At 44.8% G+C, this 144,179-nt stretch overlaps 1 long non-coding RNA gene across 1 annotated transcript; it reads right to left on the reverse strand.

Moving 5' to 3' along the window:
- Positions 1 to 1,399: 1,399 nt before the first annotated feature.
- On the reverse strand, positions 1,400 to 120,564 carry LOC138515741 (uncharacterized). Its single transcript, XR_011282163.1, has 3 exons — positions 120,382 to 120,564; positions 39,449 to 39,529; positions 1,400 to 1,629 (listed from the first exon to the last, which is right to left on the reverse strand). It is a non-coding gene; the product is annotated as an uncharacterized lncRNA (long non-coding RNA).
- Positions 120,565 to 144,179: the final 23,615 nt, after the last annotated feature.

The raw sequence follows: 144,179 nt of genomic DNA on the forward strand, positions 1-144,179 counted from the left end.
TTTATCACAGAGATAACAAGATAGCGTAAGTCAATTACCCCCTCAGTTTTATCCATCCACCCACATGCAATATTTTTTGTAGCTCTTCCAGCCTAAGATGTTAAAGTCTATCTGTTTCTTAGTGCTTCTAAAGCCCTCTGGCCCTTTTGACGGGCTTGCTTTAGCTCGGCTTTGGTAGGGCGTCTTCCCACTTGGTTTGGCTGGCTCTTGTAACCCATGTGGCTTCTTCAGTCACAGTTATTACTGTTCACCCCTCTCAACGGCGTTACATCTTCTGCAGCGTTCTCTTTCCTTCCACTGGCTTGGCAGCTAATGCACTTCTCGTGCATTGCTCAAATATACATATCTGTGTAGCCATTTTAAACTCTAGCATGCCTGAAGTACACAATTTGTCACAACTTTTCCTAACATTCTTTTGGGTAGAACTGTACATCGCATGTTTATCATTGTTATTTAACGGTGCGCTTTAGAATACATCAGGCCTCATTACAAATCGCCCGATATGGAAACAACGGTGGCGGTAAACCCGCCGCCACCGTTGTTTCCATGCCGGGCGATCACAACTCCTGCAGGCGGGAGGTGATGTTCCCGCCAGGTCTGACCTGGCGGGTTTAACACCGCCCGCCTGCAGGCGGACGAGGAAACACCGGCAGCATTACGAGATGCTGCCGGTGTTTCCATGATCCCCATTCATTCCCATTGAATCCAATAGGACTCAATGGGAATGGGGATTAACACTATTCCGCCTCTGTGATTCCCAGGAAACCGGGGTTGTAATGCCCTGGTAACTCCGGGAATCACGGAGGCGGAATGGTAATACGAGTCCGGCGGTAACCAGGCAGTTTTACCGCTGCGGTTACCGCCGGACTCGTAATGAGGCCCATCATTACCAAAGTTTCCTAAAGGTTTATTGGGGGTGGTCCACCAGTCCCACCTGTAAAATTGTCTTTAAATCCTATAAGTTGGGGCCTGAAGTAGGAGTGTTTCATATGTTTTTAAATGCACAATTTCCCACCTCTTCTCCTGAACTTTCATTGAATGAGAAATCCCACACATTGGTATATTCTATCCTCTTCATTTTTGACCAATCTCATTGGCCAAGCATGCTTGCTAATCCACCATTTTCAATAGTTTTTCCTAACATTGTGTGGGGATATCATCTAAAACCCAATATAAATGTCCTGAACACCTCGTTTTGACTTGTGCTTCTCACCCGGATTGCCTTAAAATATAACAATCTCATAAAAGGAACGCAAAATGCCAGGCAGAGGGCTACCCAAAAAGCATCATGGTTAGCAGATGTGGACCACCTTTTTTATCATGGGAACAAACTTATAGAATACAGCAGACAATAAGCTTTTCTTCAGAGTAACATTAAATGCTTACCTTGATTTCACAGACAACATCTGATTTCTGGTGAGAACAGTTTCCGGGTTTCTCCGAAAAAAGCTGTTTCATGATCCGACAGGAGCCCGGCTCGAAGTCTGCCCTCTTACACAAGACATGTTCGGACAGCTCTTCCCGTGGGTTCAGTCTGAATACTGGGCAGACATCTTCATCTGCAGTCCCACCATGAGACATGGCGTTACTTACTTTGACTAGCCTTTGCAGTGTTTCTGTCCTATTGCGCTGTAAGAATCAGAACAATTGGCTTAACGGAGACAAGAAACTAGTCAAGGGAGTTAGCCTTAATTTATCCCCGGGTAGAAAAAGTGAATAATGTATCCATAATTCATGAAGCTGGAATGCTAAGTTACTCATCAACCATTAAGCATATATCCATTCCTTTGCAACCAAACTCAATGCTTTGGGTATTTCACATAGGGCAAATATATAATAGTGACTTTTTTTATGGCACTTTCAACCAAAGAACTCTGAGAAGGACAGCCATCACTGCCTACTTTACATTGATAGTCACTTGGCCGCCAATCAAAGGATAAATGTCTGAATCAAACGTTTAATGGAGTTTAACCTACCAATCATACACTGATATCAGCTGTGCATATGAAACTTATAAGGAATCCTTACCTTCAAGATGAATCAATGGCATTGGGTTAGATCATACAGAGTTTTGAAATATAGTTCTGGCTTATCTGTCATATTATATTAAACTTCTGCTTACTACTATGGCTCCAGGCACATAGCTGCCAGACACTAGAGGCGTTCTTCAGTTTTTACTGTAGTGCTCCATTTACTATACATTGTACAATGGCCCCTTATTCATTGTGTTTTATTGAACAATAAGGTGAACACTTCAATAAGAAATGCTGTACATTATTATGTAAGTGGATTAAACTGTACACAGGGTGTTTTACAAAATGCCAAAACGATCATTGTGTAGGTAATGATCCCGGTGGTGGAGGTGGTTTGATTCAAGTGAGCACACAGGGTTTCGGAGAGTGCAAACTAACAACATAGGTTCTGCACAATACAGACAGTAATATACAGTTTTACAGGTGCAGATGCATTATGCACAGTGGGGTAGGGAAGGGGGTCAAAGAGAAGAGGCAGTGGGTTTGGACAGAGAAGTTTATGCTTTCAGGGAATTGGGTAGAGAAGAGCAAAAGAAGAGTAAGACATCACAGGGAAGGGGGAAACAGAAATCTGCTGTAAAGGATACACGGTGGAGAGTTACAGCTGATGGCCTAAACCAGACATAGGGTGGGGAGAGAGCTAAGCCATGGATTCATTTTAGGATGAGCAAACAGAATTTGTCGAGGGATCAGTGATGCATGGAAACTCAGCCAGTGAGGGACTGAGAGTAGATGGGAGGGAAGGAGTGAGGACGTAGACAGTATGAATTGCAAGGTTGAGTATTCTCTTGGTGCGAAAAAGTGGAAAAGGAGTACAGAGGCAGGTCCAGGAGAAGCTTAGAGCACTAGTTGAGTTGAGTCCGCTTGTGGAGATGTCAGTTTTATTGGAGTAGTAGGCGGGGAGTGGTCAGATTCTCCTGATGTTTAGCTGGTTCAATTGTAAATAATTAATTAATGCATGTACTCAAAACGATGTATTTCTTATCTAGAAAATTAATTTATTAATCAGTCTATTTCTTGAGAAATAGTGCAATAGTGATAGAATGCCCACATTCATAATTGATAGAATGAACACAACGATTTAGGAAAGGGGTGTGCTGGACCTAAACAATAATTAACTAAGTGGAAAAATCATTTAGGATGTGGGGGAAAGTCAATTAATAAAAATGATCACGTTTCAAAACTCACCATCCTTTAAAACAGTGCTGACATGCATGTTTCAATCCCATCAATGATTATTATAATTGGATCTTGATCACCGTCTTGTAGCCAATGTTGGATTTCACTTTTATGGAATTCATTGATTCACAGTGCGTCACCCTTTCTCAACTCTCATGCTGGTATTTTCTGACATCTTCATCAGTCAATTCCTTGGGTCCAAACCCAGATTCAATATTGATCATGCTCTTCATTCCTACTGCTTTCTTTGATATATTCTTGCATTGAGCAATCACTATCCTGATTACACAGAATCCAAACATCACCATCACCAATATTGCTCCAAGAAACTTGAAGATGTTAGCCATCCACTGTGGAATTCATGAGAATACGGAAGCAACCCAGCTTTCATCTGTAATGGCCTCTGTCTCGTCTTCCGTCTTGTTATGCAGGTTCTTTAGCAATGTTATGGCCTCTGTCAAGGTCCCATTCTCGTCATCTTGAGAAGGTATGAATGTGCAACATGATGGCCCAATTTTGGCACAAACGCCTCCTTCCATTGCTGTATTCATATTAAGGACATCTCTGTTCTGCAGGGTCATTAGTCGTATGGCCCTCAGCTCTTCTTTGATAGCATTGAATCCCTTTATGGTGGTGTTGATTGTCTGCAGAAGCTCCGATCTCGTAATCTGCAACCACTTGTCATTGGCCATCATCTGGATCCCAGGCATGAATATAGTCTTAAATATTGAAGCAGTCTTGCTGAACAACCAGTGTTCATAAGGGATGGAGTCATATGCTTCTGTTGACTTGGCTGAGAAGTAATTCTCTCTTCTGGTTCAATTTGCGGTACCGTACTTAGCGCCTTCCCCATTCCCAGTGGGAATGGGGAAGGGCCATGGAGGAAGGGGGAAGTACCGCCCCGCCAACCTTGTAATGGGGTGGTAATTCCCCCTTTCTCCATGGCGGAGTCGGTAAATTACCGGCATGGACCATGGTGCTATTAGCACCATGGTTTTCCGCCTGGGTCGTAATGAGGCCCTAAGACTTGAGTTTGTTCCCAACATCCATGTCATCCAGCTACTTCTGTTACATCAGGGCAATTCACTCTGTTCATGTCTTCAATAACTATCTCTTCCTGTCCTGCTGCAGGATACACAAGCATCTTGCTCTCCCATCCAGGTTCCTTTTCCATCTTTGTAGTCTTGATATAATCATCCTGGAATGGAAACGACCATTTCGATCTCCATAGTAAAGTGGCCCAACTTCCCTGAAAGTGTCCTCTGGTCATACACGCGGCAAGATGAATGAGGTACATAGCATTGTGTTCTGGGACTTCTCTAGAGATGAAAGTGTGCACTGTATTCATGGCATAGGGGATGAGAGTGCAGACATTACAACTTTCCTTAGAGGTTTTTACACCTACTTCCCTCTTGTGCTGGTACCACATGTTATTACCCAAGTGTGCTGCATTGTCTAGATAGGCATTTATCCCCTCATTATCTTCCTCTGCATCTCTCCTGTGTCTTTTAGAAGCCTTGTACCATTCATGAAGTATATATATCAAAGGGCGTTCCCCGAGTAGGAAGAACCACAGGGGCCTCTAACTCAGTGGAAGTACCAACATGATAGAGACTATGAAAAATGAGGGACAGAAAGACAAAGACAGCAATCATACAGGCATATATTATGCACAAAAACATAAGCATCGATTTCTCGCGCAATCCTGGTACTTGTTGCACTTGTTCATTCTCTAGAACTGTACATTTCCCATCTTTAATACAATCATCAAATTTCTTTATACTTGCAACTGTAAAATCTGCTCAATTATTGTTATGAGAAGCCTTCTTATCAATGGGACATTTTTAGGATCCTGTAAAAAAGTGTGAATATCAACGCCTATGCTGACAAGACGTTTAGGCATAACTTTGAGTAAAAAATGTAAATTTTCAAAATTGCAGAAATTCACAGCAAGTCTTTGCACTCCTGATAAAATATCTATAAGGAGTGTCTTTTTGAATTTCAGTTCAATACAAAATCTGCATTATCAGCTGGTTGCTTCATCGTCCTTCTTCTTCCTCATCGATCGAGTCTGCACATGCTGAAATTCTTCTTCTTGCCTTGCATCTGGATCAGCAACAGTGGGAGGGCGGGTCTCACCTTTGTGGGCTTTTATGTCACGCAGGTGAAGCCAAGCTCATCTTCCTTGGACCTTTACAGCTGAAGCGGTTATATGCTCACGCAAAAAGGGATAATTAAATGTGGCTCAGGCAACATTCTAGTACAGTTTTTAATGAGAACTAGGTCTCCAACATAAAACTTTGGTACTGATAGTAATTGGGTTGGTTGTTGAATTATCTTCTTCTGTGTTCTGAGATCAACTCCCCTTGCGCTTGACTTGATCTGAAATGAGAGAAATGCTGGAGGTCATGCATGTCAAATAGTTGTGCATCTCATCACCTGAGATTTTAGCTATACTCTGGGCATCACTTGTACTTCTAGATGGAGGAGTGAGGGGTGTTCTTATTTGACACCCTGCCACTAGTTCATGCAGGGTGAGGTGGTGGTCTGATCCTGGCTGATTCCAACGGGCATATAGGGGTAGGCAATATAGCCATCCCTTCTTCATAGTCAATTTAATCTTGTCAATCCTTCTTTAAGGAGGCCGTTGAGTCTCTCACATATTCCGTTTGCTTGCGGGTGATAAGCAGAAGAAAATGTGTGTTTTATATTCAATAAAAGCCCTATTTGTTCAAATATCTCATTAATAAAATGTGGCCCATTGTCAGATTTCAGCACTTCACACACACCCCATCTCGGGAAAAGTTCACGCACTAAAAACTTCACTGCGCAAGTGGCATCAGGGTGTGTACACAGACCTGCCTCGATCCACCTAGAGAAGGGACACACCACCACTAATAGATATCTATATCCATTACATACTTGCAGCATATCAACATAGTCGATATGTAAATGCTGAAACAGATCATTCGGGTCGAGGTATTACCCCTCTAACTGCTTTCAGTGTATGCCCAGCAGTAAACCTTTGACACACAGTGCAGTTTACCATAAACAGTGCAATTTGCTCCAACAAATTCGGAATGAACCGGTCTTCCGCAATTGTAGAAGCAAGACTCTCCCTAGTTACATGTGCGGGTTAATGCAGCCATTCAAGTGTGACCATTAATAATACTATTGGCATCACCAGCTTTCCAGTGCTGTCTTGTTGCCAAAAAATGCTTCTATGGGGGATGAAGAACACCTGCTTCATTTCCACAATTCCTGCTCCTCCTGTGGTGCACTCCCTTGAATCACCATTAGTTAGGTTATCAACAATTTATTAAACCCTTCTTGCACTTACATGGTTGTAACATTTTTTTCTTTAATACTCTCAGTATCAAAATTTGAAATATCTGGGGAATATGCAACCCTTTTGGTTTACTTCGTCTGAGGCTTCGTTTCTGCAAGAGATAAACTCTGTTTGCTTAGTATGTACTGTGCATTTAACGACCGCTATGGCCACTGGGAGTTGTAGTGCCTTAATGAGCCTGTCCTTTAAGGATGCGTGCTGCATTTGAGTGCCGTCCGCACAAAGGTAGCCCCTCCTTTTACATGCTAACCCTGCGTGTACGGTTGACATCACGTAGGCAGAGTCACTGTACACCGTCACTTCCTGCCCTTCGTGCTTCACAACAGTGACAATAAGCGCTACTAGCTCTGCTACGTGCGCTGAAAAGTGAGACGGTAGCCTTGCACTTGCTACAACTTCAAATTCTCCATTTAATCTGTGTCTCACTACCGCGGCACCTGAATGCCTTTCCCCACTGATCAATTTTTGAAGAACCAACTATAAAGAGAATTTCCCTTTCCGCCCTTTCCGCCAAAGCATTCTCCTTCACTCGGGGTATATCATCATAAAATTCAAAATAATTAGCACAGACATGCACATGATCGCCTTCTTCTATTGGCTCAGCTATAAATACGGCAGGATTCACTAGTTTACATTTTACAATCTTAATCGTTGGATTATAAATCATTACCTCATAAGATGATGCTCTTTGGATGTGCCGTTGGGGTTCTCTAAAATGGCAAATAGAGCATGCGTAATGAAGAGAGTCATGGAGCAGCCCATAACAATAATTGTAGACTTCTCAATTGCGAACGCGGCAGCAGCCAAAGATTGTTCGCTAGGAAAGAATCCTCTCATAACTGGGTCTAAAATCCCACTGTAATACGCTAAAGGCTTGTATCCCAATGTTATTCTCTGCGTAAGCACTGCTGTCATAACTGTCCCATTTGTGTGCAAAAACAAATAAAATTCCTGAGCATAATTGAGAATTCTTAAAACAGAGGCTGTCCAAATAGCTTTTTTCACTTCTTCAAACCCTTCCTCCATTTCCTCAATCCATTCTAGTTTTACTTTATCCACTTGTGTTTTCTTTAAAGCTTGCAAAAGGGTTCTTGTGTATGTACTGTAATTAAACACCCAGGCTCAAACATAGTTGCATAACCCCAAAAACTGTTGCATCTGTTTCACTGTATTTGGCTTTGAGGTTTTCATAATCCCCTCAGCTCTTTCAGGTGTCACCTTCTTTCCTTCATGTGAAATCAGCTGCCCTACGTACAACACCTCTTCTTGGCAGTATTGTAACTTCTCCTTGTCTTCTAGAATAGTCATCAACTGAATAGAATTGTGTCTACACTCATCTTCGGTGGTGCTACAAATTAAATGTCATCAACGTATTGTATTACCGCACTCTTAAGATCAATATTGCCTAAATCTGTCTGTAGGACTCTGTTAAAGATTGATGGGGACTCACAGTACCCGTGGGACAGTCTAATATGTTTCAGTCAAGTTTGGCGGAACGTAAAGGAAGAGTCAAGTTCAAGTCTTGTGAGTCTTTGTGCAACGAATTCGAGAAACTGCATTTTTTAAATCGATCACCATTAAATATCGAGCTTCCACCGGGATACTGCATAGTATCATCGTCAGATTAGGAACTAGAGGAAACTCTACAACTACAATCTGGTTAATCGATCTCATATCTTGTATAAATCTCCATGACCCTCCTTTAGATTTATTGATAGGATACACTGCAGTGTTTCACAATGATTCCGATGGCACCAGAATCCCTTGTTTCATCAAAGCTGAAATGGTCTGAAATATACCTTCCTCAGCCTCTCGAGATATGCATACTGTTTTGCTCAAGGTAACATCGCTCCTGGCTTAAGCTCTATTTTAACTTTCTCTATTCCCATTAATAAACCTACTTCATAAGGGCCTGTGGTCCAAAGGACGCTTGGCACCTTCTACAAATCCTCCTGAAAAAATGCTGGACAATGCCACATTATCACCATTCGCTGTGGGACTTCCCTCTTTTCTATCCTTATCCAGTTTGTGATGCTCAAAAAGAACACCACTTTATCATCTGTTTGGTCTTCCCTGAACATGTCGTCATCAGTTATGTCAGTCAATCTGTACCCTTCCCCGAGAGCTATGATTGTTCTCCATGCTCTACCCTCTTCATCTACTCCTTTGAGCATTGCCATTTTCCTTCGTACTATCGTTGCTTCTAATTCTATAGGGATAGTCTGTCCCCCCTCTTCGTCCATAGGTATTCGTGTTCTAATCAAAAACGCATCAGGTATCCTCACAATCTTTCCCACTAATTCAGATAGCCATGTCAGTAGAATGTTCACTCACTATACAATACAGAAAAATCTCTAAATCTACTGGAACGCCTCGCAGAGCGACCTGCCCTGTGAACGCCAGTATACGTTTGCCCATGTTTAAAAAGTGTATTTCTGGAGGGGAGCACACTATTCCTTGATCAGTAAATGAAATTGTCATGTTTAGTTTTATCAACAAATCTCTTCCCAAAATGTTAACCGGTGTCTGTCATCAATATAACAAAAGAACAGACATGTCATACTCACCTGTAGACACTGGTAAATCATCAGTAAAAGGAACTCAACTTGTAGCTCCAGGGAACCCTTGAGCATTCATGGCAATTCCTGGCATTGGATATTTTCCCTCTCGTATACATGAACGAGTGGCTCCAATGTCTACTAGAATATAAAAAGTTATTTTCCTCCTTATCGTCACATCAACCCTTGGTTCCTCTTAGGGGTCTGGTGTCACGTATAGTACTGGACACATCAAGTGACCCTGTGAGCTGTCCTATTGTAGGTAGAGGCTCAACCCCATCCCTGTGGAAGGATTTCCTCCTACCACAGTGACACCTCCTATTCTGGGTGTCAGCTTTTGTCTTGTGTTTGCATACTGCTATGTCTGCATAGGGGCTTGTTGCGACTGCCCTAGTGTTGGATTAATTTTCACTCGCTCTTGTTGCTATACCTGCTGTACTTGCAGTGCTTGTGTCTGATAAAATGTGTGATCTTGGGAAAACCCTTCTCTGGTTTGTGTACTATATGGTGGAGGATAAGCTGTCCCCCTCTTGAAAATTAGCCATGTTGTACATTCCCTTAGCTTCCACATACGCATGCAATATGCCCAGTCATCCCACAAGTCCAACATAATTGGGGTGCCAGTCTTACAAGTCCCCCTAGGTTATATCCTCCCTGGGTACTCTGATTCTCATTCTGTGTAGTCTGAAACCCACCTTCATTATTTTGGAATCCACATCCTCTTCCTCTATAGCCCATACCTCTGCCTCGTGGCATGAACCGTTATCCACCTTTATCCATCGGCACAGATTACGCACCTGCGATGCACCCATTGCTTCCTGCATTATTAATCCTTCTCCACTTGTCAATACCACCTCCTTTATGGAAAATTTTGAAAAGAAATTCTGAACTAACTTAGCTTCCTCAATTTTCCTAGTCTCATCTTTCTTCCTATTTTTCTCTTGTAATAGCCGACAATGGTGTACTATCGTCAGCTGTATCTCAGCCCATGGTTTTGCTTTCATGCCTACTTGTTTTTCCATCTGCCTCTGCACTGGCTCAGGCACCCCCTGGCATAAAAAGTGGTAAAATAATGTCACTGTCTATTCCCACGGCTCGCGAGTTTCAAAATGATCTGCGGCAGCTACTTGACAAACTGTTGCAACAAGGCATCATAAAACCCTTTGAAGCCACAGAATAGTTAAATCGTGTCATTCTCAGGAATAAACAAACTAGCCAGAAACCAGGGATGTGTGTAGACCTCCATATTTGTATTGTTATGGATTCATGCCCTTTACCAAATATCAGAGAGCTCCCACTACCGGTAAACGACACTACAGTCTTTTAAAAACTAGGCTTAAAGAGTGCGTACCACCAGGCCTGTCTGCACCCAGAGTCAAAGTATCATGTGACGATCCTTACACCAGAAGGAACATTCCAATACCCAGGATGCCACTCAGCATTTCCTCAGCAGCCGTGTTCAAGAGAATGAATACATATCTGCTTAAAGACATGTCCAATGTTGCACTCTTTCAGAATGACATCCTGGTCTTTGGCCAAGATAAGGAATCACACTGCTCAACTTTGAGCACAATGCTACGAAAACTTGAGATAGTGGGCTGACTAACAAGAAAGAAAAGTGCTAATTCGAACCGCTAGAGGTTGAGCACCAAAGCTACACTCTATAAGTATATCACAAAAAAGATAGACAATACTCCATTCTTGTCAATCCTATTGCTAGACTCAAGATGTTCCTCTAGAAAGGCTCTACTTCACCTGAACAACTACTGTACCTAGACCACACCGATGTGCCACCTGTTTAAAAGGGATAGCAGAGAAAGAAGTCCCTAAAACTAAACATCGCAAAAAAATTGGATTGCACTTGTAAAAACAATTATAACAGAAAATGCTTAACATTATACATTCAGGTGGGTATTTTGATCCAACTTTCTTTGACCCTCACCTGAGTGTGTACCGAAACTTACTAAAGGTTTAATATGGCTCATCACTGTATCCTAACCATTACAAAGAATATCTGTAGGCTGGTCAACCGGTTTCGTTGACAACACAAGTCATTTGATATCACCTTCTTCCGGACCAATAAAAGATCGACCACACGTCGTCTTTAAGTCTTTTGGGGTCTGCAGATAATAGCTGTCACCCATATCGGTCAGTTGAACTGTCTGAAGAGAGCGAGCATGCAACTTCTTTACATTTCCACACGAATCAAATGACTCATTAAACTCATGATTCCCCAAAACATTCCCAGAGCCTTGGAACATGTCTATTGTTCCATTATTAGTGCTTTTAAATAAGGTTAGAGCTGTGTCATGTCACTGCTCCCTTCCTCTTAGAATCTTACTAGGCATGTACATGTTATGGAACCCTAGGGTTGCAATGGAATTTTGGTGTTCTCCAGTATATCAGTTACCCTGGGACAGTGAAGGAGGAGGCTGTTTCCTGGTGAAATAAACTAATTTATCAGGGTATGGCCAAGTACTGCCTCATTTCATGCTCTGCTGTCATGTGTGCAGGTCTGCACCATATATATACTCCCAATAAAGATGTGAATATAAGGAAAAGAGGATGAAGCAATGTCTGCATGTAAGAAACACATGCAGTAAAAAGCTATGGCACATAGGTTGAAATGAAAAATATATTGCACATCGAGAAGTCCAATTCACTTCCTAACCCTCTAGCATTTGATAACCATTTAACAAAAATCCTGTACATACAGCTCTATACAAATGATGATTCCAGAACTGGGAATTCCTCACACAGGTGCAGACAAGCTCATTATGAGTTAAATGTTAATGTTAAAAACAGGTGGTATTTGAATTACTGCCTGGTTATAAAGTCAGCTGATATATTGCATTATTTATGTATTGGTAATTTAGAAGGTGCTATTTATAATGTATTGCCCATGTATTGTGACGCATCAACTTTTGGGGTACCGGTAGTCCAGGGGTGAATATCGGTTTCTAAACCATCAATCAGCCCTACACCTCTAATACACCAGATGGGAGACACAGATTGGGATAACTAGCAAATTATAATCCTTGTTGTCCAAATTTGGTAACATGGACAGAGCGGCAGGCTTATCTCCGAAAGGTTGTGGATTGTTGGTTAGTTGCAACACAGCGAAAATCCAATTACTCAATGATAAATGGGACTGGCCAGTCAAGGTTGCATTAAAAAAAATCTACTTTATTTATCACAGCAGACAGTTTAACCACACTGCGAAATACAACCCACCCTGGAAAGGAATGCAGAGGACAGACAGTTTCAAAGAAGGAAAGGGGATGCATTACGGATACTGACAAGAAAGTAGTCGGTATGGTTAATAATCACAACAGTTTAAGGTTACTTGGCTTCAGCCCAAAGATAGCAATGGGTCTAAATATGCCTCTAGGGGCGTTCCAGGGAAGGACCATGGGGACAGAACCACAATGTATCTAGTGCTGTAGGTGTTCTTAAGGCTCAACAGGTCTGCAACGGCTTCAGGGCACTTTGCAGTGTTCTGTGACAGAGTTTGAGATGGGAGTCAGCTGCGGGTATCAGGCGGCCAGACAGTGCGGTGAGCAAAGCTGGGCAAACGGCTGCACGCTGGCCTACATAGCGGCTCTGGGTCAGGAATCATTATCTCAGTGTTAATGAGCAGTTCTGAAGCACTGCTTGAGACAACTCGAATGTCTTTAAGCGACTGTGGTTTGACAACAGTCAGAGTAGCAGTCGGTTGCAGCTCGAGGAAGTCAACTGGCTCTAAATGCCCTTTAATGGGGTCACGTCATTCTTTAAGGCAGACGACCCACAGCTTTCGAGGGTGTTGCAGGCTCAGAGACCTTCTTGCACTTCCTACCTACGAAGCTTGCTGCAGAGCCTAGCAGAGCATACAGTCTGCTGGCTGAGTACCAGTTCCTGGAGCAGTTGGAGGGTCCTCTGAGTTCTGGATCTCCCTCTGTTAATGTTTAGGGGAGGGATCCTGCTTCCCTCTTTTAAATTCCTGGCATTCTTTCTCTAGGAGAAGATGTAAGGCAGACTGTACCTTCCACCAAGGTCCAATGTTCAGTTTTTCTTTGTTACTTCTGGTGAAGTCATGAGATAATCTGCCAAAAGAGGGGCTCAGCCCACTTTTAAAGCCAAATGGGCCATAGTGATTGGTGTAGGCTAAGCCTACCTTAATAAACCAATCCTGCGGCCCCTACCAACAATCACCTGTATGCATGAGGTCATAACCAGAGTGTTTTGAAACAGGAAAGGTAAAGTGGTGAAAACTTGTGATACTAAGTCCCACCCATCTTCCTGTCTGTTCTTGATCAAAGAGTCTCTCTGATTGATGGATCTCTCTGTGGTTCCTGATTAAAGCGGCAGGTCTCCCTTGAAGCTGCAGTGAGACCAGACACTCTGGCTCCTGCAAACCACATTCTCGCACCTTATGAATGGGGTCCCCTTACTGGGGTGGCCTACTGTAAACACCAGCCCCAGATGTGACAGTTCACTGTCATTGATACTGTGGCCAGGAGCTTGCTTCCGGTGGACACCGTTACATATGAATGGTTGTTGGGTTTCCTGTCTCATTTGTTAGCCTCTGTAGCCAGGCCCCATGTGGGCCTGTTTGAAGTATCCTATAATTGGTATGTTACTCGCTGCCACCAGCTCCAGGGCCTAGCAAAAGAGCAGGGCGGCTCCATGGAGCCTTTGTTAGTTAATCAGCTGGCCATGGCAGGAGGAAGCTTGGTCCTCCCCCTTCCTGGAGATGACATAATGTACTCCTGGCTGTTACATTCCAACTAAATATGACAGTGCTGACTGTGCCAGTAGGCTGTATACACCCAGGCCCTCATTACAACCTTGGTGGAGGACCATGGTGCTATCAGCACCATGGTCCATGCCGCTAAGGTTGCAAATCCGCCATGGTGGATGGCGGAATTACCGCCCCATTCCAAGGTGAGTGGGGCGGTAATTCCCCATTCACCAATGGCCCCTTCCCCATTCCCATTTTTGTCCCATAGGGCATAATGGGAATGGGGAAAGGCGATAATTACGGCACCGTAAATTACGGTGCCGTAATTATCGCCAAGGTCCCTTTGCGGCATGGCTTTTAACGGCTGCAAAAAGCAGCTGTTAAAGAGCCATCCCGCAAAGGGAATCTTGTAATTAGGCATTAAGGGTCGGCGCCGTTTATGGCGCCGTAAACCCCTTAACGCCTGAGTCGGAATGAGGCCCCCAGAGTACACAGGTCTATGCGTTTGTCATGGTGTGAGCATGGGAAACTGTGTGTGGATTAGCCACACACATTTTCCTGTGGTTGGTATGCCATAATTCCATTTAATTAAATATTTCAAAAATCCCAGGTGAGCGCATGCCCACCATGCGGATGGTCGAATTCCTCACAATTACGCAACTCATCATTTGCAATAGGCAAGATCCTGCAGGATTTCAAGGAAGCATTGGTTGCCCCCTCCCCCTCTCACACTGAAAGAAACAGTGCTAGACAGTCAGGACTCCAAAACCTACTGCACGATCACAAACATTATAATCAAAGTCACTGCACAGCTTGTGAACAAAGTGAATATTTTGGCCTAATACATGATAATCAGTCAGGGTTTAAGCCCCACATGAGTACCAAAACCATCCTGTTATTCATGGAAGAGATCCTCTAAACACTGCACACTAAGGCCTCATCTGAATTCTTTTGGCTAGATCTCCCGATAGCCTATGACCCCATTGACCATTCCATCATAATAAAATGACTCAATGTCACAGTGGGCATCAAAGGATCAGTGCTAGACTGGATTTCATCCTTTCTCGAGAATCGAACTACGCATGTAAAAAGAAACAAATTCAAATCAAAACTCAAATCCCTCAGTATAGAGATTCCCTGAGGGTCAACTCTTCACCCTGCTTGTTTACCACAAATATTGAATCACCGGCCCCTTTAATGTTGACAAATGTAACACATCCTCTATTGGCATGCCTTTGATTAAGTTCATGAGTGGCTTACCCAAATAATATCCATTTCTACTTGTCTAAGATGGAAATAGTGATGCTGGGCAACCCAGCTCAAGGATATACCGTCTCAATTGGTCAGATGTCCAGGGCACTCTGCTAATATCTACCAATTATTTGACAAATATTGGCATCTCTCTGGATGCTGAAATGTCTTTTACCACACAAATTGACCTGCTAGCCCACCAAGAACATTTCATATTGCATATGCAGCCAAAGCTTATGTCGTGCCTGGATATGGTACCAAATCCATAACTAACTAGGGTCCCAGTACTTTCTGAATTTGAGTACCACCTCTCAAGGTACTTAGGACTATAGTGTAATATGTAGCGCCTTGGAGTATGTAGCACCTAACTGAATGTGATGGCATTATGTTGCCAGCAATAATGTGGCATACACATATAGCCAGTCTATGTTGCCAGTATAACATGTGAGTATGTGGCTGGAGACATGCAAGGTACAGGATTTATAATACAGCAAAAAGCAATATGAAGCTGCAAGTTTAAAAGTGCACCAGAATTTTTTTTTCTCTTCTTTGGAAGACCTCATGCAACTACTGTACCTAGACCACACCGATGTGCCACCTGTTTAAAAGGGATAGCAGAGAAAGAAGTCCCTAAAACTAAACATCGCAAAAAAATTGGATTGCACTTGTAAAAACAATTATAACAGAAAATGCTTAACATTATACATTCAGGTGGGTATTTTGATCCAACTTTCTTTGACCCTCACCTGAGTGTGTACCGAAACTTACTAAAGGTTTAATATGGCTCATCACTGTATCCTAACCATTACAAAGAATATCTGTAGGCTGGTCAACCGGTTTCGTTGACAACACAAGTCATTTGATATCACCTTCTTCCGGACCAATAAAAGATCGACCACACGTCGTCTTTAAGACTTTTGGGGTCTGCAGATAATAGCTGTCACCCATATCGGTCAGTTGAACTGTCTGAAGAGAGCGAGCATGCAACTTCTTTACATTTCCACACGAATCAAATGACTCATTAAACTCATGATTCCCCAAAACATTCCCAGAGCCTTGGAACATGTCTATTGTTCCATTATTAGTGCTTTTAAATAAGGTTAGAGCTGTGTCATGTCACTGCTCCCTTCCTCTTAGAATCTTACTAGGCATGTACATGTTATGGAACCCTAGGGTTGCAATGGAATTTTGGTGTTCTCCAGTATATCAGTTACCCTGGGACAGTGAAGGAGGAGGCTGTTTCCTGGTGAAATAAACTAATTTATCAGGATATGGCCAAGTACTGCCTCATTTCATGCTCTGCTGTCATGTGTGCAGGTCTGCACCATATATATACTCCCAATAAAGATGTGAATATAAGGAAAAGAGGATGAAGCAATGTCTGCATGTAAGAAACACATGCAGTAAAAAGCTATGGCACATAGGTTGAAATGAAAAATATATTGCACATCGAGAAGTCCAATTCACTTCCTAACCCTCTAGCATTTGATAACCATTTAACAAAAATCCTGTACATACAGCTCTATACAAATGATGATTCCAGAACTGGGAATTCCTCACACAGGTGCAGACAAGCTCATTATGAGTTAAATGTTAATGTTAAAAACAGGTGGTATTTGAATTACTGCCTGGTTATAAAGTCAGCTGATATATTGCATTATTTATGTATTGGTAATTTAGAAGGTGCTATTTATAATGTATTGCCCATGTATTGTGACGCATCAACTTTTGGGGTACCGGTAGTCCAGGGGTGAATATCGGTTTCTAAACCATCAATCAGCCCTACACCTCTAATACACCAGATGGGAGACACAGATTGGGATAACTAGCAAATTATAATCCTTGTTGTCCAAATTTGGTAACATGGACAGAGCGGCAGGCTTATCTCCGAAAGGTTGTGGATTGTTGGTTAGTTGCAACACAGCGAAAATCCAATTACTCAATGATAAATGGGACTGGCCAGTCAAGGTTGCATTAAAAAAAATCTACTTTATTTATCACAGCAGACAGTTTAACCACACTGCGAAATACAACCCACCCTGGAAAGGAATGCAGAGGACAGACAGTTTCAAAGAAGGAAAGGGGATGCATTACGGATACTGACAAGAAAGTAGTCGGTATGGTTAATAATCACAACAGTTTAAGGTTACTTGGCTTCAGCCCAAAGATAGCAATGGGTCTAAATATGCCTCTAGGGGCGTTCCAGGGAAGGACCATGGGGACAGAACCACAATGTATCTAGTGCTGTAGGTGTTCTTAAGGCTCAACAGGTCTGCAACGGCTTCAGGGCACTTTGCAGTGTTCTGTGACAGAGTTTGAGATGGGAGTCAGCTGCGGGTATCAGGCGGCCAGACAGTGCGGTGAGCAAAGCTGGGCAAATGGCTGCACGCTGGCCTACATAGCGGCTCTGGGTCAGGAATCATTATCTCAGTGTTAATGAGCAGTTCTGAAGCACTGCTTGAGACAACTCGAATGTCTTTAAGCGACTGTGGTTTGACAACAGTCAGAGTAGCAGTCGGTTGCAGCTCGAGGAAGTCAACTGGCTCTAAATGCCCTTTAATGGGGTCACGTCATTCTTTAAGGCAGACGACCCACAGCTTTCGAGGGTGTTGCAGGCTCAGAGACCTTCTTGCACTTCCTACCTACGAAGCTTGCTGCAGAGCCTAGCAGAGCATACAGTCTGCTGGCTGAGTACCAGTTCCTGGAGCAGTTGGAGGGTCCTCTGAGTTCTGGATCTCCCTCTGTTAATGTTTAGGGGAGGGATCCTGCTTCCCTCTTTTAAATTCCTGGCATTCTTTCTCTAGGAGAAGATGTAAGGCAGACTTTACCTTCCACCAAGGTCCAATGTTCAGTTTTTCTTTGTTACTTCTGGTGAAGTCATGAGATAATCTGCCAAAAGAGGGGCTCAGCCCACTTTTAAAGCCAAATGGGCCATAGTGATTGGTGTAGGCTAAGCCTACCTTAATAAACCAATCCTGCGGCCCCTACCAACAATCACCTGTATGCATGAGGTCATAACCAGAGTGTTTTGAAACAGGAAAGGTAAAGTGGTGAAAACTTGTGATACTAAGTCCCACCCATCTTCCTGTCTGTTCTTGATCAAAGAGTCTCTCTGATTGATGGATCTCTCTGTGGTTCCTGATTAAAGCGGCAGGTCTCCCTTGAAGCTGCAGTGAGACCAGACACTCTGGCTCCTGCAAACCACATTCTCGCACCTTATGAATGGGGTCCCCTTACTGGGGTGGCCTACTGTAAACACCAGCCCCAGATGTGACAGTTCACTGTCATTGATACTGTGGCCAGGAGCTTGCTTCCGGTGGACACCGTTACATATGAATGGTTGTTGGGTTTCCTGTCTCATTTGTTAGCCTCTGTAGCCAGGCCCCATGTGGGCCTGTTTGAAGTATCCTATAATTGGTATGTTACTCGCTGCCACCAGCTCCAGGGCCTAGCAAAAGAGCAGGGCGGCTCCATGGAGCCTTTGTTAGTTAATCAGCTGGCCATGGCAGGAGGAAGCTTGGTCCTCCCCCTTCCTGGAGATGACATAATGTACTCCTGGCTGTTACATTCCAACTAAATATGACAGTGCTGACTGTGCCAGTAGGCTGTATACACCCAGGCCCTCATTACAACCTTGGTGGAGGACCATGGTGCTATCAGCACCATGGTCCATGCCGCTAAGGTTGCAAATCCGCCATGGTGGATGGCGGAATTACCGCCCCATTCCAAGGTGAGTGGGGCGGTAATTCCCCATTCACCAATGGCCCCTTCCCCATTCCCATTTTTGTCCCATAGGGCATAATGGGAATGGGGAAAGGCGATAATTACGGCACCGTAAATTACGGTGCCGTAATTATCGCCAAGGTCCCTTTGCGGCATGGCTTTTAACGGCTGCAAAAAGCAGCTGTTAAAGAGCCATCCCGCAAAGGGAATCTTGTAATTAGGCGTTAAGGGTCGGCGCCGTTTATGGCGCCGTAAACCCCTTAACGCCTGAGTCAGAATGAGGCCCCCAGAGTACACAGGTCTATGCGTTTGTCATGGTGTGAGCATGGGAAACTGTGTGTGGATTAGCCACACACATTTTCCTGTGGTTGGTATGCCATAATTCCATTTAATTAAATATTTCAAAAATCCCAGGTGAGCGCATGCCCACCATGCGGATGGTCGAATTCCTCACAATTACGCAACTCATCATTTGCAATAGGCAAGATCCTGCAGGATTTCAAGGAAGCATTGGTTGCCCCCTCCCCCTCTCACACTGAAAGAAACAGTGCTAGACAGTCAGGACTCCAAAACCTACTGCACGATCACAAACATTATAATCAAAGTCACTGCACAGCTTGTGAACAAAGTGAATATTTTGGCCTAATACATGATAATCAGTCAGGGTTTAAGCCCCACATGAGTACCAAAACCATCCTGTTATTCATGGAAGAGATCCTCTAAACACTGCACACTAAGGCCTCATCTGAATTCTTTTGGCTAGATCTCCCGATAGCCTATGACCCCATTGACCATTCCATCATAATAAAATGACTCAATGTCACAGTGGGCATCAAAGGATCAGTGCTAGACTGGATTTCATCCTTTCTCGAGAATCGAACTACGCATGTAAAAAGAAACAAATTCAAATCAAAACTCAAATCCCTCAGTATAGAGATTCCCTGAGGGTCAACTCTTCACCCTGCTTGTTTACCACATATATTGAATCACCGGCCCCTTTAATGTTGACAAATGTAACACATCCTCTATTGGCATGCCTTTGATTAAGTTCATGAGTGGCTTACCCAAATAATATCCATTTCTACTTGTCTAAAATGGAAATAGTGATGCTGGGCAACCCAGCTCAAGGATATACCGTCTCAATTGGTCAGATGTCCAGGGCACTCTGCTAATATCTACCAATTATTTGACAAATATTGGCATCTCTCTGGATGCTGAAATGTCTTTTACCACACAAATTGACCTGCTAGCCCACCAAGAACATTTCATATTGCATATGTAGCCAAAGCTTATGTCGTGCCTGGATATGGTACCAAATCCATAACTAACTAGGGTCCCAGTACTTTCTGAATTTGAGTACCACCTCTCAAGGTACTTAGGACTATAGTGTAATATGTAGCGCCTTGGAGTATGTAGCACCTAACTGAATGTGATGGCATTATGTTGCCAGCAATAATGTGGCATACACATATAGCCAGTCTATGTTGCCAGTATAACATGTGAGTATGTGGCTGGAGACATGCAAGGTACAGGATTTATAATACAGCAAAAAGCAATATGAAGCTGCAAGTTTAAAAGTGCACCAGAATTTTTTTTTTCTCTTCTTTGGAAGACCTCATGCATAGGAGACTAGATTATTCATAGAACTAACTGACTTAATTAACAATTACTAATTACTAAAGCTAACTCATTAACACTATAATGTAATCTCTGTGTGAAAAATGAGGTGAAAATGCATATTATGAAATTCTTTTCGCAAACGTGCACTGGAGTTTTTTTTTTCAGTCCATTCCTATGTTTGCAGCAAGCAGAGAGCCTGCATACCAGGAAATGAGATTAGATACAGTTGCTCACTGTGTAACTGGCCTATTGTACTGAAGGAAGGGTGATGCTGCATGTTCAACCTGATTGGTGCAAAGTATCTGCAGTTATATTACATAGGCAAAATGGGAAGGTGCAGAGCTCTGCTGGGGGAAAACTGGCAGAGGGAGAGGTAGTTCGGGGATGACTGGGCTCTCAGACAGACGTGCGTAGTCTCACTTAGCGCCGGCTTGAGAATTCTATGTTTTCGCTGCGTGCTTCAAACATTCAAGATTACAGAGAAAATCCATGCTGACCGGGCCTGCTTTTCTGAGGCGAGGGAGAGAAGGTCATCTGGGGAAGAGAACTACAAATCTTTGGTAAACATCCAAAGTGAAGTGAGGTTATTGTGTCCTGTTGTTTGCCTGGTATTTTTAAATAAGACACTCGTCATTCAGAGTAGCCAAGAAAAAGAAACTCCCCTGCATTTTCATTCGTCTTGTTGCCTATTTTTTTAAAAAAAGTTTGTTTGCACTCTATGTTTTTTTTTTCTTTTCTCTTCTTATTATATTACAGGTAATGCTGATATATATATGGTAAGAGTTGTGTCATGAATTGTAATTGTCTGTAATATAACTAATTTATCCAAAAAAAAACAGATGGTTCAGAGTTTTATTGTTGTGGGAATTGCATATGAGGAGTTGGGGAAGATACATGTTCTTTGGTAATACATTTGCCAATTTGTTCATGCAGATAGAATAACAGATAGACTAAGCAGTGATAAATAGGTGTATGCGTGTGTTCGCCAGTGCATGTTGTTTGGGGAAATATAATACAACATATAGATTACTGGGGGTCTATGAACCAGTAATGAGGCCTATGGGCGAATAGATCATTGGTGTAAATAAATCAGTGTTACCAGCCACAGGCTGTAGGTGGCACTATACGTAAAATTGCTGACCCTCTTGTCCATAGGTCCAAGCCCTCTATATATCAGTAGGAGGTATCTGAATAAAAAGGAAGGTTTTGTGTATGATGGGGTTATAATGTAGGGAAGGGAAATCATACTCACCACTAAGTAATACTACCACAAAATACCGCCAATAATACATATTACTAAATTCTTCAATTTAGTGTAACAAAATATGGTTACTAGAATGATGTGAGGCTAAACCCAATCTAAATGCAAGGATAAGCTGTTACCAAACTACCACTATATTTTTGGTGGTAAGAAAATACCGCAGACCCCAAAATTACACAAAATATCCTACATATATGGTGCGCAGGCCGGAAAAGTGATTATAGAGCACCTACTGGGCGTGGCAAGTGTGTCTCACACTACCATACGTGCATTAGAGGGAACCCATTTCATGATAGCAGTGTGACACTAAAAGTAAATTTCAGAATGTCACAAATGGAAGCCACATTCTCAGAGCTAGTGCAATATCTGGAGGCAACGTTATATGCACATGGGACATGGTCATCAAATAATGCCACAGAGTGGCATGACCGCATTTATGGTCAAGTACAGAAAGAACCATTAGACAGCACTTTTGCAGAAGGCAGCATAATTCAGGTCTGCCTTTTGAGACTATTAAATGCAGCTGATAAACATGCAGAGAAAGAATGTCTGATACGGTTATGTGCCAAGACATGGTTTATCCTAATTAGATCCCTGTGAATGCAAGAAAATGATACCAAGCTGATTAGCAGGTTAAAAGCTGATCTGGATGGGGCAAGTGAAAAAGAGGAAATATTAAGAGCAGAATTGGAGGTATGTCAAAAAGACATGCAGTCAAAATATAGGGATCTTGATACTCAATTGTCCAAAAGCAAGAAACAGTTGGAGGATAGTGAACAAGAATTGGTACACTTGAAGGTGTTGGTAGACCATATTAGAGAAGACATAGATGAGGTTTTGTCGGAAATGCAGATTTTGTAAAAAGAACATTGTGAAAAAGAAAGTGATCTCCAAAATGCTGAACAGGAAATGGTTAAAATGTTTCAAGAAAGAGACAAGAGAAACGAAGAATTAAATGAATGCCCAATGCAAATGGGTGATATGCAGGAGGTAATTAATAAAATGAGTGATGAAAACAACTATTTGCAAAAGGAGGCAGATATGCTCCTTAAGAAGTGCAAGGATTTGGAACAGCAAATGTGCATTTCCAGGTCCCAGGATAGACGGCAGGGCACTACATTCAATGGAGTTGAGGTGAATTCTGTTTCTACACAGAGAGTTAGTGCCCCTGTGATTGGGCCAGTGAATGAACTTGGTTGCAGTGCCCCTGGGGGATTTGACACACCTATTGGGGGCCATCACCAATCCTATACACCTGAAACCAGGATCGAATCACAAAGTAGTGCAATTCCATGCATAGCAATGAGTAGCCCCATAAAGATAATCAAATCCATCAAAGCTCTGATCAAACCATTTAAAAAAGGGAGGGGAGTGCTGCACAGAGGATGACTTAGAAGCGGTGCTTGATATATTTAAGGCTCTCCAGATACCTAAGGAGCAATACAGGCAATATTTTCATTTAACTCTAGATGCTCCCACAGCCAGCATCATTAGAGGATTAAATGAACAGCAGAACAGGACATGGGCAGAGTTTGAAAAAGAGATTAGACGTAATTTTTCTCCTTTCCAGTAATTGCAAGAGGTGAAAAAGGTTGCTTACACGATTACTGCTGGGCCTAACGCGTCACCTCGCCAATTTTGGCAAGACTTGAAAAGAGCTTTTTCTCGTTTTGATGTATCTTTTGACCCCAATTCCAATGAGTTTAAAACTGCCTACTTCTATGGGTTACAGAAAGACATCATATCACAGTTGGTCCGTGAATTTGACCGTGACAAATCACTTGAATGGATTGTACACCAAAGCACAAAACTATATGAGGTACTCTATTGTCAGGGTAGAGAAAATGATAAAATGAAAGACACTAGACCAAAATCTAAAGAACCCCCAGCAACAGTGATGGAGATCAGATCAGCCAAAATGTCCCTTGAGTCTGCTCAAAGTCCAGGTAAAAATAATTTGACACCTGAACAAAGGGGTAATCAACAGAGATCGCCACTCCCTGCACCAATGTTTCAATCACATGACCCTCGTAATAGAGAGAATTACATTAGCCCTAGGTACTTAGGAGATAGGCCCCGGGCAGGATATCGGCCTGATGTGTCAGGTATGAATAATAACCAGAGGCAAAGTCAGGATCAAAGAAATAATGGTCCCTACCAGACATTGGGGACACAGAGCAGATTTGATCCCAACACCATGATATATGGTAATCAGGATAGACCCCGATACGTGGATCGATTTACTGATAATGGGAATCAACATAGGGGTCAGTACCTACAAAATGAGAGACAGGACATGAGGCAGAATATGAATTATGCTCCATGTCAATACAATGGGCCTCATTACGACCCAGGCGGTAAGTTACCACCTGGGTCGTACCCTTACCACCATGGTGTAAACTACGTTCACACCATGGTGGATGGCGGATTTACCGCCCCATTCCAAGGTGAGTGGGGTGGTAAATCCCCATTTCCCATTTTACCCTTCCCCATTCCCATTTTTGCCCCATAGGGCATAATGGGAGTGGGGAAGGCGCTAATTACGTCACCGTAAATTACGGTGGCGTAATTAGCACCATGGTCCCTTAGCGCCATGGATTTTAACGCCTGCAAAAAGCAGGCGTTAAAATCACCATGGCGCTAAGTGACCTTGTAATCAGGGGTTAAGGGTCGGCGGCGTTTACGGCGCCGTTAACCCCTTAACGCCTGACTCGTAATGAGGCCCAATGATTCACCACCACCAGGAGACTACAACCAAAGGATGGGTGCACCCCGCTCCCCTCCTTTGTTCAGGAACAATCCCAATAGAAATCATTCTCCTGAGAGGTATCAGAATAGATTCGGTCAGGGGGAAAACAAGCAATATCGATCTAGGCTACAGAGAGAGGATTCTAGAGAAATGGAAAGATTCCAGTGCCTCGAGGCCCAAGTGAAAATGTTGGCTGAGCAAATAGGAAAGCTAAATGCAAGGATAAGCTGTTACCAAACTACCACTATATTTTTGGCGGTAAGAAAATACTGCCAGACCCCAAAATTACACAAAATATCCTACAGGACACCCCAAGCAACATATCAACCAATTGAAGCTCATCCAAAACCATGCAGTTAGACATATCTCCAGCCCTCAGGACCCTGAACTACCTCCCTGTGGTTTCTCAAATATGGTTCAAAGTCCTTTGCCTAACTCACTGTTTCTTCTTTAATAAGGGCCCCAAACACCTCAGAACCCTAGTGAGCCCTCTTAGTCCTGTGAGCAATGCGTAAGACTGGAATCAAGTCTGCCTTACCTGTACATAACACTAACTAGGAGGTTCTACCTATGCTGCCTAGTGGTCGCTTGCACCTGGGATTCTACTGCATTATCATGAGCAACCCACCACCACTGTCCTGCAGACCACATTTTGCCTAACCCTTTTATTAGAGTGAAACCCTTGTCCGCTGACTACTAACTCTGGGCATGGAGGCATCTCCATACCTCTGCTGACTGGTACATATAATGATCATTAGCAGCCTGGAAGAGGCTTTGGCAATTCAGGAGGCACTCAAAATGGGGGTAATTCAGGAGTCAACGACAGTGTTCCATGCCATCCTACTGAGCCTATCCGCCATTACCACCTTTCTTGCAGATATACCGGTGTCCAGGGCCTTGGCCCTTCCTCACCCCCCCACACTGAATTTCCTCCCCATTCCCACGCACCACAGTCCCACAACTTCCCCCACCATCCACCCTCTGCTTATCTATGCAGTGAGCCGTGGTTGCTCATCCCACCTGCCAGTCCTGAAAACAGTAAGGGGGTAATTCATAGAATTCAGCGCACAAGTGGCGCACGTGGCTGGCGCACAGTGTGCGCGTGCGACAGTCTGCGCCAGCCGCGTGTGCCAAAATCCATTTCTGTGAACAGCACATTTAATGGATTTTAACAATCATTACCAGCCACGGCGCAGAGTGGCACAGCGACCCTGCAGCAGCGCCAGTTACGCCCCCAACCCCTCCCCGTGCGCCATGTACAGCGCACAAATCCCATACATGGCGCACAGGCCAGTGGACCAGCATACAGGCCCCCAACCATGAAAACGCCTGTAAAACTCCCCGCGTACCCCTCCGAATTCACGTACCCCGCTGCGCGGGGAGAATCACACGCGATTGGCCCTGTGCGAGCGGGGTACATGTATTTCGGGGGTGCGCGGGAAGTTTCACACGCGATTGGCCCTGTGCGAGTGGGGTACGTGTATTACTGGGGTTCGCAGGGAGTTCCACACGCGATTGGCCCTGTGCGAGCGGGGTACGTGTATTTCGGGGGTACGCGGGAAGTTTCACACGCGATTGGCCCTGTGCGAGCGGGGTACGTGTATTTCGGGGGTGCGCGGGAAGTTTCACATGCGATTGGCCCTGTGCGAGCGGGGTACGTGTATTTCAGAGGTTTGCGGGAAGTTTCACACGCGATTGGCCCTGTGCACGCGGGGTACGTGTATTACTTGGATTCGCGGGGAGTTCCACACACAATTGGCCCTGTGCGAGCGGGGTATGTGTATTTCGGGGGTGCGCGGGAAGTTTCACATGCGATTGGCCCTGTGCGAGCGGGGTATGTGTATTTTGGGGGTGCGCTGGAAGTTTCACATGCGATTGGCCCTGTGTGAGCGGGGTACATGTATTTCGGGGGTGCGCAGGAAGTTTCACACGCGATTGGCCCTGTGCGAGTGGGGTACATGTATTTCGGGGGTGCGTGGGAAGTTTCACACGCGATTGGCCCTGTGCGAGCGGGGTATGTGTATTTCGGGGGTGTGCAGGAAGTTTCACACGCGATTGGCCCTGTGCGAGCGGGGTACGTGTATTTCGGGGGTGCGCGGGAAGTTTCACACGGGATTGGCCCTGTACGAGCGGGGTACGTGTATTTCGAGGGTGCGCGGGAAGTTTCACACGCGATTGGCCCTGTGCGAGCGGGGTACGTGTATTACTGGGGTTCGTGGGGAGTTTCACACGCGATTGGCCCTGTGCGAACAGGGTACGTGTATTTCGGGGGTTCGCGGGCAGTTTCACACGCGATTTTGCTGTCAGAGGGGGGTATGTGTATCCAGTGGGGTGCGCAGGGAGTCCCACATGTGAATTGGCAGTGTGGGTCCTCCCAGGTGTGCCCTCTACCCCCTCCACGGCCCCTGCAGGTAGCCCACACTACAGGGGACTACCCAGCACCCCTGGTCATGTCCCGCACGCAGCCCATCCACCATGGGCATGCCCCCCAGCCAGCCCACATGTCACCTTGCACTTGTGATCACCAACTCATGTCCCCCAGCACCCCCACCCACCCAACATTGACGGGCACCTGCCAACAGGTCCTGACTCATATCCCCCAGCACCCTCACCCCCGGCAGTGAGGGGCACCTGCCAGCAGGCCCCGACTCATGTCCCCCAGCACCCCCACCCACCCAGCAGTGAGTCTCAGGCCCTGACACATGTCCCCCAGCACCCCCACCCCCCAGCAGTGAGGGGCACCTGCCAGCAGGCCCCAACTCATGTCCCCCAGCATCCCCACCCACCCAGCAATGAGGGGCACCTGCCAGCAGGCCCCGAGTCATGTCCCCCAGCACCCCCACCCACCCAGCAGTGAGCCTCAGGCCCTGACTCATGTCCCCAGCACCCCCACCCACCCAGCAGTGAGGGGCACCTGTCAGCAGGCCCCAAGTCATGTCCCCCAGCACCCCCACCCACCCAGCAGTGAGGGGCACCTGCCAGCAGGCCCCAACTCATGTCCCCCAGCACCCTCACCCACCCAGCAATGAGGGGCACCTGCCAGTGGGCCCCGACTCATGTCCCCCAGCACCCTCACACACCCAGCAATGAGCCTCAGGCCCTGACTCATGTCCCCCAGCACCCCCACCCACCCAGCAGTGAGGGGCACCTGCCAGCAGGCCCCGACTCATGTCCCCCAGCACCCCCACCCCCCAGCAGTGAGGGGCACCTGCCAGCAGGCTCTGACTCATGTCCCCCCTACATGAGATAAAGATGCACAATCATGGCCCACATCTCCACCAAAATACCACAGCATGCCACCCCAGTCTTGAGACGCAATGATTTCCCAATCCACCCCACACTGACATGCCTATCTGAAGACACAAACCAAAAGTCAACTATGTACATCAACACATGTCCGTCACACACACACTGGTTGGCATTGATTGTGTAAATCCACATTTTCACATGTATCAAGTCAAAGAGCAAATTACACACATGGAAGTAAAATATCAAAATGTATTCTGGACAAAAATGAAGCAATGAAATTAAGGCATAAAAAAATTGCAAACATGAAATGAAAAGCATGTCCAAAAGATGAGTACATGAAAAGTATAACCAATCCAATAAAATCCAAAAGAAAAATAGTCCTAACTCTCCCTCCACCAAAGCGAATCCAAAGGAAATGTAAAAAGTAAAATCCATTAATCCATGGTGAAATCCAAAGAAAAAGTTCCAATAAATCCATTGTCCAACTATGTATAATCAATTGTCAAGGGTCCATGAGCCCAACGAAAGAACAGAAACCTATGAAAAAAACTACCTAATAAAAAAAACATATACAAATGTGTGGGGCAAAGTCCAAACACCCCAAAATAAAGGAAAACGAAAATGAAACCTAACACTAAGAACTAAATACAATGGCAGCTGGCTAGTCCGATGGCTCACTTTCCTATTTCCTGGGGCAGGGCATCATCGAACTCCTGCTCAATGTCCTGGAGGCGGTCCTCTTCCATGGTCCCAAGGGTTCGAATGTTGGACTCCAACTCCCTGCGAATAGCCTTGAGGCACTGGGCCCACCTCAGTGCCCTCCGCATGGAATTCTCCACCCTGACCATTGTGAGCCGTGCCTCTTCTGCCCGCCGCCGCTCCGCATCCATACACCGGCCAAACCGTAGCCACACAGAAGACACACCCATTCCAGGGTCCTCCTGCAGTCTGGCCGATGCCTGCCCCTCTGATGTTGATGGCCCCGAGCCATCATTGCTCCCACCTAGAGCCTGCTGCTGCTACTGCTGTCCATGTTCCCTGTCCGATGATGCCTGCACATCTTCCATCAGCTGGTCTCCAGTTGTTGTGGTGTCCACCCCTGCTGGGCCGCCAACTCCCGACTGTGGCAGGGATGGGATCTCCACCAAGCTGGCTGTGTTGGTCAGGCCAGGTCCACAGGGGGCCCTGGTGGAATCTGGGCCGGAAGACGGCAGGGATCAGGACTGGTGCATAGTCTCCACAGAGGAGGAGAGGTCCCCCAGAGTGCGCGACACATGTAGGAACCCTCCGACCAGGGCCCCTACCTACAGTGCCACGTTGCAACGCTGCTCTTCGTGATGGCATGCATGCTCCACCCGGGAAGCACGCACGTCATCACAAATGTCACGCGTGCGCAACGCAACACCAATCAGGACAGAGCCCATACGTTCATGGGACCCCGCATCCTCAGGTAGTGGAGAGGCAGATGACGTGGCACTCACCCCTACCTGCGGACGGGCCTGGGACGGGGCATCCCTGCTGGTGCATGGTGGTGCAGTCACAGGGTCAAGGACAGCGACATGCACAGGCCCCTCCGCGGTGACCTGTGTTGCCTCCTGACCCTAGCCCTGGACTGCACCACTTGCACCAGTGGTACTACCCCCACCAGGCCCCATGTGCGGCTCAGTAGCGGGCTCCTCCTCCTCTGTGGAGACCACCAACCTGGATGTCTCCACACCGTCTTCTGCCATTGCAAGCCCCTGTGGGTGCTCACCCGGCCCTTCCGCTACAGCGGTAGTGGCAGACGCGGCACCAGTCACCTCGTTCCCGGATGATGGCAATTCCTGGGAGGGTGGCTGGGCCATGCATCGCCGCCTGGTGGAGGCATCCCCGCCCTCTTCTTCACTTGACGCTGCGTAGAGGGAGACATAGAACACAAGTATCAGGGTACAGTACAATATTCCCCTAGACAGGAAGCAATAACACATGAGTGGCACTGTCAAATGTCACTTCCATCCTGTCCCTCCACAATACATGGGTGAATGCACGCAACACACATGCAGAAACAGGCACGGCGCCTGCAATCAACATCAGCATCCATGTACATGGGCCTCTTTTAACCAAAATGTTGCCTTCAAACTCACATGCATCATGGCTCACACTGATCCCATGCACACACATCACCGGAGGGTCATGCATCATGGCTTGTACACCACGGACACAGTGGATAGACACAGTGGATACAACGGTGACCGCACTGCATGAGTGAATCTACACATCATCACGGACATGTGTCATGCATCCATGGCGTTTCAAAGTCACACACACACTTCTCAGACACACACACATGTGCACCACACATGTACATGAGAGCAGCACCCATCCCTCACCCCCCCTCCATGTCCAAGAACAGAGACTGGCATGCATTCATGTGTGCATTACGCATACAGCTCCCCATGTTGCATTGGAACACATGCACCATCCATGTGGTTCACACATTACTGCTCTCATATGCATGACCATGATGTCCCTGCACCCACACATCCATACATGGCCTATGTCACACATACAGGCAAGTATCAGACTACCAGCATACTGCAACATGCCCTGTCTCACACAGCAATGCTTGGCCACTTACCGTTCAACTCCAGACGGGTCTTCCTCCGAAGGATCTGGGCGTGGAGCGCTGGGCCTACGCGTTCCACGACCCATCATCTGGATGTTGCTCATGCTGACCCGGCACCCCTCTGCATCCTCTGCCTTCGCGAGGTGCCGGGCCTTGTAGAGGGTCCTGGACCTGAAGTCCTCCCAGCGCTTCCGGACATGCTTGATGTTGCGGGTTGCCACCCCCTCCGCGTTGAAGGCAACCACTGCATCCTCCCAGATCCTTTCCCGTCCTTCCTTGTTGGCGCATGATGTTCTGAAGAGGGCATCATAATTGTTATTGTTATTGTTATTTTGCATTTATATAGCGCCTTATATACCATTGGTATGGTCTGAAGGCGCTCGTAGGTTAAACGCCCTTGGGAACCGAAGTTCAAGTCAGTAGAGAGAGAGCAGAGAGAGTCCAATGGAGCGTGTGCGCACCAGGTATGTGTGCAGCTGGTGCGGAGTTCGTGTGGTAGCTGCTTCTTAGCGGTAGGTGTGGTGGTGGAGAGATCAGGAGTATGTGTTCGCTCTGACGGGATTTATCCCGACCGAGAGTGGTTGCGTTAGGCCTGAGGAGAAACGCCTATCTGGGGGTGTGGAGCCAGCAGTGTTTACTTAGAGTGATGGGGGGAGAGCGGGAGATGTTGGTATGAGAACAGTTATACCGAATGGTGTCATAGTATCCCTGTGTTCTATTTGAGTGGTGGTGTAAAGAAGAGAGTAAGCGTGGGGTGTGGTATGATATATGCTCGTTCAAATGTTCCATGCATTGACATACTTACTCTCAAGTGCGCCTTGCGTGATCTGGTCTATCTCTCATTCTCCAGTGTGCCGCTGCGCATGCTCTCATGGATTCCACATGTGTGCGCTATGCATTCTTGTCCTCCCCGTGCGTGCACTCCAGTCTACCACGTGCATGTACTCCCGTCTGCCTACGCACTCATCCACACTGTATACTCGTCCGATCTGTATACTCCTCAGTTCTGTACGCTCCTCCGCTCTGTACCTTCATCCGGTCTACACACTCATCCGGCCAACATACTCCGCACTGTATACTCGTCCGATCTGTATACTCCTCAGTTCTGTACGCTCCTCCGCTCTGTACCTTCATCCGGTCTACACACTCATCCGCCCAACATACTCGTCCGCTCTATGTGTTGTTCATCCGTTCAACATACTCAACCGTTCAATGTACTCATCCGCTCTACATACCCATCTGTTCGAAACACTCGTTCGTCCATGCAGAAGTCCGCTCCACACACTTATCTGCTCCATACGCTCGTCCGCTCCATACACTCATCTGCTTCACACATCCATCTGTATCACATACACTCATCAGCTCTATATACACTCATCTGCTCCATATACACTCCAGGACATGCTCCACAGGACACCAACTTCCTTCTCACTGAAGCTGGTGGCCCTCTGCCTCTCTGGCTGGGGGTCGCCAGTGGTGTCAGATGTGGTTTGCCCCGACATGGCGACCCCCAAGGCAGGCGTGGGTGGGCAACTGGGTCCTGGGGCTGGGCTGTGGAGCGATGGTATCCCAGTCGGGAGTCTTCTGTTCCATCAGGGGTGGACACAGCAACTGGAACCCCTGCAGATGGCTGACATGCAGGCACCAAATAGCAGGGCACATGGTCAGCAGGCAGGCAGCAGCAGATGGCTGGTGGGAGCATGCTCGGGGCTCCTAGGGGCAGGAAAATTGCCTTTTGGGCAGGAGCGGGGCCTTAGCACGTAAGTACGTAAGTGACGTTGCACGTGTGGGCTGGCTTAAAAGATACGAGTATCGCGCTATTTTCTTGTACGTGCTTTTTGTGGGGAGCGAACGTGTGATTCTTGTACTTCTTGTCGGTTCACACGCAATTACTTCACAACGTTTCCAGTTCGTACTCCCTGTTTCCTCAGACTGTGTTCTGTTCTTCTTTTGGCCGGGGTGTTGCCAACGCGCACATGTGTGTCTTTTTCACATTCTTTTTTCAAGGCAGACGGTGAGTCGCGCACGTATTTTCCAACTGTGGATGCCCCCAAGTGTCGCGTACCCCTTCAGAGGTCATTGTAGGTTGCGTGTAACACGCGTACGCTTATTTTTGTAAGCCACAGCGTAGTGCGGGTTCATTTTTCCACGCACGTGCACTACCAGGGGTTGCGTGCACGTGTACTTTTGTTTTTGGGGTGCCTGTGCGTTGCGTGACCCATCATCTTCCCCCAGGGGTCACATACAGCCTTGCTGGAGCACTAGGGTACGAATTCCATCTAGTACCCTACCCCTTTCACCCCAATTGCCCAGGACAATTGTTTACTGCAACTCCCATACGCACAACAACATCAGTGCCATGGTTGGGAGGCGACCAAGCAGTAAGGGAGGCAAAGGTGGCTGACCTCCAAAAGGTGGGCGTGGTGGGCGTGGTAGGGGACGTGGCCAGGATTTGCAGGGTGCTCCTAGAGCCCTCTGTGTGGAGGACCAATCAGGGCCACCTATGCCCCCCCAATGGTTGTGGGAAACGTAGCTGACACCATCCCAGCTCAGCCCTTGTTGCACCGGCCCATTGTGTCACCTGAACCGGCACAGGATGACTCCCAGGCTGACTTCCAGGTCAGCAAGTCTAATCCACGTGTGGCGGTGAAAGTTGCTGTCACCAGGCCACGTGGATCTGGGGCAGCAATGTCATCTGCTGCCCCAAGTAGGCAGGGTGGGGAGGCTGCAGGGGCAGCTGCAGCTCAATCCACCCCAGCTCCATATCTCCCAGCCGGGACAGTGTCTGTCCAGGTCCATCACACCGACATTGGCCCTGCCAACATCACCCTGCAGCCAATGCCTGCACCAAGACCTATGGTCATTGTGCCTTTACAGGCTTCTAGTACGCTCTTGCACTACAGGCTGAGACCCCAGACACGGCTACACACTCCAGCACGTCAAGGAAGCCTAGCTTCAATGACGCCGAACTTGATGCACTTGTGGCCTATGTGTCGGCACATAGCCGCAAAATGTTGGTGACTGCAGGCTGTAAGACTACAACTGCTCAACGTAGGGCCCACTGGCAGACCATCGCGGACCACATTAGTGCCCTTGGATTTGTGAGGCGCACAGCTGATGATTGCTACAAGCGGTGGAATGACCTTAAACGCAGAGCAAAGAACAAGCTGGCTTCCAATCATGCCTCTACTCTGGTGACTGGCGGTGAGTCTCCACCAGAGGACGACCAACTCACTGAACATGAGTCTGTTGCTGGAACCTTCGTCACAGAGGAACAGATCCAAGGCGTGGGAGACCTACCAGATTATGAGGCATTGTCCGGTGAGTGCCCATGCAAGTATGTGTAATCCATGTGTATGTTTCTTGGGTGATGTGTAATGATTGAGTGCCAGGTGAGGGTGTGTACTCCTGAGTGGTATGGGTCACCCTTGTGCTTCCTCCAAACCATTCACCGGCCTTGGGTTTGGGTATGACAGTATCCCTTCTGACCACAGTAGCCAATTAGCACCACATTACTGCAGTTTCCCTTGAACTGTCATCTTGCAACAACATTGTTCTGATTTTTCAGTGTTCATTCAGCCTGATTGTTTCAATCCTCCCATTTTTGCAATGCATTTTTCTGCCCTAATGCCACATATGTGACATGCTTCTGTCATAGATTACAACCCACATTGGCCCACATTTATTACCTTGTTATGGGAATGATTTGAACATTCGGGCTGATTGAGTAAGGGCCTGCTCACATTAATTTTTAGGGCCTGTATGAATGTGGAACATGATTGTTGTTTCCTGTCACATTGAAGTGACCAACCATTGATGTATCCATCTGCCTGCCATCACTGTATTATTGCACACTGGATGTGTTGCACTGTGTGGCACATGCGTATTTTGTCCCACTATTTTGCATTTTTCATCTCATCATGTCCATCTCACATGGATGGGTGACAGTACTCATTCACTGACATATGGCTGTACTTGTCAAATGTACCATGGCTATGCTACGTGCCATCTGTGTGCTGGCATGTGTCATGTATGTGGATTGCCCATGCCACTCACAGGCTAATCTGTGATGCCAGTGCTAGCACATGTGTTGATTTTCCATCTTGGAGTCCTCAGTGTCTGCTTTTTGCCTCCCCTTCCAACTCATTGACAGTGCATGCATGCCAGGGTTATAGTCGTGTGGGACATGTGTTGTTCATGTACTGGATCTCTGCCTTGTCAGGCCTATGTGTGTGCTATGGTGCTCATGCCTGTTTCCATTTGTTGTCTTTCATGTTTTTGCAGGTGATGACGAACTTGATGCTGTTGAGGTGGAGGAGATGGTGCAGACCCAGGAGGAATCTCAGCCACGACCAGGCACCAGTGGAGGACGTGGTGTGGTGGTGGGAGAAAACCCTATCCTCCTGCAGACCATACTGTCCACGGGTGTCTCTGGGTGCACCTCCCCAGACCTCTATGATTCAGGTGCTGAATCGGACAGTGGGACTTATGTGCTGTTGCAGGTGAGTGTTTCTGGCAGGGATGCTGTTATGTCCAACCCACCTGCACCGGGGGTAGGCCCCTCTATGGGGATGTCAGTGTTGGTAACTCCGCCTTTGGCGGTTATGGATGCAGGGTCACACTCCACTACATCTAATCCTGGGCCAGCAGATTGGAGGGTTAATGCAGTCCTGCAGCCTCAGGCGGTGCCAGCACAGCAAGGTGCAGATCGCCTTGCCCCAAACAGGTGTGGTGCCCGCCGACGCGGTGGCCGTATGCCACCAGGCAATACTGTATGGGAAAACTCCATTTACAGTATAGCAGCACAAGAGGGAGCATCGGTTGAAATGATGGTTCAGGCAATGGAGAGGGTAGCCACTTCCATTCTCCCACCTGAAAGGCAGATGGAGCAACAACAGCAGGCAACAGACACCATTTGCCAATCACACAGGGAAGACATGTTGGCGTCCAACAGGGACCGACGGGCGGCACTGGAGACTCTACGCGAAGCCATATCTGTAGAGTCACAAGGCCACAGGGAAGCCCTGAGGTTAGAACTCCATTTCTTCAGGGAGACTCTGGGTGAACTTGAGGCTTCCCAAAATTTTAGGTCAGAACAGCAGCTGGAGCAGCTCACACGTTCGCTCTCAGCTGAGCTGCAGGCAACTTGTGAGGAGATCCGGGCATCACGCGAGGCCATGCGTGCAGAAATGCAGGCAACCCATGAGGTGCTGCATGGGGACCTCCGTACTATCATCCTCCAGAATGAGACCTTCCACACCCGCATGCTTGCTGCCATGGAGGACCATACCAGGGCTTTGGGTGGGCCGCCTCCCATAGCAACGCCACCTCCTGATGTAGCAGCAGAGGGTGAAGAGAGCGACAGCAGTTCTCCCACATTGGCGTAGCCGTGCAGGCCATGAGCCCATGGAGGTATTTTTTTTCACAACATCCACGCAGGTGGGTGTTGGTGTGCACCCTGTCCTCTAACCTCCTGGGTGGCCTCCCCCCCTGGTCCACACATGGCCATTTTTTCTTTTTGTATTTTTTTTTCTTTTTTACAGTCTGTTGCCTTGTGTGGCTCCCGTGGGCATCCACTGTGTATTCCAGCTGGGCACATGCAGGCTTGTCCTGTCTTTGGGTTAGATGCTTGAGTTCATGACACACACATCCCTCCTGCTTCCCCTTTCCATGGGCTTGCAAAGGGTGTGACCAAGTGACAGTGACTTGCACAGTGACATTGGGCTCCCATGAGCTGTGTGGGCAGTCTGTAGTCAAAACTGTATGGACATCCCTAGTGGGGAATGTTGTTGTATTGAACACTGCATGGTGTATTGATATGTGCTTGTGCATCCATGTCTTCCTCCTTATTCACAGGTACCTTCTTCATGTCTTCACAAGGCTGTCTCCTTTGCAGATGCAGTTCATGTTGTATGCAGTACACTGACACATTTGCCTGACAGCAACACTCTGCAGTTGGAAGGGGTCGATGTGCTTGCTTATTCAGGTTGTAAGACTTGCACTACTTTGATTTTGTACTGTCATATTTTGCCACTGTTTCATCCTGTGTTGCTATATTGTGTTGCTGGTAAGTATTTGTTCATGTGTGCTGTTTGTTATTGATTACTGGGAGCATATAGTCTGTGGCCTGTTTACATTTGGGCAGTGCACTTTGTGACACTTGTGTCATGTGTTGTGCATTCATTTGGTTGCTTTCACATTGCATGACATGCCATGGTGTGTTTGGTAGCTGAGATGGGGAGGGGTTTGGTGACATAGCACTATTTTCATGTTGTATTTTGCAAGGGTGTAGTCATTCATGCAGCATAGATGTGTGTCTTTTTGTGACACAGCATTGGTTGTCTTTCAGTAGGTAGGGATGCACACAATGTAACACTTCCAGGTGACCAATCTCAGGCTCGTATGGTTGTGACAGTTGACTGTCCCTTATGTCATCATCATTGATTGTTAGCTGGTATGTGCCAGGGCTGTGTGCACTCCACAGGGGTGTGATTTTAGGTGAAGTAATTAGTCACCAGCTGCGTACGGGCTGCCTCACCACATGCCCTTTCCCCTCCCATGCGCAGTGGCCGTGCATGTGGTTGGGGATGTGGGGGCACCACCATGTCCACCGGCAGGCCCCGGCAGGTTGCAACGTTGTGCAGGACACATGCTGCCACTATGATCCTGCACACTACTGGGGGCGTGTATAGCAGCTGCCCACCAGAGCGGTGAAGGGAGCGAAAGTGTGACTTCAGCACTCTAAATGTGCGCTCCACTATGCCCTGGTTTTCTATATGGGCTGTGTTGTATCTTACCTCGGATGGTGTGGTGGGGTTCCGAATTGGCGTCATCATGTGGGTGCTCAGAGGGTAGGCACTGTCCCCTGGGGAGGTGAAGATGGGAATCATTATTGGGGTAGTGACATTACTCAGTATCTGACATGCGTGCATGTGCAGAGGCATTTATACTCACCAAGCAGCCATGTATCGCCATGCCGCCCAGCTTCTAGGTCCCGGATTAGGGGTGACATTCTGAAAATGAAACTGTCATGGGTGGACCCTAGATAGTTGGCATATACTGAGGTGATGATTCCCTTGGCATCACATATTACCTGCACGTTGATGGAATGCCAGTGCTTGCGGTTTCTATAGATGTGCTCAGTTGCCCTGGGAGGACGTAGAGCCACATGGGTGCAATCAATAGCACCTAGCACTTTGGGGAAGTGTGCCACCCCGTAAAAGTCCTGGACGGCAGCCTGCCTTTCTGCAGGTGCTCTGGGCATGTATATGTGCCTGCGGACTGAAGAGCGTGCAGTCATGATGGCCAACACCTGGTGTAGGCAGCGTGACTACGTGGCCTGTGACACCCCCCCACTATGGCACTTGTTCGCTGAAATGGACCAGTGGCCAAGAAGTGCAGTACATTGAGCACCTTTTCCAAGGGGCTCAGTGCTTGGGAGCACAGGGTGGGTGATGTGAGGTCATCCTCCCACTCACTCACCAGGTTGAGTATTATGTGTGGTGGGGACCTGTACCTCCCATAAACCTGGTCATCAGGCATCCCAAAAAGGCTGGTCCTGGGTGTAAAAATTCTGGGCCTGGCTATCCTCCTCCTCCTGCGGCGTCCCACGCCACTGCTGCGAGGAACGGTATATTCATCGTAGCGTCTGAGCTTGTTTGTTGTTTGTGCGCACTTTTATGCTGTGCGGGGCCTTGTACGCCAGCTTCCTGCTGGCGTACGTGTTTCTGGATTAGCACGTCTTTTTTGGCGCACGCGTTTCCCCTGTCCGATTCCATGAATACGTGTTGTAGATGCGCGTGTGGGCGTTCCGCGCATTTACCTCCTGTACTTCCCCCGTAACGCCCACATTTTCATGCGTTGTTCCCCATTCCGCGTGTTACGCCCACTTTTGTTGTGTGCGCCACGCTATGTGCGCTTTGCTGTGTGCGTAGCGCATGCCGTTTGATGACTTGTGCGCCCACGTGCGCCACGCACGATTTTAGCGCACATCCCAGGATTTACACGTGCACGGACTTCCATGAATCGATGTGCGTGGCTTTCGCACGCTTGCGCTGCGAATTTCCCTCTTGCGCTGCGATTCGCACGCTTTCGCATGCTTGCACAGCGATTTTCGGCGCACATTAATTCCATGAATCCGCCTGTAAATGTTTCCAGATGTGGCCATAGTTGTTGTTGTTAGTTTGTTTTGATGGAAAGTAGGCACATGCGAGTCATGCAAAGCCTGTTTCTCTTAAACAAAAAAGACCTTCAGCATGCAAACGACTGATGCCCGGTGTGCCCAAAATTCTACCCTTTCTATGTGTTACTCTCGTACAGTCATGCGTTCTTTGAAACTACAAACGGCTGCATAATAAAACCTCAATAAAAAAAACGAAAATAAATATCTATTGATGCTACGGTACCTGAGGTGTTCACCAAATGAATTATTGCAGAAATACTGCATGCAATACACTTTGCATGATTATGATTTAGAATTCCAGGAAGGAATTCCATATATTTGTTGCCTCCACTCAAAAGATGGTGTTAAAAGCATGTTCAAATGTTTTTGTCCTTTACGTGGAGGATTGTGAAAGCACATTTTTTCAACTTAAGGGACAAAACTCTACTGGGGCGGGCCCCTATTAAATCGCGATCTGGCACTCTTAGATGCCCACATGCTCATCCCCTTATTCATAATCCACTGAAGGGTTGTTGCTGCCGCTTCTCTTCATTTCCAGATGTTTATATCATATTTATTTCCATCCTCCAACCAGGGATGGAAACGCATTTCTTCGATTTTCAGTAAACATGGCATACAGGATTTAATGCTGAGCTCCATGCAATCCTATGCAAATAGGACGAGCATACTCGTCCTCGGCACTTAAGGGGTTAATGCCCCATGCCGTATTCATGATATGCTGCATGTTTGTTTTGTGTTCATCACCAAGGGGCAGCAAACTCTGAATCGTGCGAGAACCCTTAGATTACGCATGCAGTAACAGTATTTGCTGCATGCGGAAATCCAAAGCGGAATGAAGCCAGACTCATAATGAGACCCATAAAGCAAGTCTTCTTAGATGCAGCAACATGATATTGACTCAGAACTCTGCCTGAGCATTGCCAGGGAGGCGTTCCACTCAGCAATTTCCATAATGCATACACTCACCTGGACATGCACTGCAGCAGAATGAGTCCATCGTTGATCCCACGTGGTGGTCATAACGCTGTTAACCAGCCATACAAGCACCTGCAAGAACATGACACCAAGTGATGAATCAGGTATGGCGAAAGGGTTCCTATCCATTACATCATTCAAACATTTTAATGGGCCTCATTACGAGTTTGGTTGTAATTCAACGGTAGATCTTCCAAATGACTGGCAAACTAGATTACTACCGCCATTTGGTTGCGTGGAGTTACCATGGGATTACAAGTGGTGAAGGGCAGGGTAATTCCCCAAATCATTATGGTACGGTACAGAGTACAGTACATTCCTCTTTAACATCATATTATTAGAAACATCAATTCGGCAACAGTAAATAGAAGGGTGCCAAGATAAGTCTAGCCTCTTTATACTTGGAACGTGACATGGACCCTCATTCCGAGTAGGGCGGTAAGGGATACCGGGCACCGGTAAGGAGACTGGTGCTGGTAATCCCTTACCACCCTACTGCGAGGTCCCTTACCGGGTCCCTTCCTTAACGCCTGGTCTGACCAGGTGTTAAGGACAGGACCCATTAAGGGACCTGGGTGCAAATAACGGGCTTGGCATACGCCGGGCCGTTATTTGCGCCCTCCCTATTCCCATTGAGCCCTATGGGGGCTCAAATGGGAATGGGGAATGGTTTGGTAAATGGGGACTTACTGGTCCCTCCAAGGTCGGAATGGAATGGTAAGTCCCCATTGAACCAAACCAGAGTCGGTACCGGTATGGGAGGCAGTCATGGCACAAATAGCGCCATCACTACCACCATACTGTGAATGAGGGCCATGGTGTCGAGACCCAGCAAGTCAAACAGTGAGGTAATACAGGTTGGACATCAGGGTTCTCAAGGGAAGTCATCTGGTCAGTCAACTTTCTGGGAAGGCTTACTTTAATGAGGCTGATTTGAGAGTTCTCATGAACTTTTCATAATTAAGTTTAATTCTCAAGCAGGTGGGTAAATAATTCAACATTTGTGTGCCAGACACTGCAAATGCTTTCCGGTATGTCTTTTAATGTTGGGGTGTCAATAAGATTCCACTGCCAGATATACCATGTCTAGTTCGTGCGTAGGGGGTACAGAAGGGTGCTGAGGTACTTTGATTCTTAGTTATATAGGCTTCTGTGAGTGAGGAACAAAACTTTTAGGCAGATTTTGGCTTTGAATGGGAGCCATGTTAGTGACTTTAATATTGGAGTGATGGGTTCCATTTTGCACAGGTTTAGTACCCACCTCACAGCGCGGTTTTGGATGAGACTGAATGGGTGTATCTTGTGGTTGGTGAGGGTGGTACAATGTTATTACAACGTCAGCCTTTTAGTCGCAGAGTTTTTCCCCCAAAACATTTCGGCTGAAAAATGAATCGTAAAATATGGGGGTTTGGGTGGCTAAGGGGATACAAGGGGGGGAATAGGGACTAGATAATAGGGAAGGGTGGCTTGGGGGGAAACCCCAAATATTCTTTTTTTTTAAATTCGCTGAGTTTTTTCAGTCGAGGATATTCGGCAAAAAACTCTGCGAAAAAAACTCGGGTTGTAATAACATGGACCCGTGAGGGCTATGCAGATTGAGTTATGGTAGTCTAGCGTTAACAGGACAAGTGACCTGATATACTCGACCTACTGGGCCGTCTTCACTTAAGGGATCATTTTCTATGTAGAACTTTGAAGTATGCTTTGTGGGACATTTCATTGATTTGCAAGTTGGGGACATCTTATTGTTGGGAATGGAGGCTAGATTTTTCAGTGAATTGGAAGGAGAAGGAGAGGGCCTCGATTATCTAGCCACTGGATGTGGAGGGTGTGGGGATTACGGCACACAAACATGGGGTTTTCAGTCTTTTCAGGGTAGGGTACAGATATTATTTAGGCTGAGTCACTCAAGCACCACGCGCAGGTTGAACCGTTGAACCCTATTTGAGCATGGTCTCAGGAGATCAGGAAACTCCTAGAGAAATGCTTCAGAATGAATGCCAGGAGTCTGATGGGTGCATCAAAAAGCCAAGGATAGAGTGCTGATCTCTCGAGATGGCTAGATCTAAAATCACCTACATTAATGCAGGTGGTGCAATCAGTGAGGAATAAGATCCATTTTAGAGAGAGATCTTCGATGCCCATGGTGGCGTTAACACTGTCTTTTTTTTAAATTATTTATTGGACATTTGTATGGCACCTATACACACATTTTTCCAGGTGCCAGTCAATGAGTGTGGCATCAATCAGGGCATCCAAACTATATTAAGCGGGCACCACTAAACATATAGATCAATACTCATGATTTCTAGATACAATCTGACATTTGTTGTATGCCAAAGAGCCTGAATTGCACCTTTTCGGGATAATCACACAACAATAAAACTGGGGATCCCCTCCAGTGTTTGACAACACCCAGTAGTAAATACTACAACATATATTCATATAATAGTGATCAAGTAATCAGTACAGCTTGACTCTTTTAGCACAAGGTCTGGATTTTCATTCACAATGCTTCATTGATAGTGTTCTGGAGGCAGAATAAGTGGCTAATGCATTTCAGACAGCTAGTCCATCATCAGGGCTGACTCTACAAGTAATACACAATTCTACATCATTCTATTTAAACATTGATTAAAACACTATCTATGTTAGACTAAGTCATTATAACTAGCCATTTATTCCTTTCACAGTCCGCACCTTCGGATCTTAGGCAAAGGCATGGCCTCGCTCCAACTCACATCATATAACTCCAACAGTGGTACACAACACCCCTGGCATAAGAGTGCAACTACGTTTCACAATAAACAATTCAGACTGCAGCAACTCACATAACTATTTATCCTCTTACACACACACTCCTGCTTAGCTCCTACTATACCTTCTTCTGCCCATCCAAATGCCATTCAGACAAGGATGACTACCAAGGTCTTGGCCACCCTCTCATAACTTAATGGCCGAAATGCACACATACATAATAGCCCCTTCCAATGTTCCCATACTTTGGGCTTTGGTCTGTCGAAGGGCATTCAGCCACCAGTGTGTTTGGACCATCATTGTTGTGAAAGAAGCTGTACAAATGACAAAAAAATGAATGAATGCATCTATGTTTGTTTAACCTAATTTCATTTTAAGTGATTAAATAATAAAAATAAGATATTTGGCAACAAATACAACTGTACATAGCCTATGATATTTTGCTTTTATAAGTGATATACATGTTATACATGCAATAAAAGAAACATTAGTTCAATTCTAAGCACTGGGAAACCACTGTTTCTCTGTCTCAAAAAATGGATTAAGAGTGAAAAACACTGACAGATTATTTTTAGGACACTGGAAAACCAACAATGAATTTAGAGTATATAAAAACTGAAAACAGGAAATCTTATCTATAGCCTTTGAGCTTTGCTGCGCTCCCATTGGCCGAGCTTGCACTCATTGCTCAAAATGGGGCGTCTTGAACTTTGTAGGTGGGTCACAAACTAAGAATGCTCCAGCATGCCTCGGAATGCTGTAACATGTGTTATTGGACAGCTCCGGATTTAAGGTTCTGAGCTGAACACAAGGATGCTTAATAAGGGAACAAAGTTGAAAACACATGTTCCAGACTAGCCAAGGTGGGCGGTAATGGCATTATGATGGCAGCAGGTCGAGAAAGGGCAGAATTTAAGAAATGGGCCCTAAGCAACCACATAATAAGCAGTAGGCTGCCTGCCAGCAACAACAAAAAAGTAAGCACAAGCGTAAGGCAGGAAGGTGGGGCAGCAGAGCACTGGACAAGGAACAAGGAGAAGCAGGGGAGAAGCATTTACACAAAGGTGGATGTAGGAAGTGGAGGAGCAGGGCGCAGGTAGATGAGGGGAAAAACCATAGAAGGAAAGAGAGGGCATGGGGGCTGAATCAGAAACCATGAAACATGGTGGGTGAGCAGGGCTGGGGGGGAGTGGCACCTGGACACTTTGTCTCACAGAAGGGAGACTGGGACAATGGCTGTGAGGCAGGAGTGGGCCTTATTTAGGCGGTTAAAGCCAGCTCTGACATTATTGTTCAGAATGGAAGATCCAATGTCAAATATAATGAGAATTATTAAATCAATCAATTCCTTTATTTTGGCATGACTGCCAATAAAAGGTAAATAATACAAAATAAAACAACTATAAAAATAAACATCATACATCTGAAAACAGTGAATAACAACAGAGTGCTTAGCCAGCAGCCTTCCAAAGCACACAGACGGACTCAACATTTATCTAGACAATAACATTCTCTTATTAAAATCAGATCTTAAAAAGGGTGAAACTGCTAACAGATGTAGGCGAGGCACCACCTTTTAAAGCTCGAAGGGCAGATAACATTGTGGGTGAGTCTAACTGACTCCAGACCAGATTGAGCAAATGGTTTCCTATTTAAGGAAACCCGCGTCCCCTGCACACTATCAGAATGGCCAAAGCCTATGTGTAATTTTTAGGATATAATTGTATTACTGTAAAAGAAATACAGAGATTTCCTATTAGTTTACTAAGTAGTTCTTGGTTTTATGTATTCAGTAATTTTATTTTCCTAGCAGTCGCCAGAAAATGTCTCTGAGATAACCCAATTAGTATTTGACAATTCATTTATTTATCTAAAACAGATATTTATTAAAATTTTGAGGAGAAAATAAAATCTTGATCTGGCCCAATGCGTTTCGAGTATTGTTTTCACTCTTCACCAGGGGCAAAAATATTCTTTTCTCTTACACAACACAATTCTCTGGAGAAAAAAATGAATAATCCAATATTAATAAAGCATTCTAATACATATTCGTTTTCATTTGCTCATGTAGAGAAAACATAACTTTATAGCTACTAAGTAGAGGCACAAAAATGTTTTTTCTGTGTTGGTCATTATTTCATCCTTTAGACTCAACATCATTGTTTAACAAAGAAAAGGCATAGTAACCATGTACTGATGCAAGGTATCTTAGCAGGTAAATGACAAACAAATCAACAGTTCCTGGATTCAGTGCAATTTATAAGTTAACATACATCAGTGTTGCATCCACTGGTAAATAAGGCTCCTATTATGGCAAAAAACTGCTGTGGTGGCAGTATAAGTAGCCTGTCTGTTTACCTACATAAGAAGAATTTTTAGAAGGAGTGGCTGTGTTTTCTAAAGGTGTCCTCTTCTCTGTGGGCAACCCCACTCTGTTGGCATGATGGTGGGTCGTCCTAGCCTAAAACAAATAGTCCGGATAAGCTAGTGCATTTTTGGTGACAAAAATTGTCAAAGACTACACAGAGGGAATCCATGTACTTATATCTGTAATGTGGGACTTGTCTAGTCAGGCATCTATTCCTGCTGAGTCCTTAGGAGTATTCACCTCAACTCTAAGTGGTTGGATGTCCAACCCTATTGAGAGGGGAAAAAAAGGACAGAAAAAAAGGAATTAAATGTTGTCAAGGGTTTTGACCCATGTTGAATCAATAGACTGGGTAGATGTGGGGATGAGCTGTCGCCGCCCAATATTCTATCCCAGAACAAACTAAATCAATAGACTGGGTAGATGTGGGGATGAGCTGTCGCCACCCACATTCACGCCAGAATCCAGGAGAACAGCGCAGTTTGCGCACACCAAAATGGTTACCTAATCTGCCACCCACCAGTGCAAAGAAAGATGGTTCTGTTCAAAATCCGTTTTTATTGATGTCAAAAAGTTGCTAAAATCATGGGCACAAGACCACTCTAAAGATACAACCTTCTTGTGCGGGGTTCCACATCACCACTCTACTGTAAGGATGCCATCAAAACAATGTTAAGCAAGGATCATATACCATCAAGCAAAATCCCCTTTTGAAATGCATTAATTCAAGACAGATCCCAAAAATGGGTGCAGTACCTGCTTTGGACACAAACCGGCACTAGCGGTCTAAACTCTTACAGGAGAGCTGTCTTGCAGAACTGTGGATTGATCAGAAGGAGTCTTAGTTAATTAAAAGTTGAAAGAGTCTCTGTTCATGGGAGGCATTCACACCAGCCCTGAGCAGCAACAGCCCAGGAAATCACAGGTCTCTGTTAATCAAATGCAGAGTGGCCCCCCTGGTCTGTTGACCTCAGCCTGCTGGACCCAACACAATAGACCCTTGCAATTGAATGGGGTATGTTGATTTTCAGTGTGGACTGTAAACAGAGCCCTGCCTGGAAGGAGAGACATGTGTTTCCTGACTTACCCAGTTTCTGGGGGTGGGCTCAGACACTTTTGTGGAATCATATTGCAGCAAATATATGTTTAAGTTAAGTGCTTCTAAAATATTGTATTAAGCTTACAAAAATGTGCAATTTGGAGATCCTTAATCTAAGAAATGTACCCACAATTCAAGACTTGATTCAACTTTGTACCAGGTTCTGAGGCAAAACCCCGCTATTTATTGATATTACAGACACTGTGTTTATGCTAGAGACACAGTAAATTACTGGAATATGTGTAGACAGGCGGTGTACATGTGTGTATTTTTTGATAGAAATCCAATATTGGAAAACCAACTAAAAACGAAAATAAGTTGCAATTTGTGAATGCAAGCCCTCAGGAAGATCAGAGTTGGGCCAGCATGTACCTTAAGTCAGCTGTAATATGTACATGTAATGTCAAACAACTGTGTATCTGGGAAGTATGTGTAGTTATGAAAAATGATTTTCTAAGCAAAAGTAAAGGGGCGTTCTTCAATAGATCATAAATGTCTGACATCACTCTGACACTCCATTTCCTTCCCCCAATCAAGGAGGATAGGGGAACTTGGCCAATGATAAGTCGTGAAGGGCAGGCTTAGCTATGCCCAGGCACACACCCATTTGCAAAACACATAAAAGGAACATTGAAACCCAGGTAGAGAGATCCATTTTTCATTTCCTTGCGGAGCACGCTGACAGACGACTTCACATCCAGAACATAGAACTTAACTCCAGAACTTGTAGCAGAGGGGCCAACCCACCAGCTAAATCCTATCAGCAGGCCTTCAGAACCTAGCAACCCAAACCAAACTATTCAACAGCCGGGCGACCTGTTTGAATTCTTTGCCAAGAACTTTTGCCAGAATCAGAGACCAGACACTGTGAGCAGAACCGCCAGGAGTCCAGTCCAACCGGTTGACCCGATCCGTGACAAAGTCACATTCCTGTCCAAAATCTAGTGTGAGTACCCAGCAGGCACTGTGCCAAAACCAATCTCTTAGTTTAAAATAATCTAATCCAAACTATTTTAACCTATTAGAACTGCCTCCTAGAATCGTGTCATTCTGTCATCTTTAAAGCTGAAAACTGTCATCTGTCATTCTGAAACTGTGATTTCATTTCTGAAAAACTACCTTCACAAAATCGTCCGTATCTCCGGAACCTTTTGCGCTAGGAGCGACTGTCATCTTAAAGCTAAGATTCTAAGCTTTCTAACAAGCCTAAAACCGACTTGCTACTCCTTATAGTGCCACCGTAGTCACGCCCGACGCACTCAGAAAATTTGCCGCGATTTGACATTTTGCTTCATTTTAGCCACGTGTAAAAATATTTGTCTTTTCTTGCATCCCTGAAATCCGTTTCCAACCTAATAATTCCTCATTAATCATTGTAGCACGGACCTGAGCTCATTCCAAGTATCTATCACCTACCCTGAACTCCTATAGGGAATTAAAAGCAATTTTAGCACATTTCTCACTTCATTGTCATCACATTCAAAGCATTTTGGGCCTGTGTTTAAAACTTCTACCTGTTTTCCTTTAAGCTTGCTAGGGGGGGGGGGAACTGAATTATATTTGATTGCATTCCTAAGAACTGTGTGCTTTCCTTCCATCTCTTTACATTGCATAAAGGGGGGGGGGGTGAATTGCTACCAGGGGGAAAAGTGATTACATTGTTTTGGTTGAAATCATATCAAGTTTATTTTCTGTACTGCATTTCATTCATTCATCATTGCATTGTCTTTGAAGCCATATGAGCATTCTCAGCTACTTTATCCTCTCTATATCAACTTCCAAGCCATTAAAAAGAGTGTACCACTATAACATTATCCATTGTTGATCAACATCATATTCTCAAGTGTGATATCAAATATTAATTTATTATAAAAGTGATATATATATATATTGTTTAATTTTCAAATAAACCTTTTAATTTGTAAAACAAACCTACTTCTTGGCTCAGTGGGGTCAGGGGGATTCTAAGAGAGGGGTGTTATATAAGGGTTGTCACCCAGAGTAAACGAACTGGACATAAAAATATATCAATAAGGGTTTCCCTCAGCATCCCAGACTAGGCATTGACTTAGCTGTAGTGTTGAATTGAATCCGCTTACAGAGTGGGGGCTCGGAGCCGGGAGATTCTGGGTTAGATTTACCACTTGTGCAGCTTAAAACAGTGTGCCAACTGACCGCATACACATATCCGGTTAGATCACCACAATGTTTTACACTGTGAAAGCACCCCACAAAGGAACGCTCTAAGGAAACGGTCTGTTTTGCAAAATAAAATACAGACTTCTGTAAGTCAGGAAGGAACTCAAATTCCAGAATGACGACACTGGTAGACATCAAAATAGCCAGAGAGCACTTCTTAAATAAGCTATTTGTGAGAGGTGAATGGACTGAGTAGGGCCAGGATGCGTGGTTGCAGGCAATCAAACAACAGGTCACTGCAACTGGGTTAGATAACTGGAGAGATCAGGGTCCCTTACAAGTGGCCCTGAGTGAACTATACATGGCTCCTAAAGCTAAAGATGAACACGACAAGATGGTTAGGATAGCGGCATATTTGTATCTATATATGGGAGCCATGCAGGACAAATGTGCTGAAGGCCAAGATCTGGCAAATAGGCAACAGATCGCGTTAGAGAAGGCCCAATCTGACCTGGTCTCTTCTGAGCAGAGGATGCACAGAAGCCAGGAGTCAGAAAATGAGAGCAGACCGTATCTCATTAAAATCAAAGAGGACATGTGTATCCTGCAACAGGAAAAGTCTGACCAGGACACCAGATTTCTGGCCTTGCAGAAGGAGTACCAAGAAGGTTTGGACTCCGTACTGCAGAGCCAGAAAAAGCTGGGGCAACAATTTGATTTCAATAGGGCATGTGCTGAGCAGGTAGTTACCCTGCAAAGCCACCTAGATAGGGAAAAGGCAGAGAGCAATAAACTGATCCTGAAAGACCTGGATACCCAGGCAGAGTTTGATCAGGAGCACCGGAAAGCTGGTGCCTTTCAAAGGCAAAGGGACGACCTGGCGGCACAGATGCAGACTCTTAGTGAGGAAAGGGACACCTTAGGCCAGGAAGTCTGCCATTTAAAAAGAAAAACTGAAGAAAATCACTTGGCCCTCCAGGGGCTGGGTGACCTCCAAAAAGAGCATCAGAACTTGTTAGAGCACACCAGGAGGGTGGAAGAGGCTCTGGCAAGAAAGGAGCAGGCCAGTAGGGATGGGACTCAGGAGGTAACCCTCCTGCAGCAAAGACTGGCCCAGTACTCCAGGACCAATCAGGAGGCACAGAGAGAGAATGAGGCTCTCTGCCAGCACAATGATAGGCTCCAGCAACAGGTAGCCATGCAGGAGAGACTGATAGAGTCTAGTAAGGCCTTAACTGAGGAACTGAAAGCGCAGGCTCTTGCATTGCAACAGGGAGCAGGGGCTGATAGAGATGAGGTTCGCTGGGAAAGGGAAACGCCTGAGCATAACCTCAGGAGCCTAGTACCAGAGGCCTTCATCTCTCCAGTCCCTGGACTCTGCCACCCCCATGTCCCCTGGCGCACATGAGCACAGGGCCACAGGGATGGCAGATTACTATCCAGCCAAAAGTACGGGGCTCATAGGCTAGTACCACCCAGGAATGCATGGGCAGGCATCCGGGTATGGGCACCTAAGTACAGTGCAATTTAGTGGGGAACCCCAGGAGAGTAGGCCCACTAAGGGCATCCTGAAAACCTCTGCCCAGTTAGGTCAGTGGGGGGGTACCCATCAAATCCTGGTAGCAAGGAGGGATCTGAAGACTCCTCTGAGCGTCACAGGACACAGGAGACCAGGTCCCCACATTCTGCCAGCTATTCCCAGGCTCGCAGAATCCAGGAAAACCTGGAAGATCAGACGGGCACTTCTGGGAGCAGTGCTTCTGAATCAGAGGATGAATGGACCAGGGTTACCCGAACCAAAAAGGCCAATAAGGTGAAAAGGGCCTTGCTTAAGGACCCCTTAAAACAGATTATGGCAATCAGGAGTGTCATCACGCCTTATCATAAGAACGCCAAGTATTCTGTTTGGGAACACTTGGAGCTCTATGAGCAAATGATGGAGACTTTCCATTTGAAGGACAGCAGTAGCTGCATCCAGTACGTCAAATGGACATTCTTCCCTGAATACTCCAGTTTCTTTGCGGGGCTGGAGGACCAAAACCATTCAAGATGGTCCACATATAGGGCGGCCATCTTGAAACATTTTTCTGTACATAGAAATCCCCAAGAGGCTCGCAAGGCAGCCTACAATTTGCAATGTGGGGAGGATCAGGCCCCACAAGAATTTGTGCAAGAATTGAAGCGTGCCTTTGCGCAGACCACCAGAAGGGTGCGCACGGACAGCAGAGAATTCATCAACACATTTTTCCATGCTCTTCCAAAGTACATAATGACCCACCTTGTGAGAGATTTTCACGAGAAAAGATCTTTAGACTGGGTCATTGAGCAAGCCACCCGGATCTATGAGGTGCAGAAGCCCATAGAAAATAAAAGTAATGCGCAGAAAAACCCCAAAACCAACAGCACCCCTGCTGCTGCCAAGGTGGCGGAGGTAAAGGTTGCCCCCGTTTTAGATTTGGAGATGGGGGGGCTAAAAACCTGCCTGCGCAGAATAACTCTAACACCAGAAGGCCCTCGGGCCAGTCACAGACAGGGAGTCAAGGAGGTAGTCCCACAAATGGGGTCCCCCGCTCCCCTGACTATGTAAGTCCCTGCTACAAGGGAAACAGACCAATCCTGGGTTATGTGTGGACTCCTCCAGCCCAAGGGGGGGATCCAGCCAAGCACCTGACCCAGGGAACTTCTCTCCTAACTTCCCACAGGAGGACAGAAATTCACCAAACCCTGGGCCAAACTTTTTCCCCAGGTATCCACAAGGTTTCCAGCCCCAAAACCATCCATCCTTCTTTCCCCAATTCCCTGAGCCCAGACAACCTAATCCGGGAGAGGGGAGGCCAAGGGTTGAGGGGTACCCAAATCTTCCCAACCCAGGGTATTACCAGAGAAGGGATAGCTACCCTTCCCGGGATCAGCTCTGGGGAGAAAACCGGACCCCGTATCAGCCTGAGCGGGTTTCCCAGTTAGTGCGCCAGGTTCAGAACATGGCACAGGATTTGGGCCGCATGCTGAGGGCCCAACAGAACCCTCAGATGGGCATGCCGGCACAGAATGCCCCAAACTCTGGACCTAGTGCTCCAGAACAATGACGGGGGCAGCACCCCGATAACCCACCGGTTCCCAGGGAGGAGGCACAAGGGGAAGGGGGGTGTAAAGCCTTGGAGGAAGCTTCCTTCCCAACTTGTAAACAGCCCCTGGAAAACCAGGAACTGGAAACAAAATCTCCTACCCCTGAAGGTCTGCCACCCAAGGAGCAGAGGGGAGGTAGGAGAAACAAAGTACCCAACCAGACCCATTTTGTGGAGGAGGTACAGGTCTTCCAATTTGAGTGAGAGGGATCCTCAGAGGATCCTGGGAAAAGGATCTTCTCCTTCAGCGATGGGGGAACTCCTCCCAAGGAAAAATTGGTCCCAAGGGATTCCAACCTAGACTGGGTTGATGTGGGGATTGAGCTGTCGCCGCCCATCATTCTATCCCAGAACCAATAATACCAAAATCCCATGGGTCAAATCCATCCTGATGACTGCCTCCAAAAAGGGAGGGGCGGCCCAGAACCCGAAACCATTTCCAGTTGCCAACTTTTTCTTTCAGATTCCCCAGGCTCTCCACAGAATTCTGCCCAAATCTGTAATCTCGCCATGTCAAAAACCAGAAAGTTAGCCCACCAGTTGTCCAAAAATGTGCATTATCTGTGCCCCCTTGAGGAGAAGGAGGGAAGATACTATGCCCCGGTACAAGTACAGGGGCAGGGTACAATTTTGGCACTGGTGGACACTGGATCCCAAGCTACCCTTCTGTCCAAAAGGGCCTTTGATGAACTGAATTCAGGTAGGGGGAGAAGTACCAAATTCTCCTCACCTCTCTTCCTGGACAACTGCAGAACTTTGACGGGAAGGAAATTCCCGTCGAGGGGACTGCAGATTTGGACATCAAAATTGGGCGACACAAGGTGAAACACCCGGTCATATTAGTGACTCCAGAGGGCACCCCTTGTTTACTAGGGAATGACCTCCTGAGAAGGTTGTCACCCCTAATAGATTGCGTAAACAAGGTCCTCTGGACCCAGACTAGCCGACCAATAAAATTAAAGCAGAGTGTCAACCATGTTAGTTTAAACAGCACGTGCCACATGGTTGAACAAAAATCTGACCAAGTAGAATTTCACTTCCAGAACAACCAAATTCCAGACGTGACAGTAATAGCAGTAGGGCAACAGACTGGTGATGGGGAGTCCTCTCTATTTCTGATAATCAACCTTCCTTCCAGTTTAAGGTGGTATTCCACACTGGAAGGAAATACTCTGAAATTCTTTACCAATCCACAATCAGACACTCCCACTCCTATAATCCAGAAAGATGTGAAATCAGCTCAGATCTTGGCTGATATTCAGCAAATTGGAGAGCAGTTGTTCATCCCTGTTCAGTTAAATGATGGAAAGGACTCTGTTCTCGCCCGAGTGTGTGTGAACAACGGTAAGAGCTTCATCAGCGAAGCCATGTTCCGCCAACTCCCAAAAGATCCAGCCATTCCCACATTCAAACTGATAGACAAATGGGAAATGGACCTGGAAGCACCTAATTCCAAACATCTCCTGCAAAGCAGGTGTATGCTCAAAATCTCCATTGGCAACAAGAGCATAGTCCATAATTGTTGGGTCGTGCGAGACGTCACTGCCGCCTTTTACTTAGGCAGTGACATTCTCAATCGCTTTGCCATTAGTTTGGACCTAATAAACTTCAAAGCTTGGTCCCGATTAGCGGATAATCCCATGGGCTTTGATGATCCAGAAAAGGCATTTAGGTTCGCTCAATTGCTAACTTATGTAGTTGAAATTCAGGTTAAAGAGGAAGTCACCATCCCAGAAAGAACCCGACAATTCTCCCTGGAAGTGAAAGTTAAAAGAGGATAAAAATTGAAAAACCCTGATGCTTATATTCATCTAAATGCTTTCCTCCAACAGCAAAGGTTAGGGGTAAACCCAACGCCAGTAGTCAACATAGAACATGACACCATTCCAATAGAGGTGGATAACAGTGACTTACAGAGTATTACTCTAGCCGCAGGCACCATTATTGGAATGGCGGTTGATGACCGACATTTCTCCATTGATTTAGGAAATGAACTGTTAGGACCAATCCCCAAGGACTGTTTTGACAGTGACAGTGATGACAATACAACACCAGACAGGATCTTTACCCGGCAGGGGGGGAACTTCCTGGTGTACACTTCTTGCCCTTATGTTAAGGAAGACGTGACTTGTGACTTTAGAAGGGATGAGGTGATTTTCCAGGTCCATGAGGGCTGCCTTTCCCACCTGAAGCCTCCAGTCCAAATCAGCACTCTGACCAGGGACTTCTCCACCCAGCTGGAGGAGGCCACTGAGATAGCAAAACCAGAAGTCTTTCCAGGCTTCAGGCAGATGGTGGAAGAGAGAGTCAACCTAGCTGATGCCTGCGTGTCTGGAACAGAAGCAAAAGTTAAAACAAGTTTTCTTGGATTTCCAAGATCTCTGTGCGGTAGACTCATATGACTGTGGTCACACCGACATCCACACAACAACAATTCCCACGAACCCTGGAATGACTCCAGTGTTTGTGAAGCAATATCGTTTGCCTCTCGCATCCATTGAGTCCCTTATTGAAATAATTAAGAACCTTGAGTTCCGGGGAATAATCCGTCCAGTCCACAGCACTTTCAATAATCTGGTGCTGGGAATATTGAAGCCAAACGGCCAGTGGAGACTCTGCGCCGACCTTAGGGAGCTCAACAAACGGGTCCATACTTCCCAATGGCCTCTGCCCTACATTGACCAAGGGCTGGCCCAGATCCAGGGGTCACAGGTATTCACTGCAATAGACCTGACCAATGGATACTGGACCGTGCCTGTCAGTAGGGAGGACCAATACAAACTGGCTTTTACCTTTGGGGGCCAGCAGTACACATGGACCCGGACTCCCTTCGGATACCTCAAGTCCGGCAATGAATTCAACATTTTCCTACATAAGGCCATGCCCGACCTGGGTGCGAGGGGTAACCTGGCTTATGTAGATGATGTCCTCATCAAAAGTTCATCTGTGGAGGAACACATAGCGGAGATCCGTTATGTTCTGACGCAGTTGAGGGCCGCCGGAGCAAAACTTTCCTTTCAGAAAGCACAGTGGTGTAGAACCCGTGTTAATTTCTTGGGGCATGAGATTACTCCTCAGGGTCTCTGTCCCCAGGAAAAGAAAGTGGAAGCACTTCAGAAACTGAAAGACCCCACAACTCTGCGGGAACTAAGGAGCCTCCTTGGACTGACTAATTACAGCAGAAAGTTCATTGAAGGCTACGCAGAGATCACTAGACCCCTGATTCTTGAAGGGGGGGGTCAAGTGGGTATGGGGTCCAGAACAATCCGAGGCAGTAAGACAACTCAAGAGAAGCCTCTCACAAGCGCCTTGCCTAGCTTACCCTGTCAGAAACAAGGAGTTCTTCCTGGAGACAGGGTTCTCTAATACGTGCTTGACGGCAGTATTATACCAAAAGCATGACAAGGTCAATAAAGTAATCTCCTATGCGAGCAAAACGTTATCCTCTGTGGAGGAAAAATTCAACAATTGTGAGAAGGCACTCCTGGCAACGGTGTGGGCATTGAAGAATTACCGCCCGTTTATCCAGGGGGAACACATCATAGTGGAGACTCCACACCAGCCTCTGCAATATCTCCAAAGTGACAGAATCCGGGCCGGAAATGTGAGTAATTCCCGAATTACTTCCTGGATTCTGTCAATGCAAGGCTTTCCTGTGGAGGTCAGATATGGCCAAAACAAGAAGAGTCCCCTCGCGCAAGGTCTGGATGACTTGCATGATTGTGCCAGAGAAAACTGTCTCGAGGACGAAAGTCTAAAAATCAAGGACAACATGGAGGCATATCTTAATTCCCCACACAAAGTCTTTGAAGAAGACAAGTGTGAGGGAATGCCCACTGTCTATGTGGATGGATGCTCTTACCATGTTGACAACAACAGGGAAAAAGAACTTGTGGCCAGCGTAGGTAACGCATGGGTGAATGAGTCCCCAGAACCCTCCGCTGGATACAAAATTGGTCCCCGAATTAGTCAGGTGGCAGAATTGATGGCTGTTCATCAAGCCATCCTCACTGCTGTCCAACGTCAACTCCACGAACTGGTCATAATCACAGATTCGGATTATGTACGGAACGGGTTTGTGGAGCACCTGGTTAACTGGAAAACCAGAGGCATGCTATGTGCTAATAACAAACCTTTGAAACATGGGAAGTTAATTCAAAACATTGATGATCTGGTCACCTCGAATGGGATGACCATCTACTGGAAGAAGATCAAGGGTCATTCCAAAGTAGAGGGACCAGACAAAACTGGAAATGACTTAGCTGATAAGATGGCCAAAACCGGGGACATCCAAGGGACTCTAATAGAGATTGAGTCCCTGTTGGGGGAAATCCAGGTCACTGCTATCACTAGGTCCCAGACAAATGCCCACAATGATCTTTAAACTGCACAATGGAGTAAGGAGACCCCTGATGCTGAATTGATTACAGCTCAGAAGGAGGATCCAATAATTGGTAAATTTTACCAACACATTGAGGACCCTGAGAACTTCCCCTGACGGATACCGATTACATTGGGAAAGAGGACCTAAGAGTGTTGATGAAATATCCAAAAAGGTTCCGAATCCAAGACGGTTTGTTGGTAAGGAAATCCCAAGCTGGCCATGATCAGTGGGTGGTTCCTACCTCATTCCGAAGCCTGATGTTAAGTCACGCCCATGATGCGGCCACCGCCGGTCAACGGGGGTTTCATACAACACTTGAAATCTTAAGAGAGATTGCATACTGGCCACATATGGGTCAGGACCTCAACCAATACTTGAAGGGGTGTCTTGTGTGTGCACAATTTCAGCCAACATCCCTCACACACCGGGCGCCTCTCCAAAAGAGAGAAATGACACGGTCAGATTTACAAATCGACTTTGTAGGCCCCGTGATTCGCTCCGCTGGGGGGAATAAGTACATGTTGACGGTGACATGCTTGTTTACCAAGTGGGTGGAATGTCTCCCAGCCCCAAATTGCAAGGCAGAAACAGCAGCTGCCCTGATGATTAACCACATCTTTTCCCGTTTTGGTCTACCTCAAAGGATTGAGTCAGACAGAGGTAGCCACTTCACCAGTGAAGTAATGACAAAGATGTGGGAGATACTGGGGGTTAAAAGGAAGCTACACATTGCTTACAGGCCAGCTTCTTCTGGAGCAGTAGAGAGATACAACAGAACCATTGTGCGCATATTAAAAAGGTTTGTGGCAGATTCTGGGCCAAGTTGGGATATCCGATTACCTCTGCTCCTAATGGCCATCATATCTACCCCTTCATCTGCAACTAAAATGTCACCATTTGAGTTGATGACCGGACGCAAGATGGTGCTTCCCCAGCATTTGCTCTACAGGACCCAAGAGCAGACACTGATAAATGCCTCCACAACTCATGAGTATGTGGAGAATTTAAGGAAACACCTTCAGCATGCTTTTGCCTATGCTCAGCGGAATCTAGAAAGATCAGCTGATAGCATGAAGACCCACTACGACCTGAAAACCTCCAGGAAAGTATATAATGTGGGAGACCGGGTTTATCTATACAATTTCCAAAGAAACCAGGCCAAACAGCGAAAATGTTTGCCTACATGGTAGGGACCGTTTGAAATTATAGACAAGATCTCCCCAGTAGCTTATAAGATCCGCATCCCCAAAGGTAGTCTGGCGGAAGGGGAAGACAAGTGGGTCCATATAAATCAGCTAAAGTGTTGCCATCCCAGGCACACTCTGCAACAACTCTAGGAATCCTCTGGAATCCCAGAGGGGGCCGCTCCAGAGTAATTCAGTACCAACCCTAAAATATCCCACATATAGTCGCTAAAATATGATGATTCTGTAAAGAAAATATTTCCTGTTATATCTTGTTTTTAAAAAATAATACTGCAAAATGTATCCGGATGTATAAAATGTATATGTTCACCACACCATTAATAGTGGTGGAAAAATGTCTACGAATAGGTATTGCCGCTTTTGCTTTATCATCCTAGGACAGATGAAATCATGGAGACTGACTAAGGAGGACGACCGGGGACCGGGAGCAAAGATCCGAGGGGCCGGGGTACCATCCAATATTCCCATCAGGACTGGCGAGGAGAACCGATCGATCCAACCGGATGGAGGAAAAGATGCTGAACCGTGCCATCTACGGAATTGGAAGAAGATGATGCGGACATACCAGCGCGTGGATCAAAAACATCCTTTGCACCCGACTCCCCCTCGACTCAAAATCAAAGCGTAGTCGGGCGGGGGGCTTGTCAAGGGTTTTGACCCATGTTGAATCAATAGACTGGGTAGATGTGGGGATGAGCTGTCGCTGCCCATTATTCTATCCCAGAACAAACTAAATCAATAGACTGGGTAGATGTGGGGATGAGCTGTCGCTGCACACATTCACGCCAGACTCCAGGAGAACTGCGCAGTTTGCGCACACCAAAATGGTCACCTAATCTGCCACCCACCAGTGCAAAGAAAGATGGTTCTGTTCAAAATCCGTTTTTATTGATGTCAAAAAGTTGCTAAAATCATGGGCACAAGACCACTCTAAAGATACAACCTTCTTGTGGGGGGTTCCACATCACCACTCTACTGTAAGAATGCCATCAAAACAATGTTAAGCAAGGATCATATACCATCAAGCAAAATCCCCTTTTGAAATGCATTAACTCAAGACAGATCCAAAAAATGGGTGCAGTACCCGCTTTGGACACAAACCGGCGCTAGCGGTCTAAACTCTTACAGGAGAGCTGTCTTGCAGAACTGTGCATTGATCAGATGGAGTCTTAGTTAATTAAAAGTTCAAAGAGTCTCTGTTCATGGGAGGCATTCACACCAGCCCTGAGCAGCAACAGCCCAGGAAATCACAGGTCTCTGTTAATCAAATGCAGAGTGGCCCCCCTGGTCTGTTGACCTCAGCCTGCTGGACCCAAAACAATAGACCCTTGCAATTGAATGGGGTATGTTGATTTTCAGTGTGGACTGTAAACAGAGCCCTGCCTGGAAGGAGAGACATGTGTTTCCTGACTTACCCAGTTTCTGGGGGTGGGCTCAGACACTTTTGTGGAATCATATTGCAGCAAATATATGTTTAAGTTAAATGCTTCTAAAATATTGTATTAAGCTTACAAAAATGTGCAATTTGGAGATCCTTAATCTAAGAAATGTACCCACAATTCAAGACTTGATTCAACTTTGTACCATGTTCTGAGGCAAAACCCTGCTATTTATTGATATTACAGACACTGTGTTTATGCTAGAGACACAGTAAATTACTGGAATATGTGTAGACAGGCGGTGTACATGTGTGTATTTTTTTATAGAAATCCAATATTGAAAAACCAACTAAAAACGAAAATAAGTTGCCATTTGTGAATGCAAGCCCTCAGGAAGATCAGAGTTGGGCCAGAATGTACCTTAAGTCAGCTGTAATATGTACATGTAATGTCAAACAACTGTGTATCTGGGAAGTATGTGTAGTTATGAAAAATGATTTTCTAAGCAAAAGTAAAGGGGCGTTCTTCAATAGATCATAAATGGCTGACATCACTCTGACACTCCATTTCCTTCCCCCAATCAAGGAGGAGAGGGGAACTTGGCCAATGATAAGTCGTGAAGGGCAGGCTTAGCTATGCCCAGGCACACACCCATTTGAAAAACACATAAAAGGAACATTGAAACCCAGGTAGAGAGATCCATTTTCCATTTCCTTGCGGAGCACGCTGGAAGACGACTTCACATCCAGAACATAGAACTTAACTCCAGAACTTGTAGCAGAGGGGCCAACCCACCAGCTAAATCCTATCAGCAGGCCTTCAGAACCTAGCAACCCAAACCAAACTATTCAACAGGCGGGCGAGCTGTTTGAATTCTTTGCCAAGAACTTTTGCCAGAATCAGAGACAGACACTGTGAGCAGAACCGCCAGGAGTCCAGTCCAACCGGTTGACCCGATCCGTGACAAAGTCGCATTCCTGTCCAAAATCTAGTGTGAGTACCCAGCTAGCACTGTGCCAAAACCAATCTCTTAGTTTAAAATAATCTAATCCAAACTATTTTAACCTATTAGAACTGCCTCCTAGAATCGTGTCATTCTGTCATCTTTAAAGCTGAAAACTGTCATCTGTCATTCTGAAACTGTGATTTCATTTCTGAAAAACTAGCTTCACAAAATCGTCCGTATCTCCGGAACCGTTTGTGCTAGGGGCGAGTTTTAACTGTCATCTTAAAGATAAGATTCTACGCTTTCCAACAAGCCTAAAATCGACTTGCTACTCCTTATAGTGCCTCCATAATCGCGCCCGACGCACTCAGAAAATGTGCCGCGATTTGACATTTTGCTTCATTTTAGCCACGTGTAAAAATATTTGTCTTTTCTTGCATCCCTGAAATCCGTTTCCAACCTAATAATCCCTCATTAATCATTGTAGCGCGGACCTGAACTCATTCCAAGTATCTATCACCTACCCTGAACGTCCTACAGGGAATTAAAAGCAATTTTAGCACATTTCTCACTTCATTGTCATCACATTCAAAGCATTTTGGGCCTGTGTTTAAAACTTCTACCTGTTTTCCTCTAAGCTTGCAAGGGGGGAACTGAATTATATTTGATTGCATTCCTGAGAACTGTGTGCTTTCCTTCCATCTCTTTACATTGCATAAAGGGGGGGTAGGGGGGGTGAATTGCTACCAGGGGGAAAAGTGATTACATTGTTTTGGTTGAAATCATATCAAGTTTATTTTATGTACTGCATTTCATTCATCATTGCATTGTCTTTGAAGCATTATGAGCATTCTCAGCTACTTTATCCTCTCTATATCAACTTCTAAGCCATTAAAAAGAGTGTACCACTATAACATTATCCATTGTTGATCAACATCATATTCTCAAGTGTGATATCAAATATTAATTTATTATAAAAGTGTGATACATATATATTGTTTAATTTTCAAATAAACCTTTTAATTTGTAAAACAAACCTACTTCTTGGCTCAGTGGGGTCAGGGGGATTCTAAGAGAGGGGTGTTATATAAGGGTTGTCATCCAGAGTAAACGAACTGGACATAAAAATATATCAATAAGGGTTTCCCTCAGCATCCCAGACTAGGCATTAACTTAGCTGCACTGTTGAATTGAATCCGCTTACAATGTAGTCATAATGACCACTGCTCGTGAGTAGTTATGAGTCTAGGGGAATCTACTTACAAAATAGATGTAGTCTTCCAGGGATGGAGAATTCCAGTCCTTGATGATAAATGTGGCGGGGGATCTCCAGACGCTTCTGCTTAATAAACGGAAGTGGATCGAGTATAAATAGTCGTGGGTGACGTCACCCGCGCATGCACGTGATGGCGTCACACCACGGCCATTTTGATTGTATTACGTCATTCGCGCATACGCGAAAATGACGAAAAAACCCAGAAATGCGTATGAATATCACGAGTATCTAATATTAAAGGGAGAAATTAATGTAATCATTCTGATCATGATAAAGGTCCAAGTCAATCAATTTAAGGTATAGTATGTGACGAAGTATTGTCCATGGCTAAAAATGTGGTATTGAACTCCTGATTGTAAAGGAGGAACTACCTGTAATGTTTCTAATTATGACAAAAGGCTAAGTCTGGCAAATGAGGTGTAATTAATTTGGAGAGGCATGTGTAATACATGGCTATTACTGTAGTGCTAGACAGAAGTTGAAGTAACTAGAAAATAAAGATAAAGATAAAGAGGCTGACAAGAATATGTGTTTGCTGTATGCATAAAGGTGCCATACTTCCCTGAGAGGAATTGAAGTGTTGATACAACGTTATTAACAAAGAAAATTTTGCATAGGAAACATGAGTCCAATTGGTTGATGCCATAGGGAGTATAGGTAAAAAATGATTATTTAAATGTTTGTCATTATGCCATAAGGTACCTGTACATATTTAGAACATGAGGTGCACTATATATACAAAAAATATACAAACTGTATCAAAGGTATATAGTATTCAGCCTTGGCTGACCCACTACTTCATCACATACTACACCTTAAATTGACTGACTTGGACCTTTATCATGATCAGAATGATTACATTAATTTCTCCCTTTAATATTAGATACTTGTGATATTCATACGCATTTCCCGTTTTTTTTCGTCATTTTCGCGCATGCGCGAATGACGTAATACAATCAAAATGGCCGCAGTGTGACATCATCACACGCATGCGCGGGTGACGTCACCCATGACTATTTATACTCGATCCACTTCCGTTTATTAAGCGAAAGCGGCTGGAGATCCCCCTGCCACATCTACCATCAAGGACTGGAATCCTCCATCCCTGAAAAACTACATCTATTTTGTAAGTAGATTCCCCTAGACTCCTAACTACTCACGAGCAGTGGTCATTATGACTACATTGAATCCCTTTTTTCCTGTCTTTTTTTCCCCTCTCAATAGGGTTGGTCATCCAACCACTTAGAGTTGAGGTGAATACTTCTAAGGACTCAGCAGGAATAGATGCCTGACTAGACAGGTCCCACATTACAGATATAAGTAAGTGGATTACCTCTGTGTAGTCTTTGACAATTATTGTCACCAAAAATGCACTAGCTTATCTGGACTATTTGTTTTAGGCTAGGACGACCCACCATCATGCCAACATAGTGGGCATGATGGTGGGTCGTCGTAACACTACGTGTAACACTAAAAACGTTATTTACGTAATATTTTGCCCCTGCGCTCAAACGTATATTGGCAGAACATCTAGGCCTATTAAAACCAGAATTGGCGAACACAAATCTAAAATTCGAAATAAAATCGTGTCTGCCCCGTTAGTTTCTCATTTTCTTGAAAATAACCATGACCCGAATAGTTTGAAATGGTGCGTGTTGGAAAAAGTCTATGGTACTGACGTCAATAACACAGCAGCTCGCTTGGCGCAAAGGGAACAATGGTGGATGTACAACACCACTAGCTATGAAACAGGACTTAATCGCCAAGAAGAATGGCTCCATTGTATACCCTAAAAATAAAAATAAAAGGATTTTTTTCGAGCATTCTATTTTAGTAAGGGCAACTTTTACGGATGTACATCCGTTGGCTTGAATCCTTTTGTATCCTCTGTTTACGCTCTGTAGTCAGACTATTACACTTTTGACATATATATTCAATATTCTTTTTGGTGATATTATTTGTGTGATTTATCACACAAAATAATTTGTGTTCCTTGATTTATATATTGAGTGGCAGTAAGATTTTTCTTCAAATATAAACTTGCTTGGCTCGCCTCTGCACTGTACGTTTCTGTGCTTTTTCGCATCCCGTTTCTTGAGTAGTCATTTTTGATCACTGTTTAGTACTCATGGGACCATGGGACCAGGGTTTCCCATAGGTAGCCCTTTTGGTGTTTTCTTGTCCTTTTTCGCGCATGTGACACTTGCGGGTATGCATTTGTTTGTTTTACCTTTGCAAGGTGAATTTAGTCCCTTTTTAGTATCGACGGGACATAGGGCTCATATACGTAGTCCCATTTCTATTTTCATTCTCGCGTGTATTTATAAACACAGCCGCGGATCTAACATCTGATGGCGTGCCTTTACTTCGGTTGTTGCTGAGACGATTCAGGAGGCTGTGTGAGGTGAGGACTTTGTCACTAATATACGGGTTAGAAGTGCGTCCACGTGAGGTTGGGAGTCGCGATGATAGTATCTTTTAGCCTCTCTCTGCGGCGGGCTCATGTAGGCTTCCACAGTTTAAAATGGTGTGAATGTCCAGGACAACTACAGTTTGTTAATCTGTAGACATTTGTACATCTGCTGGACAATATAGGCACACGTCGACAGCATTTTTGTGTGAATTTGTTTCGATTATTTGGTGACTAATTATTTCATTTGCAAACATGGATCTGGCTGTGCAAGTGGCTTTTGTCTTATCAAAGCAGCTATCCATCTTTTCCGTAAACATCACTTTTAACATTCTAATTCTTAGAGGTTCGGGGCTACCTACCGGATAGAATCTTTTTAATTTTGATGTTTTCGGTTTCAAATTAAAATGCACTTGTATTATGTGCATGTAATCATTTGCAAGCCAAGTTGCTTGCACTACCAAAATGTAAATTTTTGATGTCTTTCCTTTAGGGTTTTTAACCCAAGGTTTGCACCTTTTGGACTTTTCTTTTGGCACAACCTAACATCGTCTAAGGCCCTTATGTTTGGAATGTTTGGAATGTTTCCAGTTCTATCTACAATTTAGTCCATTGGTGACATGACCAGATTCTGAAACATTCAATACTTTAAGGTTAGTGACAGAAGGAAATTTAGTGATCTACTCCCTGTGGAGACAGGGGATACTGTGTGTTAGTATTTGAAGTTTGAGATAATCTTGTGATATCTCACAAGCTTCATATCTTTGTCTCTCTAGATGTAAATTCATTTTCATCTTCAGTCCTGTTTGGGTGGCGGATTCGAAACAAGTATAATTTTCGGCACCATATGTGGACTAACTTAGGTGAATATATATCTCTAGGTTTTCTTTTAATGGCTAGAGGTGGCGAGTATTAGGAGGCTCTTTCATTTCATGTTTTACTCTAACATATGTTTTTGTGTTTTTTCTTATTTGTTTGTTTTAATGTGTTTCACTAAGGGTTAAGGCTTCTAACAGACTTCAAGATCTACAATCAAGTCTTTTGAATTGTCTAAAGTTTCACCTGTGAGAACTACTGTGTTATTGTTAAACGTTTAGCATTAATATTTGCATTATATAGTGCGCCCTGAAGAAGGCGACTACTGGCTCACTTAACTGAGCCAGATAGGTTGATTTCGCCGAAACTGTAATGACATTTGAAGACCATGTATGTACAGTAGGCACTTAGCACTTTTTTGTACTTAGCACTTTATTCCATTGGCAGCAATTTCCTTTTTAACAGCATCTTTATTATTCGAATGAAATTCAAAAATATGAGACAGTGATGCTTTATCTTGATTAGGCACTCATTACTCTTTTGCACTTAGCACTTTATTCCATTGGCAGTAATTTTCTTTTCAACAGCATCTTTATTATTCGAATGAAATTCAAAAATATGAGACAGTGATGCTTTACCTTGATTAATACTGGGTCATGAATTGTGGTAATTAAATTGCGATTGAATGGTTTCATGTATTAGATTTGACAAGTATTTTATACTAACATTAATTCATCTATTTTATTGTTGTTATGTTGTTTATATATTATGCAATTTTATAATGTTTTGTGATGATTATTAAAATATGAAAATATGAATCTGTTATGATTGGGCCACTTTTCTTTTCCACCTCTATTCCTATAATTGGGTACTTAAATTAATATAGTACTCTTCCATGTGAACTCTCCCCCCCTGGGTTTTTTTTTGTCATATTGTTGCTCCCCAGTTCCATGGTTTAGGGGATACCCATCTTGTGTGATGTATTATTAGTGCAACTGTGTGTTGCATGGGTTAATAGAAAGGTTAATTTGAAGTTTGAGACAATGCTTAGGGTATTTACCCGTATTGCCGGGCACAGTATCCCTTTTCTTACATAGTAGATCCTTTTTCCTTCATCTTAGCTGCAGATTTTACATAAATAATTCTTGTGCGATTCTTTGACCATGGCAGCTGTTGATGTGGTCTCGTTTAGTGAAGAACAGTTGGCGGATGCCATTAATGTTCCATCATTTTTTGATAACATTGAGGGGACTATTGGCCTTAACGATGGTTCTATGATTACTAGTGATAGTATTATTAAATTGAAAAAGAAAAAATTTCGAACAGAGATGCATAGCCACTTGTTGACAGAATATTTAAAAAAGAATATCATCCCTCAGGGTCTCTTGGTTAGAAATGAGCCATGTTTATTCATAGACGATGAAGAATATAAAACACTGTTCTCAGGAGTCGCGACTGAATGTAGTTGCGACTGGATGTTGCTGACAATAAATACTGCCCTCAAAAAAAGTTCCATCATTGGGGATGAAATAGATAAGGCAGAAACAACATTTGCTCTTGATACCACCATCATCAATATAAAGGAGAAATTGGAGCTTATAGAAAAACATACCAAGGACTTTGTTAAAATCACTACTAGTAAAAAGATGGACAAATTAAAAAAGGATATTCTAGCCTTTTCTAAGGAGGCGGCCTATCCCTACTTGTCCTCAGATTATCAGGGCCCAGGACATTGGCGAGATTCAAATAACCCTCAACATGGTACTATTCATTCTCACAAGAGAGTTACTTTTTCGGATACATCATCCGATGGCAGTGGATCATATCCCACTAAAAATTTTCGAGGTAATAGGGATAGAGGCAGGAATTGGAATAGTGGATATAATCGAGGCCGAGGACGGCCTCATTGGCATTATCAAAACTATACTCGCCAGGCTGATTTTGTTCCTCAAGGGCCACATACCCCCTTTCCTCCACCTAATCTCCCTTTTCCGCCCCCGGAACAAGGGGTCCCCCCATTACAAAATTATTTCGAAACCAGGAGAAGGGCGTACCGCAGGTAGCCCTACCATCGGCAGTATACAATATTTCGAAGAGACAACTCAGTGAACAAGAGACCCGAATTTTGGAGAAGGGTCTCTCGTTTGTACCTATGAGAAACCCCTCCAAAATGGAGGTAGAGATAGAATTACGCGGTCTATTTCGTAAAATACGATTGCGGGATTTTTTTTGGGAATCAGGCCCAGGACAACGATGATGATGGCCTTCATACCACTTTGAAATGTAAATCTACTTTTACTCCTACTTTACAAATGGTTTCTGATGAGACAGCGGTATTTGAAAAGGCGGTCCTTAAAGACTTTAACTCCTGCTATAATACACTTAATAACTATAGCAGAGGCTCTTGTTTCAATTTTGGTAGACAAGATTGGGCCAGCCTTCAAGAACTTAAGTCTGATACTTCCATAATCATAAAGCAAGCAGATAAGGGCGGTGGAGTGGTTATTATGGATTCTGTCCAATATGATAATGAAATTCTGCGTCAGCTTGATAACCCAGCTATATATAGGAAACTTCAGGGTGATCCTACAGAGAGCATTAGAGCCCAAATTGTAGCGATTGCTCAACGAGCATTGGAAGGTGGAGCTATTAATGATAAGGAGTTCCTTTTCCTCACTATTAAGGGAACTAGGACTCCCCTTATCTATGTACTTCCTAAGATACATAAGGACTTACACAATCCGCCGGGACGTCCTATTGTTTCATTGTGTGGCTCCATATTAGAACCCATTGGCCAATTTCTAGACTATTTTCTGGAGCCATTGGCGGCTTCCACTGAAACATACCTTGCTGACACCACTGATGCCATTAAGCACCTTGAGGGTTTTCCTTTTAACCCTGATTTTGACATACTTATGACTTTAGATGTGGAGTCATTATATTCCAATATACCACAAATGGAATCTTTAAAAGTAATGAAGGATTTTCTGGATTTACGGTCAGGTATTCAATTAGTTCCAACTGAAATATTAATAGATTTGCTTGAGGTAGCTCTCTCACGCAACTATTTTCGCTTCAAGTCTTCTTACTATTTACAAGTGAAAGGAACAGCGATGGGGGCAGCTTTTGCCCCTAATTACGCCACACTCTTTATGTGGAACTTTGAAAGTAGGTGTATTTTGTCAGACACTAATCCATTTAGAGATGCCATCAAATTGTATAAACGTTACATCGATGATATAATTATAATCTGGGACAAAACAAAGGCAGACCACCTTTCATTTCTTCCATGGCTTAATGCTATGGATATGAATCTTAAATTTACCATGTCAGCCAATAGCACTTCTTTGCCATTCTTGGACTTGTTAATCAAGAATTCTGAGGGCCATATTATCGTCGATTTGTATCGAAAAGAAACTGACCGGAATACTATTTTAAGATTCGATAGTTTCCATCCTGAATCGTTGAGTAAGAGCATTCCCTATAGTCAGTTTCTTAGGGCTAGACGTAATTGTACTAAAGTTGAAGACTATAAGACCCAGGCAAACATTATCGAAGACAGATTGCAGCAGCGAGGTTACCCTAAATATTTACTTCGACAATCTCGAAAAAGAGCTAGATTTCAACATCGTGATATTCTCCTTGAGAAACACTCTCGGGAAGATATCACTAAGGAGCGGCTAGTTTGTGCCATGACTTTCAATACTTTCCACCATAAGATTAAACAAAGTATTATGAAGCATTGGCATCTGCTCCAACTAAATAATCCAGAACTTGCAAAACCTATTTTTGCATTCAAGAAAGGTAAGAACCTTAAAAGTTGGCTTACTAAAGCTGACAGGTCTAGTATTGGACCTAAATTGAACACAGTGACAGGACTGTGGGGCGTCAAGCCCATCCAAGGTCACTTTCCATGCGGTTTCTGTAACCAATGTGCTTCTTCTATCACCGGAACATCTGTAGTGATTAATGGAAAGAATTGGAATCTTAATCATCACACTACGTGTAACACTAAAAACGTTATTTACGTAATATTTTGCCCCTGCGCTCAAACGTATATTGGCAGAACATCTAGGCCTATTAAAACCAGAATTGGCGAACACAAATCTAAAATTCGAAATAAAATCGTGTCTGCCCCGTTAGTTTCTCATTTTCTTGAAAATAACCATGACCCGAATAGTTTGAAATGGTGCGTGTTGGAAAAAGTCTATGGTACTGACGTCAATAACACAGCAGCTCGCTTGGCGCAAAGGGAACAATGGTGGATGTACAACACCACTAGCTATGAAACAGGACTTAATCGCCAAGAAGAATGGCTCCATTGTATACCCTAAAAATAAAAATAAAAGGATTTTTTTCGAGCATTCTATTTTAGTAAGGGCAACTTTTACGGATGTACATCCGTTGGCTTGAATCCTTTTGTATCCTCTGTTTACGCTCTGTAGTCAGACTATTACACTTTTGACATATATATTCAATATTCTTTTTGGTGATATTATTTGTGTGATTTATCACACAAAATAATTTGTGTTCCTTGATTTATATATTGAGTGGCAGTAAGATTTTTCTTCAAATATAAACTTGCTTGGCTCGCCTCTGCACTGTACGTTTCTGTGCTTTTTCGCATCCCGTTTCTTGAGTAGTCATTTTTGATCACTGTTTAGTACTCATGGGACCAGGGTTTCCCATAGGTAGCCCTTTTGGTGTTTTCTTGTCCTTTTTCGCGCATGTGACACTTGCGGGTATGCATTTGTTTGTTTTACCTTTGCAAGGTGAATTTAGTCCCTTTTTAGTATCGACGGGACATAGGGCTCATATACATAGTCCCATTTCTATTTTCATTCTCGCGTGTATTTATAAACACAGCCGCGGATCTAACATCTGATGGCGTGCCTTTACTTCGGTTGTTGCTGAGACGATTCAGGAGGCTGTGTGAGGTGAGGACTTCGTCACTAATATACGGGTTAGAAGTGCGTCCACGTGAGGTTGGGAGTCGCGATGATAGTATCTTTTAGCCTCTCTCTGCGGCGGGCTCATGTAGGCTTCCACAGTTTAAAATGGTGTGAATTTCCAGGACAACTACAGTTTGTTAATCTGCAGAAATTTGTACATCTGCTGGACAATATAGGCACACGTCGACAGCATTTTTGTGTGAATTTGTTTCGATTATTTGGTGACTAATTATTTCATTTGCAAACATGGATCTGGCTGTGCAAGTGGCTTTTGTCTTATCAAAGCAGCTATCCATCTTTTCCGTAAACATCACTTTTAACATTCTAATTCTTAGAGGTTCGGGGCTACCTACCGGATAGAATCTTTTTAATTTTGATGTTTTCGGTTTCAAATTAAAATGCACTTGTATTATGTGCATGTAATCATTTGCAAGCCAAGTTGCTTGCACTACCAAAATGTAAATTTTTTATGTCTTTCCTTTAGGGTTTTTAACCCAAGGTTTGCACCTTTTGGACTTTTCTTTTGGCACGACCTAACATCGTCTAAGGCCCTTATGTTTGGAATGTTTCCAGTTCTATCTACAATTTAGTCCATTGGTGACATGACCAGATTCTGAAACATTCAATACTTTAAGGTTAGTGACAGAAGGAAATTTAGTGATCTACTCCCTGTGGAGACAGGGGATACTGTGTGTTAGTATTTGAAGTTTGAGATAATCTTGTGATATCTCACAAGCTTCATATCTTTGTCTCTCTAGATGTAAATTCATTTTCATCTTCAGTCCTGTTTGGGTGGCGGATTCGAAACAAGTATAATTTTCGGCACCATATGTGGACTAACTTAGGTGAATATATATCTCTAGGTTTTCTTTTAATGGCTAGAGGTGGCGAGTATTAGGAGGCTCTTTCATTTCATGTTTTACTCTAACATATGTTTTTGTGTTTTTTCTTATTTGTTTGTTTTAATGTGTTTCACCAAGGGTTAAGGCTTCTAACAGACTTCAAGATCTACAATCAAGTCTTTTGAATTGTCTAAAGTTTCACCTGTGAGAACTACTGTGTTATTGTTAAAAGTTTAGCATTAATATTTGCATTATATAGTGCGCCCTGAAGAAGGCGACTACTGGCTCACTTAACTGAGCCAGATAGGTTGATTTCGCCGAAACTGTAATGACATTTGAAGACCATGTATGTACAGTAGGCACTTAGCACTTTTTTGTACTTAGCACTTTATTCCATTGGCAGCAATTTCCTTTTTAACAGCATCTTTATTATTCGAATGAAATTCAAAAATATGAGACAGTGATGCTTTATCTTGATTAGGCACTCATTACTCTTTTGCACTTAGCACTTTATTCCATTGGCAGTAATTTTCTTTTCAACAGCATCTTTATTATTCGAATGAAATTCAAAAATATGAGACAGTGATGCTTTACCTTGATTAATACTGGGTCATGAATTGTGGTAATTAAATTGCGATTGAATGGTTTAATGTATTAGATTTGACAAGTACTTTATACTAACATTAATTCATCTATTTTATTGTTGTTATGTTGTTTATATATTATGCAATTTTATAATGTTTTGTGATGATTATTAAAATATGAAAATATGAATCTGTTATGATTGGGCCACTTTTCTTTTCCACCTCTATTCCTATAATTGGGTACTTAAATTAATATAGTACTCTTCCATGTGAACTCTCCCCCCCTGGGTTTTTTTTTGTCATATTGTTGCTCCCCAGTTCCATGGTTTAGGGGATACCCATCTTGTGTGATGTATTATTAGTGCAACTGTGTGTTGCATGGGTTAATAGAAAGGTTCATTTGAAGATTGAGACAATGCTTAGGGTATTTACCCGTATTGCCGGGCACAGTATCCCTTTTCTTACATTGTAGATCCTTTTTCCTTCATCTTAGCTGCAGATTTTACATAAATAATTCTTGTGCGATTCTTTGACCATGGCAGCTGTTGATGTGGTCTCGTTTAGTGAAGAACAGTTGGCGGATGCCATTAATGTTCCATCATTTTTTGATAACATTGAGGGGACTATTGGCCTTAACGATGGTTCTATGATTACTAGTGATAGTATTATTAAATTGAAAAAGAACAAATTTCGAACAGAGATGCATAGCCACTTGGTGACAGAATATTTAAAAAAGAATATCATCCCTCAGGGTCTCTTGGTTAGAAATGAGCCATGTTTATTCATAGACGATGAAGAATATAAAACACTGTTCTCAGGAGTCGCGACTAAATGTAGTCGCGACTGGATGTTGCTGACAATAAATACTGCCCTCAAAAAAAGTTCCATCATTGGGGATGAAATAGATAAGGCAGAAACAACATTTGCTCTTGATACCACCATCATCAATATAAAGGAGAAATTGGAGCTTATAGAAAAACATACCAAGGACTTTGTTAAAATCACTACTAGTAAAAAGATGGACAAATTAAAAAAGGATATTCTAGCCTTTTCTAAGGAGGCGGCCTATCCCTACTTGTCCTCAGATTATCAGGGCCCAGGACATTGGCGAGATTCAAATAACCCTCAACATGGTACTATTCATTCTCACAAGAGAGTTACTTTTTCGGGGACATCATCCGATGGCAGTGGATCATATCCCACTAAATATTTTCGAGGTAATAGGGATAGAGGCAGGAATTGGAATAGAGGATATAATCGAGGCCGAGGACGGCCTCATTGGCATTATCAAAACTATACTCGCCAGGCTGATTTTGTTCCTCAAGGGCCACATACCCCCTTTCCTCCACCTAATCTCCCTTTTCCGCCCCCGGAACAAGGGGTCCCCCCATTACAAAATTATTTCGAAACCAGGAGAAGGGCGTACCGCAGGTAGCCCTACCATCGGCAGTATACAATATTTCGAAGAGACAACTCAGTGAACAAGAGACCCGAATTTTGGAGAAGGGTCTCTCGTTTGTACCTATGAGAAACCCCTCCAAAATGGAGGTAGAGATAGAATTACGCGGTCTATTTCGTAAAATACGATTGCGGGATTTTTTGGGGAATCAGGCCCAGGACAACGATGATGATGGCCTTCATACCACTTTGAAATGTAAATCTACTTTTACTCCTACTTTACAAATGGTTTCTGATGAGACAGCGGTATTTGAAAAGGCGGTCCTTAAAGACTTTAACTCCTGCTATGATACACTTAATAACTATAGCAGAGGCTCTTGTTTCAATTTTGGTAGACAAGATTGGGCCAGCCTTCAAGAACTTAAGTCTGATACTTCCATAATCATAAAGCAAGCAGATAAGGGCGGTGGAGTGGTTATTATGGATTCTGTCCAATATGATAATGAAATTCTGCGTCAGCTTGATAACCCAGCTATATATAGGAAACTTCAGGGTGATCCTACAGAGAGCATTAGAGCCCAAATTGTAGCGATTGCTAAACGAGCATTGGAAGGTGGAGCTATTAATGATAAGGAGTTCCTTTTCCTCACTATTAAGGGAACTAGGACTCCCCTTATCTATGTACTTCCTAAGATACATAAGGACTTACACAATCCGCCGGGACGTCCTATTGTTTCATTGTGTGGCTCCATATTAGAACCCATTGGCCAATTTCTAGACTATTTTCTGAAGCCATTGGCGGCTTCCACTGAAACATACCTTGCTGACACCACTGATGCCATTAAGCACCTTGAGGGTTTTCCTTTTAACCCTGATTTTGACATACTTATGACTTTAGATGTGGAGTCATTATATTCCAATATACCACAAATGGAATCTTTAAAAGTAATGAAGGATTTTCTGGATTTACGGTCAGGTATTCAATTAGTTCCAACTGAAATATTAATAGATTTGCTTGAGGTAGCTCTCTCACGCAACTATTTTCGCTTCAAGTCTTCTTACTATTTACAAGTGAAAGGAACAGCGATGGGGGCAGCTTTTGCCCCTAATTACGCCACACTCTTTATGTGGAACTTTGAAAGTAGGTGTATTTTGTCAGACACTAATCCCTTTAGAGATGCCATCAAATTGTATAAACGTTACATCGATGATATAATTATAATCTGGGACAAAACAAAGGCAGACCACCTTTCATTTCTTCCATGGCTTAATGCTATGGATATGAATCTTAAATTTACCATGTCAGCCAATAGCACTTCTTTGCCATTCTTGGACTTGTTAATCAAGAATTCTGAGGGCCATATTATCGTCGATTTGTATCAAAAAGAAACTGACCGGAATACTATTTTAAGATTCGATAGTTTCCATCCTGAATCGTTGCGTAAGAGCATTCCCTATAGTCAGTTTCTTAGGGCTAGACGTAATTGTACTAAAGTTGAAGACTATAAGACCCAGGCAAACATTATCGAAGACAGATTGCAGCAGCGAGGTTACCCTAAATATTTACTTCGACAATCTCGAAAAAGAGCTAGATTTCAACATCGTGATATTCTCCTTGAGAAACACTCTCGGGAAGATATCACTAAGGAGCGGCTAGTTTGTGCCATGACTTTCAATACTTTCCACCATAAGATTAAACAAAGTATTATGAAGCATTGGCATCTGCTCCAACTAAATAATCCAGAACTTGCAAAACCTATTTTTGCATTCAAGAAAGGTAAGAACCTTAAAAGTTGGCTTACTAAAGCTGACAGGTCTAGTATTGGACCTAAATTGAACACGGTGATAGGACTGTGGGGCGTCAAGCCCATCCAAGGTCACTTTCCATGCGGTTTCTGTAACCAATGTGCTTCTTCTATCACCGGAACTTCTGTAGTGATTAATGGAAAGAATTGGAATCTTAATCATCACACTACGTGTAACACTAAAAACGTTATTTACGTAATATTTTGCCCCTGCGCTCAAACGTATATTGGCAGAACATCTAGGCCTATTAAAACCAGAATTGGCGAACACAAATCTAAAATTCAAAATAAAATCGTGTCTGCCCCGTTAGTTTCTCATTTTCTTGAAAATAACCATGACCCGAATAGTTTGAAATGGTGCGTGTTGGAAAAAGTCTATGGTACTGACGTCAATAACACAGCAGCTCGCTTGGCGCAAAGGGAACAATGGTGGATGTACAACACCACTAGCTATGAAACAGGACTTAATCGCCAAGAAGAATGGCTCCATTGTATACCCTAAAAATAAAAATAAAAGGATTTTTTTTCGAGCATTCTATTTTAGTAAGGGCAACTTTTACGGATGTACATCCGTTGGCTTGAATCCTTTTGTATCCTCTGTTTACGCTCTGTAGTCAGACTATTACACTTTTGACATATATATTCAATATTCTTTTTGGTGATATTATTTGTGTGATTTATCACACAAAATAATTTGTGTTCCTTGATTTATATATTGAGTTGCAGTAAGATTTTTCTTCAAATATAAACTTGCTTGGCTCGCCTCTGCACTGTACGTTTCTGTGCTTTTTCGCATCCCGTTTCTTGAGTAGTCATTTTTGATCACTGTTTAGTACTCATGGGACCAGGGTTTCCCATAGGTAGCCCTTTTGGTGTTTTCTTGTCCTTTTTCGCGCATGTGACACTTGCGGGTATGCATTTGTTTGTTTTACCTTTGCAAGGTGAATTTAGTCCCTTTTTAGTATCGACGGGACATAGGGCTCATATACGTAGTCCCATTTCTATTTTCATTCTCGCGTGTATTTATAAACACAGCCGCGGATCTAACATCTGATGGCGTGCCTTTACTTCGGTTGCTGCTGAGACGATTCAGGAGGCTGTGTGAGGTGAGGACTTCGTCACTAATATACGGGTTAGAAGTGCGTCCACGTGAGGTTGGGAGTCGCGATGATAGTATCTTTTAGCCTCTCTCTGCGGCGGGCTCATGTAGGCTTCCACAGTTTAAAATGGTGTGAATGTCCAGGACAACTACAGTTTGTTAATCTGTAGAAATTTGTACATCTGCTGGACAATATAGGCACACGTCGACAGCATTTTTGTGTGAATTTGTTTCGATTATTTGGTGACTAATTATTTCATTTGCAAACATGGATCTGGCTGTGCAAGTGGCTTTTGTCTTATCAAAGCAGCTATCCATCTTTTCCGTAAACATCACTTTTAACATTCTAATTCTTAGAGGTTCGGGGCTACCTACCGGATAGAATCTTTTTAATTTTGATGTTTTCGGTTTCAAATTAAAATGCACTTGTATTATGTGCATGTAATCATTTGCAAGCCAAGTTGCTTGCACTACCAAAATGTAAATTTTTTATGTCTTTCCTTTAGGGTTTTTAACCCAAGGTTTGCACCTTTTGGACTTTTCTTTTGGCACGACCTAACATCGTCTAAGGCCCTTATGTTTGGAATGTTTCCAGTTCTATCTACAATTTAGTCCATTGGTGACATGACCAGATTCTGAAACATTCAATACTTTAAGGTTAGTGACAGAAGGAAATTTAGTGATCTACTCCCTGTGGAGACAGGGGATACTGTGTGTTAGTATTTGAAGTTTGAGATAATCTTGTGATATCTCACAAGCTTCATATCTTTGTCTCTATAGATGTAAATTCATTTTCATCTTCAGTCCTGTTTGGGTGGCGGATTCGAAACAAGTATAATTTTCGGCACCATATGTGGACTAACTTAGGTGAATATATATCTCTAGGTTTTCTTTTAATGGCTAGAGGTGGCGAGTATTAGGAGGCTCTTTCATTTCATGTTTTACTCTAACATATGTTTTTGTGTGTTTTCTTATTTGTTTGTTTTAATGTGTTTCACCAAGGGTTAAGGCTTCTAACAGACTTCAAGATCTACAATCAAGTCTTTTGAATTGTCTAAAGTTTCACCTGTGAGAACTACTGTGTTATTGTTAAAAGTTTAGCATTAATATTTGCATTATATAGTGCGCCCTGAAGAAGGCGACTACTGGCTCACTTAACTGAGCCAGATAGGTTGATTTCGCCGAAACTGTAATGACATTTGAAGACCATGTATGTACAGTAGGCACTTAGCACTTATTTGTACTTAGCACTTTATTCCATTGGCAGCAATTTCCTTTTTAACAGCATCTTTATTATTCGAATGAAATTCAAAAATATGAGACAGTGATGCTTTATCTTGATTAGGCACTCATTACTCTTTTGCACTTAGCACTTTATTCCATTGGCAGTAATTTTCTTTTCAACAGCATCTTTATTATTCGAATGAAATTCAAAAATATGAGACAGTGATGCTTTACCTTGATTAATACTGGGTCATGAATTGTGGTAATTAAATTGCGATTGAATGGTTTAATGTATTAGATTTGACAAGTATTTTATACTAACATTAAGTCATCTATTTTATTGTTGTTATGTTGTTTATATATTATGCAATTTTATAATGTTTTGTGATGATTATTAAAATATGAAAATATGAATCTGTTATGATTGGGCCACTTTTCTTTTCCACCTCTATTCCTATAATTGGGTACTTAAATTAATATAGTACTCTTCCATGTGAACTCTCCCCCCCTGGGGTTTTTTTTGTCATATTGTTGCTCCCCAGTTCCATGGTTTAGGGGATACCCATCTTGTGTGATGTAAACATAGTGGGGTTTCCCACAGAGAGGAGGACACCTTTAGAAAACACAGCCCGCACCTTCTAAAAATTATTCTTATGTAAGTAAACAGACAGGCTACTTATATTGCCACCACAGCAGTTTTTTGCCATAATAGGAACCTTATTTACCAGTGGACGCAACACTGATGTATGTTAACTTATAAATTGCACTGAATCCAGGAACTGTTGATTTGTTTGTCATTTACCTACTAAGATACCTTGCATCAGTACATGGTTACTATGCCTTTTCTTTGTTAAACAATGATGTTGAGTCTAAAGGATGAAATAATGACCAACACAGAAAAAACTTTTTTGTGCCCCTACTTAGTAGCTATGAAGTTATGTTTTCTCTACATGAGCATATGAAAACGAATACGTATTAGAATGCTTTATTAATATTGGATTATTAATTTGTTTCTCCAGAGAATTATGTTGTGTAAGAGAAAACAATATTTTTGCCCCTGATGAAGAGTGAAAACAATACTCAAAACGCGTTGGGCCAGATGAAGATTATTTTTTATTTTCTTGTCAAAATTTGAATAAATATCTGTTTTAGATAAATTAATGAATTGTCAAATACTAATTGGGTTATCTCAGAGACATTTTCCAGCGACTGCTAGGAAAATAAAATTGCTGAATACATAAAACCAAGAACTACTTAGTAAACTAATAGGATATCTCTGTATTTCTTTTACAGTAATACAATTATATCCTAAAAATGACACATAGGCTTTGCCCATTCTGATAGTGTGCAGGGGACGTGGGTTTCCTTAAATAGGAAACCATTTGCCCTTTGTATATTTGACCAGCCTAGATACCAAGGCTGAGCACTTCTCCCCTGCACCTTTAACTACATTTACCCTGAATTTAATGATCCTGAGTCAAAATCTGATATACTTGAATAGAATTGTTAATAAGGTGTGCATCATGGTTAACAATCTTTTCCTTCCAGACCAGAATGAGCCAACGCACCCTTGCCTGGCAATGTGCCTGACAGAAAAAGAAGAGCTGCGCTTAATCTTCACACCCTCTGCCACAAAAAGGACATAGAATTGTGGAACGAGACCCATTCTTCCACTTGGTGGACGAGTAAGCCAATAGGAGTGTGCCCAATCGGAAATTTGCAAACCAGCTTTTTAATTTCATAGGCATTTGAAGGTCCAATAAACCTCCGGAACCTAGACGTCCTTGAACTGTAGATAAGCTCTAGCTTTTTTCCCCGACAGGCAATTATCAATCATCCTACTCCACGTCCACTCACTATATTTATAACCTCTGGCTAAGCATGTGGGGTCGCCCCATAAATCCCCTACCCAATGTTAAAAAGCATAATTCTTACATGCCTAAACCAAGACAGCTTCCTACAGCCTGGTAATTAGAGCAGCTCCTCAAAAACTTCCCTAAATGGGGACAAAACGTTATTATTCCAGACCGCAGCCATTATAACACTGGCTGTATCATAATGGCATATCAGACCAAAGTCACATGCCACCGGCGTTGACTGGGCACTCAAGGGTAAACCAAGCAAAGATTTCAGAAATCTATTTTCAGCTATCTAAATAGAGGTAGAATCATGTGCACCCCACAAATCGGCCCCATGAGTTATCCCAGGGATTGTCTGAGCCTGATAGATATTTAGGGGTACAGTAAGAACCTCCCCATCTAGGCATGTTACCAGATTCCCAATAAGCCCACGCTGGCGCAAATGCAATAGCAAGCTTTTTTCTACCTGATTATGCCATTGCAATTTGTTCGAAAAGATCAACCCCAATTATGTGTAGGAATCCCCTGAATCCAGCAGCTGGTTGTTTAGATAATAGTTTGCCTGTACTTGTGCCTTTTTCCCAACACACAAGCACACCGCAAGGTTTTAGTTTAAGAAAAGTGAATGCGGAGGCCTTTTGCAATACACAATTTGTTAAAAACATCCAGCTGATTCTGCAGGCACACCAGGGGTTTTGACAGTAAACCTGCGTCAGACACAAACAACAATAGGCTCCATTTTATGTTTCCCAAACTTGGGGCATCCCTAGCAGCTTCTAAAAATACGGGCACTATGCTATTAATGTGTAATAGAAATAACAATGGGGCCGCAATGCAGCCCTGCCTAACCACGATTCCAATAGATAATGGATGGGAAAGCTCTCCGTACGGTCCCCAACATATCCGAGCCGAGTTGCCAGAGTATATCCCAGAGACAAGGGAATGTCCATCTCCTCCAGAACTGACAGCACTATGTCATATTCATAGATTTTGTACGTGGGCGTGTGCACAGCCATCCTTACCCTAAGACACAGTTGGTAATATTTTGCATTGGGAAAGAAACAATTATTTCCAAATTGTTAATGCGTAGCAATGTATTGGTTGATATCACAGGAATGTTATCCTCTTTTCTGGATCCAGAAGCTGTCCGAATCAGTATATATGCTTCAATGTTGAAAACATGTTAATGTTAGCGTGAATGTTCAGTAAACAGAAATGAGCACCAAGGCTAGTCTGCATTAATTACTTAGTGATTCAAGCATACAACACTTTTATCACTAAAATAGTTGTCAAATATAAGACCCGTGGTCCTTCTTATGTTCCCAAAATGCTCTGAAATGTTATGCAAATTAGGCTGTAACCCTCACTGATACTGCTTGTCCCCTTCCCCTCTCTCATAGGAATATTTTAAGTGAGCCCAATAAAAGTGTACCAGGCTGCCCATCTTGGAGTGAGAACTTTCTATCAGAATATAATGTATATGGTTATTCTAGGTTTTTCTAATGTGCTTTGCTAGTAAGACAAGTGTAACATTCTTAATTATTGCTACAATTTGTACTGGAAGTTATCAATAGAAAAAATAGAAAAATTAAAAAGACCCAGACTGCCCATCTTGGAGTGAGAACTGTTTATTGAAATTAAATAATTAAATAACTGCCGTCTCCTCTCCAAGGATATCTCGGTGGTTTTCTCTGCTCAGCTGTCAGCGGCTGCTGGAATGGCTGCAGCAAACATACACCTGAATGCTCAAGTCTCACCCACACAGCAATAGGCAGAGATGAAGCATAGAAAGTACGAGAAAGAGAGAGGATCCGTGTATGATATGACGGGGACCGCTACGTGATACTGGTTTCCCTTATTGGATGGTAAACTGTAACTGGGTTCTCACTGGTTTGATGACTGGGGCAAGTCCGCTCTGGAAAAGACGGGGTTATTCCTCTAATGCATTGCAATACTGGCCTATAATATATCCGCTTTCCATTGGGTGAAATCCTCACACAGCTATACAGCACTATACAGTATAGTGAGCGGGGGGCTGTGGGGCAGCCTGCAGCCTGCAGCTGCCCAACATTTTTTTTTTTTAAAAGAAAAGGACCCTGCGTGCCGGTTCCCGATCACAGAAGTGAAAGGGAACCGGTGCTGCAGGGACAAAGCGCGAATGAAGGTAAGGTAAGTAGGGTGGTTTGAGTTTGTTGGGGGTGTGGTTGGGGGTGTTTTGTGTGTGTGCTGTGGGTGGGGGTGTGTGTATGTATGGTTTTCTATTGGATGTTTGCATGGCAAATGTATGAACATTTGTAGTGCGTACATTTCCCATGAGAACATTTCCGTCGCTGACTTTTCCGCAATGGAAACATCACACAGATCTGTGGTCCATGGCCCCAGAAAGCCTTGTGGACAATGCAGAGGGTCTTGAACTTGATCCTTGCAGCCACAGTGAGCCAATGGAGAGATTTCAGGGCGGGAGAGATACGATCCCTGGGCTTGAGGCCAAGGACAAGTCTTGAAGCCTTTTTCTGGATTAGTTGTAAAGGGCGGAGAGATGAGGCAGGCAGATTTAGAAAGAGGGTGTTGCAGTAGTCCAGCCTAGAGAGGAGCAGGGCTATGGAGACAGTGAGCTTCTGGGGGAAAGTGAGAAAATGAAGAATACCTCTAAGGAGGTGCAGCTGATAGTGTGACTTCTTAGAGACGTCAGAGATGTGATAAGAGAAGGAGAGTGTAGAGTCAATGATGACACCAAGATTCTTAGCCTCACATGAATGCAGGTAGAGGGGCCAGGGTGGGCAGCCGAAGTGAGAGAGGGAAGGCGGGAGCAGGTGGGCCAATGAGGAGTATCTCAGTCTTACTGGCATTAAGGCAGAGATCATTGGAGGCACAACATTCCTGAATTGCAGGCAGTCAGGTATGAGAGAAGGAGCAGAAGAGGCTGAGGGGAGCCTGAACGGGTGTCATCCACATAACACTGAAAGTTAGAACAGAAGGTAGAGATGTGATGGGCCAGAGGTGCAAGGTAATGGTTAAAGAGCCAGGGAGAGAGGTTAGACCCCTGGCGAACACCACATGTAGAGAGAGAAATAGAAGATAGGAAAGACCCAAGGTGGACCTCGGAGGGTCGATCTGAGAGAAGGGAGGTTACCCAGGTTAGGGCCTGACCAGCGATACCCAGGTTTTCAAAGAGACGATTAAGCAGGATGGCTTGGTTGACCATGCCGAAAGCAGAGGATAGATCAAGGAGAATGAGGACAGAGGAAGGTTAGAGTTAAGATTAGAGAGAAAGTCTTCAAGGTTGTTCAGCAGAGCAGTTTCCATGCTTCTGGCTGCTCTGTAGCCAGACTGGTGGTCATGGAGACAACCAACAGATTCAGTATGTAGATCAAGCTGGGAGATGGCCAGATTTTCCAGGAGTATGCCCAGGAAAGGAGTGATGGAGATAGGGTGATGGTTTGCCAGATAGAGAGGATCGGCAGATGGCTTCTTAGGGAGGGGGTGCACAAGGCAGTACTTAAGGGGGAGGGGAAGGTACTAGTGGCAAAAGAGTTATTGCAGAAATCGTCCAAGGTTGGAGCAAGGGTGTCATTGTGGTCCTTAATGGTTCTGGAGGAGCAGGGGAGCACCTGCTTTGAAGACAATTTCATAGATTGGACTTGACTAGAAACATCGACAGAAGTGAACAGGGAGAAGGTGGAGGAAGGAAGAGTAGAAACGGCCAGAATGGGGCCTGTAATGGTAGAGGGAGATGAAGAGGAGGTAGAGGAAGATGAGAGAGTAGACAGGATGTCCAGAGATTTAGTGGTGAAATGAGGTCCCCCCCCCAAACCCCTGTTTTTTTGGTAAAAAACATTGTTTTTACCTATACGAAAACCAAAAAATATATATATAATTTTTAAACAAAATTCGATCCTTTTGTTTTCGGCCCTATTGTGTCGATCCTTTTGCATTCAATCCTTTTTCATTCGATGCTTTAACTGGACAGCGCTTCAAACGGATCCTCATGACAGGGGCAAGGACATCCAGATTTTTAGAGATTGAGAGATGAAGGCTCAATAGAGCTGTGTCAGAGTGTGAGTCAGACAAAGGTGTAGGAGGAGGAGAGAAAGTAGCAGCAAAAACCTCCACTAACACACGCTTCACGGGCCGGATGATCGAGAAGGTAGGTGGTAATGCTTGGGTCGACTTAACCTGAGGGGCAGAGAGTGACAGGCGTTAGGAGAGAAGAAAGTTGTCAGTCCAAGAGGGTGGAGTGGGGAGAGGGTTGGAGAGGGGGAGGTCTGATGAGATTTGAACATCGAGGGTCTGCCATGCAGAGTGAGTCGGGAAAGAGGGAAGAATAGAGAGAGAGAGAGTTGCAGAGGTTGCGAAAGAGCCCCAAGTAGGGGCTAGAAGCATCCCAGTGGATGTTGAGGTCTTTGAGGAGAAATTGAGAGGTAGTGGCAAGGAGGGAAGAGGAGAGGTCAGCCCACTCAGAGACGAAGAGAGTGACCTGGCCAAGCAGCCTGTAGGTGGTGGCCACAGTGAGAGAGAGAGAGGGCAGGAGAGATAGAGAACCTGCAGAACAGTCATTCAAAGGAGGAGTAGGCCTGCATAGGAATGACAGAAGCAGGGATCTACTCCAGGATGATCAGGGCTACCACCCTCTAGGATGGTTAGTTCTGGGTTCGTAGAGGATCTTGCAGTCATCAGGGAGGAGAGTGTCAAAACTCATGAAAGAGCTGGCTGTGAACCAGGTCTCAGTAAGACCGAGTAAATCCAAATCAAGCTCTTCGAGGAGATGGCAGATGTCTGAGGAGTATTTGACAGTGGAGCAAGAGTTAAGAGTGACAATGTGGAGCAGATTCAAGACTATACAAGACCTATACAAGACTTCCGTGGAGGGCTACAGACATGACATACAGCCTGCGGAAGTGTTAGAGGTGCCCGAGAATGGGTAGAGGAGGAAGGAGGATATGGCAAGGTAGTCAGAGAGGAAGAAGAGGGTGCCGGAGAGGTGGCGGAAGAAGGGGAAGGCAGAGCAGCCAGAGAAGCAGAGGAGGGTGCCAGAGAGGTGGCAGAGGAAGGAGGCGGCAGAGCGGCAAAAGAAGCAGCCGAGGGTTCCAGAGAGGGAGCGGAGGAAGGAGGCGGCAAAGGAGCCAGAAAGGGGTAGGTAGCAATAGCAGGAGAAGGAAGGAAGTTGATAAGACACAGGAAGTGTCTATCGAAAAGAAGGAGATTGGCAAGAGGGCCCTGGGCCAAGACAGTGCCATATAAGTAGACATTAAGGATGGTCTTGGTGGAGTGGAAGGGGGCTAAGAGGACCTCTCAGATGGTGCTACCATTAATGGGAGAGGAGGAAAAAGGAGAAAGAACAGAGACTAAATGGGGGGACCATTGGTCTGGAAAGGGCATGACAAAGAGGATGTCATGAGGGTCTGTCTGGAGGAAGCACTGGTGTAGGTATCTGTGATAGGGAGGCCTGGGTTGGAGACCAGGATGTACCTCTTGAGCTTCTTCTTACCAGACTTAGTGTGAGGGATACGATATTCGATAGAATAGCAGTTAGAGAAGATAGGGGAGACAGAGAGCACCATAGAGGGTGTGGGCATAGATGTTTTTATGGAGAGCAAAAGGGCCATTTGCCCCGGGGCCCCACCTTCGAGGGGGGGCCCACAAGGCTGCCTGATCTTAAGAAGTAAGATTGTTCACCAGATAGCACACAGCAGGATATTTTATGGCATGCTGCTGAGGCTCTAAACCTATTGCCTGTCTGATTTGACAAGTACATTCTGTCTTGATCAATTCATTGTGTAATGCTTTCTGTGTTCACTGTGGAATACATTGTTTGTGTGCTCCTTAGAGCACAACTCCTGTAGCATTCCTTCCTTCCTGTGGGAATTATGTTGATCAAGTGCAATAGCCAAAGTTGAAATGCATATTGATAAATTGAGTGCCACAATGGTTCAGAAGTTAGCTCAGTGTGTTAAGCACTCATTGCAGAAATATGTACTCATATGCAAGATGCGAATAGCACATACCAGCAATGATGGCTGAGCTTGCCTTATGTCTGAAGTTCATAAACCTGTCTGCATATGTACTTGGTTATGCAGCACAAAAGATGTAATTATCAGTAACGGGATTGGGGTTGGTATAAAATCGAACATTTTATCCGTGTGGTGAAGGTCTAGAAATTGGTTTGTTCAGATGGGGTGTTGTAAAACCGAGCAATCACATCCAATGATGAGCATAAACTTTTAGTCCAAGAGGTGAATAAATATCAAAATTCAAGACAGTGGAACCAACGCGTTCATGCTTGTATCCTGATTTTACCAGCAGACAATACTGTGATCCTGGTCAAATCATCTAATATCTCTTACATTACTGTGATGTCTTCTGTGAGCTTTGCCATTTCGCATGCTGGTGGCATCACTTAGTCCATTACTTGATCTTTCTTCTTATGTAGGCCATGTGAGTGGAAGGGGTGGTATACAGAAGAGAGCAGACCAGATGTTGCACGTCTCGGACAAGCATATTTTAAGGTCTGCTCGTTTCACACAAAAAACAGTTTGCTTGTCTGTAAAAGTAAGAGGTTGTTCTGCACATTTATAAATGACAATTTCATAAACCAGAGTTTTGGAAGTATTTAAAGCTTTAAAATTCAAAAGTCAAACTCAGATTAAGGGACTCATTACGAGGTTGGCGGTAACCCTGTAACAACGTTTCCGCCGCCTGAGATCCTGGTGCCACTGGGATATTACAAGTCCATGTGGCCCGGGATCTCAGGCGGTGAAAAACATTTTCCCCCAATCCCATAGAATCCAAAAGGACTGTATGGGAATGGGGACACAGTTGCTAACGGTGCCGGTGCTTTTGTGACAACTCTGCTTTACGGGAGCGTTGCGCCCGGCAGATCAGACCCTGTTGGGTGCAGAGGCCCCGGAAAGCAGAGTTGTAGTCTGCCTGTCTGAAATGGGTGCCGGAACGGCAGACATGTAATGAGGCCCTAAATCTATTAAATCACATTTATTGGTATGATGGTACTTATATACTTTCCTTGAGGTTGGAGAGAATGAAGCTACAATAATTCCCAGTTTGCGTAACACCCTTCTATAATATTTTGTTTTTAAAAATCGTCATGGGATTTTTTTATGTTCCAAGTCAGTTTTATAAAATTAGATTATTTTAATACATGGTAAGAACTGGAAAAGAAAGTGTTCAAATGCAAAAATTGCAGAGTTGGTACAAATCTCAACTTCACCCCTTAACCAATGTGTATCCAGGTCATCTCATGTAATCTTGTATTATCTAACCTTTCAAAATTGCCAGTCCCTAAACCTTTCCAAAGTGTGAGCACTTCAGAGCAATTTCCTTCTCAGGGTATGATCTTCAAAAAGTCTCACTCATGTTTTACTGGCTATACTGTTGCTTCCACTATAACAGTGAGCATTAATATATCGGACACCACAGGCACTTGTTCTTTTGATCATTAATGACAACACTATTTGAAAACCATGTTCCACTTCTAATCTCAGTCTGTCCCGATACAGACACCTTCCTGGTAGCTTCTAATCTGCATCCGCTATCCATGCTATGGTATGTGTAGCTTTCTCTTTCCTTCCAATTGGTCTCCTGTATCCATGATTTAGCACTTCTGTATTCCCTGAGGCAGCTAATGTGAGCTATCTGTCTAGTCTATGTTACACGTACCTTTTACATATGGTACTGCATTACTACTACAGGCTGCATACCTTCCTGGGTGCAATTGTTAAAAAGTCTCCTGTATCTATATTAGAACAGAATTAACTTCTATATAGGCTGCCAATGTTGGCCTTCAAATGCTACTTGTTTATCATTTTTAATAGATTAAGAATGAAGAGGGTAAGAGGATTTAAAGGGAGTAAACATGCTTATTTGGAATGCTGCGAGGCAGCATATCAACCGATGGGTTGTGATGAGGGTTGGGGGGTGAACAGATATTCTTGATAAATTGATTAATTTGGTTTGGTGGAGGGGCGTCCATGCTCACGGCCTCAAAAGTGCTTAAGATAGCCCTGGGTGTGGGGTGGAGAATAAGGAGGGGCAACCCAAGCAAGAGGGTGGGTCCCACACTAGGGGCAAACAGGAGGGAGGCATACAGAGGGTCACACACAATAGAAGGGGCAACAAGTAAGTACACCACAGAACAAGAACCTTGGAACCTTGCGGGGCCCTAGCGTGAGTGGAGAAAACAGTGCAAGCAACAATTGTACACAACAATGGTACTCAAGGGCGAGATAATTCAAGTACAATACAGAATACACAGCTGGTAGTCCTAGGGGACCTAGAGGGGAAGAAGAGAAATGCACACGATGCAGAACATAAACAATACAATGGTAACACTACAAGAACAAAATGCAAACAATGGTAATCCAAGGAGACCTGGAAGTAAGAGGAAAATGCAAGCGATGCAGTGGAACGCCAATGCAATAGTCACAGTACGAAAGGGTGTGGAATGCAGAGATAAAAGCATGGAACAATACACTGGTCGGGCTCAGGGGAGCCCGAGGAGGAAGGAGAGTAGGGAAGTGGACCTGGGTTAAGTGGGAGCAGTGCTGAGAAAGAAGCGTGAGGCTGGGGGAGCAGAGACAAGTTATGTGGGGAGCAACTCAGGGAGCTCTCTTTCACAGGGGAAGGAGGCGACAATCCTATCAAAGTGTTAGGTATTGTATTAAAAAGAAAAAGATGTCTCTAGTTTAAAATCCGTAAATGCTAAAACATATGTTGGCCACAAGATGGCAGAAGAGTCCACTATAAAATGAGCTTTCTGTCTCATAGTTCCCGCCTCATTCTACCATACAGAAAGTGCTTTCCGAAGATCTGCAAGATGTTTAGCTTAGCAACACTCTTGCTACAGCAGAAATGTGTCGTTGGAGTTTCTATTTGGCGCAACAGGTGCTCTGCACGCGCTTGCAATACAGAGCACCGTTTGCACCCGCTTTACACGGCTGTGGTCACAACATCTCCCAGCCATCCCTCCCACCACTCTCCGAATGAAATTGGAAGGACTTGATGAGGAGAGTGGCAGATGTCCACACCACTTTCCACACAACATTAGAATCGGGCTCTAGCACCATTGCCAAGTCATAAAGTGAGAACGTGGATTGGTGAACAAAAGTGGTGGAATATATTGAAAACGGCCACTATTACACTCCATACACATCTGATGCAATGTAGAAAAGTGACCTTCCATCGAAGCGTGCACCTTAGAACCAGGCCCTCCATGCCAGAAAGGTAAAAAATAAAATGTTACCAAAAAATGCTGTCTGCTTCTTTCACATTGTGGTGTAATAACAATTGGAATAACTCCTTAAGACCTGTCCGATGGCACTACGACATATTGTATATTGCTGCTAATTGTGCATCCTGACATGGCTTTCAGTCGTTTCTTGGCATCAAACGTATCGCTCGTGTTTACAAATGGAAAGTTACAAAGTGTTAAATCTCGAGCAGTATTCCAGAAAAGATGCCATGACACACGTTTGCACAACAATTTTGTGTGGTTTTATTTTCAACGGTTGGCAAATATCTTTTTCAACAAATGCGAAGGGTAAGGGTGTCATCTACTGTTATACTTGTGCATTGCATGCAACAACAAAAAGATCGATTTATACCAACGTAAATTGATTGCAGACATTGGGTCTCATTCTCAAGTCAGCCGGTCCGGTAAAAAAGTGTCGTATTCATGGATACCACTACCAGCACTTTGCCTACGGGTTTGCCGGTAGGCCATCTGAGTTACCTCCAACAAAAAGCTGGAGGTATGCCAGGTGCAATGACGGCAACTATGGGGCTCCATGAATGGGGATTTGCACCGTCAGTCCTGGCACCCGTAATCCGGTGGCAATGGGGCAACGAAATTTGCCGGTATGTTGGAGGCTGTACCGCAAGGATACTGGCAATGTTGGAATGAGGCCCATTATAGTCACCAGGGTGAAATCAGAGGTCAAAGCGGGAGGGAACAAAAAGGTACGATGTTCTCTTACTTACTGACACCTGGAGTATAGTTCCAGGACAGTATAATAGAAAATCATTGTTTCGATTTTACTTTTTTCCAGCTTGGGATTTTAACCTAGGCCCGTAGGCAACAGTCCAGTGTCACACCTCATTGTGCTATGCCACAGTTGTTGGAAAGGCTTTGTTTATTTCAGTATAGTGCTTGGGACATAAAGCCCCTTCCAAAGCAATTAAAAAGCCGACCTCAGAAGCAATCTACGAATTGCTTTAAGATCAGCAGCGTTTGCAGGTGATGAGAGGGCTGTGTCATTGGCTATAGTTCTGGGTATGTCCCTTAAGAGTTGTGAATGGTGGGTGATTGGAAGGGGAGGCTGCATAACACTGCATGCTCTGGGGGACAATGGCACCCTAATGGTAGTCATTTAAAAGAATATTCTGTCACTGTGTGTTCTTCAGTCATGATGCTAGAACTGTTGTAAAACACAACGTTGTGTATTGTAGATAAGGAAGGATCCAGGTAGGTGGTTTGAATTGAGGGTGGTGAATGACAGTCAGTATGGGGGAAAGGGGCACGTCAGAAAAGGGGCCACGGCAGAGGGAACACGGTTTCACCGGTCAGATAACACAACGAGCTGAGCGCCCGTTTCTGACCGTTGTCTGCATCCTGCTGATGCAGGTTTGAATCCCAGCAGGGCCAACTCAACCTTTCATCCTTCTGAGGTCAATAGATTGAGTACCACAATGTGGGATAATAATACTGTTATCTCAGCGCTCAGATGCCTGCGGGTTTGTAGCGCTATATAAAATATATATATGAACTACTTTTTTATACACTTCGACCACTGGGTAAGATACTGACGTACATGATTTGTGAAGGTATGGAGGCCATTTTGCTGGCGCTATTACACCTGGAGACAGCTGCGGAAACAATAGGCTGGTTGTACAGGAATCTATCGGTAGGTAAAAGCAATAAGATCCTTCTAACCAGAAACCCAGCTTATCAGTGGCAGAGACTGAAAGAAAAAGGGCTGCTTGCTAGTCTGATAGCTCGAGCAGAAATGCATGCGCACAAACAACTTCCACACCTGGGCAGAACAAAGAAGAAAACGAGAGAGCCACGCAATCCCTGCACGTCCCCACAACAAATGAGTCATCACAGATAATACTCTGAAGCACTCTATACTTTTGTTTTAGAATGTTAACAGTTCCATTACTTATTATAATGATTGTCACAATTTCGGAACCATATATTTTGGAGCTAAAGCAAACCGCATCATTTCACCACCCTAAAGCAGTAAATGTACAAAGCCTGTGTGACATCTCAGCCTGGACGGACTCTAACCGGCTTCTTCTGAACCAGGGAAAGATACAGGAGGTGCTGCCAACCCTAAGAAGGAAGCTCTCCTCACACCCATGATTTCTGGAAAGCATGTCAAGGTGAAATCTCATATTACATTCTTAGACATTATACTTCACATGGTAATCAAGGGATGCTATTTTAGCATTGGGGTCTATGTGGGGCTGTTCCATTCATGCCACTGGACAGATGTGCAGTTCAAGCAGGAGCCCCAGTGACTAATCGCTTGGACTATTGTCATGCACTCCTGCGGGGTGCTTCAATGAATTAAGCCAAGTTGCAGACAGAAAAAGGGAGCATATCCAGCCTGCTTGTCGGAATATAATATGATAGGATGTTGATGACACGCCAGTACACAAGTGTTTCTAGGTACCACAAGACAAGGGAGGGGAAGCAGAGGGGAGACAAGAAAAACAAACCTACTAGGCTTTGCGACATTGCGATTGTGCAAGTGCGAACGAGAAGTGCAGGAGGAAGTGAGAGGACGAAGTGCAGGGGAAGGTAGGGATAAGTGCGATCAGGGCAGCATGGCTCTGAGTAAGTGCAGCCAGAGCAGCACGGCTATGGGTAAGTGCAAGAGGCCAGGGGGGCTGTAAGAGTTACAGTTACAACTCCTAAGTGCATGGTAGGACAGGAGGCAGTGAAAGGGAGACTGGTCATAGAGGAGCCTGGTACCCAATGAGACTCTGAGGGAACCAAGCAACCAGTCGGTGCAGCGGAGAGTTAAGTCAGCAAGGAAGCTAGAGAGAGAAAGCAGAGGAGAAAGGGAAGGTCATGAGACGCTTCCGGAACCTCTGGTGGTTCAGCTCAAGTGTGAGAGTGGCGGGGAGGCCGTTCCAGAGGGAGAGAGAGAGCTACCCCCACATAACCCCCACTTTCTGCTTGGAGAAGGTCTCCAGTAGAGTAGAGAATTCATCTTAGAGTGCTCTGCTTCATCTTCAAATGCACTTCCAGGGGGATGCACATGCATGTCTTAAGAATGGATTCACTTGGTGTACCCCAGGAAGGAAAGTTTGGTATGTGGGGGATCACACACTCTTCATCCCTAGGACTCAGTCTGACAAGAGAGGACAGCATTTCCATCTTGAGAGCTACGCTTTGGAATAAATAACCAGATTCTTTTCATGACAGTGCAAGATTAGTCTCAGGTCCCTGTTGAAGCACCATCTCGTCATGTAGATCTTCCGCTATGGGTTCCAGCAGACTTAAGATCAGCGAGCAGAGGCACTAGATAAATGTTCTCATTGACTGACCGACTGGCTGTCAACCTGCCATGTTGCAGTCTGCTCCCGCTTATCCCACCCCCCCCCCCCGCCCGCTGAGGTCACGTTCCATGCCAATTTTTGGTACACATCTACCACAGCTGCAGTATCATTTCACTCAGACGCAGGCACCCATTTAATTCCCTCTTTAGCATACCAGTGAAGCTGAAAAGAAATTCTCAACATTCACCAAATGAAATGCAGGGAGGGGTTGGACAGTATCCTGAAATCCGGGGAGTCCATTCTCCAGCCTCACCACTGAAGCAGAATATGCTGTAATTCATTTCAAGATTTGTTTCCACAATACTGCTTTCACTGCAAAAAAGATAATTCTCCATTTGAAACCATAGACCAACAGCATCAATCATCATCATACATAACTTTATTTGGCTGTAGGAACCATGAAAGCAATTTGTTGTCATATACATAAATACACAATAATAAATACAGTTGGGCATCATTTCCAGCGTTGGAAGAAATTGGGGTTAAGAAGGAGCATAAAACAGCATTCTCAGATACATATTCCTTAGGCCAAATTAGTTCCCAGTAGATCTTTTCCCCAGGGGTATAAGATTTGCTCCAGATAAGACATTGTCATACGCCGGCTCCATCATCGCCTGTGGGACAGGTGGAGACTTGTCCACCATTGAGGAGTGCCATTACGCTCTGCTCCTGACCGCCAGATGCGGTCTAGTTGTTTTCAAGATGGCCGCCACCAGCTTCAAGACCAGCTTTCACTCGCCGCGACTTGCGTTGCAACTGCCCTAGGATTTCTCCTTCATTGCCACGCTCACAAGTTTTCTCTTGGCTTTGGTAAGCCCGCTTTTCTTGGTCTTCTGACCCTCTGTTCCTCTTGTCTGTTTTCCTTCTGTTTCCTCTGTCCAATTATTCCCGGTCTCTCTCCTTCCCATTCTCAGCCGAGCTGCCCCTTGCTGGCTTTTCCCTCCTCCCTCTTTCTTACCGTCTACGGTTTCTTACCTTTGGGGTCAGCAGGCTCCGTATTTTGGTCTTCTGTTGTCTTCTCCCCTGACGGACTCGGGCTTTGCTTCTGGATCGCTTCCATTGGATCCCTACTTACCGCATCGGGTGTTCGGTGCACGCTACCTGTTGGTAGCTGCATTCCTTGATCATCGCCTCAAGAGCATCACGCCGTCTGCATACCGAGTATATTGACAACGAAGCCTCCGATGACCGCTTGAGGGGTTTTTTGCCACTCACTGACTTTTTCCCCTTGTTTGGCTGCTGCGGAACCGGGGCCACTGGTCTTCTTGTTCTTTGATAAACCAGAGTGGCGTTGTTCCGCGGCAGGCCGTATCTTCATAAAAATAAATCTCTCCTCAAGATAAATGGAAGAAAGAAGAACTCAGCACAGGAAGACCGTAAAACAGGTGAGGAGTGGGAACTAACTTCTGAGAGCAACAGTGACAGTGACACAGTTGACAGACATTGTTATTTGGGGCAGTTCCGGTGGGATGGGGGGGTCAGCGAATGCCCAGATAGGGGTGTGTACTGATTACTATCCCACTATTGGGAACCCGACCATTGCACCCAGAACTTTCCAAGACATCCCTGGTCAGTTGCTCATTCTTGAAGACCAGTTTGGCAGAATCAGTGAGATTTTCCACAAAGGCACAATTCCCAACTATTTAAAAGGGCATCCCTTGGTTCACGCCTGCTGGGGGCAGCTTAGGTACCCCGTGAAGGAAGAGCGTAGTGTTCCTTTGCTCCCTGTATACATGATGCTTGGGCGTGCATGCCCTTAGTCGATAACTGTGTGCCCTAGGAGCACTATGGGCACTATTTCCCTCCCCCTGAGGCACTTAGTTCTCTAAACAGGTGGGGGATGGACCGCCAACATAAGGGGCCTAGTGCACAGGGTTGAAAGTTCCGGGGCTGCCATGAGAGGTGGCACCTGTTCAGCCGGAGGCTGGCTCAACAGTGTGGGAGCATTCATTGCCAGGGAACAGTATTGAAAAGGTGACATGAGGGATGTGGCCCCTTAATAACAGTAGAAGTACTTGCAGGCTCCCCCAGCAGGCCCTCACCTCCCTACCGCCCCCTCCGCTCCCCTGGGCCTCAATCAGCACTAATAGCAGTTTTTTCATGGCGTCCAAATGGACAAGCACCCTCCCACAAGAACAACCCCCGGTAGTATGAGCCTCCCCATATGATGGGACAGAGGTGGACTGGCTACCATGGGTGATGGGCTTGGGCGCCCTAAAAGGGGTTAAGCAAAGAAAGGAATCAATCGTAGAATAACCTTTTCTAAGTAAGCTTTTACAAGAGGCTTTAGGGAAAATCTGCCATCATTTTAGTTAAAATAGTTAAAGCTTAGCAGCTGTCGCATATTTGATTTGAGTTTAGTTTAGCTGACTTGGGTTTATGGTTTCCAAGATAAGCCAGCGTCTAATAGAAGAAAGGCAGACTCTGAGACTCTCTCTAAAAAAACTCAATAGCAATACTTCCCAGACTGCATCATTCTCTTCCATCGCCATGTATGTCTAAGATTTATGAAGCACAGACGTCGCTGGGCAGCAACCAAGCACTGTGCATAGGCTACACACCCAGGGGTTTATAGGTAGGGTGCAGGGTAGCAGAGGAGCTGGATTGTTTTGTGGGAGGTTGGAGATCTGGGGAAGTAGGGTTTAGTGGCGCGAGATTGCTGAGATGGTCTTTAAAGAATCGGGTGTTCAAGTCCTTCATGGAGTGTGGGATGGAAGGGCCCCGTTTTATATGCATTGATAACTTGTTCCAGGGACAAGGTGTGTAGCAGGAAAAAGCCTGTTCACTGTTTGACCCCCTATTACAGTTCTTTGTTACCAGTCTAGCGATGTTGTGCCTCTGGCCTCCGCCGATGGTTGTAGAGTAGGGGTTTGGTTGTTACTGCTTTGTAGGTGGATTTAGGCTGTCCTGAACATGGTGTGTGCTTGAAGGGGTAGTCTGTGCATCACCTTGAAGAAGGAGACGATGTGTTTGGATTTACGAAGCCCTGTGATGAGGCATTCTGCAGGCTGCTTGTTGACCTTCAGAGGGGTCACAGCGATATCTGGAACTCCTGAGGTTAGGGTGTTGCCACTTTTCAGTTGAGAGATCAGCAGGGCCTGGACAACTGTTCGAATACTTGGGGTAGGTGTGAAAGACATGAATTTGAGTAGGAGCGGAAGGTGGTGCCATGTTGTTTGCTTCTTCTTGGCGGTGTGTGTTTTGAATGAGAGTTCACAGTCAATGATAAAGCCAAGACATTTTGGCCTGAGTGAGCATTGAAGCATTAATCTGTTGGGCTGCATGTCATTTAGACACTTGTGGACTTGGGCATGCTTGATAGGATTTCCCAGTAGAGTACATTTGGTTTTTGTCGAGTTGAGCCATGCTCAGAGCTGCACTAGTCTGTTTCGGTATAAATTACACTTTTGCAAAAAAACTAAAAACGTATTTGTGTGGCAAGAGTGTTCAAAACCCGTGGAAAGAAACCTTTCTTTAAAGTGTTACTGGATTAGCACCCCTGTGTTCCTTCCGGTACTCGCATGTGCTAATGACGATAACACCCTGTAGGGTGGGCTGTACCAGCCTGTAATGTCCCTGTGCTGCCCTCCTTACCCATCATCAATGAGCCCGGCCCTTAACTTGGGAGGTGGACTGTTATTGGCTTGGAAAGCCCGTCCTGCCAGGTTTTATCACCTAATTATGGCTTGATGTATGTAATTACAGTAATCACTCAGTAGAAGAACCAAGTAAGTAACCATTAAGTAGTAGGCAAAGACTGCTTCTAAGTTCAGTGGAAACCAGAGGGAGCTTGGGATAGCCTCCCACGCTCTTTGCAGGCACTGGAGATGCTCTGACAAGACCCGCAGGAAGGCTGAACTTCTAGCCTCCCGCTGGGGGCTTGATGCTGAAGATGCTGTGTGTGATCTACCCGACTCAAGAACCTCCGGCAGGCTGATTACTGCCTACGCTCTGCCCTTTTTGCCCCGATGTGATACCAAGTGGTCCCTCGACCTCTGACCTGGGGATCCAGAAGCAAAGCAGGGGACCTGTCTGCTTTTGGCAGGTCGCCTGAATAGGGGCCAAAGTGAGGTTGAAACTCATTTTAGCCTGATTGGAGTCTGGTCCTTCAGGATGTTACCAGCTGCAAAAACTCAAACAAACAGGAGTTGACTTAATGGGGGAGATGATCTGGTGTTTTGAAGGTACAGAGATATATCTAAAATGTACAGATGATAGAGTCCTGCACTCTGCTGAAAATCATGCAAGTTGCAGGTCCAAGGAGAAAACACACTGGAATAATTTAAACGAGCTCTAATTAATGTTTCAGACTACACGGCTTAAAAACAACCGTGTCGATGCTGTTTGAGTTACAGATTGATGCAAAAAGATTCTAGTTTACCCTATGAGAGCCACTGGCAAAACTACAGATTCCCAAAGCAGCGGTGGGGGAGTAACTCTTTTATCTTGTCTATCAAATGTGAGAGGCAAACCAGTTTGGAAGATCTTCACACCTTTCTAGAAATTCTCATCCAGATTCAAGTTTCAGGCAGTGATTTGCAATTCATTTCCATCCCTAGCTAACGATGGATTGTGCATATATTAGCACCCGGAGATCTTTTTGACCACATATCACCAATACGAATGCTCGGTAACCGTCAATATGTCTTGATATTTAGTGTATTCCAAACATTCTGACTTCACTGCTAGACAGGGACACAGCAGAAATCATTCCTCTGGATTCAGGAAACAGCCATGCAGATTCCCGGGAAGATTTCTTTCAACAAGTCACTCTCACTTTGACAGGGTCTATTTTTGCAGACAGACAACATCCATTTTGGCATACAACATTCATTAGTGTTATGGTGGATTTAAAAAATGCATGAAAAAGGTCTACCGAAAATAAACCATTTCAGCACAGCAACACATGCCACAGCGACAGCCAGTAACCATGCCTGGGAGTGGACCTCCAGTTCAGAGCCATTGAGCAATGCATTGTGGGAATGCATATTAGCCAAAAAGCATGTTTTTTGCTCCAGGAAATTGTCTTGGTCACACCAAAGTGAAAGGTAAAATATTACTGCTTTCCACTTTTGTGTGAGAAACCGTGCACTGTTACATTACACCCAATGCACGATCAAGTTAAAAACTGTTCCAGTTCAACCAAGTTTACAATGAAAATGCTTACGAAATAAAGGCAACCTTGTTGATTAAATATCCCAAAATAAAACCACATTTAATTAAATAAGATACTTTGTGTATTTGCTTTACTCACTATTAAATTAAGGTTTTTTTCTTCACCACAACGCCAAGCACAATATTGCTATTACTAATGTGTGCTCAAATCTTTATAGACCACAGAAGGCGTCATTATCGCTTGGTATAATAACCCGTGCCCAATTTATGGTCCTAGGCAAAGGGCCATAGCTCGGGGTCAGGTCATTATCTCTTGATAATGATCCTCTCTCTTCTATATATAAATATTTTCTTTTAGTTGCTGGCAAGAGCTTTTTCTTTGTGTGACAGGATCATAAGACTAACCTTCTACAGGGAAGAAATAATCTGTTACGTTTTTGGAAGACAAACTTGCTGTGGAAATGTCGTCCAGGAGGAAGGGTAGTTGGAATGGGGTTAATCCACACATATTCTGACCATAAAGCTCATAATTAGCTTTCCTTTTCCATGGATTATTTATTTTACTGTATTTTAATTTATTTTCCCTTTCCGATGCTCCTGCCTGCCATCTGCCTTTCTTTAATTATTTATTTATCCCCTGCTCGACCGCTCCTTGTGGCTCCATCCCTCCCAACGCCCTCCCCTGTCCTCCTCCCCGCCAACCCGGCCCATGATTGGTGGCCTCCACCAGGAAGAAGCCCTCTTCATTGAGGGCCCCAGGGCAGCCATAACCGGGCAGCCAGCTAAGGGTCAGAGGCAGAGGGCAGCTCCATTCTGGGCAGATCGCATCCCTATTTGCCCTTGTTCGCCAATGGACCCTAGACAGAGCACCCATCAGCTACAACTCAGGTAAGGTGATATGGGCGGTGAGCACAGCCACTACTGTGCTCCAGTAAAACCCTGCCACATTTACATTACTACTGTTCACTCCTAGCACGATGTTGGCCTACACTGTACACTCACCTTTTAGCCTATGTGTTGAACTCTAAAGGATCCAGAGGGTAGGCAGAGCATGACACTGGGAAGCATAACAAAGTTAGCCTTGTTGTAAATCTTAGAACTATTGGGACAACGGCCAGGGTATTGCGCTTGGAGGAGTTGTTACGGGGGTCCCTCTCTTACACAAACTTTGGCCGTGTAGCAGTCAACATTCCTAACACTTCGTCTTTGGCTCTCCCTCGAGCTCGGACCCACCAGCACTTATCACCTTGCCTCTTCCTTTCTGCACTTGCACGTTCTGAATACTCACAAGGCATAGTAGGTTTGTCCCTCCCCCTCTGTTCTTAAATATTGTGTTGTAATGTATTTCCCTCCCCTGCTCCCTCCCTGCCCTCTGGGCGCTTTGAAACAGTATTTTCGTATTGTATAAGCACCTTAAAAGCAAACAATAAATCAAATCAAATCAAATCAGGCAATGTATTGCATTTAGATGGATTTTGGCCCTAGGCAGTGTATTGCACTTGCATGGATTTTGGGGGTAGGCAATGTATTAGACTTTGATGGATTCTGGGGGTTGGCAATGCATTTCACTTACGTGGATTTTGCAGGTGAGCAATGTATTGCACTTAAATGGATTTTGGGTGTGGGCAATGGTTTGCACTTAGATGGATTTTGGGGGTGGACAATGTATTGCACTTAGAGGGATTTTGGGGAAGGGCAATATGTTGCACTTAGATGGATTCTGGGGGGTTGGCAATGTGTTGCACTTAGATTGAATTTGACAGTAGACAATGTGTTGCACTTACATGGATTTTGGGGGTGGTCAATGTGTTGTACTTAGATGAATTTTGGGGGTAGGCAGCGGTTTGCACTTGGATGGATTTTGCGGGAGGGCAATAGCTTGGACTTAGATGGATTTTGGGGTAGGCAATGGCTTGGACTTAGATGGATTTTGAGGGTGGGCAATGTATTGCACTTAGCAGGATTTTGGGGATGGGCGATGTATTGGACTTAGATGGATTTTGGGATTGGGGGAAGCGTTGCACCATATCATTAGAAAGGTGGCCATTGCTTCTGTTCTTAGATTATTTATAAGTGTAGCCCTGTATTTTTGCTCTGTCAATATCCATTAGGGTAGCAAACATGTTACACTTAAAAGACTTGTGCGGTTGGCTATTCTGCTGCACTCGACATAATTCAGGAGGGCCACCTGGGTGCTGCTTTCTGAGGATTTTCGTGAGGGTATCCATTGTATTGCACAGATTGTAGCCTTTACACCAGAGGTTATCCTGTGATAACCAAAGTATAGCACTTGGAAGGGTTACGCAGTTCACCAGGATGCTGCACTTTAGTCGAGTCTATGAGGGTGACCAAGTTATGGATTCTAGGAAATTGTAGAATGTGTTCCACTACAGGGAATGCAGGTGTTGGCAGAATGTTGCCTTTACGGTTAAGTGGGGCCTTGAATGTAGCCACTTAATGGAAGCATGCTGAACATATCCAGATATGGAATATAGAATATTGCCAAATGTACCAATTCTAGGCTTTCATTTGATTATAGCCAGTGCATTTTTCCTCTCACCATCCATGCTTTTGGAACTAGCCAAAGGCGCGGCCACACTCCCGCACGCATCTGCTTTCACATGCAACTCGAATGACGCTTTGCACAAAATGTCTGTCATAAGAATCTAACTACCTTTCATGACAAAAATTCGAACTGTAGCTACACAAAGAAACATATTTCCCTAGTGTACATCTCCCCAGCCATACACATGCCTTTTAGACTTTGATGGGTAGCAGGGACTCGGCCAAGCCCTCATAACCTTTAATGGCCATTATGCACACACTTTACCATACTTAGGACTTTGGTCCCTCCGGGGGCTTTCAACCTACAGTGCGTTGGGACCATACCCATGGTGAAAGGCTCTATATAAATGATGAAATGAAATGAAATGAAATGAAGGAGAAAAGCTCGGGGCTGTGTAAGCATGTATATGAACTTTACAGCAACAGAGGGAATAATTCAGGAATGTAATGTTGTGCTGATTATTGCTATCAGCCTGAGGTGCTAAAACAGGTTCTCAAGGCAAGATTCTGCTCTGTTTATTTCAATATCCTCTTAGCAAGTAATAGCAATCCTGGCAATTATTGAAACTATACTGCTTTACTTATATATTCTTGATTGACTACGCACATTACGTGAATCGTTATTTACATAGCTGTGTATGTATGCACGTATGTGGGTCATTTATACAGAACACACCTCGCTAGAAAGCAACAGAGCGCTGCACACTAAAGGGACTGGAACGTAGTGGGGGGTGGTCCTTTCTGCTGTACCTCCAACACCAATGTACAGCCCTGCATGCATATGAAGGCTCGTTAGCATGCACTGAAACCGAAATGCCAATAGCTGCAACATGGACATTCATTGCGTTCGGGTTGACTGGCTTTTAATTCATTAACTCTTTTCTCGGAAGTTGGTAAAAACGACTTCTTACCCCATGCAGAGGACTGCTCGCCGGCATTGCCAGTGCTGCGTATCCTGAATCTGGCAGCAGAGCAGATTTATGGCAACCTTTAAAACGATTACATGTGATATTAACGAATGAATAAACGAAGAATGCATTTTTAACGAGCCTACAACAACGAAAAAATATCGTTTTTTTTAATTTTATTTGGGGGAGTCCATCCATAGCACCCCGTTTCCCTATCTTTAAAACCCCACCCTAACACCTCCCCACCCATTTTAACCACTTACCCCACGCCCACATGTATATTATTTTTAAAATTCGATATTTTTTCGTGTTTTTTTCATTTGTTAAAATGTCATTAAAATGTCATTCTTTGTTTTCAATTCGACAAAATCACTGCAAACCCTTTAGAACATGTGGCATGTTAAAAAGCAAGAGGAATTGTACCACATGGACATGACAAGTTGCACTGCAACAGAAGGCAATACGCAATTGGCTATTGTGGATATCCATAACAAGATGATTTGAAACAAGAATAAATAAATAATAATTAAAAAAAATAACAAGATAACAGCATCCCGTTTTCATATAGCGCTTCCTTCCGTATTACTACTGCTTCTAAGAGCTGTAATATTAGCTGTATTGATATTCAATTTATCACCCTGTGAAGGATGAAGGGCTGATTTGACTCTGCCATGGACTTCAATTGCAGAGGAGAGCCTGGCCCCATGTTAGAGGCGGGCGGCTTATCCATGAGCTATTCAGCCAAGGCCTATTCATTTACTTATGCGTTCATTACAGTTTTGTAAAACACTAGGTATGGAGCAGATCGCTTCAAAGCTTGGGCGTCGAGAAAGGGCACGAAAAGACGGGGGATATATAGTTGATGCTTTATCAGCAGACATAGGGTGTCTTCCAGTGGCAGGGGACACCCACTTTATCAAATATTTAACAAGATCACCCATAACATATGGTTAAGTGCTAGCAACCATTTCAAATATCAGTGTGGTTGGATAGTTATTGTGTTCGTTCTTAATCACACTTGTGGGGTCCAGGTTGATCATTACCCTAGACTGCTCACTGATTGTCGTGAGTGGGGTAGTGCCTGGGGGATGAGTGCGTGGGGGAGTCTGATGACAGACAGTAAAGTTCAGTTCCCTGCAGTTGACAGCTGTGGAAAGAAAGAAGAGGCCCACTTGGGGAGCAAGGCTTCCAAGGACCTTTTAAAGTGGAGAATGATCATTTTCTGTTTTACATTTTGTGGAGTCATAGCACATCTTGGAGCCTAGGCAAAAGCACATCTACCCTCCATTGATTGATTGATTGATTGATAGGTTATTTATAATGCGCTTAATACCCAGAGGTTTTTAAGCGCGGACCCAGGGATAGAACCTGTGTTGCTGCGTGTTGTCTTACTTCCAAGGCGAGTGTGTTGCTGCTGAGCTATCCTCCCGATACATTCTTCCCAATATCAGCCCCTTTGTTGTAGACCCGACGTTTCTCAATGGGTTTAAGGTTGGATGCGGTAGAGCTGGTATTTGGAGCCAATGCCCCTGTAGACTCTATGTACCATGTATGCATGAGTTTTTGTTTTATTGGTAGCCACTGGAGATATTTTCGTGTTGGTGAAAAGTTGTCACATTTCTTTAGACCAGTGATCAACGCTTTTGCCTTGTTCTGGATGAGTTGAAGTTGGTTTAAAGAATGTGTGAGCAAGCAAGTGCACAAGCCTCTGCAATAGTCCTGGTGCTCACTAGCTCTATCTTGTAGCAAAAGCCATAGAGGGGTTGGTGGTTCCTCCGGATGTGGAGCTGACCGTTGGCAAATATAGTTCTAGCATCAATGGAAGGGGTAAAGGTTAGGTGTGCATGTAAGATGATGCCAGAGTTCCCATTGTTCTCCATGGGAGCCATTGTTGGATCATGAAGATGGCCACAGAAGGGAATTACATGAGATGTTGGTGTTCTGAAAAGGAGGATTTCAGTTTTGCCCTCATTGAGGTATAGCTTTCTGTCGAGCATCCATGGGTTCTGATGGGAGCCGGGGGTTGCTTCCACCCTCTCTAGGTGCATCATGTTGCAAATGAGGCTTTGATTGATGTTTGTAGCCTCTAGATCCAGGGATGGACTAGTAACCAAACGTGGCCCTGGAAATGTTTTTCAAAATGGGCACACATTACAACGTGAGCGCAAGCATAACTGCGTTTGATTGGTTCTCCCACACGCACATTTGGAAAACAAATAGACCAAATAGTGCATTTTAAAGTATGTTTAGCAGTATATAGGAATTCAAAAGTTGCAAAACAAAACAAAAAACTGACATATTACATTGTTTAAGAGTGAATAATACAATACTGGGAGCTTTATAACAAATTCTTCAATTCAAGGGGCTGTGGGCAATGAGGAAAAATGGAAGGAATGCAGTTGGGTACATAATAATGAAGGTCAATTCCAATGCTATCCATGAAAAGCCTGTGCAGAACTACAGATGTTGGAGCAGGATCTCATGGTCAACTGTTTCGTAGGCTGTAGAAAGATGAAGGCTGCTTGCTGTCATCCAAGTGTTTCAGTATCTCTATGAGGTAAACTAGAGCTGTTTCCAACCCTCTCTATACTGAAGCCTGACTGGTAATCTTCTAAGAGAGATTTGATTTCACTGAACTCTTGGATTTTGGAGGTAACTAAGATTTCAGGGTTTGTGCTTCAAACCAGATGAAGCTAGGCGAGTGTTTGTGTGAGCCGCAGCCCATGATGCTGAAGTCAGGTGCAGTCTGTAGCTGTGACCCCAGAAATGGAATGAAAACATTTCTGAACATCTCAGGTGAAATGCCACTTGCACACGGGCCAACGGAGTAGAAGAAATGTAACTTCTTACCAAGAACGAATCTATGATGCGAGATGCCAAATGAAGGCGGTTTTGACAATGACATGAGACAGTGGAGTTGCCTTTCTAAAAGAGGGATAGCTGGCCATGCAAAGTGTTTGAATCTATGAAGGGAGACATTGCCCCCCATCTTGACATATGAACCACGTTCTCCTGCTTAGCCTTGACACTGATCCAATGCGTTTCTGTGCACGAGTGTGTGACGTTTTATGTGACAACAGGAGAGCCCTCTCCTACTTTAAGAGGACTATATTCCCTATGCATATCGAATATTCTCTCGCCCTGATGAAGGCTTGGTCTACCAAATACTTAATGTCGAATGCCGAAACTCGAGTAAGCCAACATGAAATGCCATCTTTTCAACAAAAGGACTACAATTTGACTCTAGCCTAGGTTATGCGGTTGGGAGCTGCAACATAGGCCAAAATAATGTTTTGGGGCAAATTTTCTTTCATCAATGTTGCCAGACAGGAGTAAAAACATTCAATATTTTTCAGGTATTGGAATTTTGTTTGTATTACATTGCGCTATGTGCACATTAATGCTGTTTTTGCATTTGTCAATTGTGATATGTTTTCTTTGTGTGGTTGGTGAGTCCAGTAGGTTGTGTGTATGAATGAGGATATGTGAGTTATGCATGTTTCAGGTGCCTTTTGTATTGCAATAATAACAATACGTTTTGAATAATTCGCTGTGAGTGACAAACATTTGAGATAAATCACCTTGTGACATTCGAATATGGTATTGGGGTTTGGTTTTGTGTGTCAAACCAGATGATTGACATGGGGTGATTAATAGCTAAGTCATTACAGTCAGTGGTGAGATTTTGTTGAGCAGGGATATGTTGTGTTCTTTAGAGGAGTTTGGCACTGAGCAAGAAGATAGGGAAGCATTACAGTCGGAGTCCAGTATTTGGCAAGTGTGGTAATGTGCTCCTTTATGAAATTTGACGAGTAAGGATCTCTTTTGGGAGGAGGACAACTTCAGACCTTTCACCTTTTTGATCTGGTCCCGTCCTGATGTGGATCACATGAGATGAAAGAAAAAATTGCCCTGAAGCCAACAAAATGGCCTTCAACTGAACAATCTTAGGAGCTGATGTTGTGCTTTATGGTTTCTACTTTGCAGTTGAACAAATCATAGATGTTGTTAAATAGCTTTTGGGATGGTAGTATGTGGTATTTCACTTGATATGGTTTTGCTAGCACAATGTAGATTTTTAAGATCAAATCAGATGTATTGCTTGCCTTCCTGATTTGGTCTGGCTAGTACTCTCACCTGATTGATTGATAAACTTTCATGTATGTAAGACTACCAGCTTGTCGATTTGTTGCCTATGTCTTCTCTAGAGTTTTGTAGAGTAATGTCCTTCCTTTTTACCTCTAATATACCTCTAGTAATCCATGTGTTGTCCATTTTAATGACTGACTTTGGTTTCTTGAGGACCACGTGTGCTAGGAGGTTAAGGGTCCTGGTTCTTTCCTGGTGTAGTTTACTCAGTATTACCGTGGGCTCTTTTGTTTTTAAAATGTTTAATAACTGTTGTTGAAAGTTTCAGAGAAGGACTCTAGTAACACCCTCCTCATTGGCCTGTATGGAAAAAAATGTAGTCTATCTGTGTTTGTGTCATGGCTGGGGCGGTAGGAGGACAAAATGGTGTGTAATCAGGGTATGGCATCCTTTCATCACGGGATTAACCCTCGCTGGGTTTTTCTCTGTGGAAATGTTATCCAAAAAAAAACTCAGCACAATTTTGGGGGGGCTACAAGTATATATACATGGGGAGTGGGTGTTCGGGAATACAAAAAAATTAAAAGGGATGGGGGTTTGGAGGGGATCCCCTCATCCCCCATGAATAAAAAATAAAAAAATGTATGAGTTTCTCGATAACATTTCTGCTGAGAAAAACCCAGTGAGGATTAATCCTGCGATGAAATGACATGGAACCGTAATCAGACAGCCAGACCAGGAATGTTTTGTTGCATGAGTCTCCTCGATTGAGATGCCCATTGAGAAAATCAAGTCCACAAAGTGGCCTGCCTTCCAGATGGAGCTCTAGTTGCTGCGTGAAACGCATGTTCTGCATCTTCTGAAATCTTACTGCAGTTTGTTTACCCGGACCCACAGCCACAGACTGAAGTCGCCTAGGAGCAGGACATAGTTGAATGTATGCATTGTACATAGAATGTGTGATTACTCGTCAGTGAATGCAGAGCAGTGCCCTGTTGGTCGGTACACTATTAGAGGGATTACAATGAATTGATGGCCGATTTGGCAGGTGGATGTTCAAAAGACTGGTAGGCATCCTAGTGAGATAACTTATAGAAGAAATGCTTTGGGAATAGAATAGAGACACCTCCGATGGTTTCTTAATCCTATTTCCATATTATCCCTGAGGAACATCATATCTATTGAAGAGGTGAAGTAACCTTTGAACCATGCTTCCCTAATGGAGAGAGCAAATATACATATAGCGAATTTCAATTGGCATCTATTGTATGTTTCTTATCTTTCTGAAAGAGCTGTAAATGTTCTCTATTTAGTGGTAGGAGGAGCACAACGATTGGAAAATATAATGGTTCTGCCCATCTAGCCACAAAATGGGGCCAGTCACAACCCATACTTATGTCAATACCTCCTCCACCAACCACTAGTCCCAAACATTATAATACATTGAAATGACAGCATTTAAAAGATACCTCATTGAATGAATTACATTCCCCCGTTTTAATCCACTTTATGTCCTTGATATTTCTGATGCTACTTGAATGACCGCTTTCTTTCCCAAACAACATCATAGGGAGTTTGAAAAGACAGTTGGTCCCTCCGTTGTACTTTATTTCTAACTAAGCAGAGAAAGAATGTTCCGGACATCCAAAATAAACACATCTGCAGTCACGTTGTGCTGTAAGAAAAGCGTCTTTGTCTCCAAAGTAGTAATTTCAAAATAGGGTAGTTAGGCTCACAGAAAATTAAACTGTAGCCGTGGGGCGCAGCCAATGAATGCACTGGGACACACTAAATCTTCGATTTGCACCGTAACCTTCTCCCGAACTGTGACATTTAAACATTTCAAACAGGGGCCTAAAGCAAGAAATGAACCACGTGTTTAAAAGAAGCTGTATAAATCATGAAAAGTATGCTTTCTTACAGCATGTAGAACTGCAAGACGTGTGCCAAAACAATTTCAGGGGGAAACGAATGAACCGGTTTGGAGACCAGACTGTGTATTTAACTTGATGAGTAATGCAAGAGATCCTTTGAATCTCTTTAAAAATATGACTTCATGTAGAACCGGATGGCAAGAGGAGGCTACGTCCTGAATAACGATCTACCGTGCTGAGGCCTAAGTCTAGGCAATCAAAGCTGTTCCTATCTGGTCCTTCTAGTGTTTGCTGGATGTGCAGCTCATGCTTCTAATATGAGGCCACCCAGCTCTGTGAAAGTTCGTATCCCAGAAGGGCCGACTCAAGCCTTCACCCTGCAGATTTCTAATATAGTGCCATACCCAATTCATAATAGCAGGTAGTATGACCGTCCTTAGAAGCAGGGGGAGTCTGGCTCAACACAGTTCATACAATCTGCATTTTATTATTGTTGACTTGTCTTCCTACTCACCTTTGTAGTTATGTGGCATTAAAGGACATCTACCAACCACTTGTTAATGGAAGACAGAGCATATTAACGATTGGGACACCATTGTGGCAACACAAACCCCACTGACCTAACACAACTCCCCTTGAATTTCACCCCCTCGGATTTTGCATCCTGGCTTTCCCTCTGTTCTCACCAACTCCAACCCACAACCCACTCTCTGGTGGAGCCGAGCGCCAAGAGGCTGCAAAAGTGGCTGAAGTACAGCTATACAAGACTTAGTTAGATTACATTATGAGGACCAGGCCTGAAGATCTGGCTAAGCTGCTGCGAAGTAGCACAAACGTGCCCTCCTGGTTTGCATTGCCAAATGTAGGATGCAACACAAATAGGCTGACTGTGAATATGTGCGAGCCAATCTCACACAACACCTACGTTTCCCATTGAATAAAAACTCAGCCTTGTTTCGGGTTGACTAGACCAGAGTGATAAAAATGATGAAGAAAAAGCGGGCAGCAACAAGTTCCCTACCTGTTTTTTGTACCACACGGGCCATTTTGTAATTGTTATCCTAGATGGAGCTAGGACTTGGGGTATACAAGTCGATTCATATGCCTTCCTACTCCGTGCAGAAAATATGCCCTCATCTCCACCCACATAGATTTTGACTGATACCTGATTTTTTCAACTGCTAAAAGCTAGCATGGGGATTCAGTGTCATGTCGGTATTAAAGATTAAACCCTCCCCTTTAACAAAGTGTACCTCAGGAGACTTTATTCTGAAATAAAGTCTCCTCTGGAGAATTTATTCTGAAATGGAATCTCCCCTAGGGAAATCTTTTCTCTCCCATGACAAGAAATAACTTACCACCATTTTAAATCCTCAACCACCTGGACTTTTTAAAAACAGTATCCCTACACTTCTAGAGAGGGTGTTGGAAAAGACCAGCCGGAAAAAGAAGTCTCTGTTTTGAATGTTGTTCTGCCTCCCCTAGAAGGGGATACTCTGTAACAGAATACACTCAACCACTTTCTGTTAGAGAATCTTTACCCTAATAAACTCTACCCCATGAAGGAGATACTCTTTACCAGATAATCGCTCCACCCTTAATGGCCGAGACTCTGTATTAGAATAAACTCTCCCCTTTGAATTAGTAGACTGTGTATCAGACAAAATTCTGCCCCTTGAAGGGGTGACTCTGTATAATAGTAAACTCTCCCATTTGAAGGGGAGACTCTCTAGCTGAATAAACTCTCCCCCTTGATGGGATAATTATGTATCAGAATAAACTCCCCCCCCCCACTTGATGTTGGATACTCTGTTGCGGAATACACTCTCTTCCATGATGAGGGAGACTCTGCATTAGAATTAAATCTCCCCTTTGAAGGGAGAGACTGTGTATCAAAATAAACTCCCCTTGTAAAGGGGACACTATCAGAATACATTCTCCCCTTTGAAGGGAAGACTCTCCAGCTGAATAAACCCACTCCCTTGAAGAGAAGACTGTATCCGAATAAACTCTCCCCCTTGAAGGGGAGCCTCTGTATGAGAAAAAACTCATTCCCATGAAGGGGAAGACTCTGTATGGGAGTACACTCTCTCCCTTAAAGGGTCGACTCTGTAGTAGAATAAGCTCTCACTCTTGGAGGGGAGACTATCAAAATAAACTCTCTCCTTTGAAGGGAATACCCTGTAGCTGAATAAACCCCCCCGCCCTCCCTTGGAGAGGAGCCTATGTAGCAGAACATGCTTTCCCACTTGATAGGGGAGACTCTGTAACAGAATAAACTTTCCCCCATTGATGATTCTGTATCAGAATAAACTCTTCCCTTTAAATGGGAAGAGTCTGTATCAGAATAACCTCTCCTCCTTCAATGAAGGCTCTGTGACAGAAAACAATCTCATTCTTGAAGGGGGAAACGCCATTGTAGAATGCACTCTCCCCCTTCAAGGGGACACTCTGTATCAGAATTACCCCCCCCCTTGAAGGAGAGACTATGTATCAGAATAAACTCTTCCCCCTTGAAAAAGGAGAGCCGTATCAGAATAAACCCTCTATGTTGAAGGGGAGACTCAATATCAGAATAAACTCTCCCCCTTGATGAAGGAGACTGTGTATCAGAATAACCCCTCAACCTTGAAGGAATAAACTCTCCCCCTTGTAGGAGAGACTCCATGTCAGAATACACCCTCCCCTTTAAAGGGGAGACTCAATACCTGAATAAACTCCTTGATGGGGAGGCTTTGTAGCAGAATAAATGTTCCCCCTTGAAGGGTGTCGATTCCATATCAGAATATACTCTACCTTTTGAAGGAAGAGACTCTGTACCAGAATAAACTCTCCCCCTTCAAGGGGAAGCTGGGAGACTCTATCAGAATAAACTATCCCTCTTGAAGGGGAGACCCTGTATCATAATCGACTCTTGCCCTTGAAGGTGGAGACACTGTATCAAAAAGCTCTCCCCTTGAAGGGAGACTGTATGAGAATAAACATTCCCACTTGATGGGGGAGACTTGGTATCAGAATAAAACCTCCCTGTGAAGGGAGAGCATCTATATCAGAATAAACTCTCCCCCTTGAAGGAGAGATTCTGTATCAGAATAAACTCTCACCCTTGGGAGGGGAGACACTGTATGTTATGATATGATAGGTTATTTATAACACGCTTAATACCCAGAGGTTTCTAAGTGCGGACCCGGGGATCGAACCTGTGTTGCTCTGTGTCGTCTTGCTTCCAAGGCGAGCACATTGCCCCTGAGCTATCCTCCCTGTATCAGAATAAACTCTCCCCTTTAAAGGGGAGACTCCGTAGCTGAATAAAGTTCCCCCTTGCCTCCTTGGTGGGGAGACTCTGTACTGGAATATACTCTCCCATTTGATGGGGGATACTTTTCACCAGAATAAACTCCCCATTGAAGTTGACACTCAATGGGGGAGCTTCTGTATGACGATAACCCCCCACCTTGATGGGGAGACTCTGTATCAGAATAAACTCTCCCCTTGTAGAGGAGACTCTGTATCAGAATAAATTCCCCACTTTGAAGGGGAGACTTTGTAGCTGAAGGTTCTGCATCAAAATAAACTCTCTGCCCTTAAAGGGGGAGTCTCCATATCAGAATAAACTCTCCCCTTGAGGAGGAGTCTCTGTATCAGAATGCACTCTTCCCCCTTGATGGAGGTGTCTCCATAATAGAATATACTCCCCCCTTTGAAGGGGATACACCATATCAGATTAAACTCCCCTAGCCCCTAGAAGGGAGAGACGATGTATCAAACTAAACTCTCTCCCATGGTGGGGAGTCTCTATATCAAACTAAACTAAACTAAACTAAACTCACACACTTGAAGGGTGGAGACTCTATATTAGAATATGCTCTCTCCTTTCAAGAGGATACCCCATAGCACAATAAACTCTCCCCCATAAGGAGGAGACCCTGTATCAGAATAAACTCTCCCCTTTAAAGGGGAGACTCAGTAACTGAATAAAAATCCCCTCACCTCCTTGATGGGGAGACTCTGTACCAGAATACACCCTCCCATTTGATGGGGGGTCATTTTTACCAGAATAAACTCCCCCTTGAAGGGGACAGCTCTGTATCACAAGCACTCTCCCCCTTAATGGTGGAGCCTCTGTATGATAATAACCCCCCCCCCCCTCCCCGACGGGGATAATCTGTATCAGAATAAACTCTCCCCATGAAGAGGAGACTCTGTATGAGAATAAACTGCCCACTTTGAAGGGGAGACTTTGCAGCTCAATGAACTCTACCCCTTGATGAGGAGATTCTGCATCAAAATAAACTCTTCCCCTTGGAGTACAAGGCTCTGTATCAGAATGAACTCTCCCCCTTAATGGAGGAGACTCCATAACAGAATATACTCTCCTCTTTGAAGGGGATACTCAATATCAGAATAAACTCTCCCCCCTAGATGGGAGAGACTCTGTGTCAAACTAACTTCTCTGCCATGGTGGGGAGTCTCTGTATCAGAATAAACGTGCACACTTGAAGGGTGGAGACTCCATATCAGAATATACTCTCCTCCATGAAGAGGAGTCCATGTATCAGAATAAACTCTCCCCCATGAGGAGGAGACCCTGTATCAGAATAAACTCTCTCCCTTGACGGTCAAACTATGAATCAGAAAAAACTCTACATCTTGAAGGGGAGACTCTATCAGAATGCATTCTCCCACTTGATGGAGGACACTCTGTATTAGAATAAACTCTCCCGCTTGATGGGGGGCACTCTGTATCAGAATAAAATCTCCCCTTGAAGCGGAGATTTTGTATCAGAATAAAATCCACCTTGAAGGGCAAACCCTATATCACAATAAGCTCCCACCCTTCATGGCGTAGTCTGTGCATGAGAACACACTCTCCCTCTTGGTGGGGAGGCTTTGTATCAGAGTAAACTCTGCCCTTGAAGAGGAGACTCTGTATCAGAATAAACTCTCCCCATTTATGGGGGAGACTCTATAACAGAATAAACTCTTCCTGAAGAGGAGACTTTGTATCAGAATAAACTCTCCCCCTTGAAGGAGAGACTCTGTATCAGAATAGACTCTCGCCCTTGGAAGGGCAGACTCCATATCAGAATGCACTCTCCCCTTTAAAGGGGAGACTCAATACCTGAATAAACTTCCCCCTCACCTCCTTGATGGGGAGACGTTGTAGCAGAATAAATGTTCCCCCTTGAAGGGTGTAGATTCCATATCAGAATATACTCTACCTTTTGAAGGAAGAGACTCTGTATCAGAATAAACTCTCCCCCTTCAAGGGGAAGCTGGGAGACTCTATCAGAATAAACTCTTCCCCTTATTTTTTTTTTAAATGTCATTTGTAGTGCGCACTATTGACCCTCAGGCAATAAAGGCGCAGATCAAACAAACAAGTAATATGCAACAGTAGGACACAAGATACATCTTCCTCATAGGGACAGAAGGGAAGAGGTAAAAAGGGGACACCAAAGTGTGTACAGCTGGGTGAACCCTAGGGATCAAATTGCAGGCACTAGGTAATGGTAGAGAGAGAAGTCATATCGAGGAATTCACTGAATTTAGATTAAGCAAAGAGATGTGTTTTAAGTTCTTTCTTAAAGACTTGCAAGGAATTCTGATGCCTTAATCGGTCAGAAAGTTTATTCCACAGGGAAGGGGCCCTAACATTGAAAGCCCAATTTTCTGCCTTAGCAGTCCTGCTTCTGGGCTGCACAATCAAGTTATGTGTTCCGGATCTGAGGGATCGTTGGTTAGATCTCTCTTTTATGTGATTCTGTAGGTAAATGGGCACAACTTGTTGCCTACACTTAAAGGTGATAACCAGCACTCTGAAGACTATCCAGGCTTCTATCGGAAGCCAGTGAAGAGATCTTCTAGCCTCTGTTGTATGACTATACTTAGGGAGTCTGAGGACTACTCTGACTGCCCAGTTCTGAGCAACCTGCAATCTACATAATTCAAGTTGACTAATGCCTAGAAGAAGACTGCGGCAGTAATCCAACTTTGCCCCGATTATTGCTCTGGCAATAGTCTGGGCGCATTCCTGAAACATCATAGGCCTTAGATGGGAGAGAAGCTTAACATAATAAGCTACTCCCGCCCCTACCGTAGAAACATGAGCCTTCATACGTAAAGTAGAATCCAAGGTAACCCCTAAGATTTTTGTTTTCGGTAAAGGAGAGATGATGTCATCTCCCAATTTGAAATTTGAAGGAGCTCTAAGCTATATTAAGATTTTTTAGAGCCCTTGGACTACCGACGATCAGAAGCTCTGTCTTACTACGGTTCAGGGCAAGGAAGTTTTCCAACATCCACCTTTCAATTAAGGTGAAAATTCTGTTTACCTCAAACTCGTCCCTCTCATGATGATGTCCTGTTAATGAGATGACACATTGAGTGTCATCTGCATAATTTGAAAATATGACCCCCTCCTCCTCAAGCATAAAGAAAAAAGGTGCCATAAAGAGGTTGTATAGACAAGGTGACATGCTCGCCCCTTGGGGAACTCCATATAGCACCGATATGGGAGTGGCTTCTGCCGAAGCCGAGCAGACTCTACTGCTTCTATGCTCCTGGAAAGACTGAACCCACTGAGCTGCCGAGACCGAAAGATTGGCCACATCTTGTAATCTGGGAATAAGAATAGAATGTTCAATCAAATCAAAAGCTGCTGATTGATCTAAGGAGATTATTAATGACAAACCCTTTTTATCCATATCTCCCAAGAGTTTAGTTTTAAGCTCCAAAAGAGCTGTTTCAGTCCCAAATTTTTTCGGAAAGCCTGACTGCTTAGGGTGGAGAATGGGGTATTTCTCCAAGTGTTCTGCAAATTGGCCATATGCCACCCTATCTAGGATTTGCAATAAAAACGGAGTATTAGATATTGGTCGAAAGTTAAGCGGGTTGTCCATTGGCAGGTCCGGTTTTTTGAGAATGGGAGTGACCATAGTAGATTTAATCTCTTCTGGGACGCTATTTTCCTTTAAAGAAGTGTTTATGAATATACATAATGCTTCAAGGAGCTGTGAGGGACATTTCTTTATGATCATCGAGGAGCAAGCATCTCCTCTGCATTCAGAGGATTTCATGTGTTCAATGATTTTTTGAAGCTCGCTCAGCGTAATGGGATGAAAATCAAATTGAGGTATCGAAGATCGTGACTGAAACTCCTGTTGGAATCCTTACATACTGGAGTAGAGGATTTTTTTTTTCTCTAACATTGTCGTACGAATATTGTGTAGCTTATTAAATAGGCCATCTTGTATTAATTGGCACCAAGTGGCGTCATCTTTCGCTAAGTTGTCTGAGTATCCTAAACATTTCCCTTGTGTTAGATTTAGCTGTATTAATCCTGTTGTTATGGAATTTTCTTTTTGCTTTGAGGATCGATTTTTTATAATCATGTACTAGGTTCTTATACCTTACTAGACTTATGGGGGTGCATTCCTTTTTCCAAGCAAAGAATGCTTTACTAACTTTGTTTTTTTTGACCCGTAGCTCCTTTGAGAACCAGGCCTTACTTTTATGTTCTGGAGACTTTATCTTTTTTAACTTAAGCAGCGCTAGCTTCTCTGATATGTGAGATAGATTATCTAGCAGAATTGTCGCCATGACCTGAGGGGAACATTCTGTGTGAATATTGAGAATATTGTTATTAAGCAATGGGTCAATATTATCTATCGTAATACTTTTCAGGTTCCTTAGCCAAACTTAGGGAGGCTTAATCAGAGATTTTACTGGAAAGGGCACGTGCAAGTTGAAATGCACAAATGAATGATCAGATCATGGGCAAAAGCTGGCAGCAACATTGCTGCAATCTATATTTAGGCTTCCAAGCCAGTCAAGTGTATGGCCAGGTATATGGGTTGGCATTAACATAAGTTGGGAAAAACCCAGGTCATCTAGAGTTTGTTTCATTTCTAAGGCATGGAGGTCCGTATCTACTCCCAACCAATAGTTGAAGTCACCCAAAATTAAGAATCTAGTAGCTGGCTTCAAGAGAGGTATGATGTAGGAGGACAGAGCCTCGGCCAAGTGTCGCTTTGAGGATGGTGGACGATGTAAGAGCAATATGTTTATCGTAGATTCAGAGTTCATTCCGATTTTCAAGTGTATCAGTTCAATACCTTCGGGTGAAAGACCCGGTGTTTCCCAGACAGTGAGAGAGTCCTTGAGAATTATTGTGACTCCCCCCTCTACCATCCGGTCTATCTTTACTCAGCATTACATAGCCAGGTGGTATAGCTAAGTTAAGTGATGGTGAGGAGGCACAAGAGCTCCAAGTCTCTGTCAGAGCACAGAAATCAAGATTATTTGCTTCAATATAGTTAGAGAATTCTAGGGAGTGTTTAACTAATGATCTGGTGTTTAAAAGCATGCAGTTTAACTTAGTTACTGGATTAGTAACGTGTGCGGGTTGTACCTGCTGCAGGTTCCCTTGTCCCGTTCCCAGAGGTGACATTGTGGTAGGAGTCGATTTGGGAATACCGCTGTCTAATCCCACAGTGCTGGTAGGAGGGGAATTAATGTTCGAGTTGTCCTTAGAACATCCCAGATTCACTATTTGCCTCATATTATTGGTGGCATGCTGTTCTGCCTCATCAATCACTATTGGAGGTGTGGAGGGCAGTGTACAGGTTTCCAGACTATGTACAATCTGTGAGTTGGAGTCAAGCTTTTTTGAAGACCTTACCTCAGACAAGACCAACAAATCCCTCTAACTAGCTAGTGATTTTTCTTTTTCTGCCATGATAACGCGAAGCACTTCCGCAATACCCATTGACTTCTCCGGAGCCTGACGCGTACTAAGCGTGGACTGGCGCAGACTGGCCTCTACTCGCTCGCGCCAGTGCGTTCGCGCCGGGTTTCTACTGAAATTCCCTTCCGGAACTACAATCCTGTTGGTGATTGTAGTTCTATACAACTGTGGGTGTGCCTCTTAGCTCGTACTGTTACTGAGACTCTGCATCAGAATAAACTCTCCCCCTTCAAGGGGGAGACTTTGTAACAGAATAAGCTCCCCCTTTGATGGGGAGATGTGTATCGGAATAAACTATCTCCCCTTGAAGGGGGAGACTCTGTATTAGAATAAACTCTCCCCTTGATGAGGAGGCTCTGTGTTAGAATAAACTCTCCCCCTTGATGGAGGAGACTCCATATCAGAATACACTCTCCCCTTTGAAGAAGATGCCCATAGCAGAACAAAATGCCCCCCTTGAAGGGGGAGACTATGCATCAGGATAAACTCTCCACATTGAAGGGTGCACCCTGTATCAGAATAAACTCTCTCCCTTGGTGTAGGAGACTCCATATCGGAATATAAATCTTTCTTTTTGAAGGGGATATCTCATAGCAGACTAAACTCTCCCCTGTGATGGGTGGGGGACTCGGTATCAGAATAACCCCCACGCCCTTTGAAGGGTGGAGACTCCATTTCTGAATATTCTCTCCCCTTCAAAGGGGATACCCCATAGCAGAATGAACTCTTCCCCTTGAAGGGGAGAATCTATATCAGAATACAGTCTCCCCTTGAAGGGGGAGACTCTGTATCAGAACAAACCATCTCTCTTGAAGGGGATACTCTGTATAAGAAGAAAATCTCCCCCTTGAAGGGGTGACTCTCTATCAGAATAAATATTGCCCCTTGAAGAGGGAGACTCTGCATCAGAATAAACTCTCCTGTTTGATGGGGGATCATTTTTACCAGAATAAACACCCCCTTGAAGGGGGCAACTCTGTATCACAATAGGCTCCCCCCATTAATGGTAGATCCTCTGTATGACAATACCCCCACCCCCCTTGATGGGGAGACTATGTAGCAGAATAAACTCTCCTCTTGAAGAGGAGACTCTGTATCAGAATACACTCCCCACTTTGAAGGAGAGACCTTGTAGCTGAATAAACTCTCCCCCTTGAAGAGGAGCTTCTGCATCTAAATAAACTCTCCCCCGTTGAAGGAGGAGACTCCATATCAGAATAAACTCTCCTGTTGAGGAGGAGACTCTGTATCAGAATGAACTATCCCTTGATGGAGGAGATCCCATATCAGAATAAACTCTCCCGCTAGAAGGGAGACACTCTGTGTCAAACTAAATCTATCCAATGGTGGGGAGCCTCTGTAACAGAATAAACTCATCCCCTTGAAGGGTGGAGACTCCATATCAGAAAATACTATCCCCTTTGAAGGGGATACCCCACAGCACAATACACTCTCCCCCTTGAAGAGAAGACTCTGTATCAGAATAAACTCTCCCACTTGAAGGGTGAACTCTGTATCAGAAGAAACTCTCCCTCTTGAAGAGGAGACTCTGTATCAGAATAAATGACCCTGCTTGATGGGGGAGATTCCTTATCAGAATAAACTCTGCCTTGGAAAGGGGGAAAGCCTGCATCAGAATAAACTCTCCCCTTTGACGGGGAGACTCAGTAGCTGAATACACTTTCCCCTTCACCCCCTTGACGGGGAGACACTGTAGCAGAAAACACTCTCCCATTTGATGAGGGAGACTCATTTTCAGAATACCCCCCCCCTTGAAGGGTGGATACGCCATATCTGAATATACTCTCCCCTTTGAAAGGGATCCCCACTAGCAGCATAAACTCTTCCCCTTGAGGGGCAGAATCTATATTAGAATAAACCCTGCTGTTTGGACGGGGAGACTCTGTATCAGAATAAACTCTCCCCCTTGAAGGGGATGCTCTGTATCAAAATACCCCCTTGAAGGAGGAGACTCTGTTTCAGAATAAGCTCTCCCGCCTTGATGGAGGAGACTCCATATCAGAATACATTCTCCAATTTGAAGGGGATACCCCATAGCATAATAATCGTTCCCTCTTCGAGGGAAGACGCAGTATCAGAACACACTCTCCCCTTCAATGGGGAGACTCTGTATCAGAATAAACTTTCCACCTTGAAGGAGAGACTCTATATCAGAATAAGCTCTCCCCCTTGGAAGGGGAGACTCCATATCAGAATAAACTCTCCCTTTTAAAGGGGAGACTCAGTAGCTGAAACAACCTCCCCCTCACCTCTTTGATGGGGGGACTCCGTACCAGAATACACACTTCCATTCTTAGAATCTGGTGATTCTTTCCTCTGTCCCTCCTCACCTTGTTCTTCCAAAGAACTTTCTGGAGTCTCAGTCTTCTTCTTTCTTCTGTTTGTCTTGGAGTCCTCAACTTTTCTTTCCTTCTTCTTGAAGACATAAGGGCGAGCTCCTCCGGAGGCCACCTTGCCTGGGTGTGTGACATGCCAGGCAGTGGGGACTCCGAGGAGCCAACCCCTACTAGGAAAAAAGCCTTGCGGTTGAAAAAACCCTGGGAAGATGTAGAAGTGACGTGGATGCTGCTGAAGATGAGGTCCGATGAAGAAGAGCCTGAGATCACTAAAGAAGCCTTGTGAAAGGGTGCATACCCACAGGTAGGGAGAGGTAAGTAACCAGCCGGGGGAGGTGCCAGAGGGTTTCCAAGTAGCAGAGAAGTAAAAGAATGACAGGCACAGAGGAGAAACTAGCGAAATTAATGGACACAAAGACGTTTCCAGCAGAAGCGGAAACACACACCCGCCGGTCTTCCAAAGGGAGAGAGAGAGAATCCAAGCAGAAAGCAAGAACTGAAAGGATAGGAAACGGACAAACAAAAAGGTAAGCCAGAGGGTGTGAAAAGGCTCTGACCACGGCAGCGGAACGGAACAGCTGACGTCTCGGGGAACCAAACACCAAGAGGGAAAGGCAAGCACAGGAGAGCATAAGCACAGAGAGGGTGAATGAGTGTGAAACCAGAAAATAGGGTTACAATGCTTGGATCTGCGGCTGGGACGCCAACATGTAGTGGTGGTGGCCATCTTGAACGTAAACTAGACCGCTGAAAATAAGGTGGATGAGAACATAGCTGCAAGCTCAATGGAGTCGACAGTGCCCCCACAGTTTCCACGGAGGCAACATGACAGTATGACCCCTCTTCTCTGGGGGACCTCCCGGTTTACCAGGATGTAGCCTGTGGAACTGATGTATAAGTCGGGGTATGGATGTTGTGCATGGGCTCCCAAGTTCTTTCTGCAGTGGAGTACCCCATCAATTGTACGAGGTATTGTAAGATTCCTCGCTTGTGTCTGGAGTCAACAAGTCTGGATACTTCATATTCTTCAGGTTCCAGGTTCTTTGAAATACTCAGTCCTGGGATCTTACGAGAGTATGAATCTGGTACATAAGCCTTGAGAAGGGAGGAATGGAATACAGGATGTATTCTCCTTAATCTGTGTGACAACTTCAGTCGAAAGGCTACGGGATTAACCTTGGATACAATGGGGAAAGGACCAATAAAGCGAGGGGAGAACTTTCCAGCATGAACCCATCTAGGGAGGTATTTACCTTAGTTTCGCTGTTCGAAGGAGGGTTTTGTCACCTTTTCTTGTCTATCCACGTCTTGTAGCTATTCTTGCTAGTCTCTACAGATTGAAGTGCCTCCTTGTGAGTGCGTCTCAGATATTCCAAGAGTTCGTCCATCAAGGGTGTCTTGATAGGAGAAAACCCTGTGCAGGGGATGTGCTTTGGGTCATAACCATAAGTGCAGAAGAAGGAACTCTGGTGATATTATAGGTGAATTCTGCCATGGGCAGAAGGTCAGCCCAGTCATCCTGTTCCTGGTTAGAGAAACATCTTAGATATTGCTCAAGCATGGCATTAAGTCTCTCAGTCTGTCCATTGCTTTGGGGATGATATCCCGATGATAATGCCCACTGGATAGCTAGCTGGTTGCAGAGAGTCGACCAAAGCTTTGAGGTGAACTGCATGCCACAGTCAGACACGATAGTGTGAGGAATCCCATGCAGTCGACCAATATCCCGCAAAAACACAGTTGCAGTATCAGGGCCCGAAAGAAGACGTCTCATGAGGGAGAAGTGTGCCATCTTACTAAAGGAATCGATAGTGACCGTTATCGCGGTGTATCCCCTTGAGGGAGGTAGATCAACTATAAAGTCTGTGGACAGATTTTGCCAAGGTCCCAAAGGTGATGTCTCTTGTTGCAGAAGACTGATAGGTTTGGAGGTAGAGTATTTATTCCGGGCGCATGTCAGACAGGAAGCAACATAGGCCTTCACATCCTTGTGAATCGAAGGTCACCAGATGTGTCATGAAACCAGATCCAGGGTTGCCTTCTCCCAAGAATCTGTTTCCTGCCAGTAGCCTTTTATGACCCTGGTACTGTCTGGAATACTCAACTAGACTGCGGGACAGAGCATCAGCCAGTATATTTTCCTTACCAGGGATGTAAGTGATAACAAAGTAAAATTGGGAGAAAAAATAAGCCCATTGTGTATGACGGTAGTATGGCACTCCACCAGTTGGAGTATGCATTAGTTACTGTGATCTGTCCGCACCAGGAAAGGAAAGCTAGCAACTTGGAGAAGATGATGCCATTCTGTGCCAGCCTGACATATGGCGAGAAGCTCCTTCTCGAGGACTGAATAATTTCTTTCACTGGGCGTGAGGGTCTGGGAGAAATAGGCCACCGGGTGTTCCAAACCGTCCTTCCCTTCTTGTAAGAGTGCTGCGCCCAACGCACCCCCTGAGGCATCGACTTCCACTACAAAAGGGAGAGCCTGGTCTGGCTGGATGAGAATGGGGGCTATGACAAAGGTCTTGTTGAGTGTCAGGAAAGCTGAGTTGGCCTTCGTGTCCCAAATGAACTTGACTCCTTTCTTGAGGAGAGAGGTAATGGGCAGTACAATTTCTGAGAACCTTGGTATAAACGTCTGATAGAAGTTTGCTAGGCCTAGAAAACATTGGATGTCCTTGATGTTCTTAGGTTCTGGCCACTGAAGAATGGCCTTGGTCTTTCTTGGATCCATTTGTACACCTTTCTTGGTGAGAATACAACCTAGGTAGGAAGCGGTAGACACTTTGAAGGAGCATTTCTCGGGTTTGACGAGTAGCTGGTAGTTACGCAGACGAAGCAGCACTTCGATGACGTATCTCCGATGTTCAGACATGTTGGAAGAAAAAAACAGAATGACGTCTAGGTACACTACTACCGAGGAGAACAAAGGTTCAGCAAATACCTTGTCCATAAACTGCTGAAATAGCACAGGAGCATTCACAAGATTGAACGGCATGGCTTGGTATTCAAAATGCCCGAGTGGGGTCCGGAAGGCCGTCTTCCATTTGTTGCCGGACTTGGATCCTCAGGAGGTGATATGCTCCCCGGTGGTCTAATTTTGTAAATATACTACCCCTTGGACACCCTCCAGAACATCCTTAATGAAGGACATAGGATATCTGTCCCTAATCGTGAGGCTGTTCAGTCCATGATAATCAGTGCCTGGTCTGAGTTAACGTGTTCCCTTCTTCGGAATGAAGAATAAGGAGGCGCCAGCTGAAGACTTTGATTCCCTTATGAGACCATTCTGGAGGTTGATATCTAGGTATTACATTTTGTCTCACTCATTTGGTATTGGACCCTTTCATTTAGATGTCATGTCCCCTCCAACATTTTCTGAAAGGTTACTCCACTGCACACACAGATCGCCGCAGCGAGAGAACACTGCAGTGCTGGTAAAATGCTATACTTCTTGTACTCAGGTATCCTTCTTGTGCCCTTGTGTCAGATAAGCTCCTCCTTTCTCCCGACTTCACCCCTGTTCCCCGTCTTTCTTTAATTCCTTCCTGCTCACCTGGGGGTATCTCTTCCTTTTCTGCTCCAAATCTCCTTCTCCAGACCGCTTGCTCTCTTGTCTGATGATAAGACCTACCCCGAGAGGAAGCCACCCTGCCCCTCTAACTCGGGGCAAAGGGGCCCCCGAACCGGGGTAGACCGGTGTAGGGGAAAAAGCTGAGTGGGCACAAAAAACCCCTTGTTGCAGGTCTGGTAGCAGAGCTTGGCAGGACCACTTCCGATAGTAAAGCGGCTAAGCAAAGTGGAGAGCCAGCAGGGACCGGGTACAGAGAGAGTGCACAGGGAAAAGACACACACTATCCCAGACGAGGGAGAGAAAGAACTAGAAGGATGTGGGAGGCAAAGAGGAACGGAAGGAGATGGCAGAGAAGGAAAGAGAGGTAAGGGAGAGAGCGGTGGCAGCAGCCACGGAACGGAAAACTGCAGCGTACCAACCCGAAGCCTGACGCGAAGGTTGCAACGCGCGGGCTTCCGGGTTGGATGACGTTAAATGGGCTCCGCAGAGGAAGGGCGGAAGGCTACACCGCTGCAAGCGGACGCCGGCAGCGTGACGGCCGAATCAATGGCCGCCCCATCGCCAGCGTCTCCACAGCCGCCAACGGCGGCCGAGCGTGACACCTTGCCATAAGGACGTCAACTTCTCGGCTTTATGAAACTGAACAGACAATTGCTTTTTCTTTCTCATGCTACACAGTTAGAGACATCAGTCTTCTGCTTCTCAGCTATCAGAAATATCTCTGTTTTTATTGCCGGTCCAATACTATGTCAATGCACCTTGTTCTATTACAAAAAATAAATGTATCTAGAAACCCCATGAGGCTCCAACTTAAGAGTTTCACAAAAGAAAAAAACAAAGTAAAAGTACCTGCAAAATGTTTATATACTCCAAGGTGTTTCGTATCTAATGCACAAATTATTTAATGGCAATCCCCCATCACACAATCACCTCCTGGGTGCATATGCGCAAGTATTTGTTTGCCGTATTCATTTTGTATATCGATAAATATGCTGGAAGGTGACCATTTGAAAGTAAAAAGATAGAACAGTCTAAAGAGTAAATGAATGCTCAATGTAAAATGTATTTCAATTACACTGTAAGTACAATGGAATGGTTTAAAAGTTGAAAGTGAACTGTAATGTTTTTTTTTTTTTAAACAGAATACATCATAACTGTACAAGGCTTATTTGTACAATGTCGTACTTTAAATCTAAGTTCCTTTAAAATGGGGGCCCGTCCCTACCGTCACTTTAACCGTTCTGAGCAGTATTGCCAGTGGCGACTCCATCTCCCCCCATTCTTTTAGGCAGCCTCTGGGTGTTTATGAAAGGTTTCCTTTTTTGTTTGTTTATGCTGCATTTTGAAATCGAGACTTTACATGTCTATATTTTTCATTCAACATGTTGAGCATTCTAGCTTTTTACATTCTGTTCCCTAGTTTGAGTAGTGAAAACACACTTACGGCTGTTGTCAGGCATAAGAAGGCCAGGATGCTCCAAGCTGTCCTTGCTCTGCACGCACATCCCGGGAGTAGTGGCCGCTGCCTTTCCGCCATCATGCTGCCACAGTTTTCACGCTGACCCTGGGCCGCACTCCCAGCAGAGTACCGCATCCTAGACTTATATCCACACAGGAGACTGTACATACACAGCTCCTCACCTGCAGAACTGCACACCCCACTGCCGCTGACGACCCTGGGCGGACTTCCTTTCCCTCCTCAGTGAACAGGGGGGATGCCAGGAGGCGTGTAAGATGGCCTGCTGGCCCTGAATGCATCCATGAGCACTGGGAATGCCGCAGTGTCAGGGCAACCTCCTGTGTGCTCCACTCCCCCACGCTCCCCTGCAGCCTCCAAAGTCACGTTCTTGCCAAATGTAAGTTATTTGCTATGGGTGTAGAGCAGTTAATCGGAAATTGTGACAGTATAGGCACCGATACCCCAGACCCTCCACCGACTCCTACCCCCATGCCATCTCTCAGCGCTTTAAGTGTGATGACAAAGCTAGACGCCAAGACCCCAGAACCTGCATCATCTCCTTCACCCATGTCATCTCTCAGAGCTTTAAATGTGATGAAAAAGCTAGGCGCCGAGACCCCAGACCCAGGCTGCTCCGACTCCTACCCCAAGCCATCTCTCAGCACTTTAAGTGTGAGGAAAAAGCTAGGCATTCTATCATCATGAATATGAGATGGCCTAAGAATCCAGGGTGCATCACATAGAAATAATTAATATTTTGCTAAGCTAGGACTACCTTGTAGGTTGTGCAGAGTTGATAACTCTTGCCATTTCACATTCAGTATACCCAATGTTCTGCTTACAAGTCTTGTTCTGTGTAAGCGAGAGAGCAAGTAACGGAGGAACAGAACACTCAAGGTGGATTTAGCTATTATAAGGCACTTAGCTCTTATGGTGGCCAATATTTTAAGCTCTTACCATTTTTCCAAATAAAATTGCATGTTCAAGGGGCTTTTTCTCCCCTCGCAGGACTTTCAAATTTAGGTGGCCTCTTCACTGGTACCTAATTCGTTTTTATTATGTTACTGTTGCTCTGAAATTGTGGTAACTAGGGCTTGCCGCTTCATTCCTTTCCACTTGATCTCGTCTGTCTTCCCACCACTCCCTCCTTATTCCATGGTGCTCTCTATCTCTCCTATCTTCTCTAACTGCTTCTCCATTGACTATCCCGCTCCCCTCACTAAATCTGGTAGGAAAAAGTTTAAAAAGGATATCCTGGTCTCCAACCCAGGACTCCCTATCGCTGACACCCACACTAGCGCCTCCTCCAAGGAAACTCTTACTGACATCCTCTTTTTCGTGCCTTCCCCTGACCTATGGGCCCTTCATATGGTCTCTGTGCTCTCTCCCTTCTCCTCTTCTCCCATTAATGGTGGCACCCGTTGGGATGTCCTCTTGGCCCCCTTCCGCTCCTCTAAGGCCATCATTAATGTCTACGCTAATGGGACCGTCTTGGTCCAAGGCCCTCAGGCCAACCTCCACCTCTTTGATAGACGCTTCCCGCGCCTCATCAACTTCCTTTCCTCTCCTGCTGTCCCCTCTTCTCTGTCCTCGGCTACCCTGCCTCCACCCTCTCACCCTGCCCTCTCTCTGGCTTCTTCTTCTTCACCTCCACAGGGCATACCTCTGATCTGCACCCCTCCCCGGAAGTCCTTCAAGGATGGCAACCTACTCCACATTGCCACGCTCAACTCTCGCTCTGCCGTCAAGCTTTCCTCTGATATCTGTCACCTTCTTGAGGAACTGGACCTTGACATCCTTGGTCTCACTGAGACATGGTTCACGGCCAGCTCTGTCACCAGCTTTGACACACTCCTACCTGACGGTTACAAGATCCTCTCCTTGCCCAGGCCCAACCGTGCTGGGGGGGGTGTGGCCCTTATCTTCCCTGAGTGGATTTCTGTCACTGTCACTCCTATGCAGACCTACTCCTCCTTTGAATGCCTTGTCTGCCGACTCTTTCTCTCTCTTTGCCATTCCCTTACCGTGGCTACTATCTAGCTGCCACCTGGTCAAATTTCCTCCTTCCTCTCTGAGTGGGCTGACCTCTCCTCCTCACTCCTGTCCTTAACCACTCAACTCCTCTTCCTTGGAGACTTCAATATCCACCTTGATGCCTCCTGTCCTCCCTCTAGACTCTTTCGCGACCTCTGCGACTCTCTCTCACTCTCTGTTCTCCCGTCTGGGCCGACTCATTCTGCAGGGCACACTCTTGATGCTCTGATCTCTTCTGACATTCCCCTCTCTGTCCCTCTCTCCACTCCTCTCTCCTGGAGTGATCACTTTCTCCTATCCTCCCACCTCACCCTCCCTACCCCACAGGCAAAGCCACCCTTATCACTGCCACCCACCTTCGCGGTCATCCAACCCATGAAGCGCGTGTCAGTTGAGGCTTTCGCTACCACCTTCTCGCCCCCTTCGGCTGACTCCCACCCTGACACAGCCCTCTCCACTCTCCCTCTGCTATATCTGATACCCTTGATATCCTTGCCCCTGTCATGAGAATCTGCTTGAAGCCCAAAGCCAAATGTAACCCCTGGTATGACTTGGATCTTGTCACCCTTAAACGCAAGTGCAGGGTGGCAGAGAGGAAATGGCGTGCTTCATGCTCAACCTCTGACAAACTGGCCTGCCGCCTGCTCCAAAGGCAATATCGTCTCTCCGTTCTCACTAAGAAGAGAGCCCTTATCCAAGCCCGCATCTCTGCGGCATCTAACAATTCGGCCGAACTCTTTAAAATCTGCAAGGAGCTGGCCAACCCTGCTGCAGTCTCCACCTCTCCTGTCCCTTCCCAGGCCCTCTGCACGGCACTGGCCTCTCACTTCATTTCAAAAACTCAAGACATCCTGTCCTCACTCTCCTCCTATCACCTCCCCTCCCCTATTCCCTGCTCTCCCTCTGGCCTTTCTGCAGCCACCCCTCCTCCCTCCTTCTCTGCCTTTCCCCTTTTTTCTGTTGACGAGGTTTCGAGACAAGTCCGATCTATGAAAGTCTCATCAAAACAGGTCCACCCCTGTTCCTCCAAAACTATCAAGGACCACATCGACTCCCTGGTGCCTGCCCTGGCTGACTTCTGCAATCACTCCTTCGCCTCTGCAGTCTTCCCATCCCCCCTCAAGCACTCCCTTGTGCACCCCCTTCCTAAGAAACCCTCCTCCGACCCCTCCTGCCCAGCTAACTATCGCCCAATCCCTATCACTCCCTTCCTGGACAAGCTCCTGGAGAAACTGGCCATCTCCCAGCTTACTCTCCATGCTGAATCTGTTGGTAGTCTTCATGACCATCAGTCTGGCTTCAGAGCTGCCAGAAGCACGGAAACCGCTCTCCTGAACATCTGTGAGGACCTGCTCTCAAACCTTGACTCTAACACCCCTTGTGTTCTCATCTTGCTCGACCTCTCTTCTGCTTTTGACACTGTTAACCACACCATCCTGCTCAACCGTCTCAGTGATAACCTGGGTATCACTGGTCAAGCTCTGGCGAAGCTGTCCTCCTTCCACTCCAATCGACCCTTCCAGGTCCAACTGGGTTCCTTCCTCCCTGACATCTTTTTCTCTACCTGTGGTGTCCCCCAGGGATCTAACCTCTCCCCCTGGTTGCTCAACCAGTATCTGGCACTTCTTGCTCACCGCATCGCCGCTCTCTGCCCCAACTTTCAGTGCTACACGGATGATACCCAGCTCATTTTCAGGCTACCCTCGGCCTCCTCTTCCACTTCCCTCATCTCTGACTGTCTTTCTGCTATACAGGAATGGTGTGCCGCCAATGACCTCTGCCTTAATGCAAGTAAGACTGAGATTCTACTTATCGGCACACCCACTCCCTCCTTCCCTGCAGCTCTCTGGCCGGCCTCCCTTGGCCCTCTTCCTGCTCCTACCTGCACGGCAAAAAACCTTGGGGTCATCTTCGACTCCACACTCTCCTTCTCTCCTCACATCTCTGACGTCTCTAAGAAGTCACACTACCAGCTACACCTCCTCAGAGGTATCCTTACTTTCCTCTCCTTCCCCCAGAAGCTCACTGTCTCCAGAGCTCTGGTTATCTCTAGGCTGGACTACTGTAACAGCCTCTATCTAAATCTTCCTGCCTCTACTCTCCGCCCTTTGCAACTCATCCAAAACAGGACTGCGAGACTTGTCCTTGGCCTCAAGCCCAGGGACCGTATCTCTCCAGGACTGAAATCACTATACTGGCTCCCAGTGGCTGCAAGGATTAAGTTCAAAACCCTCTGCATTGTCCACAAGGCCTTCTGGGGCCTTGGGCCAAAATACCTGCAACTCTCTCTTCCTAAATATCTTCCTTCTCAAGCCCTTCGCTCATCCACCTCCAACCACCTCAAGGTCAGCCGCTTCTCCAAGCAACGAGCTGGGGGTAGATCTATCGCCGCAGCAGGGGCCTCCCTCTGGAACATCCTTCCTGCCTCTCTGAAACTTGAGGAGAACCATCTCCGGTTCCGGAAGCACCTCTAAACCTTCCTCTTTGCCTCCGCTTTCTCTCCCTCTCTCTCCTGCTAAAATCACTGAACCTGCACTGAATCTGCAACTGAGCCACTCACCGATCTCGTGTCCTGGCCCAGCCACTCTTCCCTGCACTGCCTACCTGCATTACGGGACTGTCTCTGTATCCTACAGCCCCTTCTCCCGGCACTTACCTTGCACTTGCCATCAGCTGGCCCTACTATTTATCTCGTATTCTATTAACCATGTACCGCACTTTCCTTGCACTTGCCACCAGTTGGCCCATTTATTTATCTTGTATTCTACTAACCATGTACTGCACTTCCCCTCTCCCCTTCCCCTGCACTTTTCCCAGTCCCCCTACCCTTGCACTTGCGCGATCTGAATGACACCTAGCCTAGTAGGATCGTTGTCTGTCTCCCCTTGTTCCCTCACCTGCCTCGTCGCGCCTTGAAACACTTGTCTATAGGCACGTTACAAATACCATATCATATCATATCATATCACCGTTTCCCATTTCCTTCTCTGTTCCTGCTACTCCAATTTGTCCTATTCATCTATAGCACTTTTAAGCCACTTCACTGTGCTATAAAGTCCAAACGAGCAATCTACATAACAACATAAAGGAGTACCACGTTTTGTAGTACAGGTTCCTCAAATGTGAATGTCTTTTCACCGTCTTGAATTTGGTCCAACGGAACCACCAAGAAGGGATTCCGTTTGTGCTATAGACTGCACATTTCTGTACTCTAGGCATGTCAAAGGGCAGCAGGACCAAAGTATCCTCCATTTTGATTGTGCACCCCTGCAGGCTTATTTGAAAGACTGGCAACAATGAAGGTTAAATGGATACTGATTGGCCCACTGAGAGCCCAGCTTTAGTGCTGCACCTATCAGAGATGAGTGAGCTGTGGCAATCGCAGGCTCATTAAAAGTCCCCCGGTATCCTGCCGCTAATTCCGCAGGATACTGGGGGACTACCATACCATCTCCGCTGTCTGATATCCAGGTATTACCGGGATGTTAGAACTGGTGGAGACGCCATTAAATCCCCATTCCCATTGAGTCCTAAAGGACTCTATGGGAAGAGGATGCGGGCAATCACAGGTACCAGTAATACCGGTGCCGGTGATTGCAGAAATTGTCTGCCGGTTGAGGCCTGATCTTGTAGTTTGCCGGTCCAGAAAGGTGCTGGTATACGTTATTTCCAGCACTTTATTTCTGGACCAGAAAACCTATAATAAGAACAACAGAGAATTCCTGTTTTGCATTAATCTTCTGTGTCTGCTCGTCCAGCAGCAAATATAAAAAATACACTTTAAGAAATGTTTTCAAAGAAACAAAGTGACACAAACTGTCCCTTTGGGGGTGGGACCAAGCCTGATTTGCATATGATGTTTCCCCTTTCTGTAATGGCTTCATAGGCAAAGAACCATGGTCTGGAGGGTTGTCCAAAGCAATTACCAGTGGTTTAAGATGACTTCTAAACCTTTCAACCATCACCTCTTTGTTTTGCATTCTTACTGCTGTAAGGCAGTGCGGAAACAGGCTTGTTAATAAGACAATTTACCATGTAAAATACATGGAGAAGATATCATTTTCCTCTGCCCAAACACACTGTCGGGAATTAACTGTGCCGTTTATTTTAGTTGTGGCTATTAGCTGGAACTATTGCATTAGAGTACAGTTAGTGAACAATTGCATATGGCGAGGGGTACTGTGGAAATGTGGAAATAGTCGTCTCTGTGGGTGGATGCCTATGCTGTTTCTGATATGTTACTCAATGTATTTTAATGTATGGCATATCACATGGTGCATTTTAATGTATTGCATGATTTTTCATTCCCCCCACTGTAATTTTCATCTTGTAACTTGTTCCCACCCTGGGCACAGCTAACAGCTGCCAGTTTTACAGCCAGTGAATCACCTCTTCCTGAGAAACTCTTCCTCACTGAAGTCCTGCCCAGTCCCTGCATCTGCAATCAGCTGCCCCCATCCTGCAACCTCCTCCTCCCCTTTCTGTCACTTGGATAGCTGTGCTCATCAGGCCACCTACCACAGTACTTGTGGGAACAGTTCTTCACCTCCCCCAAAGGGGCATGCTACACCCTTTGATTCTGTCCCTTCCTCCTGGGACTCATGAGTACAGCTGTGGCCACTTACTCTGCTAGCAAATCAGCCTACTTCCCTGTCTGTAATAAATGTATTTCCTTATTTCCGCAAAGACGATGGTAATGGTAATGGTAATATTTATTTATAAAGCGCCCACACACAAGGCAAGCGTTTCAAAGTGCTCAAGGAGGGTGGGAACATGGGGAAAGACAACAGTCGAATCAGAGCCCTTGAAATTCTGAGACGATAATAGTCTGCACAGGCAGAGTAAGTGCAAATAATATGATTACAGTTGAGACACAGCAAATAGGCCTGGTGGCTACTCTGCAGTTTTACAATGTGCAATTAAGGGGTGAAGACAGGGGAGAGCAGACAGACAATCTTCCACCACAATACATTCGGATCGTGCAAGTGCATAGACAGACACAGGGAGAGGGAGGTCCAAGTGCACCGAGTTGGTGGGAATTGGGTAAGTGCAGAGAGAGACACTCTCTTGGGTCATTTCTCAGGTGCAGTGACGGTGGGGCCAGTGCAGGGCCCTGAGGTAAGTGTGAGAGAGGACTGGCGGGAGGCCGCGGGACCTGTGAGATTCTGAGGTACTCCAGGCGGCCAGTCAGCCAGCTGTGAGAAGAGGCGGGGGATAGGGAAGGAGCTGAGAAGTAGGTTAGCAGGGTAGATGGAGAGAGAATGTAGAGGAGAAGAGGAAGGTCTTGAGGAGTTTCCGGAACTTTACAAGATCAGGCTGAAGACGGCGGGTGACAGTGAGGCTATGCCAGAGGGAGCACCTGCTGAGCATAAGGATCTCCCTCCAATCTCTGCTTGGAGAACTGGCTCACTCGCAGAAGGTTGGAGGTAGATGAGCGGAGGGCTCAGGAGGGACAGTATTTAGGTAGACAATGTTGCAGATAGGTAGGTCACAGGCCACAGAAAGCCTTGTGGACAATGTAGAGGGTCTTGAACTTGATCCTTGCAGCCACAGGAAGCCAGTGAAGGGTTTCAGCATCGGAGAGATGCAGTCCCTGGGCTTGAGGCCAAGGGTAAGTCTCGCAGTTCTGTTCTGGATGAGTTGCAGAGGGCACAAGGCAGAAGCAGGGAGGTTGAGGAAGAGGCTGTTGATGTAGTCCAGCCTAGAGAGAACCAGGGCTCTGGAGACAGTGAGCCGGTGGGGGGAAGTGAGAAAGGGTAGACTACCTCTGAGAAGGTGTAGCAGTTAGACTTTTTAGAGATGTCCGAAATGTGAGAGGAGAAGGAGAGAGTAGAGTCGAAGATGACCCCAAGGTTTTTTGCCTCGCTAGTGGGTGTGGGCACAGGTCCAAGGGAGGCCGGCCAGAGTAAGAGTGGGAAGGTGGGAGCAGGAGTCCCAATTCGAACGATCTCAGTTTTACTGGCGTTAAGGCAAAAGTCATTTGCCGCACACTAAGACTGAGTAGCGGACAGACAATCAGATATGAACCAATGGGAGGAGGCAGCTGAGGGTAGCCTGAAAGATAGTTGCGTGTCATCTGCAAAGCACTGGAAGTTAGAGGTGAAAGTGGCAAACACACCTGCCAAGGCAGACATATAGATGTTGAAGAACCAGGGGGATAGATAAGATCCCTGAGGAACGCCATTGTTAGAAGAACTCCTAGAAGCCTATAGAGACACTGGAAGTTACATCAACCACGATATACTCAGTGGAATCCAAGATGGCGGCTCCTTGACAACATCTCTATCCACTAACAATGCAGGTCTAGTCTTTTTCTTCCACTTTGTTCTTCTTCTCTTTCTACCAATTGTTCGTACTTATTCCCCGCGAACAAACTGGTAACTGCGTTGCTACTCTGTTCTATAGCATTGCTCCCTTGTTGTTGTTCGCTCGTATTTTTTGGTACCTGCTCCCACTCTGACCTCCTTCTGAGTCCTCCCTCTTTCCTTCCTCCTTTTCCTTCCTTTGCAAGTTACTGTCACTTCGGTTTCTTCCATTTCCTTCCATCCCGCTCCCGACTCCTCCGTTCGGAGCCTGTCGTCTATTTAGCCGTTCTCTGCACTGTTATCTGCTCTCTATCTTTTCTGCAGCCCTTGGTATCCTTTCCCTCCGTTTCCTATTCGCCGTCGCTTGCGGCCCCTGTTCTTTCCAGCCGTTCGCGGCTACTTCCAGTGCTTACCTTTTCTGCCGCCCTCAGCATTTCTTTTCCTCGGCTTCGGTTAGCCTCCGCTTGCAGCTTCTGTTTTTTGCAGCCGCTCGCGGCTTCTTGCTGCGCTTACCTTTCACCCGTCTCAGCTTTGACTTACCTAAACATTCTTCTTCACGACTCTAGCTGTCCTTCTCTCTCTCCTTTCATTCTTCTGTCTCTACTCTGTCCCTTTATTCTGCTGCCCCATTCCTTTCCTTCTTGCTACAGCCGTCCACGTATTCTACTGCATTCAAGAATCTTCAGCCATTCTGCACCGATTGGATTGGGATATTCTTCATCCTTCTACCTGACACTACGGATCTGATCTTCCTCTACACCTGCAGAGTCTGGGTTTTCTTCCCCGAGAGGGTTTCCCAGGGGGCGGCCTCCTGGGGAGCACAGAGCACAGATTGTCTGGCCTCTGGACCTCCGGGGGGACGCCTCTTACCTCTTCACGTCTGATCTTAGATTCCGAAGAGCCGTGAGTACCCCGTCTGAGTACCAAAGTTGTAAGAGGTTGTAAGAGCCATGGGTAGAGAGAGCGATAGTCGAGTGAAAGGCTCCAAGTTCTACCTGGGATGGGCAGTCAGAGAGAAAGTAGGTTAACCATGCCAGAGCCTGACCTGTGATTCGCAGGGTGTCACAGAGACGTGCGATCAAGATGTTGTGGTTGACCATGTCGAAGGCAGAGGCAAGGTCAAGGAGAATGAGGACAGATGGAGTGTAAGTGTCAAGGTTCGAGAGCAGGTCTTCACGGGTGTTCAGAAGAGCAGTTTCCGTGCCTCTGGATGCTCTAAAGTCAGACTGATGGTCGTGGATGCAACCAATAGATTCAGTGTGGAGGGACAGCTGAGATATAGCCAACTTCTCTAAGACTTTGCCCAGGAAAGGAGTGATACGGATAAGGCGGTAGTTTGCCGGAATGGAGGGGTCAGCAAACTACTGATGCCTTCTTTTGTGTGCTCACTTTCTTGGGTAGCCTGCCTGTTATTCCCAGAGAGGGGACCCAATTTGCATACACAATGCACACCTCACCGGGGTCTGTTAATTCCCTGACCCAAAACTGTGGCTCTGTCTGAGGTCTCCAACACGGCCTTCCCCATTTTGGCCTGCCTTCCACTTCCACAGTTTTATGGTGCCTGAGACTTGGATCCAGAACTGCGTCTAGGTCCTTGATCACATGAAGGGCAGTTTAACGTGTGCACCTCCAGTAACTAAACTCATCCCTGTTCTGCAGCCTACACTCTACAACAGCAATTTCTACCCACTTTCAAAATCTACGGACCAGTACCAAAGAAGAGACATTCCGGCCCTGAGAGTTGCCAGCTGTACCGGTACCTGTGCGTGGCTGCCTGGATGCCAGATCAAGTAAGGTAAGAACGGCCACATCAGTCACGCACACTAACATTGCCAGTTTGTAGTTTCAGGGGAGGACTCCAAATCTCTGAGGGGGGTGCTTGTACTGAGGGTAGGTCACTGTACCATCCGGTCAACCCAAGTACCACTCCCACAGTGGCAAAGCGCTAGCACATTGCCACTGTCAGAGGAGGACTTGCACACCCACACCACGACACACAATTGTACTGGCAAATTGTAGGGCATACCTTTCTGGATAATCTACCTGACTAGCCATAGCCTCAAGATCTCCACCCCTAATCTTATCTGCTGTTCGATTTTAACCCTGAGAGTTCCTCTGGAGAGGGGGTCACCTACCCCATAACATACCCACCTTCTAGGACCATACTGGAGGGTGAACAAGGTTATCTGTGGCTCTTTGCTCAATTTAGGGACCGGTTCACCTGGAGCCTCGTTTTGGAGTGTGCTACCTCTCATTTATATCAGTTTACTAGTACCAGGGCCGCCACCTAGTCTGTCCCAAACTCATCTCATAGACACTCACTAGGAGTAAACAAGGCTAGTAGGGGGTCTAACCTCACCCAATTACCTAGTTTGATTGTGCCCATATCCTGGTTGTGAGAGCTGTGTATTTCTTTAGGACAACAAGAGGGGTTTCTCTAAAGATAGCCTTTGCCTGGAACTCTTCTGTGTGGAGTGCCTGACCTGCCTGCCTGCCTGAATCTGAGTAGCTTTCAAGGGACGCCTTAGACTTGTGCCTGACGCTCCTTTTGGAAGTTGAGCATTAGCTTGTCATTACCGTGCCCCCGTCCTACAACAGTTTATCATTCAACACCTTCCCTAGTTGAGCACCTGTGAGTGCGCATCTGTGAGTGCCTGTGAGCGATTGTGAGTGTGCTAGAGTAACCCTGGATGACAGACCTGGATAGTAGGGACTCTGTGGGGCTGACCTTCACCCTGTAGTGATTTAGTCTTTGTCAAGACATCCTAGTCTGTGTACAACATCATTTTTTCTGTCTGAATGGGAAAGTCTGCAAGCCACGGAGTGAGCCTTTCCCCCGATTCCCCTGTGGCTTTCATGGCTACAGTGCATGGCCCAGACATTGTCAGATGGATGCCAGTATGGCATAAACAGACCAAGCATCAGAACCTACTGGTCTGGCCCCTAGAGGGCTCCTTTGATGAGACTCACCTAGCTGCGGTGCATGAGGCTCTTAAAAGGGAGAAAGGGAACTCAGCAGTTAAACAGTGGGAGGTCTACACGTTGTGGTCCCAGCAAAGTGTGTCTGTGGCCAAGAAGAAGTGGCTGAAACAACAAATCAAACCTAGAGAAAAAGCTATAACATCATAATCTAGAGAAGAAGATGAGAAATTAGCCCAGTTATAGGTGTGACCCCCCTGTTCCCAGTGTTACCCCCAATAAGCCCCTTCTGCCCCAGATGTTCTAGATTTTTCTGTGCTTGCTCCCCCATCCTGCTATTCTGCTCCCTTCCCAGTCCCTGGCCCATGTGTGTATGCCCCTGCTTCCTCGGCCCATGTACTATCTGACCCCGCTGCACCTGCACCCCCTGTAGTGACATCAGCCCCTGTGTGGGCCAACCAGGTCGTGGCTATCAGGTCTACTGACCAAGTCCCTGCATCCCCGGACCCTGCGTTACCCCTAGTGCCAACCTCTAAACAGGCGAGTGCCCTTCAGCGGTTAGAGGAGCATATGTCAGATCCCTTCTCACCATGCGTAGGGACTCAGAGGATCAGAGCAACCATCAAAAGGTATGGGATGGAACACCCTGCCATTGAGCAGTACCCCAAGAGGGCAGAGGACCTAAGATTAGCTAAGGATTTCCTAGCCCAGCCCACGCCCTGTCTTGCCTCAAAATAAGGGAGGCCGATGTCATCAATTATCTGTTTGACAAGGCCAGGGATTCTGACACTGACTCTTCGTCCTCCTCAGAAGAGGAAGAGGAGGCAGGGCTAGCACTCATGAGGACTGTGACTGTCCCTCAGGCGTTCACATTAGCCACGGACAAGCAGCCCTGGTCCCCAGCAGAGATACTCAGCCTAAAGGGCCAGTTCCCCAATGTTAGTGTAGAGGAGGAGTTACATGCCTCTGCAGGAAATCCCCCCCCTACCTCCTATACGTTGGAAGCCTGAGATCATACCATGTTTGACACCAGCAGTTGTGCCAATACCACAGTGGATATTTGAAAGAAGGTATCCACAGAGAAAACCCTATCGAATGTATCCCGAAGAGACGACAATCTGAGGGAGGAACTTCCTAAAGGAATATGAAAAGGAGCAAAGATAGAAGATAGTGACGTCACAAGAAACATGCATGACCCCCCGAGATACTGGCTGAAGAGAATGCATGGATATTACAGAAACTGATGACGAAGTTAAGAATCGGGTAAACTTTCATATGTGAAAAGAAGATTGCACGTGTTCAATAATTGTACAGATGCTAAAACACAAGTAGACTAAGTCATCATAGAAGCTGGCTATATGTAGTGAATAGACTGCAGGCAAAGCCGCCATTGTATAGGAGATGGACATCGGTGTCAGTATTTTAGTAAGCCCGGACCCATGGAGAGAAAAGGAGAGAATTGTGTCGCAGCAAGAATAAGCTGAGATCATGGAAGCGCATGACAAGGCTCTCTGGCCTGGTATTAAACCTGAAGAAGCCAAGGTCGGTTATCTATTCTTGAAAGCAGCAAGTGTGTAAAGGATGAATCATCCCTTGTTAAGTTGCAAAGAAAAAACCCCAATAGTGGCAAGTTTTAAATGCTGCAAAATGGACCAAATCATGGTCGCCTGTCATGTGAGCCAAGGATGGAAATAGAGTTGAGCTTGGAGTCCTAGACAATCTTCATGGCAGAAGGCATGGGTGATGAGAGATGTTGGGCTAATTGGGTTGGAAGGTAAAGTCAAGTCCACCTCCTGGCAACTGGGTTTGAGCCTACATGTGGCTAAGTGAACCGAATGTTCCAGACATTGGATGAGCATGCCAACCAATTGTAGAGGGCCATATATCGAAGGGCCTTATAGTGTGAAGACCAATGATAAACTGTGTACTTCATAATGTTAAAGATGACATGTTTTTATAGGTAGGCATAAGTTGTCCACCTGACAGTGGGCAGCCAATCAAAATCCTAGTCCCTATGGAAGTATATTTAGATGTTTCCCTTAGCCAATCCTAACCCTTGATAAGTCTATTATTTGCCACGTAGTATGATGTCACTTCTGATGTCTTTTTTGCATATAACAATGTTTTTTTGAGAAATTCGTCGAGAGCCTGAGCGAATGTCCATTGAGGTCTGTTGTAACTCCCTGTTTTAGATAAATGTTAATAAAACAGTATCTTTGCCATCTTCCTGAGTTGGTTTGATTATTTCTGTACTTTACTTACGGGCCATAAGCTGAAGTGGTAGCTGTGCGGATGGTTGAAAAAGATCCAAAGTAGTTCTGCTCCAGTGTTTCGGCGATTGGGCATCCTCCGTCATTAGACAAAAGATTGCAGGGTTTCCTGTGGAAAGCGGCCAATAGGAATGAACTTTCAAGAAGAACCACAACAGTGGGCAGGTCCACCTTTGATGAAATCCCTACCCGGTTTCCACAGGCGCTCTGTGGATGGAAGGCGAAGTGGTCGGATGGAAGGAGGAGTCGATACAGAAGGCCTCAAGTTGGCCTCAAGTTGATTCATGAATGGTGAGTACACTAAGGGGAATGGAAAATAAAGGGGATGGTATTGTGATAATGTTTTGAGAAATGGGAAATATTGGGAAGAGAAAAGGTTGTGCCTAGGAGTCCTGACTCAAGGGAGTTTCAGAAGGAGACATCTCAAATCCCAATTGGGTAGAGCAGAAACATATAACGCATAATCAGGATTATATAAAATGACGTCTCAAACCCTGTATAGGGTATAAAATAAAGGCGAAAGAGATAAGGTGATCACAGTGTTTGTAAATGTGTAATGTCGATTAGCCTGAATGTTGTTTGTTGAGTAAAAAAATCAAAGAGCGATAAAAGTGAAAAAAATCAAAACAGTTGAGGAGCAACAGTGATTGAGCGTAGCAAAGTGATTGGCGCCAATCAAGGAAATAGATATATTGAATAAGAAAATAGGTAAACTGTTGAAATTGGAGGCTTGAGTGGTGACTGATGGTGCATGCTCATATTTGTTATTTTAAAACATTGGAAAGTGGTGATTTAAGCAAAAGTAGAAAGGTTATTTAACAGTCTGATAAGTATAGACAGTCAAGTGAGACTTGTCATTATGGGAGACACTCCTCTTATGCACTTATGCAAAACATTACCAAAGCACATGCCCAACCGCAAACAGTGTAGTGCGGAATGGGTGAAAGGCACGGCAGATAAGGCACATGCTGTGACCACAAGAGGGATCATTGTCAAAAGCGATATTGCAACAGAAGACCCACAACCTGAAGAGTGGATGCCTAGTCAGCATAAGGAGGAAGGTGTTGAGCCTTCAGCTCCCCTTACCTCACCCGAAGCAAAAGGTGCTAGTACGGAAGAAATAGGGTTATATCCTCTAAAGGAGTTGAAAGCAGCGACAGGGTATACTCATCCAATGTACGAACCCACCGCTTACAGTAGTGACGATAACCCAGAGGAGAATAAGAGAAAAGAAGAGATCTATAAGATCATACAAGACAAAGAAGAAAAGAGTGAGCGGTCGAATCTGTCGACAGAAATAGACAGGGAAATTAAGATATGGAAGGGAGAGAAGGATAAAGCTGAAGAGATAGCGCTTGTTCAGAAAAAATGGATGGGAGCACAGATATTACTTAAAATAGATGGGAAAAGTATCAAGGAATTTAGGCAAAGAGAAGATAAGGACAAACAAGAAAGAAAAGACAAGGAACGAGAGAAGAGATTGAAAGAAGATGAGCAGAAAATGAAGAGCACAGAGCTACGAGAACAGATATATCAGGACCAGCAAGAGAAAAAAGAAGAACAGGCAGAAGAACAAATAAAGTATGATAATAGACAGAGAGCGATAGAAGATAGGGATAGAAGGTAAAGGAAGCGAGAAGAGGGGGAAGTGCAAAGATTAAGGGACAAAAGAATACAGAGATGAAGGGAAGAACGGAAGGAATAAAGAGAGGAGCAGAACAAAAGCAAGAGGAAGACAAAATGAGACTGGATGCGAGAAAGCGAAGTGAAATAGATGAAGAAATGGAATGAAAAAGGAGACAACAAGGTCTTGATACCAGTCTCATTCATAAGGAACCAGTAGGGCCAAGCGCAAAAATACGATGGGATAGAATAGAAGAGTTCCTTCCGATAAAGGAAGCAAGGCCAGCGGCATCTAGAGTATTATATGAAGAAGAAAGATTTGATGCTGAAAGCATTGGAGAAAAGATTGACAAGGTCTATCAACAGTTACAGGAAGGTAGCAAGTATGGGATTCAAGGGAAGAGTGATCAATCCCTAGCATTTCAATTACAAAGCGAAGAAGAAAATCTATTCAGTCATAGAAGTAGAGCATTGTCTTTAAGTAGACTGAATCTGGATAAGGGTGAAGGGGATGATAGTCACACTAGTTGGGGAATAGACATGTCGTGCGAGGAAAGAGAGTCCAGTCTCGGGGTAGACGGAGGGAGCGTGTGCACCCCTGAAGGAAATCTGCAAATGGATAAAGAAGTTAGATGGTTGGATGTGGAACAGCCTAAAGATAGGATGCCAGATCCCATAGCATGTCCAAAGCGTCCCTGAGGACAATCGTATAGTGAGAAGGGAGAGTCGCCGCCATGTATGAGCACGATAAGGTCGTTACCCATGTGGAGAAAGACTGGGATGATCGTCCCTGCCATGGATAGACCAATGATGGCATATGACTTTGGGAGGGGGTTCACTCAGTTTCCCTTATTGGAAAAAGGGGAGAAAGACCACAGTATGTCCCATGGCTGTGGATGGAAAAGGATCATTTAAGATATAAGCTCCCGAGTTTGACATAAAAGGTCTCCTGGCAGCTATTCTTGGGAAGAGATTTAATGACAAAACTAAACATGACAATTTCATTTACTGATCAAGGAATAGTGTGCTCTACTCCAGGAATACACTATTTAAATGTGGGAGAATTTATACTGGCATTCACAGGGCAAGTGGCTCTGCGAGGTGTTCCAGTAGATCCAGAGATTTTTCTATATGGAGTGAGCATTTTACTGTCATGGCTACCTGGCTTGGTGAGAACAATTTTGAGGATACCTGATGAGTTTTTGTTCAGACCGCGATTACCTATGGACGAAGAGGGGGGACAGACTATCCCAATAGAATTGGAAGCAGCCATAGTACGAAGGGAAATAACAATGCACAAAGGCATAGATGATGAGGGTAGACCATGAAGAAAAGTAATAGCTCTCGAGGAAGGGTATAGATTGACTGACATAACTGATGACGACATGTTCAGGGAAGATCGAACAAATGATGAAGTGGTGTTCTTCATGAGCATCACATACTGGATAAAGATAGAAAAGAGAGCAATCCCACAGCGAATGGCGATAACACAGCAATGTCGAGCATTTTATTCAGGAAGACTTGGAAAAGGTACCAGGCGTCCTCTGGACCACAAGCCCTTATGACGTGGGTTTATTAAAGGGAATAGGGGAGGTTAAAATAAAGCTTAAGCTAGGAGCGATTTTACCTCAAGCTAAAGAATACCCCATGTCTCGAGAAACTGATGAAGGTATATTTCAGACCATTTCAGCACTGATGAAAAAAGGGATTCTGGTGCCATCAGAATCACTGTGCAATGCTGCAGTGTATCCTATTAACAAATCTAAAGGACGGTTGCAGAGATTTATACAAGATATGAAACAGATTAACCAGATTGTAGATGCAGAGTTTACTTTTGTTCCTAATCCGGCTACGATACTGTGCAGTATCCCTGTGGAAGCTCGATATTTTATGCTGATCGATTTGAAGAATGCATGTTTCTTGATCCCGTTGCAGGAGGACTCACAAGACTTGACTTCTTTTACATTCCACCAAACTCGACTGAAACATACTAGGCTGCCCCAAGAGTACTACTGTGAGTCCCCATCGATCTTTAACAGAGATTTACAGATGGATTTAGGCAATATTGATCTCAAAAGTGTGGTGATACAGTACATAGATGACATTTTTATTTGTAGCACCACAGAAGATGAGTGCAGACAAGATTCTGTTCAGTTAATGACCATTCTAGCAGACAAGGGATATAAGGTAGACAATGAGAAGTTAAAATATTGTCATGAAGAGGTGTTATACATAGGTCAGTTGATTTCACATGAAGGAAAGAAAGTAACACCTTGTAATTATGCTGAGGAATTTTATTTGTTTTCGCACACAAATTGAACAGTCATGACAGCAGTGCTTACGCAGAGAACTACATTATGGTACAAACCTTTAGCATATTGCAGTGGGATTCTAGACCCAGGTATGAGAGGACACTTCCCTTGTGAACAATCTTTGGCTGCTACTGCAATTGCGATTGAGATGTCTACAAGTATTGTCATGGGCTGATCCATGACCCTTTTCGTGGAGCATACTCTATTTGCCATTTTAGAAAACCCCAAGGGCACATTGACATCTCAAAGAGCTTTAGTTTATGAGGTAATGATTTCTTACCCAACAATTAAGATTGTAAAATGTAAAATAGTGAATCCTGGCACGTTTATAGCTGAGCCAATAGAAGAAGGCGATCATGTGCATGACTGTCCTAATTATGTTGAATTTTATGATGATATACTGCATGTGAAGGAAAATGCTTTAGCATTTGGGGAAATTCCCTTTATCAACGGTTCTTCAAAAATTGATCAGACTAGTGGGGAAAGGCATTCAGGAGCTGCAGTAGTGAGACATAGATTAAATGGAGAATTTAAAGTTGTAGCAAGTGCAAGGCTACCGTCTCACTTTTCAGCGCAAGCAGCAGAATTAGTAGTGCTCATTGTCGCACTCGAGAAACATGAAGGGCAGGAAGTCACGGTGTACAGTGACTCCGCCTACGTGATGTCAACCGTACATGCAGGGTTTGTACATTGGAAGAGGAGAGGATACCTCTGCGCAGGCAGCACTCCAGTGCAACATGCCTCCTTGCTGGATAGGCTTATTAAGGCACTACAACTCCCAGTGGCCATAGCAGTCGTTAAATGCGCATTGCATACTAAGCGAAAAGATTTTATCTCTTGCGGGAACAAAGCCGCAGATGAAGAAGCCAAAAGGGTTGCATATTCCCCAGACATTTCGAGTTTTGATACTGAGAATATTAAAGAAAAAGTAGTCAGAACCACATTAGTGCAAGAAGGGTTTAATACATTGTCAATAACCCAACTAATGGAGATTCAAGGGAGTCCACCACAGGAAGAGCAGGAATTGTGGAAATGAAGGGGGTGTTCTTTATTCCCCACAGAAGCATTATGGCAACAAGACAGCACTGGAAAGCCAGTGATACCAGTAGCATTATTAAAGGTCGCTCTTGAACAGCTGCATTTCACTATGCATGTAACTAGGGAGAGTCTTGCTGCTACGATTGCAGAAGACCAGTTCATTCCTAATTTGTTGGAACACGTTGCACTATTTATGGTAAACTGCATTGTGTGTCAAAGGTTTACTGCTGGGCATACACTGAGGACGATTGGAGGGGTAATACCACGACCAAATGGTCCATTTCAGCATTTACATATCGACTATATCAATATGCTGCTAGTATGTAATGGATATAGGTATCTATTAGTGGTGATGTGTCCCTTCTCTAGGTGGATCAAGACAGGTCCATGTACACACCCTGATGCCACTTGCACAGCACAGTTTTTAGTGGTCAAAGTTTTCCCGAGGTGGGGTGTGTCTGAAGTGTTTTAAGCATACATTTTCTTCTGCTTATTAACCGCAAGTGAACTGAATATGTGAGAGACTAAACAGCCTCCTTAAAGAAAGGATTGCCAAAATTAGATTAACTCTGAAGATGGGATGGCTATATTGCCTACCCCTAGCCTTATAAGCCATTTAGAATCAGCCAGGATCAGACTACCACCTCACCCCACATGGGCTACTGACGGGCGTCAAATGAGAACGCCCCTTACACATCCATCTAGGTGTAGAAGTGATGCCCAGAGTGTAGCTACAACTTTAGGTGATGAAATGCACAACAATTTGACATGTATGACCTCTAGCATTTCTTTCATTTCAGATCAAATGAAGTGCAAGGAGGGTTGGTCTCAGAACACAGAAGAAGACAATTCAACAACTAACCTAATTGAACTATTATCGGCACCTAAGTTATATGTTGAAGACCCAGTACTCATTAAGAATTTTGCTAGAAGGCATGAGTCACATTTTAATGGTCCTTTTTGTGTTGAGAATATAGCCCCTTCAGCTTTGAAGGTCCAAAGGAGACGAGATTGGCTTAACCTGAGTGACATAAAGGCCTATAAAGGTGAGAAACACCCTCCCACCATTGCTGATCCAGAACCAAGACAAGAAGAAGAATTTCAGATTATGCAGACTCGATCGATGATGAAGAAGGAGGACGATAAAGCAACCATACAGATTTTGTATTGGACTGGAATTCAGTGTCAACTCATTATAGATATTTTAGCAGAGAGTGCAAAGACTTGCAGAGAATTACAGTAATCTTGAAATGAACTTTAGAAATATATTGTAGCATCAGAAGTTATGCCTAAATGTCAGTTCATGATTAGAAATTGGAAACAAGATCACAATCCAGATTCATTTCTTAGAGAATACCTGTTCTAAGCAGTTAAATATATGGTACTTACTGATAGTGACGTTCACCGACTTGTGCCTGCTGTCTTTGTGTTTATACTGCAAGCTTACCCTGTGATGATTGTATTAAAAATGATTAAAGAATAAAATGGCACGGTTCTAGGCAAAGAACAAGTGCAACGAGTAGTAGGATGGCACAAGAGATGGATGCCTATGTTCTTATGCATAACATATGCTTGCATGACTGTTCTCTTTGTCTTTCTGTTCCTCATCTTTCACAGTATTTATCATGTTAGCAGTTCCACTGTGGAAGAGGTCCCTATGGTTCTCCTACTATGGGAACTTCTTTTGATATACTGGTACATGGCATCTAAAAGACACAAGAGAGATGCTGAGGAAGATAAGGAGGGGATACATGATGCCGATCTAGATAACGCAGCACACTTGGGGAATCACATGTGGTACCACAGATGAGAAATATGGGGGAGAGAACATCCAAAGAGAGTTTTCACGTCTGCTCTCTCATCCCCTATGCCATGAATACGGTGCAAACTTTCATCGCCACAGAAGTCCCAGAACATGATGCATGGTGCCTCAGTCATCTCGCAGCATGTATGACTACAGGACAATTTCAGGGAAGTTGGGCCACTTTACGATGGAGATCGAAATGGTTTTTTTCATACCAGGATGACTATAATAAGACCATACTGATGGAAAAAGACCCTGGAAGGAAGAGCAAGATGCTTGTGTATCCTGCAGCAGACAGGATGAGGTGGTCATTGAAGAGATGAAGAAAATGAACTGCCCTGATGTGACAGAAATAGCTGGATCACCTGGATGTTGGAAGCGCACTCAATTCTTAGTCTATGGATGAGTGAAGTCCAAGATGAGATGGGAAGAAGTATTGATGTCCTGTGCACCTCATATATTGAAGCCAGAATATGTACAGGAGGTGCAAAGGGTGAACAATGGATGTTTGAAGTCATGGGCTAAACATGCCAATCTACTGACATGGGTGGAAGATGAATCAGGCCCAATGGTTTTAATCCCATTGGCAAATGCGACATTGTGCTTCTGAAGACATGGAAAGAATCATGTGGGTGATACAAGGAATGCAGAATTACAGTTGACATTTCTAGGATGGGAGAAGGGACAGCTACCCTCATGGATCAATATTGGGCTTGTGGGTCTAGAGCTTACATGAAATTGCCCAAGGATTGGGATGGAGTATGCTCCTTGGTGCTCATTCATGTTGCAGCATTAGTGACCTGAACATTGGAGAATTTCCAAAAGCAGATGCCCATTTGAGAAAAAGAAGATTGCTTGAACTTCTCAATCGGACCAGAAGAGGGAATTACTTCTCAGCAAAATTAATATAAGCATATGACTCCATTCCTTATGAATGCAGGTTGATCAGCAAGACTGTCTCAATATTTACGACTATATTCATGCCTGGGATCCAAACCATGGCCATCGCCAGGTGGCTGCAGATTACGAGATGGGAGCTTCTGCAGACAATCAATACCACCATGAAGGGATTCAATGCTATCAATGAGGATTTGAGGGCCATACGACTAATGACCCTGCAGAACAGATATGTCCTTGACACAATCACAGCGATGGAAGGAGGAGTTTTCACCAAAATTGGGCCTTCATGTTGCACATTCACACCTTCTCATGATGACGAGAATAGGACCTTGACAGAGGCCATAACGTTGTTAACAAACCTTCATAAAAAGATGGAAGACAAGACAGAGGATATTGAGGATGACAGTTGGTTTGCCTCCATATTCTCATGGATTCCACAGTGGTTGGCAAACATATTTAAGATTCTTGGAGCAGTATTGGTGATGGTGATGGTTGGATTCTGTGTGATCAGGATAATGAATGCCCAATGCAAGAAAACAGCAAAGAAGGCAGTAGGAATGAAGATCATGATCGATGTTGAGTCTGGGTTTGGATCCAAGGAATTGACGGATAAAGATGTCAGAAAATATATAGAGGCCAGCATCATAGCACCTGAAGGAACGAAGTTCCTGTATCCAGAGAATCATAAGAAGTGCGTGGGATGATGGGTCTATTGTAATCCGAATGGACAATGCAACTACGTGACCTGGATTGTAGATGAGCATGTTAAATCAGCCGGCACCCTGAGAGGGGTGATGAAGATCTGGACTCTGAAGAAGCACTTCTTCAAGTGAAAATATCAAGATGAGGAGGTGGGCGAGGGCTTGGCCAGAGGGCGGAATGTAGAGGAGCAGTTACATGCCTCTGCCGGAAATCCCACCTCCTATATGTTTGAAGCCTGAAATCGTACCATGTTTGACACCAGCAGTTGTGCCAATACTGCATAGGATATTTGAAAGAAGGTATCCACTGAGAAAACCCTATTGAATGTATTCCCAAAGAGCCGGAAATCTGAGGGAGGAACTCCCCGAAGGAATATGAAAAGGAGCAAAGAGAGAAGCTAGTGACGTCACAAGAAACATGCGTGATGCCCCGAGAACACTGGCTGAAGAGAATGCATGGATCTTACAGAAACTGATGACGAAGTTAAAAATCAGGTAAACTTTCATATGTGAAAAGAAGATTGCACGTGTGCGAAGTGCTGCAGAAAATCAACCATTCAATAATTGTACAAATGCTGAATCACAAGTAGACTAAGTCATCATAGAAGCTGGCTATATGTAGTGAATAGATTGCAGTCAAAGCTGCCATTGTATGGGAGCTGGACATCTGTGTGATGAATTTAGTAAGCCTGCACCCATGGTGAGAAAAGGCGAGAATTGCATCACAACAAGTATAAGCTGAGATTGTAGAAGCGCATGGTGAGGCTGTCCGGCCTAGTATCCAAACTGAAGCAGCAAGGTTGGTTATCTAGTGAAGTGAATGAGTAAACGATGAATCATCCCATGTTAAGGTTAAAAAAAGAACACCAGGAGTGCCAAGTTGTATTCATTTAAGACATTTAAATGCTGCACAATGGGCCAAAATTGTGGTTTCCTGTCACGTGAGACAAGGATGGAAATAGAGTTGACCTTGAAGTCCTAGAACAATGATAGTGAGAGCTTGCACTCCCATTTATTCCCACATACAACGATACTTTGCAAGGCCAAGTTCAAAGACAATCTTTATGGCAGAAGGCATGGGTGATGAAAGATGTTGGGCTAATTGGGTGGGGAGGTAAAGTCAAGTCCACCTTCTGGCACCTGGATTTGATCTTACATGCTGCTAAGTTTACCGAATGTTCCAGGCATGGCACGAGCATGGCAACTAATTGTAGAGGGCCATATAACGAAGGGCCTTATAGTGTGAAGATCAATGATAAACTGTGTACTTAATAATGTTAAAGATGACATGTTTTTAGAGGTAGGCATAAGTTGCCCACCTGCCAGTGGGCAGCCATTCACAATCCTAGTCCCTATAGAAAGTATATTTAGATGTTTCTCTTAGCCAATCCGAACCCTTGATAGGTTTTCTATTATTTGCCATGTAGTATGACATCAGTTCTGATGTATTTTTTGCATATACGGATGGTTTTATGAGAAAATCATTGAGAGCCTGAGCGAACGTCCGTGATGTCCGTTGTAACTCCCTGTTTTAGATAAATGTTAATTAAACAGTATCTTTGCCATCTTCCTGAGTTAGTTCGATTATTTGGACTCAGAATTACTCTGCAATCCTATTCATTGCATGCACATTACTAAAGATCTATAAGCTCATTAGGAAGAGTTCTCAGGAATTTGTAGTGTTCCTGAGGGATGTGATAGTCACCTATGCCCCTTCTCTGGCTAACATGTGCCAGTTACTGAGGAAACTCCTGTCCTCTGACCAGTTGGCTCCCATTATGACCAAGGCTAGCTGGACCATAGAAATGTACCTTCAAAATCTGCCTGAGAAGACAGAAGGTGACAGAGTGACTCTAGCTAATCCTGCACTGTCCCAG

The sequence above is a fragment of the Ambystoma mexicanum genome, chromosome 6q (genome assembly GCF_040938575.1).
Source record: "Ambystoma mexicanum isolate Mex_15411 chromosome 6q, UKY_AmexF1_1, whole genome shotgun sequence".
Classification (NCBI taxonomy): Eukaryota; Metazoa; Chordata; class Amphibia; order Caudata; family Ambystomatidae; genus Ambystoma; species Ambystoma mexicanum.